Below are 108827 nucleotides of genomic sequence, written 5' to 3' on the forward strand. Positions count from 1 at the left end.
AGCATCCCCATCACTGTAATAGTTGCAGTCCAATCGCTTTTGGTTGAACAGCGCGTACAAAACGGCTCGAAAGTGTCCGTGGACGGTATTTGTCGTGAAAGAATCATGGCCCACACATGTGCACAATGCCAGCGCGAGTTTGGTCGCCGTGATAATTTACTGCGGCATGAACGCCAAGCACACGGAGAGTCTAACAGAGAGACTTCGGGGAGGGGTGGGTTCGCTTGTCGAACGTGAGCCAGAACATTTTCCATACAGGAAAACTGACCCAGGCATCAGCGACCGCACACCCCCACCACCACCCTGCGGGGAGAGACGTTCACTTGCGATACATAGACCTATGCCCGGACGTTTGCCCGATGGGCGAACTTGGTCCGGCACCAGCAGACCCACGGGAAGAAGAGCAGATTTACACATGTGAAGCGTGCATTGGCCAGTGCATCGACGTGCTTAACACGGAACGGTAGTTACACCGCCTAGCTGTTGTATTAGACTTTATTAGACACATGTTACTTAAAATAAAATAAACGGAATCACGACGTAAAACACCAAAAAAATTTGAAACAGAAATGGTGTCACATTCAGTTAAAAACAGAACAGTATTAAAACACATGTAGTTCGACGTTGAAGAGACATGATAGAGGGCACTGTTTGTAGTGACTGTTCTATGTACCATACCGGTATAAAAATAAAGTACCAATATTCCAATGGATACCGACCGACACAAACAGGCTTTTTTGCGCGTTCGGCAAATTCGTTAGCTCTTTACTGTTCACACAGGATACACAAAATGGTGACAGAGTGTTTATCACAAGGGAAAACGGAGGCGTCCAGTGGTAGCAAAGTATGAAAGAATACTAAAAGTAGAAATGAGAAATTCTGACCGCAGCAAGAGGGTATCAGAAAACAAGAAACAATACATATCTTGGTAAAGTGAAACATGAATTATTGTTTACAAGTACGAAACTTACTGAGTGCAGAATAGTTATTTTTAATCAAGGAAGAAAAAAATTACGAAAAGAATTATGGTTCTTAGCACGTAGACATTATTTCGACTCCACAGAAAATTCTGAGTTTAACGCACCACCCATATATATATATAGGGGTATATTATAGAGGAATATTGATATATATATATATATATATATATATATATATATATATATATATATGGGTGGTGCGTTAAACTCAGAATTTTCTGTGGAGTCGAAATAATGTCTATATGTATATATATATATATATATAATGACTGAGATCACCTGGTTAGTTGCAGGTCATACCATATACATATGTACTAGTGTGGATACCATTTGTCATATACGTGTACTCGGTGTATATTTGGTGCACATCCAAAATGCTATATTATACATTAGCCTCATCTGTTATGCGCACAGTATATATATAGAGGAATATTGACATTTATATTCCTTACTTCTGCAATGTCCAACAGTATTAGTATTATCCGTTTTGTATCATATATGCTCCAGATATCAGTATGCTGATATCGTCTTCGGTGACACACCACATAAGCGAAACGGGGAAAGTGGCCGCCTAACCCGTTAGACAAAAAATCAATAACTTCATCGACAAGCCCCACGGACGCTGGCTGACACTGTGCGCGGGGAGTCTGACCATCGCACACCCCACCTTGCCACCAAGTGACCGTGCTAAGCGACCATCCTATTATACTATACAGTACACTATATTACAGTTGTATATTGTACTGTACTGTACTGTACTGTGTTCTGCTCTGCTCTGCTCTGCTCTACTCTACTCTACTCTACTCTACTCTACTCTACTCTACTCTACTATACAGTGTGATATTCGACACCTGTGTATGCTTCAATGTTACAGAGACCCGCTGAAGCAGCGACGACAACCAATGCTTCAGCCCTGGTCTTACCAGCCGATCCATCCCCTGCTAACGCAGCCAGCTCGAATGACGGGGTCCCAGCAAATCTGGAGACAGACGAGTCGAGGGAAAAAAGTGGGAGATCCGAGTGTGCTATTTCCAACTCGACCCAACCCAACCCCTATATATATTCTTCCTAGTAGTGTGAGCGACATAAGGCAACTGTACCGGCAGCATTGGCATTCCATCCACCAGCATTTTCATCGCGGTAGACCGGTGCAGGGCTCCGCGATTTCGAAGACATGGACGAGCACCTGAACGCTATCTACGATGACCAGCCCACAGCGTTCACCGTCAACTACAGCTTTGGTTACATCCTACGCCACACGGAGACAGGTGCAGTACTTTTACGTCCGCACCAATAACCCCCGGGTACTCGACTGTCCGTACCGCGTGAAGAGACGGGGTGACACGCGTGGACTCCTCGCCCATCTCCCCAGCGCAGACCCGTCTTGTTTTTTATTCACAAGCCTCTACTCTACTCTATTCAAGCTCTATTCAAGCTACCCGATCATCCCATCGGTGAAGGCGGGGTAACGTTGCCACCATACCTGCAGGATAACAAGGGGCTGCACATGTTACTCGGAGGGAGTTGTGGACCTTTTAAGAACCATTCGTGTTTATTTCGGTGTTTGGTCGTGTATCTTTACAAGGTCAATCCGAAAGACTGCGATAACCACACTCGGCATCACTATCGAATTTATCTGGAGGCGGTAGAGATGGGGCCCAGGTATATCAGCAGTGTGCCTAGCAGAGTGCTGGACACGGTCTAAAGCCTATTCAACGTGAACATTAAAGTTTACCAACACGTCCCCATGGACAACTTTTACTCGGATCAGCTCATCCATCGCAGCCCATAGCGCTATGCTTCCACCATGCAGTTGAACCTTCACGATCAGCATTTCAGCTAAATCAAGGACCTGGCTCGTTACGCCCAATCCTACACGTGTGAAGGGTGTCATAAGATGTTTCGTAATGCGTGTTTTACGACGGCACGGCAGGGCGTGTGCTTACCCAGCGTAAAGCTTACCTGGCCTCTGTGGACGAAGCGACTCAACGGAATGGACGTCCCACCACATCCCCATGAGTGTCAGCCTGAAATCCAACGAATCTTAGCCTCACGGAGAACCGGATCGATGATCGTCAACTCCCCGTATACGCACAACGACGGACGTCCCACCGTCATCCTATTACTGGTTGCTATTACCACTACCACGGCTGTCACCTAAATCACCCACGCCAGGGCGAGCTATGCTACGACGAGGATTGGCACCCCAACACTTACGCCCGGAAGTGGACAACAACGAAGCGTGCGTCCAGTCCCAGGGGTACAAACTGAAATTCATATGGGAGTTGGAGCTCGTTCGCAGCCCGAAAACCGGCCAGGCCTTGCGGGCTTTCCTGCAGCACCCCGCCTTACCGCAGTCCCAGCGACGGCCCACAACACGCAAGCTCAGCTGATAGTGGTTGTCGTCCGAGGCCGGTTGTTTGGCTTTGTCGAATGTGACATCCACGTCCCAGACCTTCTCAATCCGACTTGGCAGGAATGCCGACTCATATTTAAAGACACCGACACGAGCCTACATGATATCGGCCATAACATGAGTTCGCACGGGCCAATGACATCATCCCCTGTTTGAGGCGAATGCTGATCGGAGTATGTTCAGCACGAAAATTCTGCTGGCCACCCTATTGCTGCAACTGTTCATAGCTCACGGATAGTTCGTGACTCGTTTTCTACCAAGTGATGTAGTGCACGCCCAAGCGAACCTCCCAAACTTTTGTGGACGCCGTCACCCAAGCCCGGCGACAAGGGGACGCTGACTCTTCCAAGGCACTCATGGGTGAAACGATGAAGTAGTTGGGAAAATTCACGCTATGGCAATACCCGTGACAACCATACCGACACGTGGATGTTAAAATCTGAGGCCTGGCAAAGAGGCGCAAGTTACTGGGAGGTGTACGGTGCCTTACCGTCGACCAGATCGATGACTTCGAAATGGTGAGCAGCAAGAGTACCATTCGTAACAGCCTACCCTTGCAAATAGAATGTATGGTGTATTACGATTTCATGGCTCGGTTCTTTGACAAGTCTGACTGGAAGTACTGTGGACACGTACACGGCCTGGTCTGACCCGGACTGAGAATGCTTGGTCAAATCTCAGCTGCTGGCGGCACCCGAAGCGGAGCGGAACAAATCGTTGCCCCGACGCGACCACTACGACTCTGATAAACGCACGCCGGAGCTCTTCAAAGTTGAGTGGGCCAGTGACGCTATCATAAGCTTGTACTATCAAAGACATACTCTTGCTACGACGAGGACTCGAACAGTAAAAGACAAACTGCCCTGCAGAGGCGTTAGCGCTCGGGATGTGGACGAGGACGTGTACCTATCCGTGTTTGCGCAACCACAAAGCGCGAGTGACGTGAACATAGGTTTGTGTATGCGGGGAAACAGCAGGTATTCCTACACGCAGCACAAAGACGCTTTCACTTATTTTTACAAGAAGCGAAAAATACTGCCGGATGGTGTGAGCACACTTACCTGGACATTTGACCTGACTGTCCATGACCATGGCCTTATGATGTGTTGCCGCCACGGCAAATTAATAGACAATTAAACCCACTGTATGCGAATCTCATCTCAATTCTTTTTAATTCACAGAACGTCGAACAGGAAAATATGGAAAGTTATTGCGGCCAACTGCGTGGTGGAGTGATAATAACGGGAGATGGCCCCCAAACTGACGGTGCATCCAGTGGAACACTATTAAGTCGCACCAGTTTTGGTGCGCAGGGAGATGACCAAAGCGTACTTTTAGAGGACATCGATGCAGGTAGGTAACGGCTGTCGTCGTTTTCTTTGGCAAACGCTCCCTGTCGACCGGGTCCGCCTGCCATTGACTGTCTATACCCCCAACCACGACCCGGTTACGAGGGTAGTGCCGTTGAGCGGGGCGGTGCAGCGTGTACGTGATCTGTTGGGGCCAGCCAAGCCGACACGTGGGCCCGACTCACTTTGAGGCCTTGCTGCCGGCTGCTTTGAGCAAGGACTGAACGCCGCAGTAAGATGCTGGGCTCGTAGTACAATGCATGGAGAGTGGCACTGACAGTCCGCCCGCGAAGCGCGCTCTGATCCGCTTTCGCCCCCGCTGGCCGTCGAGAACGGCACGCTTGGGTTGGTAGTCGAGGTCCATGGGACATTGTAGATATAAGCGTCAAGTCCGACATTCATATACCATTCGTAGTCCGTAAAAGGCGTTCCAAGTCGATAATCGCAAGATCCATTTTCCAAAACAACGTTTAACACTAACTCCCACAGACAAATTTATGTAAGAAATTATACAAATAAGAAATAAAACCGGTAACACACAAGAGAGAGCAGTCATCAGTTTTCAATGATGCGGGCAGACAATGAATATTCCAGGCATGAATTCCATATCAAAGTTCAAATTCCTAGTCCGTGAATGAGTTCCATGTCAAATAACAATTTAAACAAGTATCTCAGTCGCGCTTTAATTGCAACTGTTCATAAAGGCATTATGCTGATGTAATGAGCATGGCTACCTTTACGGCCCCTAGCCCCAGTTAAGCGGTATTAGATCCAGTTTGAATCCCAATCATCTTGTCATCACGCGCTCACAGCCACAGGGCGAGCTGGAGTTTGATCATGGTCTCGCCTGGGAGATGGGCACGCCTTGTTCTTTCAGATTCTCAAGGCACCTTCCCGCGCATGACTGGGAAAGGAGACCAGCATGAGCTAGACTTGACCTCACAGCGACTTCATTGGTGAGAGGCTCCTATGCGCTGACCGTGCTAACCACCTCGGCCATGGAAGCCCCCTGAGTGCCCGTCTTAAACCACATATATTTAATAGGGAACTTCCCCAGTGGCGTATTTGTGGAAGTGGTAGCGAACATAGGGCGCTGTGCAAACGTCCCCACGAGCCCTTTCCACTACTTGTTGTGAATAAGGCCTAACGAAAAGTTAGAGCTGTGAAATCTACAAATCCAATGTCCTAGGCTAGGAATGAACTCGCAACTTAGCCATATGCCGCTCAACTGAAACATAAAGCTTTTCTCTAGAACATGGGCCCATATAATCAACCATAATGATGACGACATTTTTGTAAGACCGTTACAGATTTAACATAGCTTTCATATCTATGTATCAATTGTGCTTAATGAAGGCTACAAACCGATTTATTTCTTTCTTTCTTTATTTATTTATTATTTATTATTTATTTATTTATTTGTTTATTATTTATTCGATTGGTTTTTTACGCCGTATTCATGAACTTATATTACTTATGCAACGACAGCAAGCAATTATAGTGGATGGAAGGGGCAGAGCTCATGGGAATCCGCGACCATCCTGACGTGACTATATGAAGCATAACTATGCCGTTAAGATGAAGTATTGAAAAGGTTTGCAAAATTCATACAGTATCGGACAGAATTTTCCTGTTGCTTGTAGCCATGTGTAGTAAAAAAAAATGTCCAGGAACTAAAAATATCAAACTGCAATGTGCGGCATCGACCCCACCTTTGTACTGATCAGATGTTTTAGTCGTTTTGAATGAAATCAACAAATCCATGCTTATTAATAATCCGGCATGCTGGACGATACAGCGAGCTTTTGACGGATTTATTGATTTCCACAGCTTTGACACATTAATGCTCAAACATAATTGAATCATATTTATAAATATATAGTCAGATTAAATGTAATTGTGAGACTACATCACATGTGCACATATATATACGCCTATCTTAATGCACATGCCGTCAGGGAAACCCGCGTCGGGAATAGGCTGAGGCCTGCTATACAGCTATACACCGTGATCGTGACGAGCGCACCGTGATCGTGACAAACGCACCGTGATCGTGACAAACGCAGAGTTCTAAGCGCGTTAATATTGTAAAAGTACTGTAATGTAAATACAACATTCCATGGTGGAAAAGCCCTTACACTGAAAACTGTATGCATTCCGCATTTCACACAACATCATACGGCTTCTCGCTAAAAACAAATGTGTATTTTTAAACTACTAAGAATTTACTACTATAACAGTCTGACGACGACCATCTGCCGGTGTGAATAGCATAGAGAATATAGCACGCCGCCTGCTACGTGAATATAGGTGTACTTAATTAATATGAACTTATATACATGACTGTCGCCGGATAGAACAAGGCCGTGACGAGTGTCATGCGCAGTGACAATCATGAAAAAATTAGTTTCCAGCGATGATTATATTAATTTTTACACGGTTTATGCTGACTGTATGGAAGTTGATTCAAAAGGCGAAAGATATGAATAACCCATAGAGAATTGAAAGATTAAATGCTGCAGGACGTCAGCCATGCTAAAGTTATAATTTTAAAAAATCGCTTTTGACTGATCAGAAAAGAATTATTCTAAACGTGATTGATTGATGGCTAAACAGTGCTGTTGTTGGGCTACGATATTGATTTGTATTATTATTAGAAGACATCACAAATATTTCCAATGTCAGTAAGGATGATTTATGAAATGATTGGCGGAAATCAGATCCGTGATAAACGATTGACTGACTTTGAGTGTAAGAGAGGTCTGCTAACGATTACTGGTGTAAAAAATTACTTCAGGTAATCTCTTGCCAGAATCCCGTCGCCATTATTTGTTTTACAGCAATGTCGGGTGAGGCTCCATAAGCCCAAAACCCGATGGCAAAAGACGGCTTCTCCGACAGGTAAGCCACACGTATTCCGTACAATGAACAGTGGACACCAGCATAAACGTTGACAGCAGCATCTGGGAAATAATCAGGCCAGGGTGTAATTTCAATTCCATTTTAACTATGAAGGAGAATTCGGATGTTTTTTTATACAGTAAACGTTTATAAATATTTGAAGGGTCATGTTTAAGAAATCTCCACGTACCTAAATCTCTTAAAGAGCAGGTGGGTGGTATATATCTTCAGCAGTGTGTGTCAAGTCTGACAATTCACCTCAGCATTACCTGTACTTATTACGGTATAGGATCGCCCGAAAATTGAACATATTTATGGAGGATGCTTTCATTAATTCCATCAACAGCCTATACAGAGTCATCTGTCATTTGTTTTGTTTTTACTTGGAGATTCACATTGGGTTAAAACAGTTCCATTAAATTACTTAGAGGATGCATGCAAATGCAATTTCTTTGAACTGATAATGTTGATGGATTTGGTTTTGCTACATCAAAGAAGCTTGCCTTAAGTAACAATCACAGGTAACATTATAGACACTCTTTGCATTTCCTGTCTGTCTTCAAGCATGTTTTACAGAAAGACCAAAATTGTATTTAATCATTTCGATACACGCGACATCACATGCGGATACGTGAAAGCTGTCTCGAAATCTAAAAGCACTCTAGGTCTAAATGCCATTAGCATTTAATCAGCAGTTGTGGATATCGATAAATGGACAACATTTGTCAATAGTTCATTTACGAATATCGATATCAGTGCACGTTAATTTATAGATAATTTATTTATTGATATATGAATTTATAATTATCGATAACCCGCTTATTCATGAAAATCCTTTAAGCAACATCGATACCGTGCGCTTATTAAGGCGTGACAGAGTCAATACCAGGAATACTACACCTGCCAGAGGCCGAAGTCCAAGGTCAGAGTCTGGTGGAGGTCAGTTCAGCTTGGCAGAGTCTGGTGGAGGTCTGTTCAGCTTGGCAGATTCTGGTAGAGGTCAGTTCAGCTTGGCAGAGTCTGACCGAGGGACCAGGATACATGGTTGTATTATATCGAGTTGAATTTGAAAATCTACGTCAACAGTTAAGAGTTTAATCTTAACGCCAGAGCAATAAGGAGAAAACAAACATTTTGCCAACTTTTATCCACGACAACAACGTTTCGTGCAGTTTGCACGTCTAAAACACAAACAAAACCGTCACAATAACCTATCTCTCAAACGTAGACAACAGTTACGCCAGATGTAAATTACACACGCTATACGCAGTGTCCATACGTTGTTTCTCGTCACCAAAATGGGCAAACGGACCGACGAGAGACAACATGTGATCAAAATGTTTACTTCGGACTTCACGTGCTACTTTCGATTAAAAATACTGACTCCTGCCCTAAGGACGAGCCATTTTGTGAAAAATGATGATGCACAGAATCAAGGTTGACCGATGAAATATCAAGACAGCTTTTATAATATCCACGACGTATGATAAATTATTACGATTCACTGAACATTTCTTTTTCTTTTGGTCACAAAGATAATGCCTTCTGTTTACCACTTCGTACAAGTGTTAATCAGTATTATGACAGAAGTACATGTCCACATAACTGTGTGTTCCAGCAGCACACAAATTGTATTACACACATTGTGTAGTTTTGTGACACACAAATTGCGCAGTTTTGTGACACAAATTCGTACTCAGCTGTGTTTAGAGACATGATAGAATAACAGCGTGGGGTCTGCATGGGTTCCTCAAATGCTATTCTTCCGCTAAATATGTTGAAAAGTTCTTACAGGGTGTTTACCAGATGTCTTGTAGAAACCCTAAACCAGTTACATTTAGTATAACGTATTGCAATGTCAAATTAGATCGACACCGTCCATGCGTCTATACATGTTCTAGAATTAAGAGATAGGCCTATGAGCTGGGAATTGTCAACAAAGTAATCCGGGGCACGATCTCAAGTTTTTAGTAACTGAAAGAATATCCTCCAAATTATAATCAGTACCTTATGATCAATAAATTAATCATTTTGCTATTATTTTAGTATTTCAGTTTATATGACAGCACGGTCATTTTTCTCGCTAAATCAACCGGTGTAGCAGAAGTAAAACCACAGACCTTTGGCGAGTAACTGAAGTGGACTGTCCCTGTCTTGAATTGATAAGAATAGAAATATTCTGTTTCATTTGCAATAGGGGTGTTTTTGTGAAGCGCCAAAACTGAGACGGTCGGATTTTAAAGTGTATTTATTTGATCCGTGTTCAGCACTGCACCAAAGAATTCAGGACAGGGATAATTATGGTATAAAAGTCTTTCGTCGGTAAAGGTAAAAAAAGGTGGGACTGTATCATGTGACTTGTCAGAAATGTGAGGAAACTTTCGTTGAGCATAATTTACCTATCGTCTGTCTCGCCGTGGTATTGAGTTACAAATGACACCACTTTTCTTCAGGAAGTTCACAAACGTTCAGCTCAGGTCAGCTTTTTGGAACAATATCAGACGCTCAATTATAGTAAATCTGATCAAAAGTACTTTCATACCATTTTTGACAGGTCACATGATGCAGAGGGGACGAACCCAAAACTCTTTCAATGCTTTTGATCCGGTTGTGTCGGGATTTGTTGACATGTATATGGGTTATTGCAGCTTAGTTTGTAGGCTTTTATTATTAAAAAAGAAAATTATGCTCTGTCAGACGAGTACTTTGATGTATGTCCTGTACTTTGTTTCATATTAATTTAATTATTTATTTATTCATTTATTTATTTTTGTACTTATTTATCTGTTCATTTATTTGACTGGATATTACGCTGTACTCAAGAATATTTCACTTGTAAGACGGGGGCCAGCATTATGGTGGGAGGTAACCGGGCAGAGCCCAGAAGAAACCCACGACCTTCCGCAGGTTGCTGAAAGATCTTCCGACGAACGAACGAACGAACGAACGAACGAATTAACGCAGAGGAGGTCACATGAGCTGGACTTTAACTCATTTCTCTTATATATGTCAGTGATCTTGTGGTATTGGGCACACAGATGTGTCGGTGATTAAAATCTCAATCCATCTCCACTGTGTATAACTAAACTTTCCTACATAAATGTTAATTATTTTGCATTTTCCTGTAACTTACTTTATAAGAAATGAGTTTTCCTGTAACTTACTTGATCGTGTTGTTACCAATTATTCCCGCCTTAATGATATCCTCCACAGCCATGAAAGGTGCCGCTCCGTTAGCCCAAAACCCTATAGAAAACAGGGGCTTCTCAGTCAAGTACGCCAAGGACGTATTCCTTACTGTTAACAGTGGACACCAACAGGAATGTCGAGAACAGTGTCCACAACAGTGTCCAGTGGAAGCTGATGCCTGCAGAACAATCTCATTTCCATGGCTGTATAATCTGGCCTGCAGGTCCAAATCTTTGGTAAAGCCGTTATCTCCAAGGTTCGGAAAGAACATTTAGCAACGTTAGGACACACTAGACAGTGTTATCATGATCCCGTTACATCTGACGCCGTTCAGTATGATGGTAGCTACCAGATCACCACTAATAATGAACGGCCGTTCGGTATAATGCCAGCCAAGAGCCGCACAATGTAGCAATTCCCGTTATTTTCTTACCAGACATTAACTTGTAGTATTTCATTTTCACCTTCATCCAATCGTTATATTCCTCCAAGTGAAATGCCAACCGGTCACAATAGCCATGATGGTTAAAAAATACATGAGTCGAAAATCGATGCTTGACTTCACAATAGAACGGATATTTCTTGTGTCTTGCAGAAGAAGTTCTGAACGACTTCTCTGTTTCGTAGTTACACTGGTGGTTATGTTGTTATTTGTCCAAAGGCTAATCTAAGATATTGTCAGCTTGGTTCACTCCTGAGACGGTTGTCCATTGTCGTTTCCTGTTTACAAGCTGACATTTGACCGGTTTTCTCTATACTGGATCAACAATTGATCGACCTTGTATCAAATTTTAGGTGATACTGATGGTTCCATTTGTCTCATTAGATCACAGCCGAGCAGAAATTAAGTATATATATTGCAGTGCCAGACAAAAAGATCATGTGTTTGTCCGAGAAAGTTTTCCTCTTGTCTTCCTCGTGCCACACTGAAGTTTAATCATATTGGCACAACACATTCATTCATTCATTCGACCAGAACTTGTGAAAATTAGCATATGTCTGATGAAAAAACAAAACGTCGGCCTCTCCTATCAGTCAACACTTTCCCACATACGAGTGACCCCCAACACTCTCTACTCCAACAACCCTTTTGCTGAGAGCAATACAATAAAGTATCATTTGCTTGATCTCAGCAGAAGTTGACGAGCTCGCGTTTCATTGGTTCCCCTTCCAGACAATAGAATCTCAGCGTTTTATCCCAAATCAGTTGATTGGTCCTTTGGGCTGTCCAAGAGTTAAACTGTTGGCGTGGCACATGGTATACACATCGATTTCCGTTGACAACAAGAAATATGAATGTAGTCTTTCGTCGCGTTATTGCGTCACTGTTGGCTTCTACTTTTTTCATCGTATCATAAGAAATAAACGGGATGAATGGGGAAACATGTGTCAAAGAAATTATCTTGAACACGGCCAAACACACGAACAGTTTTAGCGAAACGATGACGGAATTGTGCACATTGTTTTATACCATGCACACCAAAAATCCAGATGCCGCTTTTATAAATATTTCTCTTTCTACATACGTGTGTGTCTAGATACGAACGACTGTTCCAATGTTCATGAATTATGACACGCTTTGATATTAAGAAATTAAGCCTCTGTAAAATCACTTAATCGAGCGAAAGTTCTCCCATTGCAGTAAAGCCATTTACTCTTACATTAGTAAAGAATCGATTGCACAAAAATAGCCTATGAATTGTAGGCTAATAAAACATAGATTATCTGGGCTAGCATAGGCATGAAAACGGCAATCTTTGCAGAACTATGGCAATATATCTGATCGACTAAATCTACATGTACAGTGGCCGTCGTCGTATAAGTAAAATATTCTTGAGTACGGCGTAAAACTCCTATCAAATAAATAAATAAATCATGTACAGTAAGAAAACTATATATACTGTAACGTTCTGATTTAGACAGTTAAAGAATTTTACAGTTCATAGATATATAATTTGTGTATATTTATTTGAGTTGTGTGTATACTGATGTCGTACATGGGATTCTTTCACTTATACGGAGGGGGGTAGAGAAAAATCCTAATTTTGTCAGTTATTGGACAAACTTCTTGAATTCAGGCAGCTCTTTAGTATACATATGTTTCATGTATTTATTGATTGATGTATTTATTGATTGATGGGTTGATAGTGCTGCGCTCGACGATATACGGCGCGTACCTCCCCACATACGACCAGAGAGGACAAAAAAAAAACTAGAGCTGAAACTGATCTCGCAGCGATCGCACAAACCCAAGAAACACACACTTTCTTAAATTTTCATTCCTCGGATTAGAATCTGGGTGAAACGAACAGAAGTCCCATTAACAGACAATGTTGCACAGAGATTTGTTACTACGGTGCATTTAGCCTATGCGTGAATGAAGTTAATAAGCTGGTAATTATATGGTAGATGTTGCAGGCCTGTGCTGATTTTCGCCCAGTGAGACGGCCAGCAAATAACTCGTATATAATTAGCGGGAAACTATTTGAGAAAGGCACTTTAAGATTCCGATAAAAAAAATCCCAGCGAATTGTGATTACAGGAAATCAATACAATCAGATCAAAAGATGAAATTGTGAATTTTAACATAGATGCGTGACTCAGACTCATTTTACAGCTGCACAAGACACATTAATGCTCAAACATTCGATGGAAACCTTTATTTAGTATTTATTTCTTTAATTGCTGTTTGACGCTGTGCATTAGCATTTTCACCCACACTCTCAAAAATTTATGTGCGTGCGTGTGTGTTACAATAATAGAATGCAATGTTTGATGACGGTCAGAATTATATGGGTGAAGGAAAACGGCGTACCTGGGGTAAACCACCAAGATTCACTGTACATTCATGTACATTTGTTAATAGACTGTATGAGTAATGTAGTGTCGAGTCTGAGTATAAACCAATTCATGTTCTATTTTCAACAAACGGCATTACAATAGCCTACATGGAGATAGCGAGAGATGAACATTTTTGGACTTACTAGGGAAAGAAACGCGTAAATCGGCAAGTAATTAACCACGAACTTCAAATTTAAACTCACTTTATTCACTAGGCTACCTGGGAGTGGCGTATAGAAGCAGTTTAATTCTTGTTTCCAAAATCGCTATCAGTCAAAGATGGTATGAGTAAATGTTTATAAAAAAACAGCAACGCTCGTAAGAATATACATGTATGTGTTTACATCATGGAATGAACTCTGTGTTGTATTACTGTCTCCGAAGTGACAGGTGTGGCACTGCTGTATCTACAGGGGAAAAGTAGTCATAACACAGACGTGCGTAATATTTTTCTGACAAATGTATGGTGACGTTTTCGGTATGTCGGTTTAGATACTTCATAATTATAGGAAGGAAGTACGGGGCGTTTTCGTTTCACTTCATTTATTCACCAAAATGTTTACAATATCTTTGCACTACAGTTTATAAATAAAAGCGGGAATAAAACCTCGGACCCGGGGGTCCTGCAGCAACCTGCGGATGGTCGTGGGTTTCATCAGGGCTCTGCCCGGTTTCCTCCCACCATAATGCTGGCCGCCGTCGTATAGGTGAAATATTCTTGGGTACCGCGTAAAAGACCAATCAAATAAATTTATTTATTCCCACTTACGGCCGGAGAGGACGAACTTGAACTCACAGCGACCGCATTGGTGAGAGACTCCTGGGTCATTACGCTGCGCTAGCGCGCTAACCCAACTGAGCCACGGAGGCCCCCAACCAAATAAATAAACACACTGAATGAAAATAAATATAAATTATCGCAAACCACCAAGCCAGGTAAATATGATTTATTATTAGCGATATTTACGTAACAGTCCTTAAAGGATATATGAAAGGTCTGTTTTTCATTTCCTATGAAGCTGTTTTCGGGATGTGATCTATACACATGTACAAAGCAGATTCATGGCTTTCTTCTGGGGCCTAAAAATGGCCTTAAACTACAACTTTCCTAAGGACACAGCGGATAGCCTGGAAATTCTTCGTCAACGGAAATTCTTCGTCAATTCAGAAATTTCGCGACCATTGATGGAAAATATACAAAAATGTAGGAGTGATCAATAGATATTAAATATGCCTCAAAAATGAATTTTTTTCTGGTAAAGACTCTTTTGGCGTAACGTTTTTCAATTCCCGTAAGGCCGTAATTTTCATTTACCTGTACGATGGCTGGGCAATTTTTTGTGAGAGCTGTTGAGAATCTGGTCCCGGTATCACGAAGTACTCTTAACGTTACTTTCACTTAACTACCACGGCAACCATTACTGTAGGCATTACGTCGTCATTGTAGTTGGGAGCTCGTAACGTTAAGAGAACTTCGTGAAACTGGGCCCAGGGAGAGATGAATACAGTGCGGTGTCCGTCGTCTGTAAACTGTCCTCTATTACATGATTTTGAACATGTAAGACCGATTTAGTGATCGACTAATGTTTAAAGCCGTACTCAAGAGTATTTCACTATATATGGCATCGGTCAAGACGTTTGTGATTGCATGCAGGAAACCGGAGTTCGATCCGTAAGTAAACCGCTCACCTTTTACCAGGTTACTGAAAAACCTACAGACTCAAAGACCCCAGCTGAATCAGCAAAATCGAGAGCCCGATGTTCACAGTGAGCAAACATTTTCCTCTCCGGCCGTAAGTGAGACGATCTGCCAGCAACCTGCGGGTGGTCGTGGGTTCACCCGGGCTATAGGCATAAGGGAAATATTCTTCAATACGGCGTAATACACCAATCAAATAAATAAGTCAAATAAATATTCTACTCTAGTCTACTCTACTCTACTCTATTCTACTCTATTCTACTGGCTGTAGGCATAAGTGAAATATTCTTCAGTACTACGTAATACACCAATCAAACAAATAAGTCAAATAAATATTCTACTCTACTCTATTTTATTCTACTCTACTCTACTATATTCTAGTCTGTGCTTCACTTCTATATCTGTGTGTTATTTTACGGATATAAGGTATAGCGACAAATCGACTTATTTGTAAATACATGCCTATATAGATGTGCTGTGAATATAGGAATGTAGATTTTCAGACGTTCAGGTTAGTATACTATAAAAGATAAGACTATTGAATTGTACTACTGGACAATGTATAATAATTGCTGACGTTGCGGCGACAATCTATCGCCTTCAACAGAGTAAGGTGTTAAACAAAAAGAATTCCTATTTATATTGAAGTTACATACAAAAACAAAGTGAACACACCAGCATGTACTAGTTTCACAGTTCACGTTCACGGTTGAAGAATACAATGGGTCTATACAATTTTAAACAATGAGACAACCGGAGCAGGTATATAGTGACAGAATTTGAATATAATATAATATAGTTTTACTCTAGTGAACAAATTTTACCATGTTGAGGTACATTTACACAAGCTAATTAACATTTTTCAACACAGGTGTGTGGTAAATTAAATCTTAGTCCTTCGCTGCGGTTGAGAGTGGGATTTTTAACCTTTACGGAAATGGCTTCCTTAACCCCTCTCTCGAACCAATGGGGCTCCTTGGGTAAAATATTTACGTTATCCCCATTAAAACTGTGACCTGAATTACATATATGTTGGAATACAGCAAAATCACAACATACAGTTTACTATGGAGATAATGACAAATCATCCAATTCCCTTTTTGGACACTTCCGTTTCAGTTAATGAGGAGCGTTTACTTGAGGTAACTATATACCGAAAACCTGCACATACAGACCTTTATCTGGACTTTCAGTTACACCGCCCACTTAATCAAAAACTAGGTGTAGTTAAAACACTCTTTAAAAGGCCTAAACAGTAATAAACGATGGCGCTGCTTTACACCCACATACAAAAAAACACTGAAAGCCCGTGGCTATCAAAACTTGGCTATTCACAATGCCCTGAAAAATAATCTCCCCAAGACACCCACTGACCTACAAACAAGTACCACTAGTACTATAACTGTACCCTATGTACAAAGTTTATCGAGAAAAATCAGCAGAATTTTTAGCGCAACAATCTATAAAAACTACCTTAAGACCATATCAAAAACTGAGGACATCTCTTGTTCGACCTAAGGACAAGCCCATCAAAGACAAGATAAGTGATGTGGTGCATGAAATAAAATGTGGTGAAAACACATGCAGGGATTCATATATTGGTGAAACACAACGGCCACTAAGTAACGGCGTTAAACAACATCAAAAACCGGCATCTAGTGGCTATGATTCTGCTGTATTCAAACATATATGTAATTCAGGTCACAGTTTTAATGGGGATAACGTAAACATTTTATCCAAGGAGCCCCATTGGTTCGAGAGAGGGTTTAAGGAAGCCATTTTCGTAAAGGTTAAAAATCTCACTCTCAACCGCAATGAAGAACTCAGAATTAACTTTCACACATCTGGGACAAAGTGTTGAAAAAATGTTAATTAGCTTGTGTAAATGTACCTCAACATGGTAAAATTTGTTCACTAGTGTAAAACTGTATTATATTCAAATTCTGTCACTATATACCTGCTCCGGTTGTCTCATTGCTTAAAATTGTATAGACCCATTGTATACTTCAACCGTGAACGTGAAACTAGTACATACTGGTTTGTTCACTTTGTTTTTGTATGTAACTTCAATATAAATAGGAATTTTTTTTGTTTAACACCTTACTCTGTTGAAGGCGATAGATTGTCGCCGCAACGTCAGTAAATAATATACACCGTCCAGTAGAACAGTTTTATAGTGTTATCGTTTACCCTTTGCTGTAAATAGTTGTTTCAAAAAGCTTCCGTACGTATATGCAACGTTGATTGTAGGGCTCTGCGATACACGTAGAAATATTTGTCATCTCTTCAGGGAACACGACGTGATGTAGTGAATCTCCTTGGGACACACGGGGCGCGAGTTCAAAACCAATCTTGGACACAGATTGTGTAGCTCCGCATACGCCCCGCCGCTCATGGGGCATTGTTGACAATATAACTGGCTAATGACGCTCTTGTGGTCGTGTGCGCTGTTGAAGACCACTTACTTTCCCACCAATATCTTGTGCATACATTTATGTCACAACGTGGAAAAGTCAGGGAGTAAATGTTCCCATGGTAGTTACAATCAACTGAGTTAATTGTTACAATAGTTTATATATATACATATATATATATATATATATATATATATATATATATATATATATATATATATATATATATATATATATATATATATATATATATATATATATATAGTCCTATTAAAAAATAGAATAAAATATAAAAACTATATTTGGCTTATATTACGTGTAGCCTTTTATGTATTTTAATAGTTTAGGACAGAAAAGTTGGCTGGTCTGGTTTTTAGGTCACGATTTGTCAAACAAATCCCTGTCAGGTTTGTGCATTGTTTGTGCATATTTTCATAGAGGTTTACAGTAACAATAGAAACCTAAATTCATTGATACATGCATATACATGCAGGCCTTTACCTCACGAGACCACAATGAACGGGTCATTGGCCGTGAATTCGTCCGCATCGGCTAAAATTATAAGTAGGCCAGGTATATAAATAGTCAGTATAATGATCGTTTCATGACGGTATTTTATGGTTCATTGACGGCCCAGTGAACTTAGCCACCGCTCACTAAAATTTAGTGAATGTACCTGTGTCTCAAGTCAATGTCCGCCTAACTATAACTTGATTGACACTTGCAGTGACAAGATGCTATGTCAGCTAGTGCACATATTTGCTTAGAATCTGCAACCCGAGCAGTGTATTCAGTGTAATACTGATTATTATATGTGGCACAGGTTTATTATCTAATATATCCGGCTCGGCGATTTTATGTTTTTTTAGCGGGCTAATTGCCTAAGATCATTTAACGTGTGGCGAATACCCCACGTAGAGAGCATCCGTACTGCCGAGGACGCGATTTGGCCGGAAGTGCTGTGACGTCAGTTCGTCAATGCTACAAGTACAACAAACCAATGTACATGTAGGATTGGTCGGTGTTTTCCTTGTTTCTGTGGCGATTTCTGGTGCAGTGATATTTCCGAATAACTACGTAAGTAATGATTTGTTTCAAAACTGTTCTGTCATTTTTGTCACTACTGTCGATAGTCGCTGGTGTCTGTCCGTCTGGTTCGACACTTAGGCTCTTTCTGTCAGTATCACAACAACAACACCTGTCAAAATAACGGATGTAAGCCCGTCAGGAAGCCAGGGGTAAGTGTCGAAATAGATCACCCGATGCGAAAGTGAAAGAGATGTTCGTTGTAAAGACTATAGCCCGAAAATCCGGTCTAAGGATGGTTTATGTTTACTGATACGCGGAAACCGACGTGTGCACCCGTTTATGACATTGTATCCGTCTTCAGCCACTCCATCAGCAAAGTTCGCTGCATACACAATACTTAATACCCAAATCCACTCGATACATGGTCTGTCCGAAAGATATTTATACACCTTTTACAACCATTGACACTGGCCTTTATTCGATATTTCCTCAGAAAATCTCAGTCGAACTCAATGTCGAAAAAACGATCTGCTGTGAGCTACATGTACTCACCGCATCATGCCGTCTACTCGATTGACCTAAATGGGTACGTCAGTCAGGTTGACATCTATTGAAAATCAGACAACATGTAAAAAAAATTTTGAAATTTATTTTTGAAAGCTAATTGTTGAATGAAGTAGAAGTATGAAGGGCCAGATGCTTTCAGCATGACAAGAAATGGACACTGTGACTGTGGGGCTTTTTTTTTTCACCACCTAAACATCAACCACATATGCGCATGCACTGGGAGCGAAAACAGTAGTTACATGTGTTTAATGAAGACGGTCTGACATTTGTGAGTTGGGCACAAATGCGAGATATCATGGAATTGCCACTCATGTACGCCACGGAATTGGATAAAAATTGTCCAGAAGATCACAAAGCCATCGGCGAATGTAATTCGCTTGACTTTTGCCGATGACACTTAAGTGTTTTCTTTTATTTTCATTGCGCTGAATAAGTATGCGGGAGGCTCTGTTCCCATATACATATTTTACTATAGATAGCTTCTTGGCTGTGAACTAAACCTAAGTTAATATTAAAAGTTCACAGCCGATTTCTTGGCGATAAAGACTCTGGCTGATCCTTATGTTAGTCAAAGATCCCCTTCTCAGATGCCCATTGTTGCTCTCCCACATTCTTCCAAGTCTTGAGCACTGGAGTTCCTGGCAAGGGCAGGAGGTGATAAATAACTTGGTGCCACATTGGAGAAATGCTAATTTTTGCCAATTCCTAAAGTTCAGAGTGCTTTAGGACTCTCATACTTGAAAGCTAGACACATGCTCCATGGAGTATTTCTTACCTAAAGGCTATATTTTTCATTTTTTGTGCTAAAATCTTCTTCAGTGCCTGTCTGACCTGGGTTGAATTTGCTTTGTCTTCACTTCCAGTGCTTTAGTCATGCAACCAAAGAGTGTTCTGGTGAATGGCACAGAGCAACTGTGACATCATTGCCAGACTATAAATAAGAAACTATAAAGGCTTACAGGTACCATTCAAAACCATTATGTTAACTCTATATGAATATAGCCTCATAGAACTATAAGTATGCCTGTTTTCATTACGGCAGTGTCTTTCAGTATTGTTCAGAGTGTAAGGTATAATTATTTGCCACAGCTTCTACGCACTGCTAATACTTTTTTTTGGTTTGAGGTAACTCTAAGCTTTCTCTATGTCCATAGCTTTCGCTCTGTAACTCTCAGTTCTGATCAAAAATATGTCGCAGCCACAGCGGTCGTCAATTATCAGACCGTCCTATGTCATGTCAGTCATATAATTTGCCATATCAAAACTATTACATATTTCTCATCTAGCCAAAATTTTTAAAAAAGTAATTTTCCCTACCAATATGTTTTTTTTTTCTGATACATGTAGAGTTGGGTTACACCCCCAATGCAGAACTTTAAGGATGTCCTGATATAGAACTGACATATTTGATGCATTCATGTGTGAAGGTGATAAAGAGGCTCTCTCCATTCAGGCAAGGTGTGCCAAAAACAGCACTTTGCCCATGCTTCCAGTAGCAGAGAATACTGTATTATCCCTAAGTGAACCCCAAGGTCTTTATTGTCTGTGGCACTGAGAAAAGTATTGAGATCAGGTTTGACAATAGCACATGACTACAGACTTGGCTCATGTCAAGTGTATAGAACTGTACATGTATGTGCATGAACTGTATTTGTGGTAAAATTTCACCCCCCACGCCCCAAATAATTTAGACGCACATGAAAGTCGTAAAATATGAATTAGGTACAGTGATGAAACTTACATTTTCCCAGTAGGATATTATGCCTAAAAATTCATCCCCAAATAGTGACCTTGTAGAGGCAAATACAAGCCACAAATATTAGGTAAATTAGGTAAAATGAGTAAGTCATACGCTAAATTTTAGGTCTGAAAAACACAGTTATCTACTACAACTATAGTAGGTTGCTGTTGTGACAGTATTAGGCTGTAACTGAAGTTCTAAGAGTGATGTTCCTGGATATCCGATATGTATGTCTCTTCTCAAATTTCTTAACCATGTACCGAATTTAAGCGTTGTGACCTAAGACAGCCAACTGCATCTAGTCAGTCCCCTTTCAGAGAAGCTGAGAGAAAGCAACAATATTGTAATTAGCGTCTCATATTTTCTCAGAACTGTTACTAGGCACACTGTATACTTTACTGGGCACAATGTATGCTTTACTGGGCACAATGTATGCTTTGTTTGAAACAAATTCTACCGTATTCATTTCAGGTATGTTTTGTAAAAAATACCTTTATGTGTTTAAGAGTTTTTCAATGTATATACTTTTTGGTGAAGATTTTATTGCAGTACCACATATTTTTATCTTACATTAAATTGATATATTTCCGTGTATTTACATTCATTGTGCATTGTTCATTGGTATCTCACTATGTTTGCTGTGACTCCAGATCTATAATGTCACAGAGTGAGACTGCATGATTGTAGTTCTTGAGAAACTTCACCATATCTATGTTGGGAAGTCTGGAGACCTGGGATCAAACTCAGGTCGGGTCATACCAAAGGCTTTAAAAAGGGTTCTTATTGCTTCCTCACTTGGCGCTGGGCATTGAGAGGTTAGAGCAAGGAAACAGGACTGGTTGGCCCAGTGTCAGTATAATCCGACTGGGTGGGGTGTCATGTCTGGTGTCTTCGACATGATACTTCAGTGCAGGCAGCTGGTGGTATGGACTTACAAGAGGACACAGTATGTGTACACACACCTAATCACTAATGACTCTTATCGTCAAATGAGTGAAAAATTGTTAAGTTAAGACTTTAAGACCAAAGCATATGTACATTCGTATGTCGTGAATCTATGTTGGCATATTGAACTAAGTGAATTGGAGATATTTCTTAAATTAGTGCTTAGTGTGATGAACATATAATGGTACATGTTGTTTCAGGTCATTGAATGGATGGAAAGACGTAATTTTTTTTCCGACATTGTACGTCTTGTGAGGAACTATTTTGGGTCCCAAACCATGCCTGTGGGACACTGGAAGTGCAGGAATACAGAGTACCCAAGATCTGATGGTGTGTTTCGCTTCAAAGTCCCGGACGATAAAGTCTTATGGACTACGCCATTCATAGAGTACAGGCCGGTCGAATACACAGCGCCCTCTGTCAAAAGTCAGCCTCCATGGGCAGACCCAGAGTTACGGTAAAAGCCATGGTTTTCTTCCACAATACTTGTACATTTTTACCTGTTTAACATGTAAATCAGATACATGTAGTTTTTTGCACATGTGTGAGTAAAAACTAGTTTCTATATATGGCGGATAAGGCCTTCCTATAATATTTGGATTTTTTTTTGGTTATTTTACTGTCATCTTAACTTATGAAAGAAAAATTAAAACAGGTCAGTTAGGAATTCTTTAAGTTTTTTTTTTTTCTCTTTTTTTTTTTCTTCACTAATGAAAAGATATGGATTTGAAACAAATTAATATTGAATGTAAGACAAGTGTATGAAATAAATTCCATCAAAATCCTTCATCTTTGCTTGAAAAGTGATGATGTTGTACCCTATGACCTTGTTGGATTCCTTTTTCATAACATTTCCATACTGTACAAAATAACACTGTTGTCACAATTTGTGTTGAGCTCTGTACAGTAGATGTAACATATGAAGACAACGATGACAATGATGACGGTGATGGTGATGTACCTTTGTCTGTTCTCTTTCAGTGTGCCCAATCCCCCCACTCTGAAGTGGAATGCCATAGATGGGAAAGTCAACAGGAAAAGTCACATGGGAAGATATGAAATCCATGACAATGTGCCAAGGTAAATGAGAAGGGTTATAGACTAAAAATTTGTTTGCTAGATTGGTATTTTACCAGACACATGTGGATATTGCTTTAAATAAGACAGTTACTGTATTTCACCTAGAGTTTACCATTTTTCATGTGACTCACTTTGCTTGATTCTCAGCAATTAATCCACCTAATAGGGCCACTTAAGAATTTTTTGTGAAGTTTGATTAATCTCTAATCAGAAAAACCTAAGTGTTGGCATCAAAAGTATCATTTTAAGATCTTGATGCACTTCTGAAAGTGTATTTTTACATACCAAACTTTAGGTGAAATACAGTAGGTTTATACAGGTATGTGGATGTAATAGTGCTGTACATTTCAAAACAGTGCTGTACATCCGAAAAACAGTTGTGTACATCCCCAAAACAGTGCTGTACATCCCCAAAACAGTGCTGTACATCCCAAAACAATGTTGTACATCCCAGAACAGTGCTGTACATCCCAACCCAGTGCTGTACATCCCCAAAACAGTGCTGTACACCTTAAAACAGTGTTGTACATCTCCAAAAACAGTGCTGTACGCCCCCAAAACAGTGCTGTACACCTTAAAACAGTGCTTTACATCCCCAAAACAGTGCTGTACATCCCCAAAACAATGCATCCTAAAACAGTGCTGTACATCCCAAAACAGTGATGTACATCCTCAAAACAGTGCTGTACATCCCAAAACAGTGCATCCCAAAACAGTGCTGTACGTCTCCAAAACAGTGCTGTACATCTCCAAAACAGTGCTGTACAACCCAAAACAGTGCTGTACATCTCAAAACAGTGCTGTACAACCCAAAACAGTGTTGTACAACCCAAACAGTGCTGTACAACCCAAACAGTGCTGTACATCCCAAAGCAGTGCTGTACATCCCAAAACAGCGATGTGCATAACACAAATGTAAAATCTCCTAAAAATGTAAACTCTCAACAGTCACCTAAAATGCGAACTCTCAGTGGTCACCTGACAATGTAAACTCTCAATGATCACCTGACAATGTAAACTCTCAATGGTCACCTAAGATGTGAACTCCCAATGGCCACCTAAAATGTGAACTCCCAATGGTCACCTGACAGTGTAAACTCTCAGTGGTCACCTAAAATGTGAACTGTCAATGGTCACCGGGCAATGTAAACTCTCAATGGTCACCTAAAATGTGAACTCTCCATGGTCACCTGACAGTGTAAACTCCCAATGGTCACCTGACAGTGTAAACTGAGTGTTCACCTGACAGTGAAAACTCCCAATGATTACCTGACAGTGTAAACTCCCAGTGGTCACCTGACTGTGTAAACTCTCAGCAGTGACATGACAGTGTGAACTCTCAGTGGTCACCTGAAAATGTGAACTCTCAGTGGTCAGCTGAAAATGTAAACTCTAAGTGGTCAGCTAAAATATGAACTCTTAGCATTCACCTAACCTGTGAACTCCCATTGATCGCTGGACAATGTAAACTCTCAACAATCACCTAAAATGTGAACTCTCCACAGTCACCTAAAATGTGAACTCCAATTGGTCACCTGAAAATGTAAACTCTCAATGGTCACCTGAAAATGTAAACTCTCAATGATCACCTGAAAATGTAAACTCTCAATGGTCACCTGAAAATGTAAACTCTCAATGGTCACCTGAAAATGTAAACTCTCAGTGATCACCTGAAAATGTAAACTTTCAACAGTCACCTGAAAAGTTGATGCCCCATGATGCCAAGATTAGCTCAGATTTTTTATGAATTTTATAAAAATTCAAGATCATATAAATTGTCCACATTTTTTTCCAGAAACCCTCAAGGTAGAACAGGGATAATAGGCCGTGGCTTACTGGGGAAGTGGGGGCCAAACCATGCCGCAGATCCTATTGTTACACGGTCAGTATTATAGTCAGTAGGCTGTGGCTTACTGGGGAATTGGGGGCCAAACCATGCCGCAGATCCTATTGTTACACGGTCAGTATTATAGTCAGTAGGCTGTGGCTTACTGGGGAATTGGGGGCCAAACCATGCCGCAGATCCTATTGTTACACGGTCTGTATTATAGTCAGTAGGCTGTGGCTTACTGGGGAAGTGGGGGCCAAACCATGCCGCAGATCCTATTGTTACACGGTCAGTATTATAGTCAGTAGGCTGTGGCTTACTGGGGAAGTGGGGGCCAAACCATGCCGCAGATCCTATTGTTACACGGTCTGTATTATAGTCAGTAGGCCGTGGCTTACTGGGGAAGTGGGGGCCAAACCATGCCGCAGATCCTATTGTTACACGGTCTGTATTATAGTCAGTAGGCCGTGGCTTACTGGGGAAGTGGGGGCCAAACCATGCAGCAGATCCTATTGTTACACGGTCAGTATTATAGTCAGTAGGCCTTGGCATACTGGGGAAGTGGAGGCCAAACCATGCAGCAGATCCTATTGTTACACGATCGGTATTATAGTCAGTAGGCCGTGGCTTACTGGGGAAGTGGAGGCCAAACCATGCCGCAGATCCTATTGTTACACGGTCAGTATTATAGTCAGTAGGCCGTGGCTTACTGGGGAAGTGGGGGCCAAACCATGCAGCAGATCCTATTGTTACACGGTCAGTATTATAGTCAGTAGGCCGTGGCTTACTGGGGAAGTGGAGGCCAAACCATGCAGCAGATCCTATTGTTACACGGTCTGTATTATAGTCAGTTGATCTCTTATTTAAATTTCGAGCCATTTGATTTTTTGATAAGTCAGTATAAAAAACACAAGATCCTGTATCCTAGATGTGTCGTGTTTCTGTCCAGACTGGTTCTCTCCCCTTGGCGTCAGATGGGGCTAATCGCTTCATCCCAGATGAAATTTAGTATGTGAGTCAACCCGCACGTTTCATTTCCTTACAGTCAGAACTGTCCCGCTGTTGCAGAAGAGTTACCTTTCTGCGGTTTGAAATCCTCCCCACCCCCCCCCCATAAAATGGCAAACATAAAACAATCCAGGTGCAGCTTTTGTGAAGTAAACCTTTATGTACTAAATTCCTTATGATTAAAACTGAGGAAAACATGAACAGTTGGTGGCAGGAGCATAGACTGAAGTGAAGTGTGAGCTTGTTTATTTCATTCAGCGACTGTCCATATAATCCCGTGACCACCTCCGATGCTCTCCCGCCGTGCCCAGTCAGTAAGAACCACAATCCCAGGGTCCCAGGGTGAAACTTTAGGTCATTCACCATAAACCTGTACATGTATGTGATGTACATATCACTGTTACTTGTAGTTGACGTAGTCTCATAAACTGTCATTAGTGGGTTGTTTATTTCTTTATTAGTCCAGCTTTTATGGTTGGAAAAGTTGTGAATTTGAGTTTTGAGGTACGGGTGGCAACCGTGTGCAGTATGAAGTAAATGATTTTGAATATGACATTAGCCACAAATCATAGTGAGTTCATATCAAATATTTTTTGTTTTAGATGGAAAAGAACAGCAAATGGGGACATCGCCGCAGACCGGGAGGGTAAAAATGTTCTGCAGATTGTTGTAGTCCAGAGAAGAGACACACATGAGTGGGCTTTACCAGGGGTAGGTTCAGGGGAGTTGGCACTTTGGAAACTATGGAGGATAGTCTGTGGTCCAGCCACATGCTCATTTGGCTATATAAACCAAATCTCACCACAACCAGTTGACTCAGTGACCCAGTCGAGATCGCAGAATAGAATCCAGCTTTGGCTTGTTTGACTGCTGGTACAGCTTTATGTCAGGAGATTTGTAAGGCACAGATTACACCAAGACATTCAAATTTCTCCCCCACCTTAGGCTGACCACCATTGTATAAAAGCAAAAATGGCTATATGATATGGCTGATATACAGTGAGTGTGGTATTCTTAAAACCACAGTCATTGATTCATTCTTATTTCTGTAGAGCATCTCACCATTGCGGTCACTGTGAGTTCAAGTCCAGCTCATGCTGGCTTCGTCTCCAGCCATACGTGGGAAGGTCTAGCAGCAACCTGCGAATGGTCTTGTGTTTCCTCAGGCTCTGCCCGGTTTCCTCCCATTATAATGCTGGCCTCAGTCGTATAAGTGAAATATTCTTGAGTACGGCGTAAAACACTAATCAAACAAATAAATAAAACTGTAGAGCCTTAAACCCAATTTAACATATAAAGTAAACAGGCCTTCTTCTCTGGCTCAGGGAGCAGGTTTATTCCAATGCGTCATGCTTCATCAAACTACTTTTATTTTATTTTCCCTCTGTGTGACAGGGCATGGCTGATATTATGGAGCACATCTTAATCCACATGTATTTTCTTTTTTCTCTGTGTCACAGGGCATGGTTGATATCTTTGAGGAGCACATCTTAATCCACATGTATTTTCTTTTTGCTCTGTGTCACAGGGCATGGTTGATATTTTTGAGGAGCACATCTTAATCCACATGTATTTTCTTTTTGCTCTGTGTCACAGGGCATGGTTGATATTATTGGGGAGCACATTTTTATCCACATGTATTTTCTTTTTGCTCTGTGTCACAGGGCATGGTTGATATTTTTGAGGAGCACATTTTAATCCACATGTATTTTCTTTTTGCTCTGTGTCACAGGGCATGGTTGATATTATTGGGGAGCACATTTTTATCCACATGTATTTTCTTTTTGCTCTGTGTCACAGGGCATGGTTGATATTTTTGAGGAGCACATCTTAATCCACATGTATTTTCTTTTTGCTCTGTGTCACAGGGCATGGTTGATATTTTTGGGGAGGACATTTTAATCCACATGTATTTTCTTTTTGCTCTGTGTCACAGGGGATGGTTGATATTTTTGAGGAGGACATTTTAATCCACATGTATTTTCTTTTTGCTCTGTGTCACAGGGGATGGTTGATATTTTTGAGGAGCACATTTTAATCCACATGTATTTTCTTTTTGCTCTGTGTCACAGGGCATGGTTGATATTTTTGAGGAGCACATTTTAATCCACATGTATTTTCTTTTTGCTCTGTGTCACAGGGCATGGTTGATATTTTTGGGGAGCACATTTTAATCCACGTGTATTTTCTTTTTGCTCTGTGTCACAGGGCATGGTTGATATTGGGGAGCACATTTCAGTGACGTGCAAAAGAGAGTTCAGTGAAGAGGCCCTTAACTCCTTGCAAGCTGACCCGGTTGAGAAGAAGAAAATTGAGCAGTCTGTGGCAGCCCTGTTTCATGGGGGTAAAGAAGTAAGAGAACCTGATATTTTACCAAAAAATAATTGCAACAATATTGCTGATTACTGTTTGTAATATTTGGAAAAGGGAAAACTTTATTTTGACTTCCTGTTTTACAGCAAAACTGAGCACTGATGATTTGAAAACTAAAGGTTGAATTATAGTGCCAGTAATAAATTCGTGCCGGTTTTAGATTATCCCTGATAAGTAGTCTTGTAGTTCTTCACCCATTTTGCATGTTTGCAAAATATTTATTCAAACATATTCTGAAGGGAATTATTCTACGTTGATGAATAAAATTATACTTTTGGTATAGTTTTCAGCGCATAAATTGCACTGAAAGTTGCTCTTACCTATGCAGGAAGGTTGAGGAATTTGAATACATGGTTGCACCTATATTGTAGATTTATAGAGGGTATGTGGATGACCCTAGGAACACTGACAATGCCTGGATGGAGACTGTGGCCTATAACTTCCATGATGCAGATGGCACAAGTGTCGGCAAGTTTAAACTAAACGCAGGTAAGTACACAGCCTCTGAACAACATGGAAATATATAGTAGGAAAAGCAAGATTATTGCATTTTGACTCAGCATTTCAGAATTTTATTAAAATGTTGAAATGTCAAGCCAAAATAAAACCTTATTTTGTCTTTCTTCTTTTTGGTTTTTCTTTGAGTAAAACTACTTATGTATTAAGTTTAATTTGCACACACCAAATGACTCGTCACTGTCATATGACTAAAAATATTAAGTATGAAGATAAACACCGAGCATGCTTGTACACACAGACATATATTGAAGCAGCGGTGCTAATGTCTGTCCGGTGTCTGTTGCAGGTGATGATGCTATGGGTGTTAACTGGATGGATGTGAGTCGTAACCTGAAACTGTATGCCAGTCATAACGACTTCGTCCGTCAGGTGGCCAGGTCACACAGTGCCAGCTGGTGACATGTAAACAACTCAGAAGCTCACAGTAGATATGTATACCCCATTGTTAGCCATTACCATAAGCCACCGTGTCATACACATGTACATTTTGTAGGTATAGATTCTCATCCCTGTTTTTATGTGTCTCATGGTGCCATTGTTTAGCCTGAATCTGAACTCCACCACAATGGACTGACATTGGGCATGATTTATTGTATGTCTTATATAACCAGGTAGATATCCATTTTCTTTAACCTTTTCGTATGTTCAAGGGTCAACTCCAAACACAATTTACACATCCAGCGTAATCTGTGATTGTGGAGAATAATTTATGTTTGGTGGTTTGGACTACATGAGGGCTTGACTGAAAATCTGATGATTTCGGCTTGAGTGGAAAAACAGCACTACAGTATGCTTAAAACATCACCAAATGAACATGCAAAAGGTTGATGAAATATGGCAGTTCATTATGGGACAGATTCTGACCTGCCTGAGTAATGCGTAAGTGTGGTACTTTGCATATGGCATAGTAGCATTTCTGTAAAAGTCTCCATACACTGCTGTATGGCCATACACTTACTGTGTACAGAGATGTAATTTAGTTGTATGATATCATCGTGAAAACTAGGATTTTAGATGTATAGAATATTAAGTCTTTGTTTTACAGGTATATATTTTATGGCATTTGGATTTCAGTGTACATGCAGTTAAAGTTCCAAGTGTAAACACTTTTGTCTTAATATTATGATATAAGAGACTCCTTCCTTCAGAATGATCCCATAGTGATTCTTTGTTAAGAGACAGTGGAATTTTGTCAATCGCCTACCAAGCAGTGTGAGGTTACATTAGTCAGTTCAAATTGTATACTTTAGTCCATGTAGCTTTTTGGGGTAGTTGAATGCCGACCCAACGTTGAAGGGAAATTGCTGTTTTAATAAGCATTTATTAAGTGACACATTTTTTTTTTTAATTCTGATTGATCCATCCATATTTTAAGGCCAGTTAATTTTTTTTTTTTTTGTCAAGTCTGATTAAATTTATTCTGAGAAAAATGTAAGTGTTGGCCTCAAAAGTATCATTATAAAGCCTTCATGTTCTTTGTAAAGTGCATTTTTACACACCAAACTTCAGGTAAAATACAGTAAGCCAACAAAACATTCATAAACTGTGCTTTGCACGCCATGTTTTGCAAGCACAGCACATTGTACTCACTGCTTCACTGATAGGGCATATGTTGGAGGAGCCATCCAGCCACCTTCGTTTCTCAACTAAACATAAGCTATTCCATCCATTTGGGATGAACTGTTTAAAATATTTATTGTTTTACCAAGATGTGCATGTACATATATACATCATTACTGTAGGTACGTGTACCATATATTTATCTCATTTATGTAAAAATTTGACCTGCAGTTCTTTCTCCTACTTGTTAGAAACTCTAACATGTGTTTAAAGGTAGTTGTCAAGGCTAACTGTATAGGGCAATGGACCCCCCTGCATTTTTTGTTATAGTTTTTTGTAAGATCACTGATTCCTGTGTATCAGAGATTTCAAGGTTTATGTGAGATTGTACGATACGACAGTCCTGTTGGATATTTAACCCTGTTACATTGATCACCGTTACGCAGATATCTATCCTGAGGACTCACACGTCCAGTCACACGTCCATCATGTAGTGTGAGTACCTTATCTAGTAAGACTTTGACAGATACAGTGTAACAGAGCTATCAACTCTCGTTGATCATTTGAAACAGAGATAGATTATAATGAGGCGCAGGCTGTGAACCGCACTGGTTTACGCCTGTTTCTGTGTAATTAGCATTTGTTACAATGTACACACGATCACATGTGACATTTTACCTGGTCTTTTTAGCATAGCTGGATCAATCCATTCCTGCTCAGAGCATTTCTGCACATCCATTCATCATTTGCATTCATTAACCTGGATGGTTGTAGACACGAGCGTTAAGTAGATGGTATCAGATGTGTACATGTACAGATGGTATTATAAATTACATGATAAAATATATATAAACAATTACATCTGTAAGTGATAAGCAATCATTGAGATGATAAAACCAGTGCACGATACAAAATGTTTGGTTCACGAATCAGATATGGTTTGAGATTCTTTTTCTTTAATTTTATGTAGCAGCTTTTAGGTTCGTTTTGTAAGCATGTTAACAAACAGCTCCTTCTAACAAGGCATCATTGTGAACATCCCAAGATTGTAGGTATCCCTGTACCCTTTCAGTAATTAGGTGATAGGTCACTTGTCTCATCCAGGTGTCAGTTGACTGTGATTATACAATATAATTTACTATATGTGCCTTTATAATAATATTCATATCCTGTATCAGAGAAAATGTTTTGTCATATTTCTTCAGACAGTGTTTCCGTAAGTTACACAAAATGTAAAATCTGCCGTGCATATATTGATATGGATTACTTTAAAAATGAACAAGAAACTGTATTAGCTACACTTATTGATATAAAACAATATTCATGCATTACTGTACATGTATGTCTTTTACATTTCAGATTTACTAGTGCCGACTCTCTATGAAAGTGTTCAGTTTTCTTTTCTTAATATATGTCATTACTTATTGTGTATTACAGGATATAATTTGTTACATTCACATTATATTACCAAAAATGCTAATGAAATATCCATTGCCTTTTTTTTATATTTTCAAAAATAATTTTTATACGATCTCCGGAAATTGTAATTCTGTTGTTGGAAATTAACTTCATATTTAGACAGTTAAAATTATAACTTTAATGGACTTGACATTCACAACATATTTATCTGTATGTATGTGTGTGTGTGTGTTGTGTGAAACACCAAGAGGGCACGGTTAGGACTGCTTCAGCTTGCCATACCAGAGGAGGTTCTACTGTGACACGACGCATTATAACATGTATATAGCTTTTATACCTTTCCTCTCTCAATGTATTAAACCAACAGGTTATCTTCTTTCTTTCTAGATTAATTATTGCTCCAACCATGTCAACTTGAAATGTGACTATTTTTTGCACATCAGTACTGTGGAATATTGTGTGAATTAGAATTAGCAAATTCAGATGGTTTAGATTAAGATAAGATTATGATACGAGCTAAATGAGCTATATTAAACCAAGGTTTTCCCGGTAGAACAGACAGATCATTGAAATAACGTCTTTGGTGATTATGTTAATGACACATGTACCCTGAAGTACTGCTGAAATAAATTATCAGTGCTATAATGAGAGAACTCATTTGTTAAGGCTAGCCTCATCATGGTATTATTACATATATTTGGGAGTATGTATCATTATATGTCTGTGTCAGTGTAGTAGGCCTAATGTACATGAGTACACAGTTAGTTCTCGTAAATCCTTACCTAGCTGTCCTGCCTCTCTAGACCAATTTCCACGATACATATTAAACCAGAACTGTTCGCCGCCGCTTGTGCTATAATGGCATTTCTGGTGGAGATGGTAGTTTATAGTTTTAATAGGAAACATTAACAACAAATGTATTTATTGTGGTAAACAGTGGGTTTTGTTTCTAGTATGCAATCATACTTCTTCTATGACTGCTGCAGAAAACATTAAACTTTATTTGTAACAGAGTATGTGTAATTTTTAAGAAATGGATTTATAAAGATTTAAAATTTTATAAATTTTTTTTTCATTTTCTAATTTGGAATTGACTGATTATTTATAACGTTTTTAGGTTTCACTCTACTCAACCAATTATGTGGTTATATTAACTTACTATGGATTTGAACTCTGTGCCATCTGTAATTGTTAAGAAAGTGTTTATTTATAATAATCACTTTATATCCAGGTGTGCTTCTGGATATACATTACCTGTTTTTTTTTCTTTTTTCTAAAATATTTTTGAATGAATTTGTTTGCTTTCTGCCTTTTTCCAAGGTAATGCCAAGATGTTTTAATGTTAGTTTTTTTTACTGCTTAGATCCTGTGGAGCCTGATTCATTTTTGATTCTGTGATTTCATTTTTTTTTTTTTTTTTTTGTTTTAATTTAATTCTGTTCTTGTTTTGAATCTGTCATTTAATTTCAGCTATATATTGCTATAAGGTACATTGTTTTTAAGCAAAAGGAAACCCTGAAGACTATGCCTTTCTCCACTCGTTTGTGAATACATGTAGGCCTACATGAAGTGCCAACCTTGAGTATACCATACCATCACCCTTATCCATGTACCAATAAACACCCTTCATGTAAGAAGAAATACTGGTTCTTCAGTGGGTCTTTGTCTTAATATGGATACATGTCACAAAATGGATATCTTTTGAAACAGGGCAGTTTTAGAAAACAACCAAAGCAATGGAGGCTGCCACCTGGTTCTTATAGTTATGAACTTAGTTATAGTTATGTTATTTTAGGTGTATAGGAAAGCTGGTGGAGTGTTCCACTTTGTCTCGATCCAGAGCAAACCCAGGTGCAGTGGTATTGAGGTGCGATGGTTTCCTCCAGGTTCTTGTGAGGTGTAGTAGTTTATCCTTAATAAGATAAGGTGCAGTGGTTCCCTCCACACACAGGTGAGGTGCAGTGGTTCCCTCCACATAGAGGTGAGGTGCAGTGGTTCCCTCCGCGTACAGGTGAGGTGAAGTGGTTCCCTCTACATACAGCTGAGGCACGTTGAATGAATGATTATGGCTTAACTCCAAATCGGCAACATTTCAGCCATATCGTGGCAAAGGTACACATATTTTCCAGGTACAGGTGAGGCAGTGGTTTCCTCCTGGTACAGGTGAGGCGGTGGTTTCCTCCAGGTACTGGGGAGGCATTGCAGGTGATTGCTGTGACATCTCACACCAACTGTGTGACCTCTTACCAACTGTGACACCATGCCTACTGTGTGACCCCATGCCTACTGTGTGACCCCATGCCTACTGTGCGGCTTCATGCCAATTACTGTGTGATCTATTGCCTTCTTTGTGAACCCATGCGTACTGTGTGACCTCATAGAAACTCTGTAACCTCATAGAAACCGTGTAACCTCGTATCAACCGTGTAACCTCACACTTGAACTGCAACCTCATACCAACAATGAGCCAACTGTGTGCTTGGGTACAAACTAATTCTAGAATGAAGCGGTGTCTCAATCAAGTGATTAAACTATTAACATCCATCATATTGACCTGTTGTTTGGAGTTTTAACATTATACTCAAAAATTGTTGATGTATAGGATGCACTGAGTTTATGGATGGGGGCAACAGGTGGCAATGGAAAAGCCTCTTGACTTCGACCTGAAATATCTGCATTCAAACACGTGACCGCATTGATTGGCCATCAGTCTTATGAGTGCTGGAAATGAGTGCTAGTGCCTGAGGAAAACCACTGGATATTGGCAAGTTGCTGATAAACTTTTCCATATGTGACGTGCTGATGTATACACCACACTGGTGGAAGACATTAAATATTCTTCAATGAACCCAAGGCAACAAACTGCCCTACGCCCGACCAGGTATCAGACACAGCCAGGAATGCAAAGCCACAGGGTGAGAAACGGCCATGAAACGCGGGGAAAGCTTAAATAGCGAAATGGGTGATAAAAGAACTGAATTCTTATATGTAAAATATATGATTTGATTGGTGTTGAAAGACTAGAACTTTTCACTGAAGCAGTCAAGTTTAATGATGGCGGAATCAGGATGTAATACTAAAAGAATATGATATAGTTTTTCTTTTAGGCTGATCCAGTCACATGGCAGTTTCATACAGAGTTTAATACGGCCCACCTTCACAACACTTTGCAAATCAATTTTTTTGTAACTCTTCTTGTACGCTACCTCACCTTATTTCATGACAGCCATCAGACATCACTTACAAAAACTTTACCAGAAATCTGATTTACACAGTACTGCAAAACTCGACATTGATCACTGTTTAATAACCATACGAACAAAAAGAGGTCATTCAGAGTGCAGAGTTTCTATAACAGTGGTATTAGAGCCATTTTTTAAATGGACAGCTCTTCTTCCCGTTTACTGAGGTTATATTTGGTACAGGAAAGTATGTACAGTAGCCATGTCACCCTTCATCATACAAGCCAAAAATCACATATAATCTTTACACCATGAAGAAACCCCACTGTTGTACACATCAACACATACTGTAGTATCGTCCTCAACGTATTCACTACTGGTACAATCAAATTTTAATAAAATGACCACAAAAAAAAATAAATAAATAAAAAAAGAGAGATTTAGATTGTACACACCCAAAACCAGATTAAACAGTTAATACTGATCTTCATAACCCCTACACATTACGCAACTCCCTCACCTTGCCCCAACACCTGCAACCCCTTCTTTTTCTTTATTCGCTTTTTCTTTAACTGTAAATATCTTACTCCATGTAGTTCTGATCTTCAATGTTCAACAGCATAGACAGGGCTATATCAAGTCCCTTATACAGGCCTACTGCTCAGACCTGGAGAACTTCCAACAGAACTAATAATACTGTCATTACCAATTTATAACAATGCAGAATTCTGATTTTCTTCTTCATAAGGAAATGCCTGAGTCCGAGCACACGGCCATTTCTATGTGGTTCTACCAGAAGTCATTTACCTTATAAAGTGAAGATCAGCTATAAAGTATGGTGCGTCTAATCATAACAAAATTTGAAGTGTAACCTGCTACATGCACGTGTATACAGTCAACACAGGCATGAGTCTATTGGTACAAATTTGTGTTCAGTTTCTGTACTATTTTCTGTTAACTGAGGGACTTTCATCTTTATATGTACTGGCTGTCTAACTGCTGAAGTATTCTGCAGTATCACACAGTCAATCTTTGCATTTGATATGTATATTTTTCTAATTCGTATTACATCTGTTTGAATCATTAACACTATGCATCCGTAAACTACACCTTTATGGATTTTGAAATTAGCACTATGTTCTATAAACTACAAAGATCAAGGCAAATATATACATGTATGTCTGTATAAAACAAATTTTATAGCCTGGAAACAGGACAATGTAAACATCTCAATTTATACATTAGATCTAATCTACATGTACATTATCTTAGAAACTACCTGAAGGAGAATCATGAAACCCACACATTACATTGGGAAGGCGGGCCTTCAGGTCAAGTGCAAAAACTAGCTCCATCCACGCTCAAGATTTGCATATTTAATGAGATGCAGGATTCTCATTGGTCATTAATACATCAAACAACCAATAAAAGCTGTGATGTTCACATCAGTTGGTGTACATGTATTTATACTCCATTGTTTTCGTACTGCATGGGTTACTTCCCATTTTAAATGATTTATACCAACCTTGACGGCGGGTAGGCTATCGGTTCAATTATCCAATGCTGTTAGTATCTGAGAGTACCAGTTAGATGGAATTTAAGTACTCACATTGATTAACACATTGATTAATATGCTTGTGAAATTTCTTGTAATGTTAACTACTTTTGAATTACTGCAATCACCCACACAGTAAATGGCCAATCTTACCATCCACGTACTACAAGGTAATTCCTTGAGAAGGGAAGTAATTCATATATTTATACAAAAACGTGGAATCCAAGACAAGACCCCTAATGAAACCACTTTTCAAATAGCTGCATTATGTTAATACCCCACTGGGTCAAGGACTCAAACACGTGCCTCTGAACCAACACGGGCCAGCTTTCAGCATGTAGGCCTACCACATGCATGTCAGTTCTGTAACCTTACACATGCTTACACACACAGAAACCAATGTTTGATACATGTTAAATTAAATTCATTTACTTCAACGACAACCTTGCTGGAATCTACATCAAGTAAAAAAAAAATGGTTGTCTTATACCAACTGGGTCAAAGTTCAAAAATATAGAAATATTTGCCTTCTTGACTGTGTTAATAATAAAGCATTAATCTTGTCTTCTCAATACGAAATAAGATTTGTTCACAGAAGAAAGTCTTGGATTTTACGGGAGAACATATACATGTTTACACAGACTCATATATATTGGCCTTTGAAAGATCTGTCAGAAAGAATTTGAGTTTTCAGAAGTTCACCCAACATTGAGCGTGTCTGTATTACACCAGTGTGAATAAACATTTTTTTCACAGAAAGCTACCCTAGGTCTGTTCACACTTTACACACTGTATGGTAACCCACAGTGGGCTACACTAGAAAGAAAGGCATACTATTACTCACTCAGTTACTCCATGACGAGATACAAAAATATATGGCGTCATTAATCCACTTATTGGAGAGGCCTAAACAAAAACAAAGGTTACTGACACTATTTATTTACATGTCCTGTCACTGAAGTACTGTGTAGCAAATACTGACACCATACATACACATACTGCCACTGAATTACAAATTCATCCTGCAAAAAAACCAACAATTTAGCAACGTGGATGTATTGGAAATCACTTCAGTATAACTTCGTTTCAGTTTAAACTCATTATTTTTCATAGCCCAACAAAGGGAGGCAACCTCGTCAACACACAAAGCTGTATGATACAGGAATATACATGCCCCTCAAGTGACCTTTGTTGTCCAATGAAAACCAGAGTAAATTGTCTCTTTCTGGATAAATCAGATTACATACGCAAATTCATAGAAGGTTACTTTCTCTAAAATCTAATTTTGCACAGCCCCTGGGTGAACCAGATCAGCCGTTCCCCATCCGTCCCCCATCCGTTCCCCATCCGTTCTCATGCCTGTATTTGGCTGTAGCATGAATTGCTGAATCATGAATTTGCAATTTTAAGAATTATTTTTCTGCCATCTCACAATTTAGGCTAACCTGGCAGAGCCTCAAGATTGGCCTTGCAAAGTACACATGAACAAACATGGTTAACAACGAATATACTATGGTTGTTACAAGTATCTCACTAAGCCTTAACTGATTAGTAACCTATTTTTCCGACATTTTTTCAGCCCATTCATAAACTCTTGTAATTTCTTTCATAAGTGACACTGTTTCTGTCATAATTTGATGTCAATGATGAGAGAAAACCATAGCTGAAGTGCTTAAAAATCTATGTGAAAATGGGTCCTGCCTTACAATGCCTGTAGATGAAGTCGCATCTGGGAATAATTTCTCTCATAAACCAAAATTGCGTAGAGTCAGTTTTCTGATAAGATTAACACACAACCATGGCATATACTAATTTGTATCATGAAAAGGTATCTAAACTGAATACAGAATTTCACACTGTACAAATGCAATCATAAATCTACCTAACAACACTCTTACCACAAAAACTGAGAAAAAAATGTTAAAATTCATTTTCTTCCACAAATACAAGTACATGTAACCCAAGAACTGAGCAAGCATTTAACTCCTTCCATCACAGGTTACATATATGCTGACTATTATCGTGAAGTCTATGATTGAAGACCTGACACCCCTGATAAACAATTGTCACTCCAACAAGTAACTCTTTTTATCAATACAACCACAACAGCAGAGACAGTTCACTGGAAGATCCCATTCACTGAAGAGGGGAGAATGGGGTGGGAATCAAGATCCTGGACTGCATGTGACGAATCAGCGGCACTACAAATAAATAGCAAAATGCAAATTAGGCCATGCAACATCAAAATGCAAATAAACAAAAGATGTTCTTCAAACACTGTGTATGTGTGAAACAATTACATCAAGAGCAAAGCCTATACAGCAGCTGTACTGAAACAAGCAGTCTCACTGGAGCAAAAACTTTTAAGGGCTGAGCCAGAGTTCAATAGGTTGTGTAATACAAATTTGACCAACAGCTTTCCTTACAAGAGGACTTGGAAACATACACAATCTTACAATGCTGATCTGTCCCAAAGATCAGTGAAATACACTGTAAGCCTCCACAGATCAAGGAGTAAAACCTCGGGACAAGCTGAAGTTTAATTTCAGCTGACACTGGAATAACTATACAAATTGGCATGTGGTGGATTTGAACCACTGACTCCTTACCATTATGGAGATCATGGAGAAAAACCTTGGAACAAGCTGAAGTTAAATTTCAGCTGACACTGGAATAAATATACAAATTGGCATGTGGTGGATTTGAACCAATGACTCCTTACCTGTGTAAGCCACACACTCATCCCAGCCCGGTTTCTGCCAAGCTGCCTCTCTTGTCTCCTTCCTTGTTTGGAGGTCTTTGTACCCTGTTCAAATACAATCCATACTCCATCAGCATACTACACATCACTGACTGTACATGTACAATTGGTATTGTTATCAACTTCATTTTTTTCAGAAACTGAATCTGACAAAGAAAAACAGTATCTGAAGTCTATACAGTTCAAAGTTATATTTCAACATGCTAAGTTAGCACAACTTTCAAAAATTTCAATATGCATCTAAGGAGATATGCTGGAGGGCTCACAGCAAAGATATGGTTTCCTGGGTTAAATATTTGAATACATTTGAAATACCTAAAATTCTGCTTGGTCTAAGCACAACCTTGACCTGCATATCCCCCACACCAGCCAATCGGAAAAGATTCTGTACCCCTTTTGAGTCAGTGAGTGTTTGGAGTTTAATGTCATGTTCGACAATTTTTCAGTCATATGACGACGAAGGAATCCTTAGGGTGTCTGTAATGTACCTCCTTGTTGCAGGACGGATTTCCACTGCTCTTTTATCTAGTGCTTCTTCACTGAGACGCCTTACCGAAAGCAAGTAAGCCACCCCGCCCAAGCCATTATACTGATACGGGTCAACCAGTCGTTGCACTATCCCCTTCATGCTGAACGCCAAGTGAGGAAGTTACGACCTCCTCTTTTAAAGTGTTAGGTGTGACTTGACCCAGGATTGATACTGGATCTACCGCTCCAGAAGCGGACGCTCTATTCACTGTGCTACCGGGGCTGGTGTACCCCTTTTGAGAAGCAAAAATGAACCTCTTTAGAGAAGCAAATGAACCCCTTTTGAGAAGGTAATGCATTTTAATATTTCAAGATCAAGACTACCAACACTTTCAATTCAAGACATTTCTATTGCAATGAATGGGTGCCATTTTTGGCATTGTCAGCAACCAATAAAACAATGCAAACATGCAACACTGCTGTGCAACTTGCTCAGGGAAGGATGAAACGTTAAAACATAAACAAAAACATGGATTCTGTATGGCAAGCCGATTCTTGCTGAACACAAAATGCTATCTAATATTCCAATACACATACAATAAGCAGACAACAAGGTAACACAACACTATATCTGGTCACAAAATATTGGCCTATGTGCAGTGGACAGTGACTAGGGGAAGGTGAGACGGTACATTAGAGCATACAGTACATGTATGTGGCACTACACTTGAAGTGCTTTAAAGGTGTGAAGTGCTTCCATTCTGTCTGAAACAAGATCTAGTACACTAGCCGCTGAATACAGTGATACAATGGGAGACTCGAGGACGAGTTACGCAGAAGGTCCAGCAGAATGACAGTAGAATGCATCATTTTCTTCTGTGACGTTGCAGTGCGTGTGCACTTCATATATGTTTCATGAGCACACGTATGCTGAATTCACTGTTTTGAAAAACCTTGATAGAGGCGAGAAGGAGTTTTATGAGTTCCCCATTACCTAAAACACATTATCCCTGCACCCATATCATTAAACTGCAAACCGTTGATTATTTTGAGCAAGCCAGCCCATCCATGTAATGAATTGTTCTCTTTGTCTGCTCAAAGTTGTTCTCTTTGTCTGCTCAGCAATGAAAGTCACAATGACAACCATCATGTACATCCAAAGCTTTTGCACGCACCCCCCCCCCCTCTCAGCCTCCCAACAAAATACTACACTAGTTTAACCAACAATACTGACAACCTGAATCTATTAGTTTATCTTCATCTCCTTCATTCTGTGCCTCCATAATACATGTAAATGTTACGCTGAAATTTGTATATTTTTAATATCTCAAAATTATACTTTACAATCTGTAAGTTTTCACTGCTTTATAGTTTCTAATTTTAAATTTTGTTGTCAAATTTCTTGAAAATATGAGAGCATTGATTTAGTTAATTTCTCCTGATTAAACTGAAAAAAAAAATTGACGTCATTTTCTTTTCCCTCCACTTCTTACTTTCACCATACCTCAGATTCACACTGAAATACAATTATCCCATTATCAAACTTCATTTAACCACTATTTTTTGTACACCTTTGCAATATATATCAGCTTGCGTTTAACATTCAGTTTTAATCAAGTTGATTCCTAATTACACAAAATCTAGAAAAATTTACATGTTACTGCATACATACCAAATAGATGCTGAACAGAGGTGAGTTGTCCAATTTGTGAGAAAAAGCCGGCTACTGCTTCATTGTTACTGCGTCTGTGCTGAATACCCCTGGCCCTTCAGTAAACAAAGCCACAAATGGCAAACTCAAAGCTACGGTCCATGGTTATGAAAAAAACACAACAAACTATCAGCATGAGTAAACCAACAGCAAACATTAATTCACCGCATATCCAACCACGGGGACCATCTCAAAATCTCAAAGCATCAGTCACGTTTGCACACAATATGGCTTTATGGCACAGAAATGTAAACTAATCAATACAGTTTCTTTGGTCTAAGGTAAATGTTAATGTTTACATGCCAAAAATGATGTGTTAAATGGATTTTTGAAGGGGTAAAGGTGCATATTTGACATTGCTAGAATAATCATGCTTTCTGTACATAATTTTCCAGAAAAAGCATAAAAAATGCCTCAAAAAGCAATAGTGCACATATGGTATCATGCCTTAGAGTAAATATGAGAAATCTTAATTTTTTACAACTGTTCACAGATACCTACTTTTTTTTTTAGAAAAGTCTATAACTCTAGGAAACCTGAACTGTTTTGAATAAATCAGATGGTTGGAGATATTGAGGTGCCACACAGTAAAGACATAAATATATACTGCATACAGAACATAAATAGCCTGGCACTGATGCAAATGTGGCAGCTATTCATGCGGAAGTATCTGTCAGAGTACAAAAAGTGTTAAGTTTGAGCATACACCCAGCCTCCCTCCACAGCTGTAGCTCCACCCTAGAGAAATGAAAGCCTGGTGAGTCTTAATTAATGCTGGAACTATTCACGAAATGCACCAAAAACACAATATCATCCACGATGTCTGCGAAAGTTCAGGCTTTATGATAATAAACCATTCTACAAATAAACCGGTATCTGTTAATGTTTTCCATCGGGTTTACTACTGCCAAAATTTTGAGCAATCAGTCTACATCTCTTGAAACCTGTGTGCTTGTAATACTCTGCTTCCTTAAGTCTTATGAATACTGTCAGAGGTTTACTTTTCCACTGAACTCTCCCAGACCTGCATTCCTTAAAAACACCATCAAATCTGCCATCTGTCAACATCGAGTGAGCTCGGTGTAGTTCTCACGGGGCTAGTATGGGGTTGCAAAAAAAAGCATTCATGCTACAGGCTTTTATTACTGGGTGTCTTCACAATATTCTTAGAAAGATGAAAGTGAAGCTTAGCCTGAAGAACAAGCTAATAGTTGCTGACTATCTCACTAAATTTAAGTGACTCAGATCTTTTAATCTTTTAATACATTAATACCTCAACCTTTTTGCATATGAAAAGAAACTTTCACGGTACATTTTTAATTTAATTTTGGATATAAAACTCAGTTGACTGAATCAGCCAATTACAGGGATTTATTCAGTCTTTATAGAATTATGCCTTCAGGATATGCTTGAATAAACACCTTGCAAAAAGGTTGAGGAATCACGGTGTACACAGTGAGAGAACCCAGCAAATGGCCTATTATAAAATAACTGTTACACCCAAACTGGCAGTGCAAATGTCAAACTGCCCCACATAAAATACTGAATAACACTACAACCATGCTGCAAAAAAAAAAAAAAAAAAAAAAAAACAAAGCGGTTACAGGCAGAGTTACTTCCCTTCACAGCAACAGTCACTGGTGTGCCTGCAGAAAAACTTACCCCACAAATGCTGCACGGTGTTTAGTTCACCGATCTGACTAAAATAGCCAGCAACAGTTTCGGAATTATTGTCTCGATACTTAATGCCTTTGGCCCTTGGAAACAAAAACATAGTAAGTGAAATAGAGGAAGATTATGAAGATCAACACATACTTAATCAATGGTACAGTCTAAGCCATGCTAAACATTCTTTGTCAGGGCCATATCTAGAAAAAAATTGAACGTTATGACCCAAAACTTTAAAGGCGACATTGTGACAGCGTGCATAAAGACATTTTATGAAACACAACTAAATGACGCTTTCTGGGATCTTCTGAGTCTGTGAATGAAAGAAGTTTGTACGAAAAATTCAACTTTTTAATGGTAAACCATCACCTTTACATGTACTTCTTAGTTTTCCTACAGCTTGATTACATGTAGTTTGATTGTCCAACAGTTTTCCAGAACTAAAATGGCTCTAGATATGGCCCCGTTTGTGGCATACTTAGTATCTCGCAGGCTCACCACTAGCAAACCTGTAGCTGGCTTCTAGCATTCCACTCCCTGATACCTGCCTGGCCCATGCTGAAAATGTATTATTGGTGAGTTAATTGTCTGTGCATAAGGTGGTGAGCCAGCTAGAATTATTTTTGGGTGTGCCACAATCATTCCAGAGACAAACCACTGGCAGTCTAGCGGCTGGCCAATGGCTTGCCTGTAGAGAACCGTAGCCTGGCTTTTACTGTACTGATGCTGCACCATGGGAACAGCACAACCCTGAAATTGTATATCCTCTGAAAATTGTGTCCTGAACATAAGCCTCAACTGATTGTAAATCACTAAGCTCACAATAACATCCTTAGTGGCCGGTGACTGGTAGCTGTCATTTTTGTGTGAAGTTCATGGATCACCACAATCACAGTGTATGTCTGGAGGAAGACCTGCCTTTTGTACCTGCTCCCGACAAGAAGTGACATACCCAAGCCCCAGCTTTTTTCCTCTCATATTCATTTCCAAGGAGGAGAAATGATTTATTTCTTTACTATACAGGTATTTGTTTTTTTGTTTTATCTTTTCATGGATACTTCCATAGTCCAGGTACATGTATCTCTCAGCAGACATGTTGCACCTTTGTCATGTTGCTGTTTTTCCCTTCAATAACCTAAACAGAGAAGTTTCATCAGAGTGTATGAAGTCATACAGTTGTGGCCCCAATTTTGAGTTAGAATTTTATAAACAGAAATCACCACAAGTACCTGGAACCTGTCTACATGTACAGACACATTGTACAGTATTAACTGTGTCCATCCAGAAACACATGTACAATATAAACCAAAGCTTACCAGAACTAGCTATTACTTCTACCCCTCACTTCTACACATGCACTGAAATGACAATTCCATCCGGCATTTGGTGCATATTCACTGCCACAACTGGCAAATTTTGAACAGAAATCTTGAAATCTTCAACAATGCCCAAGTTACCCATGTAACTGTACCCCTGTTAAGTGATGAGACAGGACGTGAGGAAAACACAAAAACTCTTGATACAAAGCCTTCTCTTCATCTTAAATGTGTACATCATGATTCTGACCAGCACTTTAAACAATTTTATTTATAAAAAATTGATCAAACAGTCCCACAGGAGGACAACAGCTGTGAGGCTAAGCCTAAACAAGCCTACATGTATCATGTGCGTCTCACAGGTTTAAATGGTCTTGCATGTCTAATGGTGGCAATGATGTACAGTGAACCTATAGAGAGCAGCACAGGCGCTGTGAGGAGAATGGATGAGGTAAACGCATAGAGAGCATGGGCGCATAATACATATTACTGCACCAGGGGATTCCCCTGTTCAGCCACAGCTGATTTCTCTATAAAGAAGGTTGATCAGAAGATTCTGATATAAAATACTCACCAATTATTTCCCCACTCTATCATGGTTCCTGGCTGGTGAATTAGATAAAAAGAAAAAGCAAGATACAGTATTAAAATGAAATCAATCTATACTTTTAACTTGTGAATTACTAGTAATGAATATACTAGTAATGAATATACTAGTAATGAATATACTAGTAATGAATACACTAGTAATGAATACACTAGTAATGAATATACTAGTAATGAATACACTAGTAATGAATACACTAGTAATGAATACTGACTGAATAACATAATAAAATAACAAGTGAACATAACACAACAGTCTTGCAAAACAAACTCGAAACATCTGGATTTGACTCATCCACACAAATGCCCTGGAACATTAGAAGACACATTAACCTCACAATACTGCATCAAGCAAAAGTGGAAAGATGTCATAATGAATTCAATGCTGCAAATCAACCGAGAGCTTGGGTCAAAACCCTGCCAAGTAAAAGCTACCAAACAAACCTCCTGACTTCTACGGTAGTTCCAAGAGAAACAAGGAGTACATATAACAAAGCATTCAGAGAATCCCATGAGCTCCTCTGCAATAAGAGTCAACATGAAAATGGAATTAGAATAAAGATAAAAGTTGTAAAGTGTTGTCGAGGTAAAGACATCACTGTGGGGAGTTTGTGCTCAAAGTTGAGGCAGTGGTCTTTGATGTGCAAATTGTGAACTGCATGCGGCAACCCTTGAACAATTCCAAACCCTGTAACTGGCTGAGAAAATGTTCTGCTATGGTAGTGGAAAAAACTTCACTACGGTGTGTCACAGTACCAACTCGCTGGAGTCGTCTTTGATATGCAAATTGCTTCACATGATTGGCTATCCGTGTACTATGAGCCCTCTCATTGGCTGGACAAATACTAAGTGACAACACTCACTGTCTGAGTGGATGGTTTAAACATTCTGTCACAGTATAGGGAGGCACATGCATCGGCCATTGTCACAGACTTCTAGTACTGTTACATATTTGGAAAGCTTTCTACAGACACTGTGTATACCAGGTAAATTCTTACACTCTGAAAATCTGGTAAAGTAGCTAGAGAGATAAAAAGCTTATCTAGATAATTGATTGCATAAGAAACTGTAGCACTACAAAAAAGGTTTGTAGAAATTTGTGTTGACAGGAGAACAGAATGAAGTCAATCTGAATGTGTGCATGATGTCCACAAAACAGGAAAATGGTAAAATCACCAAAGGAACCCAATACAGTTCTTGTTCTCCTTCATGTAGGTACAAAAAACATTAAAACTGTAGCCCTACATGAAATTTTTCTTGATTACGAAAATGGTAAATCTGGCAAATTCCATAAATCTCATAAGCAATAAAGTCACAGAAACCCTGTATACAAGACACTGTTGCCCTGCATGGAGACTTAATTTCTAGAGAATGAGTATACTACAGAAAACAAATTGAAGTTTATATAACTGGTCAATTTTTGAATTTAAAGTCTATCAATTAAAATCATTAAAAAACAATCACAAAGCTTATAAACTAAAATCAATAAAACAGTTTAACTTTCTATCAGTGAGAGTTCTTTATAGATGTACACAGGCAAAAAGAAATATAAAAAAAAACAGTGCATTTACACACCATAACTTAAACTAGCTAGCAAAAAGAAACAAATGCCTAACCTTCAATCCATGTGTGATAGCTCAATACACAAGAGCTAATAAAAAAGCAAACTCAACCTGCCATCCGAGAATGTGCATTCACACACCATACCTTACACTAGGGAGCAATAAAAAAAGCCTAACCTTCAATCCATGTATGATAGTATAATATACAGGAGCTAAAAAAAAGCAAGCTTAACCTACAATCCAAGAATGTGCATTTACACACCATACCTTAGACTAGAGAGCTAAACAAAAATAACTTAACCTTCAATCAATGAATAGGAACCCATTAAAGATGTACAGGTGCTAAAGAAAAAAGCTTAACCTGACACCGACACCAACGTACAGGTGCGCTAAAAATGATATGAAGGAAACCATATGGTACAGAGCTAACTCCATGGTTCATTTGATTTATTCTTAATAACACTATCCAACTCCTATTACTATCCAACTCCTATTAATATAAAGTTCTCAAAAGCAAAATCTTCCGTACATTCCGTAAACTTTTCGAAACTCACAATATTCTTTATGTCTTTTAGAACAAGGCTTATAACGTCGAGTAAGGCAATTATGCTGGGATAATGTTAAAAAGAGCGTTCAGAAGAACAGCATCATTTGTGGCCATGCATGAGATGGATGACGTCATCTGTTCTTGCATACCACTCTTAACATTTACTTTAATACTGCCATGCTTGTTATAGGATGCCAATGCAGATGCTTGTGGCTTGACATTAGATAAAAAGCAAAATGAGGGCTTCTGTAGCCAGGGTGGTTAGTGTGCCAATGAACCATGAGTCTCTCACCAATGTGGTCACTGTGAGTTCAAGTCCAGCTCATGCTGGCTTCCTTTCTTGCCATACGTGGGAAGATTCACCAGCAACTGTCAGATGGTCATCAATTTCTCCTGGGCTCTGCCTGTTTTCCTCCCATCATAATGTATAAGTGAAATATTCTTAAATACAGCATAAAACACCAATCAAAAAAACTAAAAGCAGAACTCCCTTTTTGTCATTCCAATTTCTCACCTTTAAAACATAACTTCTAAGCTCATATATATTTTTGGGAGGTCTTGGTTCAGGCTCGGGCCAGAAGCTGAAAGCCAGCATGATCTGATTACTGCGTGAACGTAACATCTTGTTCCTCCGTCTTCGAAATTCAATAAAATCCTACAACAGGCAGAAAAAAAATATATGATTCAAAACACACAGAACTGACTGACAATGAACTTTATTGAAAGAAGAAGATAGACGATCCCACATAACAGCATGATATCACAGTCACGCTTGAGTGCACACTGTATTCTGTCCACAGTACCAATAATAATTAAATAATTATTTATTCAAAATACACGACACATGGCTTTTAACAATCTATGTTATGATACTATTATTTTTCGTCACCACTGAAAACTGACAAATCTCATGCAAGAAACAATATACAAACAAAATCTTAGTTGTGATTCAATCAGCTAAATGTATGGAAAACCGACAAGTTTAAATGCAATTGCTAAGATGCACTGCAAACAGATTCTTGCACATGTCAAAGTAGCTGTAAGGAACTGGTGATGTGAAGCCAGTACTGTAAAATCACACCTTCATCATGCATTTTTTCTTCTTGAAATTTGCCTTTTCTGTACTGACAGGAAGTTGTTCAAAGCTGGTTACAGATTTGAGGACAATGCGGATACATGATGTTGTTTTCGCCCATGCACAATGTAAATGTAAGACAAAGATGGCATACAAGAAATTTGCAAAAAATGAAGTAGGTTGAACATTACTGGTTTAACAGCCACCAAATAACTCAGTGATTATTAACACATGTTAATAACAAATTCAACTATTAAAGCAAGACAAACTGACCTCATCAGTTCTGTAGATTAAATTGGCATTGTTGAGGACAGGGTAGCCTCCCTTATATGACCAGATGTGAACTGTAAGCAAACATAAATTGTGCATCAAAAGTCAAGACTTGGACAAGGTAGAAATAAAACTGAATTCAGAAAATGATGTTCAAACAATTACGCTTAACCATGGTAACATATCACATTCACTCAAACACAGCCAAGGCAAAATTTCTAACAAAATCTAGTCTAATAAAACTTACATTAACCTGACAGAAGTTCCATTCATATTTGAAATGACAGCTATTTATTGGTTTGATGTGATTGACATCAAAAATGCACTGCACTAATAACACAATAAATATACCAGATAAAATAGCTGAAGTTCAGACATTGTCGGACATGTGAACATACACGCGCCAAATAACAGACAGGTACAGAAATGTGAACATACACGCGCCAAATAACAGACAGGTACAGAAATGTGAACATACACGCGACAAATAACAGACAGGTACAGAAATGTGAACATACACGCGACAAATAACAAACAGGTACAGAAATGTGAACATACACGCGCCAAATAACAGACAGGTACAGAAATGTGAACATACACGCGCCAAATAACAGACAGGTACAGAAATGTGAACATACACGCGCCAAATAACAGACAGGTACAGAAAGGTGAACATACACGCGACAAATAACAGACAGGTACAGAAAGGTGAACATACACGCGCCAAATAACAGACAGGTACAGAAATGTGAACATACACGCGACAAATAACAGACAGGTACAGAAATGTGAACATACACGCGACAAATAACAGACAGGTTCAGAAATGTGAACATACACGCAACAAATAACAGACAGGTACAGAAAGGTGAACATACACGAGACAAATAACAGACAGGTACAGAAAGGTGAACATACACGCGACAAATAACAGACAGGTACAGAAATGTGAACATACACGCAACAAATAACAGACAGGTACATAAATGTGAACCGTAATAACTGAACATAAGCAATAAACAGCCATGAACAAAAAGACGACAAAAACAGTCATAAACAGTAACAGACATGAACATAAACAAGACAAAAACAGACATGAACATAAAGAAGACAGAAACAGACATAAACAAGAGACAAAACAGACAAGAACATAACAAGACAAAAAAAAAGACACGAACAGAAACACAACAAAAACAGACCTGAACATATCTAGACAACAGCTGACTGACTTACTAGCTTGATCTTGGTCCCCAATCTCCACAGTAAAACTGCCAATCAAACAGGAACCCGTCTTTTTGTCATGCATCAACTGTTGAAACACTCCACTGCAAACAAAAGTGGAGAGACTGGCTGATTGACTGATTGATTTAATTACTGAGAGTTTCATAAACAAGGCCGAACTCGGAAAGAAACACAGGCAATAACGCACGTAAGTTTACCCAGTGGATTGTCTAAAGAGTCTTTTTCATTTTTATTTGCTTGTTCAAGTTTGAAGCTTGTTCAAGCTACTGCTATAAAATAAACTACATCTACTAATCATTTTTCTTTTAAATTACAGCCCGAGAAGATTTATGGGTGGAGGAAAGTGCCCGGAGTAAACCACCCACCTCTGTCAGCTACGTGACAAATGTCATGACTTAAGACTGCTGTTGATACAAAAACGGATTTGAAAACACCACCTCATTGGTCAAGGCACTAACATTTGCAATGAGCCAGCACTTTTACATTCTCATTGTGATAGCAAGGGCTCTCATTACAGGTTTAGCAGCAAGTAGCATGTCTGAGTTTATTTATTTATTTGATTGTTGTTTAATGCAATACTCAAAAAATGTTTGATTTCAAGAACAGTGACCAGTTTAATGGGTGGATGAAACCTAAGTACTCTAGAGAAAACCACAAACCTTTGGCAAGTTAGAGACAAACTTTCGCACTGTCCAAACAGCCACACAAGTGTCACTGACCACTTTATGTCACCAAGACCTTTCTACAAATTGCAAAGCCCATGGCAAACCATCTTTACTAACGGATCCGTTGCACATTTTGCAAACTTAAGAAAACAGCTTTTACTTACAAGTCTTTTAGATAGTCTTCCATGTATTCAGGTTTCACACAGTGAACTAAAATCAGAAAAGTTTAGACAAAGAGTTCATAACTTTCCATCCAAACGACTACTTTGGATCATATATCATCAATTTTTAACTGGACACTCTATGTGCACAGCCATGAGCATTTATATTTATTTATTGGTGTTTTACGCCTTACTCAAGAATATTTCACTTATACGATGATGGTCAACATCATGGTGGGAGGAAACCGGGCAGAGCCCGGGGGAACCCACGACCAACGAAGGCTGCTGGCAGACATTCCAACGTATGGCCGGAGAGGAGACTTGAACTCACAGCGACCGCATTGGTGAGAGGTTCCTGGGTCGTTACGCTGCGCTAATGTGCTAAACAACTGAGCCATGGAGGCCCCTCATGAGCATTTATAAGAGAATATTAATGACAATGTTAAAGAATAACTAAAATCAACACTTGCTCTGTAATTCATATACTGTTTCTTTGCTGGCCAGCTTGCTTGAATGAGACTCTTTGCTGGGCGTAAGGGTACGGACATTGAGTAAATTTTTTAACCACCCTCCACTTTCTGGGGCAGGCTCTGGTTCAGGTGTAGCTGATCTGCATACCATAGGACTTGTCCCCAAACATCTGCACAGAAAAAAGAACAATGAATCTGTTAGTTGACTGACTTACAGATTTATTCAAATGACTTTCCTGCCAGATCTATTTCACCCACGTTACAGTGATTAGATTTATGTGAAAAAAGAAACTGGGTTCTGAATATCCTCCTTTCCAGGTTTTATTAGTGGAAGAAACCATAGTGCCTGGGTTCTGAATATCCTCCTTTCCAGGTTTTATTAGTGGAGGAAACCATAGTGCCTGGGATAAACCACCAAGTGTTTGTATGTTAGTGGCCACCTTTTCCACAAGTACTGACTTACAAGCCATTGTGGTGAAAAGCAAGGATTTTCAATGAAAGAGAGACTGTACACATGGTCAAATGAATGTTTTTTCCACAAGCAGTGAGAGCAAGGTAATCTGCGAGTTCCCTGTCAAGCTGGATATGAACGCGCACTTTGAGTTCTCTGGCTGGACAGTTGTGGTGAATCTATTACAAACAAGTTAGTTGTGGAGTGGGATAGCTCTCAATTCAAGTGAGGCAGTTGCGAGTTACAGTGTGAGACAGGCTCAAATGTGTCGGATGTACAGTACAGAACATTTATCACTATTCAAATAGTGCATTAAAAGATTCCCCTAGCATAAATCGATGTCAACCAAATCTTCAAACAAATTAACTAACCTGTTCTTAGGGTGGCATTACCAAAAATAGTCCATGGCAACAACACAAAATGACAAAAAAGAGCATTTGATTTCCAGGGTCCAACTTTCTGTGGCCGCCATCTTGATGTGTTTGTCTTATTCACATGATCAATGTGATCACTCGAAATTTCATTCGAGGGAAAACTCCTGAACTTGGCGATACATCTGCCTGGTCATAACCTCAAGATTAGTCTTGTTAAAGCAGCATGATGGAGGCAGGCTCACTAACTGCTGGTATACACCAGGATAACATGATTATTTTTCATGAACAGATGTGATAGTCATGGGCCTTTTTGGTTTAGGGGTCTCAAAACAGGTTAGGTTAATTAATTACAGGGACCACATGGTCAACCTTGATATTTATTTATTTATTTGATTGGTGTTTTACATCGTACTCAAGAATATTTCACTTATATGATGGGGGCCAGCATTATGGTATGTATTCGTTACCCTGAGCTGGTGTGCTAACCCCCTTGGCCACGGAGGCCCCGTTGATTACACTTATGCTAGCAAAGTTTTAATGTGCGTGTAAACTGTGGCAAATGTTCCTTGCTATCAATCCGACATGCTTGGGAATGTTAGGCGCAATGTTACTCTTGAGATTCTTGAAACAAGAGTTACCCCATTCCACTACTACGGACATGTCGGTTTAGGTCAGGAAATGGTGAAGATGGTGGATATATTACTTGTGATGTGATGATCATTTTCAAAGTTTATCACAGTGTATATATTTCACATGTATCTACTCTTTTCTTTTAAATAAAGCTGATATTGTTTCCAGGCTTTACCGCGCAAAACTTGGGAGAGTTGGTGGGGGTACCATCATCGTGAATAATTTGTGATACATGAAATTTTGGTGAACTGTACTGTAGAAAATTCAGCTGACGATGTTGCTGGGGCACAGGGGGGTGTGTGTGGGGGGGGGGGGGGTGTACTTGTTCTTGTAGGGTATCGGATAGGACAAGATAATGATGTAGTCTGAGACTCAGTCATAATCATCCGACAACAGGCGCATTGCCTCTTAACCATTGCATTTGTCACTGATTTGCCTTTGACGTTTGTCTACCTGATGAGGTTTGCATCTCGGGGACAAATTCTATTTGATAAGGCAGCCGCAGAAACTTTCTGCCCAGCAGTTCTCCAGAGTGCAGCCATCTTCGTGTATACCAGCCTCGTTTTCATTCCGGCGATCTTTTTTTTTTTTCTAAAATTTGATAAGATGTAATATTTTCGAACGCCTTTCTTTGTAATTCGTAATTTTAAAGAAACAAACATAAAATCATCCTTTTTCTAAAGCGGTGTATAAAAGTGATTTCATTACGCATGATCTTGTAACCCGGCAACGGCCGCCATGTTGTTTACAAGTACAACAACAACAACCAGGATAACCGTTCGCCAGGAAAGGTTTCACAGAACCGTTCATACATCCTAATTACGCAGGACTTCTCGACACCAAGATGACTGTTAGCTTGGAAGAGTATTTTCGCACAACCTTCGAGGACAAACTCCTCGTGTGAGTATTTCAGACGACTAAAATTTTCAAATACATGGAGTTCGCTCAAATGTACATATGATACAGTAGGCTATAGCCCCAAAAGACTCCAACTCGTTTTCTTATATTGGCCGAGCGTCGCTGGAGTCTCGACGCTAACAGTGTGAATTTCATACTCAAGAAAGGTCCAGGCCGATTTTCTTTGTTATCGAACAAGTCTCGTGCAAATAAAAACCGTCAACCTAAAGACCTGGGACCACTTTCACAAAGATGTCGTACTTAAACGACATCGCACATATAGGACGATGGTACGTTAGTAGTGACGTGCAAAATATCGTACGACAAATGTACGATAAATGTCATATGCCGCTTTGTGAAGGTGGCCCTTGCTTTCCGCACCCACCGCACCAGTGCAATATGCCCCTATTAACTTTAGAATAGATTTATTATATCCATAAAGGCTTCCATGGCACACGCTCCTCAGCCATGGCTGCAATCTTCCTACTGCTCCACTATGAAGCAGGACATGTGCGTAGGCCTAAATGTTGCTGCTCAACAGGCCAATATTAAAAAAAAAAAATATTTCGCAGCTAAGTAGTCTAGTGCCTTGATACAACAAATTAATTTGAACTCAGCACATAAAATCAAGTTGCCCCTAACAAAAACATACACATAAACAAAGGAGCCCTTGAGTACCCCAGTGCATGTTAATCGCATCAGTATTCCACACCAAATCATATACTATCTTCTTAAAAAACTATTTACACTTTAGGTATCGGCCTACATATCCATTCATCGTATTTGAAAGATCTGAAACTATTTAAAGGGAAAGAAAATATACAAAGGAAGTAAACATCAGTAGAAAGGCCATTGAAACTATATCTGAAAATATCTTCCCTTTTTGCCATATTTTTTTCTCTCTGTAAATTAAATGGCCCTGAGTTTTTAAGTGGGCTATTTGCAGTTAGTGTAAGATTTGAAGTGGGAAGTGTTAAGGGGAGTTAAACCAATTATCTGCACTCATTTTGGTCACATGGGGAGAGTGTTGGAGGTGTATAGGATGCAGATTCAATCTATGCACAATTGACCTTGAATAAAATGATGTTTATTTTCATGAAAAATGAAAAAATGAAAATTAAAGCTCTTAGTTCAGAAACTGTTGTGGAAGAGTAATGAGAATACCATATGTCTGGCCTTCAAACATGATAGTTCCTGATTCAGTGCCCTATCGTACATAAAGCTGCAGAAATCTAGTGCCATGTTATTTTCTTACTGACTTTTCATTCTCTTTTAGGCCTGAACATGGAAAGATTGTGAAAAGTTTTGTAACATCATCTCTGGTGACATACACTATCAGTATGGTCAATAATTAAAACGATTAAAAAAAAATGATCTTTCTACTGGTGCTTACTTCATTTTTATGTTTTCTTTCCAGTTTATATAAAAAACTAGTTCCTATCATGGGAGATATAGCAAAGAGACATGATTAATTAAACTCAAATTACTTAAATGAAACAGCTAGGGATGTTCATAATTTTGCCCTGCAGATAATCAAAATGATCAGCAAATTCATTGAAAGACTTCATTGTTGTAGGCTTAAAGTAATATATTACACCATGGAATGCAAAGGATTATTGAAACCTTTCAAAACATGCACATTGTATATAGTGTATATCTATATTCCTTTTTAAATAGACACTGGCAGCTAATTTGCTACACTTCAAGTAAACCAAATATGCTAGTCATTGCTACTACATCATTTACAAATGTTGTTTGGGTTATTTTCCATAGATGAATATCACATAAATTTGTTTTGTGTGATAATGGACTTCACTTGTTCAGTTGATCTCTTCCAACAAGTATGACATTTTTTTTCATGATAGAAAGATGCCAGAGCGGGAGGATGACCACCTGACTCCCGCCACTCGCCTCCTGGAGAAGAGGCGGGAAATGGCAGAGGTGGAACAGGCACTAGCTGCCCAGAAAGAGGTTTGTAAAAGGGTTTAATTACCACCTAGGTCAAAGTAGATACAGTAAATGACCTCAAATTTTGTCTAGGGCTATGCTGCTCAGATTTCCTGATTCTAGCAGTTTGATAAGTCTTATGAAACTGTTCAGAGTTTTCAGTTAAAAAACTGGGAAAAAATGTAAATTTCAAGATTATTTTATGACATTTATTTGCCTCTAAATAGGAACTTTTTTTTGGAAAAAAATTTTAGGTCATATATATGCCAAAGACAAAAAACAATGAACTGAGTATTTTCTTGTACCACAGCTAGAATATATTAACAACAACTCTCTTAATGAAATACACACATATACACTCTACATGTCTACACAAATAAATAAATACATGTTGGTGAATTATGTGTTGAATGTGTTTTCAGACATGATCATTTTTTATTTCATGCATGATTGAATGAAGACATAAGACATATGATACTGAGTAAAGAGTAAAATTTGTTTATACCCATGAAGAAAGTGATGGATATTTCATTTTTGTATTTAAACTTTCAGGAATTCCAAATGAAAATGGAAAGCCTTCAACAAAGAAGAGAAGAATTAGAGAGAAAAGAATATCAGTTGAAGGAATCTTTGTTAAAATTTGATAAATTTTTAAAGGTAAGTACGAAACAAGAATTTTGATGCAAAAGTCAATTTTATAATGAATTCACTGGATACCCTTGGTGGTTAAATGCCTGTATGTGACCAAGTTCTCATATCTCAGTGTAAGCTCAGCCCATGTACATCAGGCTGTATTAAATGTCACTGTAGCTAAAGAGTATTTGTGGCATACATCTACATGAAGTTTAAGTGGTTAACTAAACAGATATTTCATGTCAAAATTTCCAAACTCATTCATGATGTTTTCTGACATGAAATGATGAAACAGAGCATCGGCGTTAATCAATGTATTGCAACACAACGTTGGTAAAATAATGCATCTGATTTAAAATATAAGCTTTTTGTTCAAAGGAAAATGATTCCAAGAGAGCAAGAGCTGTTAAGAAGGCTAATGATGAGAGGGAAATGAAGAAGCAGAAAGACAAAGATATTCTCAGGTGGATTTCTGTTGTGTTATTTTCCTCTGCATAATCTCTGCGGACTCCCACAGAGTTAACTAAAGCATGATTCTTGTTCTGTGCCTCCTCAGCATTAAGGTGGCTGAGGATTAAAACCAGCAGCAATTCCTCAAAGTCCTGTCTGACCTAAGTCAAAATTTAAAAAATCTCTATACAATGTTTAGTTTGTGGTACTGGAAGTTGAAATTTGGTGAGGAAGGGGGGGGGGGGGAATTTTAATATCCCAAAACCCCCAAAAACCAGCTTTCAGATCATATTTCAAATTTTGACTAAAGTCAGAAATGGCTTTGTGGAATCAGCCCCTGCTACAGCCTTAATATGGACTTTTGAGATTAAAGTCTTGCTCCCTGATGAGAGGTAATAAGTCCTAACTACATATACCATGTGACTTGTTTTGTTCACATGAATTTACTGATCACGTGTCTCACCATGTTCTGGTCTTGAGATACATGTATATATTACATGTCTTTCCTTGAGGAATGTCTTAGGCTGACGACGATTCACGTCAATATTCCCCGTCATACTAGTATTTGTCTGCTCTAACTATAACTTACTGTGGAACCTTTCTCAGATGCCCATGCTGTAGTAAATGTAATAAAAAAATACTTTCATAACAATTCTGACAGATCACTTAATTGGTACAGTAGAACTCTTTTTATCTTTATCGATAAAAGAGTTTGAAGTCATCAACTCAAAACTCCACTGTTCAAGTCTGGTGAGGTTGCTCAGGTGAATGGCATTGGTTTGCTCTTGGTCACTGAATCCAGTTTCCTACACTCATATTTGAACCCTGGCTTGTAAAAAGTGTAAAATTCTCAAGTAAAGTTTTATTGGATAAATGAGTACGTCTATTATGTAACCAGAGACTGTATATATGACAGAATTGTTTTTAACTCTGCTTACAATGTATATACCCTACAGAGAACACACGTTTTAAATTTGACATGCTTGTTGGTTTTATATTTTGTACCAGCCATACTACAAGTATGTTAAAATGGTATTGTCAGTGGAATATTTAAAAATGTGTACAGTGCTCTTAACTAAGTGTCTTATCAAATAAACTTGATTTCACAGGCTGAAAGTTGAAACAGAAGCATTAATGCGAGAAAAAGACAAGATCCAAACACGTTTGATGAACCATACAATCTTCCACAAGTACATGGAGAAAGTGCTGGAATCTGGTGAAGAATTTCACGAGATTCGAGACATCATTGCCAGATATGACACATTAACAGCAACTCATGAGGTCTGATGGACAAATCTTCATTTATTTATTTATTTTAATACTTTGGCATTAGGTACGTTTACTTGCTGAGGAAATTGAAACTTACATATTAACATTATTCATTATGGAGGCTGTGATGTTCTCCACATGTAAATTTAATGTATCTAATACGTACATGTAGATTTAATTTTATTTTTACAAAAACATTTTTTTACAGCTTAGTTTTACGGGGAAAAAATTGATCGAAGGGTGGATTGATTGATTATTTGATTATTGCGTAAGGCCACCCTAATGCATAACTTTCTAGCCATAGTTCATCCGGAAAATTTAACATGTTTAAAACTAAATTTAGTCTACAAAACATGGCTGCCTGTAGTGCTGGCTTACTTCATACTTTTAGTGTTATGACTTTGTAATAACTGCATGCTTTTCATTTATATAATAGTATAAATGGTGGTAATGGATTGAGTTACTATGATGGTTGATAGCGTCCATTTTTTACCGACATCTTAACAACCCCGCAGAGGGTGCAGGTTGCGGAGGACACAGTTTTAATTAAATTAATTTCATTTTATCTGCAACCTGGTTGACGTTTCTAAGTTTTCATAAAACCGCACCTTCCACAGGGTTGCTAAGGTTGCGGTCTAGATGGACGCTATCAGCCACCATAAGTAAGTGTTAACATGTGGTACATTATATAAATGTCAAGATGATTGGTACTAAAATGGTTGTAGTTTTGTCATTCATGAGGCTTCGGCTGTTGTATACTGCTATAGTGTCATGTTGCTCTCATTAAATAATAGTGTAATACATGTATATGATTGCAGTATGCTGTTGTCCTGTTTCTTGCATTATCGTTGGCTCTCATGCGGGTGTACAGTACGTGTTGTCACATGTCTCATGGAGTTACAGTGCTAATCATGTAATGCTCAGTGTTAATACAATCATAATGTTTGTAATGAAACACTTGTAGTCAGTGGTAATTAATATTATGTGGCGGATAGGCATTACATTTTATAGCATTAATGTTACTTGTGTTAATGCTTGTGCAAATACTAGTATAGTTGTAATGCCCAGATTTTCATGCCGTTGTACCTATTTGTTTGATCAGGACTTAATGGAGAAGGACCAGCTCAATCAAGATGCTGTTGAAGCACAGAGACAACAGTTACTCAAATACACAGAGGTTTGACCTTTATGATGCCATAACTTTCTGAAAAGTTCCCTGTGTATGCTGAAAAACTAAACATTCACAAATTATATGCAGTAACAACTAAATCCCATCATACAGTGTATATGTAGTCTCTTTTTTATATTCTCTTTTGGGTGGTAGGGTGACTCAGGGGCGCAAATTCCGTTTTCTAATTTCTTTACAGAGTGTGATTTACATTGTCCTGAAATTCAAGATCAGCTAAAGAAATTTAAAAACAAGAAAAATTAGCCTATGATAATGAATCATAAAATTTTCCAGGCATGGATCTTCTGGTTGGTTTTCTCATTACTTCAAGGCCTGTGCTTGATGTTTACAGGAAAAAAACAATGAAATTTTGTCCTACAACAACCAACTGGCCAGTCTTCAGACTAGGTTAGACAAAGCCCAAAGTGAGGCTGTCAAATGGGAGTCAGTCTGGACACATATCAAAAATACAGCTGCTAAAAAAACACTTCTGCTGGGCAGAATTAAAATGTAAGTACCCAGGGCTCTGTTGTTCAAAACTGTTTCAAGATTTAGTACCATATTTAACTTTAAGCCAAGTCTTCAGTTTAGTACTTAGCCCAAAAATAATTGCGTAACAGTATATTAAATATGAAGTATAAGTCCACTGCTGTTAGACTTTGACTTTGGACAATTGTCTTTGGACAAGTGTCGTGGCTGCTGAGTTTGACTAAAATCTAAATATAAAAAGTTAATACCAGTATTAGCTAATACGCTTTTGAACAACTGGGCCCTGATGTTCGAGACACATGTACATGTATATGAGTGGTAGATCAAACATTGTATTAAACCCATTTTCTCAAGCAGTTCAGCTAACAACAAAGTAAGTTTTCATCTTTTAATATTATATAGCCATGTACTATAATGGTAAATTCTTGAATTCCAGGGCCACACACAACTTGTATCAGCTTGTAAAGAAACACCAGAAACAGACAGCCCAGACTGAGGAGACCCATGAGCAGCTGAACCAGGTAACTGTCAGGCCTCTGGGGCTTGTCTTTCTTATAGTGTTGTGTCTTGACATGGGGTGAGAGATGATTTGTTGCCAGTAGTCCGGTACTCATCTGGACATGAATCTTAGCTTAACACTGCATTGGAGGTTAGTTCGTCAACAGGTAAAATTATAATTGTCTCCCAGGACGCTGGAAAACAAAATTTGCCAAAAATTACCATGGTTTTGGTGTTAGGTACATGTGTATACCTGTATAGAAACATTCAAAGTATTATACATTACTTGTGTGAGTAAAGGCAGAAATGTTTCCAATGAGTTCCCAGATAATAAAGCCTGCTTGGTTTCCTGGAATATGGAGTAACATATTATGGTGTCTCCTTTAGCCAGACAAGTCAGATTTTCCTTTAGTCAGACAATGGAAAGGTTCCTTTAGCCAGACAATGGAAAGGTTCCTTTAGCCAGACAATGGAAAGGTTTATTTAGCCAGACAATGGAAAGGTTCCTTTAGCCAGACAATGGAAAGGTTCATTTAGCCAGACAATGGAAAGGTTCATTTAGCCAGACAATGGAAAGGTTCATTTAGCCAGACAATGGAAAAGTTCATTTAGCCAGACAATGGAAAGGTTCATTTAGCCAGACAATGGAAAGGTTCCTTTAGCCATACAATGGAAACTTTCCTCAGCATTTGACAATGGAAATTTTCTTTTAGCCATACAGTGGAAATTTTTCTTTAGCCAGACAATGAAAAGTTTCTTTAGCCAAACATTGGAAAGTTTTCTTTAGCCAGACAATGGAAAGTTTCCTTAGCCAAACATTGGAAAGTTTCCTTTAGCCAGGCAATGGAAAGTTTCTGTTAGCCATACAATGGAAAGTTTCCTCAGCATTTGGCATGGGTTTGCATAGCTAGTAGAACTAATGAAATGCCTACCTTCAGCCCATGCATTGTTGTTTCATTCAAATTCTTGCTTCCGTATTTTGAGGAGTGAAATGCAGCTCTTCACCACTCATTTGCATATCGAAATGACAATTCTGATTGGTAATTATGTAGCTTTGCGTGTTGATAAGTCATATGTGATAGAATGGGAGTAAGGGTTTCCTTAGGTCTAATGGCTGTCTCAGTTAGTATAGTGTGACTTGTACTCGCTGCCATGTTGGATCTCTACAAAAAGACTTCCATGGTCTCTCCCACGGGGTGCCTTTCACTGTGCATTGCTCTTTCATTAGACTGAGATCCAACATATGGCCTCCAGCGCAAGTCAACCATACGGACTGGGTTATAGACCTGGCTGACATTGCAAATATCTGGTGCATGTCTGTGGCTTCCAACCAACTTTTATTTATAAATAACTTGTTTGTCATGAACTTGGTTTGGACTCATGCATTTGAAATAGGTTTAGATGCAGTTTGTTGCCATGGTGATAGACAAGTCAATTCCTGTTTGATCATCAGCCTTGCCCAATCCTACCTGTACAAAATCTGAGACCACAAACTGTGGAAAATGACATGAAGCTTCACCCATGACTAAGTTGCGCATTTTGCCTGATTGTAAAAGTTCTAAGGATCTTAGAAAGGCAATTTGAGGTTCGTTTGGAATCTTACCCTACTGGGAAAATGTAAGCTTAAGCACCAAAAGTCATATTTTAAACTCAAAGCATATATATATATATATATATATATATATATATATATATATATATATATATATATCCCCTAAGTCAATCTGCACGTCTAATGTTCACTTTAAAACATGTATATATCCCACCCTTCATCACTTTGCCAATACCCCCTCTTGTTCACTTGCACCTTGATTGCTTAAGCCTGGTCAACTTCTTAAGCCTTACCAACCTAATTAATCGCAAGCAGGAGTTTGTATATGTATTTTATACCAAATAAATAGACTGTTTCAATATTGGCCATTGGAAAGCTGTGGGGGGGGGGGGTCAATAATTAAGGGCTCATTATCACACTGGATTGAAAGAAAGAATATCAGGAGGAATTTTTATGTATGGAGAAAATGTTTAATAACAGTGTACAGGGAGAATTGTTAGTTGGTAGTGTACATCTATGTAGAAGGGAAAGTGGTTAACATTGTATTCAGGGCAGACATCCCAAATGTCATGAATATGTGTTGTTGGCCTGGATAAAATATGTAATAACTCCCCGATTTCCAGACAAGCACAGACCCGGGAAGATTTCCCATATGCATGCTTTATAGTGCAGCGAAGTACGCCAGTATAATATTAGTTGCTTTATCGTTTTGTAGCTGAAATAAATTCAACTCAAAGCACATTTATGTATACATGTTTGTATGCCTTGAAATATTTTTGTACTTTGTTGTTGTTAAAGTTGCGTAATATGTAAGCTGGCGAACTGTGAATCGTGCCGCGCGTGCAAAAACTTGGAATACAGGTATCATTGTGGTGGCAATAAGGTGGTGTGCAGTTAGGTGGTGTGCATTTGGGTAGTGTGCAATTACATGCAGTTGTAGGTTGTCTGCAACTAGGTGGTGTGCAGTTAGGTGGTGTGCATTTGGGTAGTGTGCAATTACATACAGTTGTAGGTTGTCTGCGACTAGGTGGTCGGCAGTTAGGTCGTCTGCATCAATTGGCTTAGCTGCGTATATATGGCTGAATAGTGATTGGTGTTAGCTAGCTGTTATTAAATGCTTCGTTTGCTTTTGAACAGCCTGTTGTTATGTTTTTGGAGTTTATTTAGTATGCACGTTAACATTTAATATGGTGTATAGCATGTAATGTAGAGATTTAGATATATTTATATACGGCTTTAACCCCCGCTTCATTAACCCGTGTTTTTCTGTGGCTTTGCTAATGGCTATCCCCTCTCTAACCCGTGCACCGCTTTTCCCTCCCTTCTCATTAACAGGTTGAGTCCTTCATCTTTGATCTGGTGGACATCGTCAGAGAACTGAAGCGCTCGATGGAAGAACAGACCTCACTTTTGCCCACCACACAAAGCTAACTCCTCCCATGTAACCCTGGTAACCCTCTCATCTAACAAGGCTGACATTATACCACTCGCTCATTTGCTCAACTTTGTCCTCGTTCATTTGGCAATTTTTACAGATCCGAATTTTCATCCAAGACCTGACCCAAGTCACCAATGAGATCAAGCGTATGGAGTTGACAGGGACTTCAATTGTACCACCTTCATCGAGTTAATATTTTATTCTAGTCATTTTTTTTTATTATTTCTATTATTTCTGTTATTCTGTTTCTATATATATATATATATATATATATATATATATATATATATATATATATATATATATATATTTGTTTAGGACAAACTCCGCTTGTAATTGCAATGTTTGGTTCCTTATCCCCAGAATATACACCCATTTTCATTTGTTTCGTCTATGTCTAGGTTCACAAAATTTTACATCCTTTTTAATCTCTGCTCAGACTTTTCGTGTAATTTTACCTATTTTTTTTTTTTTTTTTTTTTTTCTTATTTTTTTTTTTGGGAACCAAGTACTTGTTTGAAAAGAAATTTTGGAATTCAGCCATAAAATATCACAATACAACTTTTTTGCCATATTATTACATACAATATGTTCTGGGGGCATCCTTGTGATATGCTGATTGTCCAAGTCATCCTAATGTATATTTCCCCTAATTTGCATATTGGTCATCATGCATATTTAACTGTTTGAAATACATACTGTGATCTCAAAATGCAACAATTGTGTCTGGGTTGTGATGTTGTAAATCTTCAGTAAGTAGTAAGCTATTCAGTGGTGTTTGATGATTTGATGATCGAACATTTGATTGGTATCGAATGAATGATTGATATCTTTCTCTGGCTTAAGTTGCTGAGAGCCACACGCACACCCAAGCGCCGACAAAAATATAATTTCCTATTTAGGTGGAAATAACGAAAAGGTATTATATTTGGACGTCATCCCCGGGCAGCCTATAGCTGATAGCTGAGTGTTTTGTTGAGTTAAGTATCCCTATCAAAAACGAAGCAGATAGAGTGGTCATATTGGCCCTCTGGTAAATTTTATTTGATTTATTTATAATTTGATTGGAGTCTTACACTGTATTGAAGAATATTTCACTTATACGACGGCGGCAAGCAGTGTGGTGGGAAGATTTTTTTTCTTTTCTTGGTAGAGCTAATTTAGTAGAGCGAATCTGAATTAGCTGAAGCGAATTTAGTAAAGCGGTCTATTCCCAAATAAACCTAAAAATATTACAGTCAATCCTCACTCCAACGCTATGCCGAAGCCAGCAGATACAGTCAACTTGCCCACCTGTCACGTCCTACTGACGCTGCGTCACTAACCACTAGGGAGAGGGAGGCCCCACAGCCTACATAGCTCTCACAGATACGAACCATCTATAGATCCAAGCAAATTAACTGTGTAGACTACGTTTCCTAAAAACGACTTTGCAACAAATTGACACATCCACAACGACATGTGTGTCCATGACAGGCCTAAACCAATTGTGTGCCCCCCTTCACGCGTCATTGTATACCGCTTACACTTGTCATTGTGAACTGTGTTGCACAAACTGCATATAGACCAGTACTGCTGTCGACATATATGTAACTGTGGCGAAGTTAAGTCACGGGTAAGTTGTGTTCTGCACACTACACATATATTGTTTAGAAGATTTGAAATGGCTGCCATTCATGACTGTATTCGCTAAATCTGAGGCAGAGGTGAACCTGTACCTATGCGCAGTGTGTTGCCTATGTCAGAGGGGTTTCCGTTATTTTGTAGTTACAAGTCGGAGCAGACATGTAAGTGGTAAACATGACCTCTGTTTGCAACCTGTACGCGGCGTCTCAACTCACACAAGGTACGTGTGTAGCTAAATGTAGTGGTCTGCAAGCCCTTACGGAAGGATGTTTGGCCCATCCATACCACTATCTTATTAATCTTCTCTGCATCAGAGACAGATTTTCTAGGCATCCGAAGTACGACGTTGAACCCCAAGCACTCAATCAATGCATCCCCATACACTTTGTTCAGCCGCATCTATTGCGGGTGTTGAGCTGTGAAACTCCCGGCAGAGATGGAACCTTACACGGAAGAGAATCGCAATCTCTGCTGTAAAATAGGGCCCTGTGAACGTATAGTTATGTATGCTTGGGGTTTCTACCACCCATAAAATAGCCCGCCATCCTGTAAGTGAAAAACTCTTGAGTATGGTCAGGTGATAGCAAACACATAAAACTGTAAATTCCTGGCAATGATTTGTTTAGAGCTCTCCGGAAGGAGAAATGGAAATTTTGCTCAGTTCTCAGTAACACCGATTAAGTGGATAATAAAACTGCAACACACTGGAGATATATTTATTTGTTTATTTGATTGGTGTTTTACGCCGCACTCAGTGATATTTCACTTATACGATGGCGGCCAGCAGTATTGTGGGAGAAAACCGAGCTGACGGAAAAGCACGACCATCCGCAGGTGGATGGAAGATCTTCCCATGTGCGACCAGAGAGGAAGCTAAGAGTTTGACCGCATGGGTGAGAGGTTCATTGCGCCGCACTGGCGTGTTAACCCCCTCGACCACGGAGGCTGCACCAGGGGTATGTATAGGATCCCAATTTCTGATGCTCCTTTAAATAGCCAGTGGTTTCAAAACCAAAAGTGATTATTGATGTGACAGGCAGGCTCAGTTTTAGCCTTGGTGAGCGCTCATGTGACCATTTACGCTGTCTTACGTTCGTTGAAGACCTCTTGGCTTCCATCAACATGACCAGCAAGCGTGTACGTTACGCGTGGGAAAGTCCTTCATTGACTTACTCCAGGCATTCCGGCTTAAAATGAAAAACGCTTGAGATTTGTGTTAAATAACAATCCGATAAATCAGATGTAGATCTCTGAGTGATGTTCAGCACTTAGTAGAAAGGAAGACTGTGGAAACCTGGTGCTAAGCCTGGTGAACGAGCCTAAGGACACAGAAAACGATGCCTTTATGAAAGCCAACCATTTAAATCTCATGCATCGTAGCAGGGAACTCTCCTACATTATCACTAAATGCATTTATTGTTGAAGGCGAAGATTGTACACGTATATCCTAATAAATCAATCAAAATATAAATCCCTCTTGTATTCTGGGACCTCTTACACAAAGCGATCGTAGTCTAAGTTGTGTGTAGCTACTCTGGCGACATGTTAAAAGCATGTTTTGCCATGGTAGTCCACACAGGCTATGAGTGCTTTGTGCAAGAGGCCCCATATCTGCTTCTGTTTTCAGTTGTTACATTTGTTTTGTTCTTTTTTTCAAGTAGGCCTATCTTTTGGACCCATTGAATTTTCTTGACCATGGGTCACAGACTTAACTAAGAAACATTTACCACTTCATGTGAAGCAGACGTCTACTGTGGCCTTTATCATTTAAGAATCACCCGAAACATAAAATACTGCTTCCAACATCAGATTTCCTGGTAGGCAGCTGGTCACGCAAGCAGAAACGTGTTCATCGGTGTATAAATACTGGTATCGAATTTGTGTACTACACGGGTCTTGCACAGACAAACTTTGGTCACTCAGGATGGCGGGGATGGCCCAGAAACTCGTCTGCACTATCTTTATTTTTTGTTTCCCTCCGAGGTTCCATTTTTCGAAGGCTAGTACATACGTTTGACTGACTTCAGTATTAACCAGACGTTCGGAGTTTTATTTGGAAGCGTTTGGTCTCGGGACAATCTTTCACAGGAACACAAAGCTTCTCCAGGACTCGTGTCAATCTTACATCGAGAGGGGATGGATAGCTCGGCCCTTGTCAGAAAGTCAACACCTGGACCACGGCACATGTCCATATCTGTCAATCACCCTGGCCTGGTTAGCGCATAGTAAAGAAGACAAGGTCTGCGCAAAACAAAGCTAACTTTTACAGCCCACGTCATTTGCTGTTGTAGTTAGAACTCTAATAGAGTACTGGAGTTAGATGGGAACTGGACTGAATGTCATAGCTGAATTTCATCGTACAACCGTTTTCGGGAGTTTTCACGGACAGTGTAGCCGAAAGCATCAAGTCGAATACTGTAAACCCAGACCAGTTTCATGTTAAAGCAATAGGATTCTCATCTTTTTCTAAACAAAAAAAGGTGTTGGCGTTTAAACGCTTCTAGCGAGAAAACTGTTGATCGTAGCTCAAATCCATTGGTAAATGCTGGAAAGAGCATGTCTTGGGCTACACGTTGGTACAAGTAGCACATTTCTAGCTCCCATAGTTCTTGAGTTAAACGTCATTGAAATTAAATTAAATTAATTTTTTTTAGTGTTTTGCTTATATCTCAAAAAGTTACATAAATATGCAAAAAATAAAAGCAGATTTGGAATCAGCAGCTCAAAATACACCAGAATATACTGAAAAAAATTGACATTTCAGAACTTTTTGTGACGTCACAACTTCGACCAATGGCGAGCTTCCAGAGTTTTGACCGGAAGTCAACCATTTTTGCAAACTTTTTGGAACTCGTGACCATTTTAAAAGTTTTCAACAAAATCCAATATGGCGGACGAGCCACGTGACCTAGAAAAAATGGACAATGTACACCTAGAAAATCTCTGCCAGATAATATGAGCAAAATTTGGGACCTCTACATGAACGGTGTTGGAGTTCTGCTGCTAACAAATTCGGTGAAAAAAATAATAGTAAGAAAAAACAGAACGATTTCAATAGGGATCCCGTTCGGGAATCCCTAAAAAACAAATGCAACTTCTCATCTTTCTACATCTACGTCCCTAAAGTAAAATGCGTTTTGCATCGAGGCAAAATTTGCAGTAGAAACAAGCCTCGAAAGTGTCTTTAACTTCATTATAGATATAAGCCTCGGAAGTGTCTTTAAGTTCATTACATAGGCAAGCCTCGGAACTGTCTCTGACTTCATTACCGAGAGAGGCCTTGGAATTGTCTTTAAAAGACAAGCCTCGGACTGTCATTAGCTTAATTACAGAGACAAGCCTCGGAACTGTCTTTCACTTTATTACAAAGACAAACCTCGGAACTGTGATTAGCTTAATTACAGAGATAGGCCTCGGAACTGTCTTTCACTTTATTACAAAGACAAACCTCGGAACTGTGATTAGCTTAATTACAGAGATAGGCCTCGGAACTGCCTTTAACTTTATTACAGAGAAAGGCCTCGGAACTGTCTTTCACTTTATTACAGAGACAAGCCCCGGAACTGGCTTTAACTTCATTACAGAGGCAAGCCTCGGAACTGTCTTTAACTTCATTACAGAGGCAAGCCTCGGAACTGTCTTTAACTTCATTACAGAGATAGGCCTCGGAACTGCCTTTAACTTTATTACAGAGACAAGCCTCGGAACCGTCTTTAACTTCATTACAGAGATAGGCCTCGGAACTGTCTAACTTCATTACAAATGCAAGCCTGGGAATGTCATTAGCTTAATTACAGAGACAGGCCTCGGAACTGTCTTTAACTTCATAACAGAGAAAGGCCTCGGAACTGTCTTTAACTTCATTACAGAGATAGGCCTCAGAACTGTCTTTAACTTCATTACAGAGATAGGCCTCGGAACTGTCTTTAACTTCATTACAGAGGCAGGCCTCGAAATTGTATTCAACTTCATTACAGAGATAGGCCTCGGAACTGTCTTTAACTTCATTACAGAGAGAGGCCTCGGAATTGTCTTTAACTTCATTACAGAGATAGGCCTCGGAACTGCCTTTAACTTTATTACAAAGACAAGTCTCGGAACTGTCTTTAACTTCATAACAGAGAAAGGCGTCGGAACTGTCTTTAACTTCATTACAGAGATAGGCCTCGGAACTGTTTTTAACTTCATTACAGAGACAGGCCTCGGAACTGTCTTTAACTTCATTACAGAGAAAGGCCTCGGAATTGTCTTTAACTTTATTACAAAAACAAGCCTCGGAACTGTCTTTAACTTCAAAATACAGAGACAAGCTTTGTAACTTGCAGACGTACATCTTATCTCGACCTAGATTTGTAGAAAGACCAAAATTGGTTTCCTCTCTCGCAGACTTTATAAGAGGGATAGTTTAAATTCTAACTTTGTAAATTATCGTTACTTGGGCAGCAATATGCTGAAGGGTCCTGCATATGGCTAACATTTGTTATGTGACGATTTCACTCAGCGTCACAACGTTACTGCGAAACCCGGGGCGAGGGGAGTTTATTCATCATGTTGAATTTGATCCCCACGTTGGATATACTTGAACAGTTGCAATCCAAGAGCATCTGAGCAACATTATTATCGACAAATTGTAATCTACCATGGTACACGGTTTGAATACTGATATTACTCATTCGCCTAGAACATACCTTGCGCTTTTCCAACATCACTAAAAACTTTTGACTGCTTCCTTTTGCGTTATTCCGTCCTAATTTGTATACTTTCTTAGTTCTGTTGCGGTTGGTGTGGGCTTTGTAACGTCCATCTTTCGTAGAATAGTTTCCATGTGGTATATTTCTCCACGGGGATGCAGGGCATGCTTGAGTATATAGCTAAAAGAAACCATGTCAAATAATATAACATTCTGACGTACTTGGTAGCTGTGAACCTTTAAGCTGGAGTTCTTATGACCATGGGAAAAGTACTTTTAGAGCAACCGGAAACACGATGTCGCGTCATTCGCACCCCAGACCTGAAAGGTAAAACAGCGTTCGTGTGACGTTAGCGGAAACAGGTGCATTCTCGGATTACAGAAATGACTTGCGTCTGACAGGTTAAAATTGAGAGCAAGTTTTCCTTTGAGATTCCCAGGCTTATGAGTCTACTCGCTCAAGCCTGTAGTCCGCCATTATGGCCAAAGTGATGACGTCATGGGAACACTACATGAATTTTCTTATATATGTCCAAATGACCAACTCCGCACGACCTGTTTCTATTTATTTATTTAATTGATTGGTATTTTACACCGTTCTCAAGAATATTTCTCTTATACTGTCGGCCAGGATTATGGGAGGAGGAAACCAGGCAGAGCAAGGGGGAAACCTATGCTGGCAGACAATCCCAGGTATGGCCAGAGAGGAAGCCAGCATGAGCTAAACTCACAGCGACCAAATTTGTGGGCGGCCTCTAGGTCATTGCGCACCGCTCGCACGCTTTTCCCCTCGACCACGGTGGCCCCCACGACAACTGAGTTGAATGGGGTCCTGTGTTATTTTGTCGCTTATGCCGAGATTTAGCATCCAGATAATTTAACAAGCACTCATGGCTGCCATAATGTCAGCTTACAGCCAATAATTTTGATCAGCTTGTTTTTATGAAAAGCCCAAATTGTTTTGTTGTTGTCTTCTTTTTTGTGTGCTTCTTATACCCGAGTATAAAGCTTTCCAATGTGTAAAGTTTGTTCGCACTTCAGAGCTGAAGTTCACAATTCGAAAAGAACCAGGCATTATTTACTAGAATAAAAACAAACCGGCGTTTACCTCTAAGCCACAGGCGTAGCGATCTCATACTTGGTACACAAACACAACTCTACAAAGGGACCATTTAAAATCTTTGGCGTCCTACGTCACGTTGCGTCACACTTATTTGTTAACTGAACTGATATAACGGAAGGGTTGCTTGGCGCATGCGCCTTAAGCGATGGGCGCACACATCTGCTTGGTATACAAGCACAACTCGTCGATCTCTGAAAATGATGATGAGTGAAAACCGCTTCTCTCGAAAACTGGTTTTTAACATAGTGACAAGCCAACGACTACTTATAATGAAAGAGTGCATTATATAATTGTAGCTTAATTAAAATGAAGAATAATTATAAATTAAATAAAATGTATTCTAACTGTAATGTGAAACAAAGAGCCAAATAATTGCAGTGTGACAGAAAATGCCAGCTTATAATCTTGCAAGTAAACATGCATAAGCTAAATATAATGCAAGAAAATTGCAACATTTTATAACCAAAAATACATGACACTCATGCTCCCACTATGATAGAGAAAAATTACGGTGAAAATATTGTGTCAATTAAATACAATAGAAAGAAAATATCATCTTGTTTTGAGTTTTATTAAAAGAATGTGACTTATGGTTAAAGTGAAAAAAAACAACTAATTATATAAAAAAACACAGACAATAATCAGTGAGTATGCATGGGCCTGTACTATTTTTTCATGGTCTATCAGTTACTTTTATTTATTGATTTACTTATTTATTTATTTGATTGGTGTTTTACACCGTATTAAGAATAGTTCTTATGCGACGGCGACCAACATTATGATGGGGGAAACCGTGCACACCCACGATCACCAGCAGCTTTCTGCCAGACCTTCCCACTCAAGACCTGGGAGGAAGCCAGCATGAGGTGGGCTTGAACTCCCAACGATTGCCTTGGGGACAGGTTTCTGAATCTTCCTATATATATATATATATATGCTCTTTGTATATACATGTATATATGCATCGTCTTTGCACAGCAATGTTCCTAGTAAGAATCTGCTGCATGTCTAATAAATTTATTTCAATGTAATCGTATTGTTTACATCAAAACACATGCATTTAATCTTTAATATTAAAAATATAAATATGATCAAAATCCAGGCTAAACACATTTATTGGCTAAAAAGTGCAAATATATTTGCTAAACATGTGCTATATCCTCATGTATAACACTATGACACAAAGATAATATATGCCAAGAGGTGGTCCAAAATACCCACCGAACAAAAATTATTTTCAACTGCCTTTCTTTTAAAGAAAAAAGATTTACAAAAATGTTGATGACCACATGTGCAGCTCATTTTTCGCACTCTTTCATCTTAACTTTAGGTCAATTTTATGTTCACCCCACCTCTGAGCCCATGATACAGCTTTCTAGCCAGTTTAAACTGTGCCGGATTTGATTACTCTTTTACCTCTTCTATATTATCAGGCCTATTATCACATTCGGTTCTGCTTATCGGGGTGTTATCAGCTGTTATATGTCGTCAGTGTGAATTGATTGCGTCTGAATTGACTGAAGTTAAATAAACAAACAAAAAAAATAATAAAATTATCTTGTCCCTTAGGAACTATGGACGCGCCATCACCTCAAGTAACCTGTCCCAGAATACCGGCTCGTCAACTTGTTCGTTATCCCACAACAGAAATGTGATGTGTTTCCACAGATTTAGTAGCGATCTTGGCATTTCTGCCACAGGGATCTCTTCCATCATGATCACAATAATGGCGTTCTCACGACCATCTCTCACCATGCGCATGCCCGCCATTTGAATTTCAAACTCACACCAGTCACTGGTCAGGAAGGCTCTGCTGATCACCAGGATGACCTTCCGACTGTTGTTGACGGCGTCCACAATGTTCTGTTGTATGCTGACACCCACGGGGAAATCACGATCATGGAGGCACAGAGTGTAATTGTTCTCATTCTCTAGGACGTTTCTCAGAACAATGCAGGCCCACTGGTAGTTGTGGTAATTATACGCTACAAACGCCTCATACTGAAATTGTTCAATTTCTATTTCCTCATACACAGGCCCTCTTCGGCATTTGGTTAAAATCCAATATTTAATATTCCATCTATATCTGTACCCGAATATCCCCAGGACTACGGCCAGAGTGAATAAGCACGATCCAACAACGGAAAATGTCAACCAAAATTTGCTGACACAACTGACGTCCATGTTCTTTATGTGAGATTTGTAGCTCCATATGTTTGTAACAGTTCCATTTTTCAGGGTGCAAGACAGAGAACCATTGTCTGTAATATTAACCGAGGCCTCCAAAATCCAGTGAATGAATGTTAGCGTATTGCAGGTGCACAGGAAAGGGTTGTGTCCCAAAGACAGACTTAACGTCTTACCGTGTGTTGACGTTGGCCAGCTACTGAGCCGGTTGATTTCCTCAGAAGATAACGACGAAATTACATTAAATGTCAAATCTAGCTCCTTAAGTGAATGTAAATGTAACACTGATTCTGGGATTTGAATGAACTTATTGTTCCCGAGAAGCAAAGTTTCCAGGGTAATCAGAGGTTTAAATAAGTTTTTATGTAAGGTGGTAAGATCGTTGTTGGAAAGATCAAGTTGTCGTAATTTTTTCATTGGACGGAATACGATACCGTTAGGGTCGTTTTGAAATCCAATGTTTAGTTTACAATTTCTGGCACTGAGAATTTCCAATAAAGGAAAAGCCTCAAAAAAACTTGGTGACAGACCGCTGCAGTCAAAGCCTGACATGTTAAATAGCGCCAGATTCTGTAAACCAGAAATTCGAAACGCACAGTACTGGATCCCGAAGTATGCCATATCAATCACACGGAGATTTTCAGCGTTAACTAAGTCAATGTCAGGCAAATATAAATTACGGCCGCCCATGTACTTCGCTATTAATACTTCTAACTGTGGAGGAAGGATTGCGTGTACCTTAATTGTTCCACTCCGTTTTGCGATACTATGTCGTTCTGTAGCGACTGGTAATGAAGTCGAAAAAACGTTCCTCTCTCTTCGTAATGCCGTATACTGGGCACTGAACTCCAAGTGTTTTAGATTGATAAAACGATATACGCCTAAAAAGTTGTATATGTTATTAGAAATTGACAGAAGATTATCGTTCATAACAAACGTTTCAATACAATCGGGATAAAGGAAGTGTAACAGAAAGTCACCGTTGACCAACATAATTTTATTGCCCGACAAATCCAGGTGTTTTACACACATTGTATCCAGGTGAGCAGTCATGTTGGCAGTAAGGATGAGGTTTTCTGGATTAAGTCTGCCCCCTCTATTCTTGTTTGTCCCCACGATAGAGAGTGATGTCAGATTCCGCCATCGGAGATCCACTAGAGCAGATAAGGTTCTTCCTAATCCATCGGTACGCATGTTCAATGTTGTTAAAAACGGGAAATGTTTTAACGTCCCTGGTTCCATGCCTAAGCACACTATCCTCAAAGTTTCAATGGACATGTTTGCAAACACAGCGAAAGTGTGTGTGTTGAGTGTGACCTGCATAGTATTGTCAATTACATGCAGAGACTTCAGTGAAGACAGATGCAAAAAACCGGATCCAAAAGAGACATTTCTCAGGCCGTCGATTCTCAATTCTTTCAGAGAACTGAGACCATTAAAGATTTGCTCGGGATATCTACCGATTTCTGAATATGGGTTCCGAAGATTCTTTTCTAATGCCAAAGCCTCTAACTTTTGCAGGGGTCTGAAAACACCAACAGGGTAAGCTTCATAAGTAAGAAGCAGATTATTTTCACTCAGTCTGAGAGTGGAGAGCCTTGACAATCCCCTGAAAGCTGACGGTTCTAACTTCTCCAGCCGGTTACCTGACAGATCCAGACTGGTCAAGGCGCTCAGGTTGATGAAGGAGTCATTGGGTATGGTTTTCAGCAGGTTGTCGCTCAAGTCCAAGCTTGCTATTGTTGACGTGATGTTGGTTGGTACCTTCCTCAGCCGGTGATTATGAAGATCAACATGGCGTCCTTCCGCGTTGGTGTGTACGAAGATGATTGTGACAGTAATGAGTTGAGCAATCATGTCTAACACTCCAAAATACGCTGTAAAAAGCCTTTGTATAGTGACTACCCAGAAACGGTTCCGATCTTCTTTAATCAAACTACGAACGTATTAAATAAGATACCGGGCAAACCTTGCTGTCAACAGTAGATGAATACTTATGTCGATTAGAAATATTTAGAAATATTTATATATTTCGCTCTGAAAAAAAAATAGAGCCTTATACTTCGCTGTTTATTGGCTATTTAAACCTGCAATACGGATGCTAAGTGTGACGCTGCACAACGAAATAATTATCCCTCCCACGACGACTTCCTTATGATACTTGCCAGCGGGTGGTATCTGTCCGTGTTTTTGCAGTGTGCAGTGTATAGGATAACTTACCGACGCCGAAAGTGGGATTAACACAGAGGACATAACCACGTTCAGCCATTTCTGTCAAGTTCTGTATAGTCCAATACTTCAGCGCAGTTATTAGGAGATCTTATTCAGAAATAAATGTGAGATACATTTTCCCAACTTGAATAGTAGCCTATATCAAAAATTTGATTTTGTAAGTTTGTGGATTTACCCCAATAAGAACAATCGCGAACCTAATAGACAGCATCATAAGTCCCATCTCTTTACAGCCTACTGCTATATTTTACTGCAATTCGTAAATAAATTATATTAAAAAATACAGTCATAAATAAATTACATTAAAAGAAAACAGCCATGCTGCTCGGAGCTGAACCAAATAAAGATTGAAAGTTTCATTTTATAACCATCGGAAGAATTAAATTTTCAACGCTATACGATGAGGGGTCATTTTATTTTTCTCAAAAACCGTCAGCCTGTTTTGACTAGTTAGAGGCCTGCGTGATCTCTGCAGTAAGTCCCATACGATGCTTCAATTGGCATATGGACCCAGTTTTTGTCAGTGCACAGTTTCTCATCAAACGGGGTGAAATAACTTAACGGTGAAAATTATTTATTAAATTACATTTTCCTAAAGGACGTTCCCTTGATTAAATGGAATATGCAGGTTTTATAGTATTTTATGTCGTTTAAGTTAAGTCATACCGGGCCAAAATTTGTTGGTGTCATTAGCATGTGACTCATTTTGCATATAGAAAAGAGCTCAGTTATTTACATGTGAGTGTGACGTTGGGTGATTCATAACGCACTAGGGCCTATGTCTAGAGACGAGTTCACTGAAGTTTCGCGTGGGGGCATTCAAGCATATACCGGAACCCGTGTTTCACATAGGCCCTAAAGGCAGGGGTAGGCTCGGGTAGGCTCGGTTCAAGTACAAAAAAGGTTTATAGCATGTTAAAATGCCTTCATGCATATACGCCACCATGTTCCTACCAGCGAGGTTGATACACGCGCTATAGGCTTCGTAATCACCCTTGCATGACTGCACGCATTAAAATCTTCAGAAACCTGCTCTTTCGACAACCAAAGGCATTGCGTCCCGCGTACTTCCGCCGGGGCATTTTCAGTCAATCAGTCTTGTATTTCCCTGTTTCGAATCAAATACATGTAAGTTCGGATCCTGTTTATTCCTTGACACAACATTATGCAATATCAAGAAGCAGTGCCGTGAACGGTAATCAGTGTACTTTTATTGAAACGAACAGGCACCGGAAAGTCACTGTGCTATCAGGCAATACCGGTGATAGCGAAAGAGGCCCAACGGCCGATCGCTGTAGCCTGTGTTGTTGTTGTTTCGCACTAATTGCGATCAATCCTATTTTGTCTCGAAATGACTGTCCCCTCGATAACACTTAATGCGTCGATGTGCAGGGAGGTATTTTTTTGCGCTAGCACTTCTACGTCTAGTGTGAAATGAATTTAATCCATACAGTCACATCCCATGTTGTCAACAGCTGCGGTGGAATCTGATTAAGCCATGAATCATGCATATTTATAAACGAAAGTTCAGGGCTTTGAAGAGTCTATATGGTTCAGCAAATCAAGGTAGATTATGTCGGATATCGCTAGTTTGATTACATGAAAACGATATATCACCAAAACAGCTTATATTCGTTTTCGCATTGGCCGCTTGGGTGTCTGATGGTTAAAGCGTTCGTCTCGAAGGGACCAGGGATTAAACTCGGGTCGCGTCATACCAAAGACTTAATCGTCTAATGACTCCTCGACGTCATATGACTTAACAATTGTTGAGTACGACGTAAAAACCCAGGCATACATAGATACATACATTCCATTAATTCTCACCGACATAACATTTTAAATACTGTTCTGAATGTGGAGAATATTTTCTAAAGTCAAAGCTTCTGGCTTCTTTAGGGGTCTGAAAACACCAACAGGGTAAGCTCCTTAAGTAAGAAGCAGACTATTTTGACCCAGTCTGAGAGCCGTGACAATCCAATAAAAGCTGAAGGTTCTAACCTCTCCAGCTGGTTACCTAACAGATCCAGGCTGGTCAAGGCGCTTAGGTTGATGAAGAAGTCATTGGGTACCGGTATAGTTTTCAGGAGGTTGTCGCTCAAGTCCAAGCTCTCTGTGGCTGACGGAATGTTGATACGTAAGTGTTCTGTGCCCATGGTTATGAAGATCCACATGATGTCCTTCTCCTATAGTCTTTTTGAGGATCATTGTAACCATGATGGGTTGAGGGGCCATGTCTAACACGGTTAAATACTGCTAATAGAAAATATTGGCATATTCAGGTGCCGTAATAGCCCTATTCATGCCAAAGCAACCAAATATTTTCTGTTCTTGTCACCCTGAAAAGATAATTAGTAGTTATCAAATTTACAGACAAATCAAAGAATAACGATGATAACAGAACCTATTGAATTTGGTGACGCCCTTAAGGTGGCTAATATAGTGGCTAACAGAATCTCTTACTTCTTGTGACAAGAAATACTACCAAATAAAATATTTGAGTTCTGTTGGTTTGTGGATTTAAAAGAGTCGCCACTGATTGTTGTTGCACAGCTAAAATCGAAAGCCGTCTTAATATGTCATTACGAATCTGTCCACAATATGGACACCGAAGTAAAAGATGATCGATAGTTTCTAAAACATTGCGGTGGTTACAAAACCCCGTGGGAGGCTTTTCAATTCTACAGAAATAAAACTTCAAGGGAACGTGACCCGACTGCAATCTCATTAAAAACACTTGTTGTAACCTTCCCTTCACTGACACCCAAGCATTTCTTACTGTAGGAAACAAACTGTAGTAAAATCTACCTTTGGCACCATTTTCCCATTCCTGCTGCCGCATTTCCTAAAACTGTTTTCGATAAACACTAAACATTTCCGATACAGACATATTTACAGGGATATCTATACCACTTTTCGTATACGCTGCTTTCGCCAACCGATCCGCCCTCTCGTTCCCTTCAATATTACTGTGGCCTGGAATCCACTCAAGGCAGACGTGAATGTTCTGATAGAATAGATAAGTAAAACAGTGTAGTATCTCAAGTACAACATTGTTAGCATTTCTCCCAGAATGGTTGATCAGAGCAAATAACGTACTTAGAGAGTCAGTAAATATTACACATTTGAAGGGACGAAATTCTTCTACAAATTTTAACGCCACCAAGATAGCAACTAATTCGGAGGTGAAGACAATAACATGATAAGATAGACGGTGAGACTTTTCATATTTTATTTCAGGGACACAGAATGCTGCGGATGTTTTTCCAGATTCTGGAAATTTCGACCCATCTGTGTAATTGTGGAGATAATCATACCAGGTCGAATATGATCCTTAGCACACAATTCTGTATTTTTGATAGGGTCAGATTTCCTTACTTTCGAATGGAGTTTTGTAGATATAAAAGGAGGCCTCAGCTTCCATGGAGGGAATGGAAATCTTGCTTCCTTTTGGACAATTTACTCATCAAGCTGCAATTCATCTCGAGTGGATTGAGAGCGAACACTCAATGTTTCTTGGTCTTTGACTTTCAATTTTTCTAATAGTCCAGAATGCCAAGTCACAGTTAAAACATCAGAGGCAGGATTATTATGACTTGTTAACAAAGACAAATAATACTTAAAACTTGTCATTTTCTGTCTAATCCATAATGGGAGTTGACCTGTTGTTACCTTCAGTACCTGTAATGGGGTAGTCCTCATTAACCCAGTACATATACGTAAAGCCTGGTCCGTGTATAGAGCCAAGCCTCATCTTCAGTGTACGAGAGGCAGACAACTCCGCTCCATAATCCAACATAGATTTAATCAAAGATTTATACAGTTTACCCATTGCATTTCTACCCTCCCCCAAGAAGTGCCAGACACACTTTTCATCAGATGAATTGCTGACTGGCATTTGGCCACCACTCCATCAATATGATTCTTCCACGTAAGCTTAGCATCAAAAGCCATACCAAAAAATTTGAAATACTGGGTGTATGTAATATTGTAATCTGCCCCTTTTAATGATATATCACATGTGATTTTCGTTTTAGTAAATAACAGGGCTCCTGACTTAGAAGAGGAAAATTAAAAACCCCATAGCTTTCCCCGCTGAAAAATATTTGATACAGTAATATTAATGACTTTCACTACATGTTTCAGATTTCTTTTCGCAAACCAGACGGTCTTATCATCTGCAAATAAGGACCTTGTTGACACTGGATGGTACAGACTCAGGAAGGTCATTTATCATAACATTAAACAGTGTAGGTGATATAACGCTGCCTTGGGGTGTTTCGTTTGTGATAGCTACTTTTTTGGATAGACAAGAACCAAATCTCACTGGATAACTCTGTCCGATAAGAAACTTTTGATCCACCCAAACATACGTTCATCTATACCATTTTACTTAGTTTAAACAACAATGCTTTTTCTACATGTAAGGAAAACAGCTACAAGGTATTCTTTGTTAGCTAACGCACACTGAATTGAATGTTCTAGATGAATTAAATGGTCTAAGGTTCTCCTACCTTCTCTGAAGCCACTCTGAACCGATGATATTATACTTTTACTTTCTAACTACCACAGCAGCCTGTAGTTAACCATCTTCTCCATTACCTTACAAATACAGGACGTCAGTGCAATGGGGCGGTAAGAAAGAAGATGGCTGTAACGCGGGCTTACCGGGTTTACACACCGGTACTACTACCGCATGTTTCCATGATAATGGTAAGGTCATCTTCATCCACACAGAATTAATAAGCATTAAAATGAGATTTAAAAAATTATCTGGCATATTTTTCAACATGGTGTACCCAATTCCATCCAGGCCAGGGGGGTGACTCTTTTGTCTGCCGAAGTGCCCCCTTAAGTTCTTGAAGAGAAAATTCATCATTATTAGGCAATTCATCGAAGCAAACGTTTTGATATATATGGTCATTCTCTAGCTCAAATTTACTCTTATGTTCAAGAAATTCAGGGTCATAATTAGCGTCATTGCAGCAAAAGACTCAGCCAGGAGGTCACTTTTTTCTCGTTCGTAATAGCATTGACGTTATCCTTAACAAGCGCTGGAATAGAGAAACCTTTACTCTGGCCTTTGCATCAGTACACTCAGTATTCCAATACGGTACGGGCTGTTTCTGTTGGTATTTACCTGCCGTCCGAGGAATGGTTTCATTAGCTATTGACGTTATTGCAGAAATAACATTATCATTAAATATATCAACATTGTCATTAGCAACTTCCTGCACTGAGACAGACAAACATTTGCTGCGGAATAACCCCCAGTTTACTTTTTTCATATTCCATCTAAGTGGATGCCTATATCACTGAATTTTGGTGTTACCCGAACATCAATGATAACTGGGTAGTGGTCACTCCCACAACAGTTGTTCTGATCAGCCGATCATGACAGATCAGACGATATGTCAAGTGAGGATAACGTGAGATCTAACGGGGTTAATTCCCCTGACATTGGATTAAACCGTGTTCCAGTTCCATCATTATGAATAACCAAATCATATTTCTCTATAATATTTTCAACCAGTTTTCCATATGAATCATTAATTTTCCCACCCCAAACCAAACTGTGTGCAATGAAGTCACCACATATAATAATACTTGCGGAAACAGCTGAAAATATTTTGTCAAAATCTGCCATACTCAGTTTGTTACATGGGTTATACAAATTCAATAAAGTAACTTTTCTGGACATAGAGAAAATCTCTATTCCACAGCACTCTATCGAACTCAGCTGCGGCAATTCTATTTCCCTATACACCAGGCCGTTTTTAATAAAGCCAAGCCCCCATGGTTGTTAAAATTGGTCTTGTTACATGCCGCAACGAAATATACCTTGGGATATTATATTTTAGCTTAGGTTTGACAAATGTTTCCTGCACATATAAAATGTCAGGTGGTTTGGTCTAACTTACAAATAAACTGTTTGAACTCTTGTCCGTGTGCAACAAGACTCATTATTTTATATAATAGATACTGGACAATAGAGAGTCCCACCAAAAGGTAGATTATTAGCTGTAGGTTGTACTTAAACATTGTGGCTATCTTTACTCAACATCAAATTTAAATTATCAATATTTATACTGTGGCCGAGGTGTCTTTTTGGCGTACCGGACTAATGACTATTGACTTGTCAATTCTGCTAACAGATTTCGAACAATCATAAATCATCTCAAGCACAAAGTCCAGAAACTTGTCTAAAGAAAGGTTGAGATATTCAGTCTGTATAGCGACTGCACAAGTTTTCACTGGCAGAGAGCAGCTTATAGGGGTGAGAACAGGTGTTGGACCAAGTTTGCCGAGCACGGCATTTCTTGCATTTTCTCCACTGGCTCGATCCACGGGCTGAACATTTCCATTTTGTAACCTAGAATGTACTGTAGGCGCACATTCTGCTAGATTTGCATTTTCTAAAGAATTCTCTTGAGATGTGCCAAGATTGCTTTTACCTCATGCCGCACAACTTCCACGCTTCTGAATAGGAGATTTTTCTCACTGTTTTCACGTACTGCACTTTCGTCGCCTCTCGCCTTGCTGGGCAAGCCCCACAACTTGTACTTTGTGCCCCCAGACCATTACTACATTTTGGAGTCTCTTTATTTGTACAGTTTTCATACGTATGGTTTCACCACAGCAGCGACATTTTGTTTTGGACCGCAGTGTTTGGAAACATGGACCATATAGTTGACAATTATAACACCGTATAACTGGTGGAATAAACTGTTTAACATTGAAGGACTGACAACAGATGTGGACCCGCCAAGCCCAAAAACAATACCAGCAATATAGAAGTAGACGGTTCTCTTTCTTTACCTTTGTTAGCCTTTTTGCTTCTACAACATTTTGTGACTTCAATGCTTTAACTATGTCTTTTTCAGTTGTTTCCACATCAACACCATATAAACCCCTTCACACTGCGAGGCAGGCTTAGGTGGGGAGCACACAACATTTACGCCAGCAAGAAGTGTGACACAACAGAGCTGAACAGCTTGTAGGGGGGATTTACATCGAATAAGCAGATCTCATCCTGATAGTTTTTAACGCATTCAACGTCGCCGATTTTTATGTGAACATCTTTACCTAACTTTATCAAGTTGACTTTCTAAATCGGAGTCTGCCCTGGTAATGACTTTTGGATTTTCACAGGCTACTTTTGGTTGTTTTGTTTTTTTCTTTTTTTTTGCAGAGTGACCGCTATTTGCGTCGCTATCACGTTCAGAGTTACTGGACGAGGTTGGGTTACTTGAGGAGCGATCTTTTCTTTTTCTAGATACTTCTTGGTAGTCCCATACACTCTCGACACTTTGGAAACACTCCATTTCCCCTCCGAAGCCATGCCGGAGACTGAAAATGGGGAAAAGATATACGGGAGGAAAACTACTCTAACCGACCTATCAGTGCATGCACAACACAAGACAAATGACATTAAATGTACAAGACATTTAGCGTGCTGGTCCTTGGGACACTCAGGGCTGGTCAGACAAAGATATCCGTGTTAGTTCAGAGTCACACAAGAGAAACTATGTCTAACTCAGCAGTGCTAACTGTGCCTATATATCTATAAACTAAATAGTCTAAAAGAAAAAAAAAATAATAATTTGGATGAGTATATAACTAAATTCAATATAACTCACATGAACGATAACATACTCACAACAGCTTGGCCAAACAAACAAAAGACTCTCAACAGCTAAATAAGCTCTGAAAAGCCTTTAAACCTCTCGCTGACACGCATACAAAGTAGGCTTATGACTTCAAACTTAAACCTCCCCAAGACATTTAGCGTGCTGGTCCTTGGGACACTCAGGCCTGGTCAGACAAAGATATCCGTGTTAATTCAGAGTCACACAAGAGAAACTATGTCTAACTCAGCAGTGCTAACTGTGCCTATATATTTATAAACTAACTAGTCTAAAAGAAAAAAAATAATAATTTGGATGAGTATATAACTAAATTCAATATAACTCACATGAATGATAACATACTCACAACAGCATGGCCAAACAAACAAAAGACTCTCAACAGCTAAATAAGCTCTGAAAAGACTTTAAAACCGCTCGCTGACACGCATACAAAGTAGGCTTATGACTTCAAACTTAAACCTCCCCAAGACATTTAGCGTGCTGGTCCTTGGGACACTCAGGGCTGGCCAGACAAAGATATCCGTGTTAGTTCAGAGTCACACAAGAGAAACTATGTCTAACTCAGCAGTGCTAACTGTGCCTATATATTTATAAACTAACTAGTCTAAAAGAAAAAAAATAATAATAATTTGTATGAGTATATAACTAAATTCAATATAACTCACATGAACGATAACATACTCACAACAGCTTGGCCAAACAAACAAAAGACTCTCAACAGCTAAATAAGCTCTGAAAAGCCTTTAAACCGCTCGCTGACACGCATACAAAGTAGGCTTATGACGTCAAACTTAAACCTCCCCATTTCTTTATCCAAAACTGGTTTAATAATAAAGTACGATATACAAGAGACTTAAGACAAGGAAGGCAAATTTCTACCTTTTTCCAAAATTGAAGAAAATGTGTATGGTTAAAGCTACATACCTTGACTTTAATAACCTGATTACAAACATTTTTAAATCATGGGCCCACGCTATAGAAAGGCATAATAATGTTGATGAATACTCGCCTATTCTTCCGATATTTTTTTCAACCACTAATGAAACAAACATTAAATACACCGTTTTTTTATGACATGTTGAATCTTGCATATAAAAAACAGTATATTTATGATAAATGGCAATATAACCTTAGACTAAAAAGAAAGAAATTTGGCAAATATATTTTCTTTTCTTTTTCATTGTACACAATATACAAAACTGAGTGATTTTCAATTACCTACAAGATCACATTTCTGTACAATAGGCTGTAAAGAAGACGATGTCTGGGAAATATGTGAAACCATCAAAGAGACACATGAACATCTTCATCTGCAATTTCCGACTGTAAAGAATTTTTGGAAAAAATCTGAAGAATTGATAAACCATAGTTCCAAACTAAACGTCATCTTCTCGGCGGAAAAAATGCATTTCAGGGTGGGGAAAAGGTCCATCTGTCATTAACATCTTAATAATACTTAACAAGGAAATTTATTTTTAATTGTAGAAAACTAAACGTAGCCCTACATATCACTGGCTGTCTTAATAAATTGCGAAAATACTATAAAAGGTCTATTATAAAAATCTCAGGGAAAGAGACAGTTGAAGGAGAAGCGCAAATTTTATTACTAATTGGCAACACACTTTAAAACAGTTATGAATGCATAAGAGCTGGAGTGGTAGAAAAAAAATAGAAACATATATGTATAAGATACATTATTCAGATTTCACAGATATTGTCTTCTGATTGGTGGAGATAAAAAATAAAATAGCTGGGTACATGGCCAGTTGATCTCAAGGTTAGTCGATAACTTGCCAAATGTCGGTAGTTTACGCCGGGTGCTAAGATTTTCTCCTCCCATAAAAACTGATGATAATGTAAAGAAAGTGACAAGCATTTAGGAGTATTAATCAGTCTTATGGTACGATTAAATGTCACTTGTGCATAAATCATTGTCATTCATGACACACATTTAACACTGCATGACCGTTTTAAGTTCTTGACCGGCTCAGATGGTAGAGCGTCCGCTTCGGAGACGGTTGATCTATGGTAAATCCTGGGTCGGACCAAACAAAAGACCTTGAAAGACGAAGTTGTATTTTCCTCGATTGGCTAAGAGTGAGTGAGTGCTTGGGGTTTAACGTCGTACTTAACAATTTTTCAGTCATATGATGACGAAGTAGTCCTCATAGTGCCTGTAATGTGCCTCCTTGCTGCAGGACGGAATTCCACGGCTCTTTAATCTTTACTGAGACGCTTTACTTAAGGCAAGTAAGGCGTCCTGCCCAAGCCATTATACTGACAAGGGTCAACCAGTCGGTTCACTATCCCCTTCATGTTGAACGCCAAGCGAGGAAGCTGTTAAGGCCTTATGTGGGACTCGACCCAGGATCGACCCTGGATCTACCGGTCCCGAAGCCGACGCTCTACCAACTGTGCTATCGGGACCCGTTGGCTAAAAAGAAGTGCAACGATTGGTTCACCCGTATCAGTATAATGGCTTGGGCGGTGCGGATTTCTTCTCTTAGTAAGCCGTCTAAGTTAAGCAGCACTAGATAAAAAAAACCGTGGAAAACCCGTCCTTCAACAAAGAGGCACATTACATGCACCACTCCTTTGTCGTCATATGACTGAAAACGTCATATGACGTTAAACCCCAAGCACTCACTCATTCACTCCAAGTTCTTACTTCATATACTTTCTCAGTTGTCAGTGGTGTTTTCAAAACAGGTCTTTCAAGTATTGATCTAAAACTTCCACTGTAATTCACCTCTAGTATACGAATGTCTTTTTCGATTCATTCATTTCCATTGTGCTATGAATACACGTGTCTAAGGACGCGCCATCACCTCAAGTAACCTGTCCCAGAATTCCGGCTCGTCAGCTTGTTCGTTATCCCACAGAAGAAATGTGATGTGTTTCCACAGATTTAGTAGCGATCTTGGCATTTCTGCCACAGGGATCTCTTCCATCATGATCACAATAATGGCGTTCTCACGACCATCTCTCACCATGCGCATGCCCGCCATTTGAATTTCAAACTCACACCAGTCACTGGTCAGGAAGGCTTTGCTGATCACCAGGATGACCTTCCGACTGTTGTTGACGGCGTCCACAATGTTCTGTTGTATGCTGACACCCACGGGGAAATCACGATCATGGAGGCACAGAGTGTAATTGTTCTCATTCTCTAGGACGTTTCTCAGAACAATGCAGGCCCACTGGTAGTTGTGGTAATTATACGCTACAAACCCGTCAAACTGAAATTGTTCAATTTCTATTCCCTCATACACAGGCCCTCTTCGGCATTTGGTTAAAATCCAATATTTAATATTCCATCTATATCTGTACCCGAATATCCCCAGGACTACGGCCAGAGTGAATAAGCACGATCCAATAACGGAAAATGTCAACCAAAATTTGCTGACACAACTGACGTCCATGTTCTTTATGTGAGAATTGTAGCTCCATATGTTTGTAACAGTTCCATTTTTCAGGGTGCAAGACAGAGAACCATTGTCTGTAATATTAACCGAGGCCTCCAAAATCCAGTGAATGAATGTTAGCGTATTGCAGGTGCACAGGAAAGGGTTGTGTCCCAAAGACAGACTTAACGTCTTACCGTGTGTTGACTTTGGCCAGCTACTGAGCCGGTTGATTTCCTCAGAAGATAACGACGAAATTACATTAAATGTCAAATCTAGCTCCTTAAGTGAATGTACATGTAACACTGATTCTGGGATTTGAATGAATTTGTTATTCCCGAGAAGCACAGTTTCCAGGGTAATCAGAGGTTTAAATAAGTTTTTATGTAAGGTGGTAAGATCGTTGTTGGAAAGATCAAGTTGTCGTAATTTTTTCATTGGACGGAATACGATACCGTTAGGGTCGTTTTGAAATCCAATGTTTAGTTTACAATTTCTGGCACTGAGAATTTCCAATAAAGGAAAAGCCTCAAAAAAACTTGGTGACAGACCGCTGCAGTCAAAGCCTGACATGTTAAACTGCTCCAAATTCTGTAAACCAGAAATTCGAAACGCACAGTACTGGATCCCGAAGTATGCCATATCAATCACACGGAGATTTTCAGCGTTAACTAAATCAATGTCAGGTAAATATATATTACGGCCGCCAATGTATTTCGCTATTAATACTTCTAACTGTGGAGGGAGAACTACGTGTACCTTAATTGTTCCACTCCGTTTCGTGCGACTATATCGTTCTGTAACGACTGGTAATGAAGTCGAAAAAACGTTCCTCTTTCTTCGTAATGCCGTATACTGGGCACTGAACTCCAAATGTTTTAGATTGATAAAACGATATACGCCTAAAACGCTGTATATGTTATTAGAAACTGACAGAAGATTATCGATCATGACAAATGTTTCTATACAATCGGGATAATGAAAGTCTAACAGCACGTCACCGTTCACCAGTATAATTTTATTGCCCGACAAATCCAGGTGTTTTACACACATTGTAGCCAGGTGAGCAGTCATGTTGGTAGTAAGGATGAGGTTTTCTGGATTAAGTCTGCCCCCTCTATTCTCGTTTGCCCTGACGATAGAGAGTGATGTCAGGTTCCGCCATCGGAGATCCACCAGAGCAGATAAAGCTCTTCCTAATCCATCGGTGCGCATGTTCAATGTTGTTAAAAACGGGAAATGTTTTAACGTCCCTGGTTTCATGCCTAAGCACACTATCCTCAAAGTTTCAATGGACATGTTTGCAAACACAGCGAAAGTGTGTGCGTTGAGTGTGACCTGCTTATTATCGTCAATTACATACAGGGACTTCAGTGAAGACAGATGCAAAAAACCGGATCCAAAAGAGACATTTCTCAGGCCGTCGATTCTCAATTCTTTCAGAGAACTGAGACCACTAAAGATCTGCTCGGGATATTCACCGAGTTCTGAATATGGGTTCCGGAGATTCTTTTCTAATGCCAAAGCCTCTAACTTTTGCAGGGGTCTGAAAACACCAACAGGGTAAGCTTCATAAGTAAGAAGCAGATTATTTTCACTCAATCTGAGAGTGGAGAGCCTTGACAATCCCCTGAAAGCTGACGGTTCTAACCTCTCCAGCCGATTACCTGACAAATCCAGACTGGTCAAGGCGTTCAGTTTGATGAAGGAGTCATTGGGTATGGTTTTCAGCAGGTTGTCGCTCAAGTCCAAGCTCTCTGTTGTTGACGGGATGTTGGTTGGTACCTTCCTCAGCCGGTGATTATGAAGATCAACATGGCGTCCTTCCGCGTTGGTGTGTACGAAGATGACTGTGACAGTAATGAGTTGAGCAATCATGTCTAACACTCCAAAATACGCTGTAAAAAGCCTTTAAATAGTGACCACCCAGAAACGGTTCCGATCTTCTTTAATCAAACCACGAACGCATCAAATAAGATACTGGACAAACCTTGCTGTCAACAGTAGATGAATTCTTAAGTCGATTAGAAACATTTATATATTTCGCTCTGAAAAAAAAACTTCAGTAGATCCTTATAGCTCGCTAACTGTTTATTGGCTATTTAAACTTGTAATACGGATACTAAGTTTGACCCTGTACAAAGAAACAATTATCCCTACCATCACGACTTCCTTATGATATTTGATAGCTGGCGGTATATGTCCGTGATTTATAGTGAAAAGTGTATAGGGTAATGACTATGGGAACTTATCGACGGTAGAATCTCACGGTTTCTACTTCGCATGGTCTAATCTCTCTGTACCGACTTAGCAAAGTCTAGACTCGGTTCTAACTTTACGCAGTCTAGTCTCGCAGTTTCGACTTTACAGAGTCTAGTTTTGTAGTTCCCACTGAACATAATTTCACCGTAACGGATTTGCAGAGTTTAGTCTCGCGGTCCCGACTTTACACAGCCAAGTCACGGTAACGACTTTACAGAGTCTAGTCTCACAGTTCCGGCTTCACACAGTCTCATCTTGCGCTCGAATTTACCCAGTCTAGTCTAGTGGTTCAGATTTTACACAGCCTAGGCTCATCGCTCCCATTTTACAGTCTAGTCTGTCCTGTTCCTGACTGAACCCAGTTCAGTCTCGCGTTCTCGAGAGTACCGACTTTACAAAGTCTAGACTCGGTTTTAACTTTACACAGTGTAGTCTCGTGGTTCCAACTTAAAGGGCCCTTACTAGGTTCTAACTTTACACAGCCTACTCTCGCCGTTCCGAATTTACACTAGTTTCGTGGTGCCGATTTTACACAGTTTAGTCTCTCGGTTCCAGCTGTACACAGTCTAGTCTAGTCGAAACCTCGAGACTAGATTCTGTAAAGTCTCCCGACTTTACATAATCTAGTCTCGAGGTTTCGACTTTACAAAGTCCAGTCTCGTGGTTCCCTTTTTACAAAGTCTAGTCTTTCGCGTTTGTGACTGAATCCAATCTAGTCTCACGGTCCCGAGTGTTAAATAAAAATGCTGTACAAAAAGTCCGTATAAATATGCTGACTTCTTGTTTCTTGTTTGGAAAAGTGTTGAACCCTACTTAAATACCTTATGAGTCATACCCCCTATGGGTCTTGTTCGATTCACTGTGGGGGAAAATGTCGATGAAAAACTGGTTGTAAATTCTAAAGCTCGGCATACCACCCTGATTTGTGCGTCGTAAGCTTTCGTGCATGTGCTACAACAAAAGCGAAGTAGCGTCGTTATTTTGTATGTACGAGTACCGTTGAGTTGAACCGCTGGGTGCCTGAAAGCCGAGATCCCAAGTTTGAGTCACAGGTTTGATTCCCAGGATTGATCCCCAATTTTGATCCCCAAGTTTGATCCCCAAGATTGATTCCCAGCTATTAAATGTCAAATACGTGAATTGTATGTTATAATTTAACAGTTCATTCTTTTGTGGATCCATTGTAACTTTTTGGCTGCTCCTCTTTACACGAATACACCCTAATGTTTTATGTATTCTCTCAGTTTTTGTTGATTTGTTTTCTGTAATGTTTTAGAAGTTGGTCTTGCTGCTAAACTTTTATTATATACACACTAAAAATAAGTGTTTCGTTTTTAAACATGTGCCGTTTTGTTTTTTCAATTCGTGTTTCGTTTGTAAACATATTTCTGTTAAAGTTTGGAAGGGCGTCGTGGTGTTTATCCATGAAAAACCCATGTTAAGTAACTAAAGAGATGTGTTTATGATAAAAAAATAGCAGCGTGTTGGATATTTTCAATAGACACAAACAGCCCAGTAAGCATGATTTTCTGTTTGATGTTAAGAGCAGAGAGCCAATAAACAAGTAAAACATATGAGTCATTTGCATAGTAATTGTCATGTGTGAAACACATTTATATGTTTATCGGCCCTTTACATTTAATATAAACAGAGACATGTTTAATGGGCTATTTGTGTTTATTGAAACTATCCACCCCATTACTACGTACATTTCTGACATGTTTACCAAGACAAACACATCCCATAAGTTACTAAACATAATTTATATGAATAAGTACGCGTTTCCAAACTACAAAAGAAGTGTTTTCAAAAGCGAAACATTTGGTGAGTATAGTTGACGAGTGATATGCGGTAAACGGTTACTACGCCTATAGACTTGTAACGTTATGTGTAGTATGTGTAGAGAACGGGACTTCACAAGAATATTCGTAAATTTATTGGCGTACAAAAACCAACAAAATGAATGAATAAATAAATAAATAAACGTGATTTCTATGCCGACAAATAGTATGTAGATAAAGGGGGATTCCCCTCTGTTTTCGCGAACACCTTTACAGTTTGTCTTGAGGATGTTTGAAGAATCCTCCATGCTGATCTACAATAGCCCAAGAGTTCAAACATCAAACATTTGTCTTCAGGTCATAATTTCATATTTGTTTACAAATCATCCAAGATGTTAACGTTATAATGGATTAATGGCTTAAGGACTGCCCTTTTGAATGCAAAGGAAAGAGAGAGAGAAAAAATGTTTGAAGAGAACACAATGGAGAGAGTTGGTGCATATTAAAGACCTCCGGGAATTGGAAGGGTGAAAAGAAAATTTGCATGAAGCAGTGTTTAATTAAAATTTGCTGGAATGCGGTTTGGACAACAGTACAGATCTTGATAAAGTTCCAGATGATAAACAGCTTTCTTAATTCTAACTGCCAATTCTCAGCCGATTGCGTTTAGTTAAAACACCATCACCGCACGTTTTTCACAGCCAAAGAACTGTATAGGTAAGACATCAATCAAATGTACATTCGTATGAGGAAAAGTTACGGCTAAAGTGAATGTACCTAATTCGAGGTTAAGCCAATACAGTAAACTTGGAGCTATTTGAACAGTAAATTGTGTAATTCTATATTACTGTACTTGTCTCTGTAGAAAAATGCAGCAAAATATTGTGGATATATATATATTCATATTGTATTCAGTGTAACAGAAAGAAAGGTGCAGAATGAACTTTTTTGTTACAAAAAGTGTGTATTGGCCTACACCTGATTTCTAACCACATTTTTCGTTATGACGTTATCAAAAAACTATATATAAAGAGAAATGGCTGTAAAAGTATAGAGACAGATAGAAATAGATCAAAACCATAAGAAAGATATAAAAGATAAAAGGGGCCTCCGTAGCTCAGTTGGTTAGTGCGCTAGCGTATCGTAATGACGCAGGAGCCTCTCATCAATGTGGTCGCTGTGAGTTCAAGTTCAGCTAATGCTGGCTTCCTCTCCGGCCGTAAGTTGGAAGGTCTGTGAGGAACCTGCGGATGGTCGTGGGTTTCCACCGGGCTCGGTTTCCTCGCACCACAATGCTGGCCGCCGTGGTATAAGTGAAATATTCTTGAGTACGGCTTAAAACAGCAATCAAATAAACAAATAAAAGATAAATAGAGATATAAAGGGTATATAAAGATACAGAAAGAGATATAAAGGGATGCAAAGAGATGTAAAATGGTACAATACAGATAGTGACGTACTAAAACACGAACAACTACACAGTTAAAACGCAAATCTTTTAAATCGAAGTATAAATTGGTCGGTTTGATACAAAATGTTAAACAATTGCTGTGATTACGCTGTTCCCTAGTGGAATCTAACCTGTGCAAACCACAGAGGAATCTTGAAGAGTTGAAATCTCCATTGAGTATTAGCTTGAAATGGGCGTATCTCCAGATTTAATGATAGGTGTAACGTTACCTGTTTTTCCAGTTCTGAAGAAATTTATAAGTTGTATGAGAAAGGGAAGAAAGGGGTAGGCCTATAAAAAGTTATATAGAAAATATTATCTTATGTGTTAAGACAAGTTATTTATTTATTTCATTCGTGTTTACGCAGTTCGCAAGAATATAGGAGGGAGGCTTTAAAACAAGTTTAATTTAGATGAATATATCATGCTAAAACTTTATGAAGATTTTTACCCCAATTTTTGTGTCTAATTCTCAACGCCACATGGTTTGAGAAATATGGTTCACATATACCGGACCATGAATACTATTCCCAATCTATACGTTTCTAACATCTTTATTTTTAACAGCAGTATTCAAAAACTCAAATTCTAAACATGACATAAAAACGGCCTAATTTTGTACATTTCACAAATACTGTATCTCCACGAAGACCTATAAGTTAATTCATATTTAAATTATATTTAAATTAATATAAATTAATATTTGTTCTCCAACTAATATTCAGCACTATATTCCAATTCTTTTACATCGTTGTTGGCAATGCCGTCGTTGAATGTTTGAAAGATATTTTAAACATAATGGGAAATTGAAAACTATAATAGTCATGTAAAGTTGTTTTGAATTTTTAATTAAATTTTGGTTTTCACTTGGTTTTAAGGGCACCTGTTTCCTATTTGTCTTGGTTTTTAATGTTATTATTCTGAAATACGTCGAAACCCAAAGCTGGTTCTGCGATCTAACAGGTTCTCGCCGCGATAGGGCTTAAATAAAGCTAATGCGGCTTTAAATCTTATCATTCAGCACGAGTTTTGACGGATGTACGGACTTCTTAACTAACATCACTCCATTTCTTTTAACATCAAGTTCTGCATAAGCCATGGTGCTATAGAGTTGTGTATACGTTGCCACTTTTTAAGCATATACATGAACGGTCGTAATAAAACCCTGACCGAGGTAACCTGACAACAGACCGATTTTCACACTGTCGCCGCAACCCTTGTTTTCCTCTCTATGCTGCAGTCTTTTATCTCTTCATGCATCCATAAACTTTACTGACGTCGTTTGTTGTTTTATGTGAATGAAATATTCTTCAGTTCTGTGGAAGGCACCCGGATGTCTCATCCTGGTCTAATTAATCGTTAATTAACATCACTGCATTGTTTTACTCAATTCTTGTGAAGCCGTGGGGATAGCATTCGATCGTATCAATTGCTAAGATGTACATGTTTTGAATAACCCTAAGGTAGATTAAGGTCGTGATTTTACCGATGACCATTTGCCAACTCTTACACTGTCATCGCTGTACTGGTTTTCCTTTCTAAGCTGCATGTATAGTGTTTTGTAACCATTCAAATTAGTACTTAGGACACCATCATGCAGCTGTCCATTTACAATGACCATTTCGTGGAGCTTTTTTATATGCTGTCATTCAAACAAATATCAAACAGGAATTTTCCCAGTGTAACTGATATAACCACGTGATTCATCTGAGGGGTATATACTAGAGTTGGGTAATATTTAAAAATTGTGGCTTTTCCAAACATTTAACGCAGTGATGGCTTCTATCATAGCCTATCTAAAATTGTTCTATACCCATTTGGTCATTTGAAAGTTCTCTATTGTCATTTTATGATTTGATGGAATGGGGCCTATAAAGTTTATGCTTATTTTTTGCCGCCGGATAGATTGCTTGAGGCGGGTAATTTAACAACAATACAACATCTACAAATTACGTTTTTCTTTTCTTAAATAAGCTGTAATGTTCTTATACTAATTTAATATATAGTAATGTTGCTTCATAGACATGGTGACAGAATTTTGGAGGTCACGGATGTTTATTTATATAAGAGAAAAATACTACTGTGTTTAAGCTGAACTCTGTACACCAGTCTGTCCGGGTGACAGTAAATTACAATTTCTGAACGATGTAAGAATAGATTTTGTTTTTGATACGTGTATAAACTATGATATCGTTCTGTTATTCCGACAGACTATTATTGATACGTGTAACGCGGGGTTGTGTTTTAACATAATGTATGTAACAGTGACATAATCTATTCTATTATAACTCAGAAACATAATATCATGTTAACTTGAACGGATTACTTGGATAAAAACAGACATCACCGCTAACATACAACGAAATTTACTCCAGTTTGAAATTCGATTCGGATTTTGCATGTGTCTGCTGTCAGTGCGAATTAAATGAAATGAGAAAGTGCAAAATGAAACTTGCAAGAACAGGTGCCTTTTGAGTAGAAGAATGAATGCATGAATATGGTTCTCACAATAACGCGTGCTGAAAGAATGAATAATAGGGTGATGAGAATATGAATAATTTATAGTTTAATGTTTGAAATGTTGTATCATTTAGTAAATTTACTAAACTGCATGGTTTACCTCCGCTTTCTCCACCCATAAAATTGATCGGTCTCGTGCGTGAGTGAAAAAATTGTTGTTTGATTGGCATTAAACAACAATCAAATAAATAGAATATATTAAGTAAACATCATGCTGAAAATCTTGATTGAAGGTCAAGACGACGAATAGATAAACGAAAATACCATATGGACTTCAAACAGGCAGACGTGGTAACACGGACAGATGTACGGACGAATGTGGTTACATGGACAGATGTACGGACGGACCTGGTAACACGGGCAGATGCACGGACGGATGTGGTAACATGGGCAGATGTACGAATGGATGTACATATCTTGTAACACGGACAGATGGACGTACACATGTGGTGACAAGGATGGAAGAACCGATGTATGTATATGGTGATACTGGTGGATGGATGGACAGATGGATGTATATATGTGGTGACATGTATAGACGGACGGACAAATGGATGTATATATGTGGTGACGCTGGTAGACGGACGGACAGATGGATGTATATATGTGTTGACGCTGGTAGATGGATGGACATATGTGGTGACACGGACAACAGTACACAAAAACTACATAAGATGTGCCCTGTACCACAGGTACACATGAATAGCAACAATTTTCACAGAAACATTTTTGTGTGGCTTGTATGCATTATCTTTATATACCTTCACTTCTGATGTGTACCTTATCAAGTTGTGTGCCAGTGATACACATCTTGTTTACAACGCCAGCTAAACAAACACATGGGCACAAAATGGCACACATTTGCTTTTGGATAGGACGGTAGGACGGACGTGTCTATATATGTGAAAAGAATAGTTAACGACTTCCTTAACACAAAGTTATAAGTTTTGATAATATGTTGGGAAATATTTTCTTCCTGTTTGCCTTCTAGTCAGATTTTGTCGATTATTCTGGTCACAAACACTTTACAAGGGAGTTCCCCACTAAAACCCACCTGACGTCAACACCTGACGCATACACGCTTGTTATGTTCCGCATTCATTTATTAACCTACATAGAATTAACTGGGCATATATGTACATGTACGCTAAATCAATTTGCTGCAATATCACACTACATTCTCACATCACCCAGAAAACAGACTTTCTGTTAAATTTGACACATTATTTTTTGTGAGAGTTGCGATTCTATGTGGGAAAGTCGTGGGAGCGGCCATGATGATTATTCGTTATCACCGCTAGGCCTGAGCTCTCTAATGCTCCAGGTCAATCAAATAAGTTACTCAAAATACTCAAAAACATAATAATTATGGCCAGAAATAAGATATGTATATATCTTATGAATATATATATGAATATGTATAGTGAACTTTCCCGTCTAAACAGGCTTGTTTTAAAATTTTGACTTCATTGACGTCCCGTTTTTAACGAACAGCAAGCAAGGACATTTATGGTAATAATACAAAGACGAAATCCTGAAGGTTTGCACTGTATACGCTTTTTTCAGTATGGTTTTCTCAGCTTGAAAGACGTGAGTAGCGACGACAGTATGGTAGTTGACAAGTGGTCGTGGGAATATCGTCACGTTAAGAGCTCAGTAACTTGACACCACCTTTACAAATGTACACGATCTTTACAAATAGGTAGTTGTTATAAGGAAGTAGTACTTGTAGTCTGATATCCACAGTTTTCCGGACCCAGTCTTTTTGCTGTTGTCAGGCATTATGGGGGTCGCCATGGTTAACTCGAATGAAATCAAAAGATGACGTTGCTTTATTGTTATTTACATTTTTGTTTATTGCGTTACGAATTGTTTATTCACCTGATCGTTGCTATAAAGACCTTATCAAGAATTTCCCACTGGTAACCCAGAGGCGATGAGATTTATGCCTGGAATAAACCGAAGTGCCTCTGTAAACCTCTGACCACGGATCTCGATGCGATCTTAGACTTAAGTTAAAATGACAATCATTACATTTGTTATGTTCCTTTCCGTTATTTTAATTGAAATTTATTTTACAATAACTTACCCAGAATTTAAGTTGGCAAGAAATATTTCCGTAAGATATAAAAATTTTGAAGTGATATGAAATTTTGACTTAAGTCTAAAATCGCTTCGTGAGGGGTGTGTTGTGAGGTCGAGCGTAAATGGTCAAAGAAAGTCTCTTTCAGTGTATGTCCACACAATATCGTCGACTAGCTATTGTCAAAAGGGCTCCGAGAACCGTTAATAAAAGCTGATGAAAATCCCCCGTCTTAGACTGGGATTGAACTCTACAACCACTGAAAGATAAAAATTTCAACAAAACCGGCTCCAAAATTAATTACCAAACTAACATTCGCTCCAAACCAGAAACAGAGAACTGAAAGAAAGCATTACGACGGGTAAACATTAAGACATTACGACGGGTAAAGAATAGCAGCCCACAATTTCTAGTGACGCCAGAAGACGAAAGGAATGTTGTAGGCGTATATATTCAGTTAACTATCCAAATCGTGAACTATGGGATACCTTAAGTTGCTGTAAATCAAATTTATGTACGTATCTCAGCTGCGACAGTATTTTTGTGAGAGTATATTATAGGTTATCCGCAGGTTGAGTAGGGGATATGGGGATTTAAACCCTGAGTGTGAAATTTTAACGTTTTACACCCATAGTTTAAACCCCATATACTCTTCTGAATACGCGGATAACGATTTGGTCAGTAATATTTATTGAATATAGGCCAGTCTATATAAAGCTGAGCTAAGAAAAAAGCGTGCTGGTTATGTCGATTGCAGACAGCGCAGATATAGTGGGGCGACACCATAATGGCGCGCCATGGACAGTGGAGTCACAAAGAAAAATGATGTCAGTCTGCGCGGGTAATTTAGCTGCACAGGATATAAATTTCGCGTCACAAACAAGTATTTATATATTTTCATCTGAAGGAACTAATCATGAAAATGAATCATTTCTGTTCTAACACGAAGCCAAGGCAAAGGCTGACTGAGGATAAAGTCAAAAGGTGATGCCTTTATCGCCTCTTGGCAACTTCCTGATCATTTAGAAGTAATTACGTGTAGGTCTAGGTCAAAGAGTTTGCTACCGCAGTTTTTTTACATGAAGTGATTTACTTCCCCACTGGCTGAAAGGTCGACAGGAACAATCTCCAAACAAAAAATTATATGATAAAATTATCATTTTATGAAAAGGTGACTTAAAACTCAAGGTGCGCCAGTTGAGAAGTACACACATTTGTACATCAAGTTCACACTCAATATCGCGATTTATTTCTCTTCGCGCAGCGTAATGACCCAGGAGCCTCTCACCAATGCGGTGAGTTCAAGTCCAGCTCATGTTGGCTTCCTCTCCGGCCTTAATTGGGAAGGCCTGCAGCAACCTGCGGATGGTCGTGGGTTTCCCCCGGGCTCTGCCCGGTTTCCACCCACCATAATGCTGGCCGCCGTCGTATAAGTGAAATATTCTTGAGTACGGCGTAAAAACATCAATAAAATAAATAAATAAATAAATATTTCTTTTCGTGTTAACTTTCACCTCGTCATCTGCTAGACCGCTGCCGAATGCGAATGGAGAGCCCGGATCTGCGCAGTCTCAAATTGCAACCATTGCCCCAAAACAATGATGGAGGGGAAATCTCTTGCAATTCCTTTCCTAGACTGGGGTCGAACCTGTCGCCTGTTCAATAGATGGTCATTTTCTTTCGCCATATTTTATGGAATTTTTGTGTGATTCTCGTTCGTCAGCAGTTCCATTAGACCATAATTACTCTCAGTTTTCATTTACATGGTCAAGCAATGATATACGAATGTATATGCTTAGATTCTATCTACTTTGCTTATTAAAACCGAAACTGTGTATTTTGCATTCCAAATTGACAAAGTCCGACTAGAAGATTCAATATCTCGTCCAGAAAATCCAATAGTTCATGTGAAAGAATCAATATGTCGAATGAAAGAATCGATATCTCGCCTGGAAGAATCAATCTGTCGCCTGGGAAAACAAATGTCTTGTCTAAAAAATTAATATCTCGTCTGAAAGCTATGTCTCTCTCTGTGCATTGTTTTAATGTGATTGTATTTAAATTTAATGACGATACAGCATTAGAGTAATTCTAGACCATTGACGCCCAGTAAATTGCAATTAACATCACTGCAATTTTACCTAATTCTGCAAACCATGTGATAGGGGCGTGTCAATAGCTACTATTTATGCATTTACAGAAACAGTTGGAATAAAACAATGACTGAGGTAAATTGGCAAGAGGCCGTATTTCACCGGTTACGTGCGAGCGTTTGCCAGCTATCACACTGACGTCGCTGCCCTGGTTTTATTATATATGCTGTACGTCTTCAGTTATATCGTCTCTAAGAATCAACATTTCGTCTAGAAGAGGTAATATCTCGTCTAAAAGGATCAATATCTTGTCCCTAAGAATCCATATCTCGTCAAAGAGAGTCAGTATAACAATTATGCCAAGGTGTTCAACTTTGTACGAAGCTGTGACAGTAACTACAAGCATTGTGTTTTTATATGTATCACGTATATGGGCTACACTACATATGTAGCACGTATACGGGCTACACTTTAAATGTACCACGTATATGGGTTACACTTTATATATATATAAGGATTACACTTTATATGTACCACGTATATGGGCTACACTTTATATGTACCACGTATGTGTGCTACACCGTATATGTACCACGTATATGTACCACGTATATGGGCTACACTTTATATGTACCACGTATGTGTGCTACACCTTATATGTACCACGTATATGGGCTACACGTTATGTACCACGTATATGGGCTAACCTTTATATGTACCGTCCGCTTCGGGAGCGGTAGATCCAGGGTCAATCCTGGGTCGAGTCATACCTAAGACCTTAGAAACGAAAGTTGTAACTTCCTCGCTTGGCGTTCAGTACTAAGGGGATAGTGCAACGACTGGTTGACCTATATCAGTATAATGGCTCGGGCGGCGCGGCTTACTTGCCTTCGGTAAGGCGTCTCAGTGAAACAGCACTAGATAAAAGAGCTAAAAGAGATAAAAGAAATCCGTCCTGCAACAAGGAGGCGCATCACATGAACTCTAAGCATTCCTTCGTCGTCATATGACTGAAAAATTGTCAAGTAAGCAAGCTAAACCCCAAGCACTCACTCACTATATATGTACCACCTTATGGGTTACGTTTTATTAATAAGAAACACAAATCAATCATGTTTTCCAAATTGTTAGGTTGCAGTGATGAAATGATGCACACTGTTAAAGGTATCTGAATATATTTCCAGTTTTAGGTTCTGTGGAATCAAGCCATATTTTTTAAGATATCCCGGAATTCTAGGAGTGTTTCGAGTTTGATCTCTTGTTTTTCGCGATGGATAAAAAATGTCTCACTTTACCATGTGACCTGTCAGAAATGTTAGGCTTCTGTTTTCATCTGATTACATATATTGGGACATAATTTTCTATAATGTCAGTAACATTGTTTAACATTGTTGACAACTCAGATGATATATCAGGACTTTTTCTACCTTCGGCGACAAAAGAGTTTGATCTCAAAACTGCTCTATTCATTCCGTAGTCTGTAGTTCTCACCAGAACACAGAAATCCTGCAATTTTGTCTAAGAAATGTTGGACCTTTAGACGCTGACCCAAGACAGAAAATTACACATTTTATCATTTTTGCTCAGCGATGTAGATAGATAGCAAATACACAAACTATTTCGAAACAACCCCGGGAGACGTGGAAAGAAATAAGTTTTGCATTACTTCACAAAGAACACGGTGTTATTTATTTGGGTGTCGCAAGACTTGACATGAACTTTTCAACTGACAAACACAATTGATCATCTGCTTTTACCTCCGGGCAAATCTGTCAGTCTATAGCAACTTCCCCGGAGGCATCTCCTTTTAATTGCGTCGCAATTATTTTTGCAGGTCCCTGGATATGGTAGATGTTGGGTATATAAGGGCAAGAGTAGCACAGTGATTTAATACCGCTTCCATCAACCGTTCAGACAAGACCAGAGCTGACCAGAACAGACATTTTCTAACAAGGTAAGTCAGACACGCCTTTCTTTTTTTTTGGATCCTGCCAAAACTTCCAAATTAAAACAATGGTGCAAATGTGCAATAGGCATCAATATTTTGTTTTGAGATTTCACAACTTGGCCACGCTACGATATATTTTTCTCCTAATTTTTATTTTTAGGGGAAGTATTAAAGGAGTCGTGAAAAGGATGTGAAGTTTATCAAAAATACTTTCATTGAAGAAAAATGTTATATTGTCTCCCATATTTTTCCATGCCTTTAACGTTATATTTAGAATTTTTCTCATGCATCCCTAAGATAATGTTCCAAGAAACAATGACTAGAAGATCGAGATGGAATCTCTGTTCCCCGTAACCATAGAGGCACCGAGGTTATCGTTACTTCCATTAAAAAAAAAATACAATATCTCGGTCGGCAAAAAAAATATTATAAGTATCCTAAATATTACTAATTTAACCAAGGTAAAAGCCAAATTATGGATCTGAAACAATTGCTTTCCACCTGTGCAAGTTTCTCTTCAAAAAATGACGAGAAATACTTCAAGTATTTTCTTGAACGGCCCTGTAGCTATCCACCTTAGGATAGGTATTGTGCCCAGGTATACGTGGCAAGGTGAGTGGGTTTCGTCACGATCCGGCAAGTTTTATTCCACTCCAAAGACTGGCCACCGAAAGATCCATCAATTCATGGAACTAATATTGTGTCAATCAGAATAGTTGATAAATGCATGCATTTATGAAAAAAATGTCGATTACTTTTAGTTTAAGTCAGAAGCATCTCCGAGGAATTTGATCGTTTCATTGTTACCTGAAGCAGAAGTTCTATTTTCTTACACGCCACAGTAAACAAGCTAATAATTTCGTTAGGCTGTACTCTAATTGGAAACTACAGATTTGCGAGATATTGGGACGCCGCAGATAATGTGTTGAAGCAAAATATCGTTGAGTTTTACGTTGTAACTTTAAAATGACTCACGAAATATGAGTTTTGTATACACAAGGCAGAGCTTTGAAAAATATCGGACTAACAAACCAGTTTGTTAAAGGGAAAGAAAAGAAAAATAATGGAACCATCAATATGCGTCAAGTCCGACATTCGTATACAAATCGCAAACTATGTTGGGGCATCGACAATCTCAAAACATATGTCACAAAGAAAAGAATTTCCCCAAGAAATATGTAAGAATTAATATATAAGCAGTAAGTAAAGTTAAAATCTTGTAAGAGAGAAGGTCCTCTTATTAATATTTATTTATTTGTTTGTTAGTTATATTTTTCTCCGTTGAAGAAACTTGTTTATGTTTTACAAGATTTAATAACAGGTTTATGACAAGAATCATGTACAGATCCGCTATAATGGACTTTCCTGATCTTTCCGCTAACGCTTGCTTTATTTTACCCCACCCCTCTTTTTTTAAAATTGTGTTTCTTGATGCATGCATGGGCATTGACTTTAAGTGGAGAATTTGGCATACGATGTTTGAAGGCGCGTTTTTTCTTGTTCTGTCTTCTGTGAGCTCATCTATAGTGTGGCACTGTTTGGAAAGCTAAACTTCATGAGAATTTGACATCAACTGGTCACCAGTTGGGCAGATATCGATCGTTCTGAGACTTTAGAAATCGTAGTTGGGATATATAATCTACCCCTTCTTTATCCCCTCTTGCATTGGCGGGAAAGCTAGCATTATATTAGGTTTTGCGTAGCCATGTAAGTAACAGAAAGCCCATGGAACGTTAGAAATCCTCAGCGTTCCACCCAAGGTGGATATCATCGTGAATAATGTCTCTCCAGATCTTTAGAAATTTAAGTGAATATGAGTTCTTCTTGGACGTCTTCTTTACTCATTAACGTATTTTTTTTATTTTGTTTATGTATAAGTTGAACTGAATATGCGGTCTCCTCTCTCCATAAACTTGACCGTCCTCATACAAGTAAAAATCCTGAACAAAGCGTTAAACAATAATCAGCCCATTAATCACTAAAATGCGTGAAAATACATAATTGAGTTCAGTTTTAAATGTTTTGTGGATGGAAATTGAGACCACAACCTTGCTGATGACAATTTCTGCCCCATACAGCCTCACCTCCCTAACCACGATGAAGGTACAGATATTTATCGATAATTTTCACCCCAATACAGCCTCACGCCACTCCCCGCTCCAGCCCCAAGCGACGATGAAGGTACAGATATTTAACTTTATTCCTTGCCTAACCTTGCTGGTGATAATTTCTGCACTGTACAGCCTCACCCCCTAAGCCACGATGAAGGTATAGATATTTACCTGTCTTTTTTGTCTAACATTGCTGATGATAATTTCTGCCCCGTATAGCCTCACCGCCTAGGCCACGATGAAGGTACAGATATTTACCTGTCTTCTCCTGCTCCTTGTTGCTGGTATCTTCTCACTGCCCACACAGCTAGATGACGACTCTAAGGCTGTAGATATCAGCTCCTCAGGAACTAATGCTAATCGCACGGTAGGACTTTCTAACTAATTTTTTGTTTTCAGCCCTTTGTGTTGAGCTCCTAATTTGTGGCTTCTGTAGCCGAGTCGGTTAGCACCCAGTGCGGTGCAATAACCCAGCAGCCTCCCACAAATGCGGTACCTGTGAGTTCTAGTCCAGCTCATGCTGGCTTCCTCTCCAGCCGAGCGTTGGAAGGTCTTCCAGCTATCCGCAGATGCTGGTGGGTTTCTCCCGGCCTCCGACCGGTTCCTCCCACCAAAATGATGAAAATATTTCATCACAAATGATAGTTAAAGGCAAAAAGGACCAAATAAGACTAACACAGAAGGATTACACGTAACATAACAAAATAGGAGTTCAATCCAAGGGATGTGAAAGCTGGAATTACATGTTGCTTAGAGAGGACTGTAAAGTAGGCTTAATCTTAACCTGGCAAATTGGCCTTTGTTCAGATGGACCTGTAAAACTGGGTTTATCTTCAATATCATGAACAGATTGGCTTCTTACATGTACTTAAGGGATTGTACAGAGAGAGTAGGCGTTAGCAGGTATTAATGGATGGGCCGAATGTAGAGTCATGTTGAAGCAGATGGCACAGAGATGGCTTCAGAATCCTCGCAGTTTTTTGGTTTGTATACATTAATTAATTTCATTTCGTATTAAAGAGACTATAGCGGAGAGTTTTCCAGGTTCAAATTACTTTTTTTGTATTTACCAAGAATAACTACTCTGAGGAAAATATCAGACTCGTGCCTATAATATTTAAAGTGAAATAAAGTTTGAAAAAAGTTATAAGGCTACCCGCTTTATAAATTGTACGGCCTTTAATACTGATTTCGAACGGTAACATCTGTTTAAAAGCAAATTATCCTGATTGTTCTGAAATAATAGCAAAAATCCGACTGGATTTGCGCTGATGGATGACCGTTAGAAACATTTCCTGTATAGCCTCTTGAACTGTTGTCTGACTGGTTTTGCAGAGTGACGACCTTGCCTCGTTTTGCGTATATAGCTATTCCTACAGGATCATAGGTATACGCTTCAGCAGAGCCAACAAACGAAGAATCGACAACGCTTTGGATGGTAAACCACATTGTTCCAAATAACAGAACATCGTTGTTTTTATGTATTTAATTAATTGGTGCTTTATCCGTGTCCAAGAATAGTTCATTTATGTGAAGGCGGCCGGTATTATGGTGGAGAGGAAGTCGCCACGAGCTAGATTTCAACATTGGTAAGAGGTATCTGGCTCAGTGTGCTGCGCCAGCACCTAAACCACTCTCCAACGGAGGTATCCGGCGTTAACTGTATCACAAAGGTCAAAAATAAGTTGTTGTCCGAGAGTGTTGTTCTTGACAATAAAGATTACATTAGCACTAAGAATATAACCCTAACTGAGGTAAACTGACAAAAGGCCGTATTCCACAGGTGACGTGTGACCATTTGCCAACTATCACGCTGTGGTCGCTGTTCAGGTTTTACACTGTATGCTGTAGCCGTATTTCACAGGTGACGTGTGACCATTTGCCAACTATCACGCTGGGGTCGTTGCTATGGTTTAACTCTTCATGTTGTAATATTTATACTGTAATTTTGTGTTTGTTACAGCGTTCTTCACAAGACTGTGTGCACTGTAAAACAGTCATCGATCAAGCCAGCGAAACTTATTTTGTGCTAGTAACATCAATTATTTACCACTATTAATTGTTTGTGTCAGCATTGATGCAAGACATTCAGCTGTAGATGTTCGCTAATTAGATTTTCTGTCATGAAATAAACTTTCAAGTTTGCTGTTTTTGTGTGTATGTGTAAATAAACAACTCAAATCACAAAATTCAAATAACCTCGTGTTATATTTAGTAGGCACCTTTGCAATCATTGTATTTATTATTTACCGTATATTATTTTTATCTATTTCACTGATGTTTTACGCCGTACTCAAGAATATCTGACTTAAACGACGGCAGTGTGCGACTATATGTAGCTATGAATCTTAAACATTAGAGTATGATGGATAGGTAAACGTTATCCCGGGAGGCCAAAAAAAAGAAACGTGTAGGTCACGTGGTTTGCGGCCATATTTGATTAAAAACGCAGACCAGAATTGGCTTATATTCAAGATACATTTAAATAGCCTACTGTAGTTCGCTTCTGAAGCTGTATATAGTTCACATAAGATCTCTAATAAATTTCAGGGCCTACAGCAGCCCTCCGAGAGTTACGAAACAGATTTACAAAACGTCTATGTATAAGTTCGTCAGCTGTTGCTAGAACCTCGGCATCACGCCATGCAGCTGTATTTTATTTAGTTATTCATTTATTTACTTGATTGCTGTTCAATGTCGTAGTCAAGAACTTTCCACTGATATGAATGCGGTCAGGATTATGCGTGGGGGACACCGGTGTGTCGGTATAAACCACTGACATTTGGCAAGTTGCATGAGGTCTTACTACAGGCAAGCACAAGTTTAAATCTTAAATGGCAAAAGTACAACTGCGCAAATGGCCACAGGAGCGATGCTTGAGGGTACTATATACAGCCACAGTTCCTTCTGGCTTAAAGGCGTAGCAGAACAACTCTAGAGCTGGATTTGAGCTTACAGAAAAAGCACTTCCGGTAGAATCCAGCTGTGAACGTCTCTTCTCACGTGCATATGTTGTAGAATAATGTTGACCGATACTCGATGAGATTAATATCTATGTATTTGTTGTTTACTAATTTACACTTATACGTAAGCGTTATAGTGGTCAGTTTTGCGTGAGGAAACCGGCGTACTTCGGTCAAAGCAATGACCTTTGTCAGGTTACTGAAGAACTTTCTTACGTCCTACGCCACCAAGGCCCCACAAAGAACGAGAGCGGGGAATCCCGAAACTGAGTGTCTGAGATTGTATGAGATTGGCAGGTTGATAATACACGTGTAATACACGTGCTTTAAAAATGATAGTAAATTATACTGTTTTCCCTCAGCTCAGTTCAATTCAATTTTAGAACATAAAAAAATTAAATATCTGGCTAAATTAGATCTGACAATGACAGCATTCAAATGAAAGAAATTAGACGGACATGTTTAAAAGACAAGACAGCACCTGACTAAAACACATTTCAGTCGATAGCAGGATAGTCAAGCTTTCTAAAAAATTATCACACTTTATTGTTTTAATAAGATTTCACAGAATAACATGTAGAACAAAATGACAATACTGCACAAATGGCTGGTGTGAGTCAATGCAGCCATCTTGAGAATTTCATCCAATCAAACGCGTTGCTATCAGATTGCGCGGCCTAAGATATGACGTAGCCTTTACCCATTCACTCCATGAAGTGACATATGATATCACAGACCTATTGCAGAAGACATCATTTTGAGATCGCTTACAACGATTTAGTTTCACAAACTGATGTAGGGCAGGTCTTTATCATTTACGGACCACCACAGACGTAAAATTAGCTGTCACATAATATTCAACGACGGTATCAAGACTAAGTTTCACTGGGTTGAAAAAAATGTAAAAAAATATTTCATGCCGGCTTAAGATACTCTGAACGACAGTCTTTCAATGGACATAAACATTACTCAGACTCTTTCACTTCAAGGGCAGATAAAATAACCAAACCTTAAAATTCGAAAACCCTAATAATTTTATAACATGAATTAAATACGAATTAGGAAAAAAAATTGTATATATATATATATATATATATATATATATATATATATATATATATATATATATATATATTAAAGACGAAAATATAATTTATGATATAGACCAATGGCCTTCAAATACTTGATGACAGTATCACCAGCAATGCTGTGAAATATATTGAATCTAAAGTCGACCCTGTAGAATCTTTGCCGAGTATGAGCAAAGTTTACACCGTCGACCAGAATGCCGTAAACGGATTCACATCCAACACACTAGGGAGCACTGCTCCCATGGAGAATATGATTGAGTGTTAACCGAGAATGCCTAAGAAAATTGAAGGGGGTTATGTAAAGACATACAATTCACAGATTTCAACTGTACCGGAAAGAGGCAAGGATTGTTTTAGAAAAGATTGATCTTTGCCTATCTATTTTTTGTAGTAATAAGCATGACCTCGGCCAGGCAATTTGCAGACTATGTCGATTTCACTACTTGTGGGACCTTGGTGACAATGAGGGATCGACGACTCGAGAGATTACGTTCGCGTCCACCGTTCGTTGAAGACCGCTTGTTTTATTGGCGGCAATACGGAATAGATGGGTCATTTACCCGGACTCTCCGGCTTTTTTCTCTTTGTAAAAAGAAGACAACCATCTTATGACTGATGAATTCTTCAATATGGCGTTAAGCAAGAACTAATGAAATAAATAAATAGATTTATGCGAGCTGATTGAAAACGTCAAACAACAGAGATTATCTAACAAATGCAGGACCTTCTCTTACGTTGCTATCAGTCGGATGACAGTAACATTATTTATGTGGATTGCTATATGGTTCCAGGGGCAGTGTAATTTACTCCTAAAGTTAAGTATTTATACGAACAGTTATAATAAACCATAAAATGACGTAAATTGTGAAGGAGTCGCATTTATCAACCATTTGCCAACTATCACCATGTCGCTGCTACTTTTTTTCTTTATATTTCTTTGTTCCGAGTAAGTAATGAATTCTATTCGAAAAAATGAGAAAAATATATTCGATATTAGAACTGATAGGAAAACTGGGAATCAGCCTGGAATGTTTTGCTATTTTATCCCGATTTTCCTGCAAATGTGAAAAAATCCCAGTGGTCATCCATTTCAGTGCTCATAGAAAAACAACCAATAAGTATGGTGGTAACCATCGCCCAATATGGACGAAGGGAGGCAACTGCAATGGATTTAACGGTTGCGTGAAACCTTTGGTAGTTTTAGTAAACGCGCCGAAAGTCTCCAACCTTTTTCCTGGGGCATAAAATGGCTTAAGCTACAGCTGTCCTCATGCGGTCAGTCCGGAATCTAATAACCCTGCATTCGTGATAGCTGTCATAACAATTCTGTGAGGTAAAGACTACGAAAGGGGAACACCAGGCTGGCCTGTGTTCCGAGTCATTTCCTGAAACGTCATGTGCTAAAATTTCCAGCAAAGACGGACATTGTGCATAAATTACCAGGCTCTTTAAGAGATAAAATATGGCTAAAAAGAAATTTCACTTTCATTTTTTATGGTACTATTTTTCTTAATTTTTCTTAAAACCGTAATCTAAAAACCGTGAAAAAATCCTAAAATGGACAACAGATCTAATATTTGGACATAAAGTCCTTCATTTAAAGGAAACGATAATACAGGAAAGTAAAAAGGTATTTTATACGTTTATTTACTTTATTTATACGCTTGAAATTTTACTCAGAATCAAAGAGTGGTATAACAAGATTATTAGATTTTAGTTTATTGACTACGGCTTTTAACTACGATATTTCTCATCCGTTTGCAAATATACCTAAACCTTGTATTCATTCCACTCTAGTTATAAAGTTTTAGGACTGCGCCTAATCTTACAGTGTAATTACCACTCATCGAAACTGACATACATTACCCAATTTTGCTTATAATTTCTTCTACGCATACAAAAAAAAACACAACACAGAAACTTGTGTTGTTTTCATTCAACAAAGAAATGTGTTAAAGAAATGTGATATAAGAAAATACAAAGTGGCGTTGAAGTAATCATTGATCCTCCATGGCCGAGGTGGTTATCACACCAGTGTGGCGCAACGACTCAAAATCCTCTCACCAATGCGGTCGTCGTGAGTTCAAGTCCAGCTCAAGTTGACTTCCTCGCATTGACTGGTTTCCTCCCACCATAATTTTGTCCGCCGTCGAACTGGTCTTTAAAACATTCTTGAGTACGGGCGTAAACCACATTCACATATACAAACCGTCAAACATAATGGACACCACAGCTCAATGATCGCGAGGCCAATTCCCATAGCAACGTTCATTCTTTGCATCGGAACAGACATTCGTATATGAGCCGTTAATAAAAAAAGACCAATGCTCTCAAAAAATTTAATTTAACATAAGTTAAATTTAACAGAAAGCCTATTGTTTGAGTGATGCAAGAATGTATTCTGGCATTGCAGCAGATCATACCGTTTAATATAGCACACATATTCTGTTAATTCAGCCTAAGGCTTCTACTAGACTAACAGGGTATTATGTTGAATATGACACAGTAATATGTTATACTCTCCGGCCGTACGTGGGAAGGTCTGACAGCAACCTGCGGAAGGTCGTGGGTTTCCCCCGGGGTCTGCCCGGTTTCCTCCCACCATAATGCTGGCCGCCGTCGTATAAGTGAAATATTCTTGAGTACGGCGTAAAACACCAATCAAATAAATAAATAATATGTTATAATACTCAGCTGGTGA

General features: G+C 39.0%; 5 protein-coding genes and 1 long non-coding RNA gene across 9 annotated transcripts; 3 read left to right on the plus strand and 3 right to left on the minus strand.

Annotated features, from left to right (window-relative positions):
• Positions 1-18778: 18778 nt before the first annotated feature.
• Positions 18779-32712, plus strand: LOC135476151 (ADP-ribose pyrophosphatase, mitochondrial-like). Its single transcript, XM_064756074.1, has 8 exons — positions 18779-18866; positions 22272-22528; positions 23053-23151; positions 24947-25033; positions 26590-26698; positions 28196-28339; positions 28732-28849; positions 29166-32712. Exons 2-8 carry the CDS (start codon positions 22284-22286, stop codon positions 29276-29278), a joined length of 915 nt encoding a protein of 304 aa, XP_064612144.1. The 5' UTR covers positions 18779-18866; positions 22272-22283; the 3' UTR covers positions 29279-32712.
• A 2751-nt stretch (positions 32713-35463) lies between these two features.
• On the minus strand, positions 35464-53118 carry LOC135476192 (protein NipSnap homolog 1-like). Of its 3 annotated transcripts, none has more exons than XM_064756131.1 (10): positions 53026-53118; positions 51118-51287; positions 50651-50696; positions 49813-49904; positions 48583-48653; positions 47749-47889; positions 45094-45125; positions 41497-41591; positions 39318-39401; positions 35464-38796 (listed from the first exon to the last, which is right to left on the minus strand). In XM_064756131.1, the coding sequence occupies exons 1-10, from the start codon at positions 53112-53114 to the stop codon at positions 38732-38734; spliced, it is 885 nt and encodes a 294-aa protein (XP_064612201.1). In that variant the 5' UTR covers positions 53115-53118; the 3' UTR covers positions 35464-38731. The 3 variants fall into 3 exon arrangements, with proteins under 3 accessions (XP_064612201.1, XP_064612200.1, XP_064612202.1); XM_064756130.1 differs by lacking the exon at positions 41497-41591 and adding an exon at positions 43198-43292; XM_064756132.1 differs by lacking the exons at positions 41497-41591; positions 53026-53118 and adding exons at positions 43198-43292; positions 51940-52384.
• Positions 53119-53334: 216 nt separating this feature from the next.
• On the plus strand, positions 53335-63116 carry LOC135476552 (coiled-coil domain-containing protein 42 homolog). 2 transcript variants are annotated; one of them, XM_064756606.1, is made up of 9 exons: positions 53335-53472; positions 55335-55440; positions 55969-56073; positions 56428-56513; positions 57609-57780; positions 58871-58945; positions 59289-59446; positions 59862-59946; positions 62811-63116. In XM_064756606.1, the coding sequence occupies exons 1-9, from the start codon at positions 53417-53419 to the stop codon at positions 62904-62906; spliced, it is 939 nt and encodes a 312-aa protein (XP_064612676.1). In that variant the 5' UTR covers positions 53335-53416; the 3' UTR covers positions 62907-63116. The 2 variants fall into 2 exon arrangements, with proteins under 2 accessions (XP_064612676.1, XP_064612677.1); XM_064756607.1 differs by having other exon boundaries at positions 63011-63106.
• An 8808-nt stretch (positions 63117-71924) lies between these two features.
• On the minus strand, positions 71925-74396 carry LOC135476477 (toll-like receptor 13). Its single transcript, XM_064756508.1, has 2 exons — positions 73566-74396; positions 71925-72353 (listed from the first exon to the last, which is right to left on the minus strand). The coding sequence occupies exons 1-2, from the start codon at positions 74394-74396 to the stop codon at positions 71925-71927; spliced, it is 1260 nt and encodes a 419-aa protein (XP_064612578.1).
• A 10834-nt stretch (positions 74397-85230) lies between these two features.
• Positions 85231-87702, minus strand: LOC135476479 (toll-like receptor 13). Its single transcript, XM_064756510.1, has 2 exons — positions 86793-87702; positions 85231-85643 (listed from the first exon to the last, which is right to left on the minus strand). Exons 1-2 carry the CDS (start codon positions 87700-87702, stop codon positions 85231-85233), a joined length of 1323 nt encoding a protein of 440 aa, XP_064612580.1.
• Positions 87703-102319: 14617 nt separating this feature from the next.
• LOC135476305 (uncharacterized) lies at positions 102320-104109 on the plus strand. Its single transcript, XR_010445114.1, has 3 exons — positions 102320-102439; positions 103408-103510; positions 104036-104109. It is a non-coding gene; the product is annotated as an uncharacterized LOC135476305 (long non-coding RNA).
• Positions 104110-108827: the final 4718 nt, after the last annotated feature.

Source organism: Liolophura sinensis, chromosome 10 (assembly GCF_032854445.1).
Source record: "Liolophura sinensis isolate JHLJ2023 chromosome 10, CUHK_Ljap_v2, whole genome shotgun sequence".
In the NCBI taxonomy this organism is placed as follows: Eukaryota; Metazoa; Mollusca; class Polyplacophora; order Chitonida; family Chitonidae; genus Liolophura; species Liolophura sinensis.

What these genes read in the sequence shown, in the direction of transcription:
- LOC135476151 (XM_064756074.1), top strand. Translation starts at nt 22,284, where the DNA reads ATGGAAAGACGTAATTTTTTTTCCGACATTGTACGTCTTGTGAGGAAC. An exon ending in ATCCATGACAATGTGCCAAG is followed by an intron (nt 23,152 to 24,946) that starts GTAAATGAGAAG and finishes ATTTTTTTCCAG; the next exon opens with AAACCCTCAAGGTAGAACAG. An exon ending in ATGAGTGGGCTTTACCAGGG is followed by an intron (nt 26,699 to 28,195) that starts GTAGGTTCAGGG and finishes TCTGTGTCACAG; the next exon opens with GGCATGGTTGATATTGGGGA.
- LOC135476552 (XM_064756606.1), top strand. Translation starts at nt 53,417, where the DNA reads ATGACTGTTAGCTTGGAAGAGTATTTTCGCACAACCTTCGAGGACAAA. An exon ending in AATTTGATAAATTTTTAAAG is followed by an intron (nt 56,074 to 56,427) that starts GTAAGTACGAAA and finishes TTTTGTTCAAAG; the next exon opens with GAAAATGATTCCAAGAGAGC. An exon ending in CATTAACAGCAACTCATGAG is followed by an intron (nt 57,781 to 58,870) that starts GTCTGATGGACA and finishes TTGTTTGATCAG; the next exon opens with GACTTAATGGAGAAGGACCA.
- LOC135476192 (XM_064756131.1), bottom strand. Translation starts at nt 53,114, where the DNA reads ATGGCTGCACTCTGGAGAACTGCTGGGCAGAAAGTTTCTGCGGCTGCC. An exon ending in GAAGACTATCTAAAAGACTT is followed by an intron (nt 49,905 to 50,650) that starts GTAAGTAAAAGC and finishes TTTTGTTTGCAG; the next exon opens with TGGAGTGTTTCAACAGTTGA. An exon ending in CTCTGTTCAGCATCTATTTG is followed by an intron (nt 39,402 to 41,496) that starts GTATGTATGCAG and finishes GTATTTGAACAG; the next exon opens with GGTACAAAGACCTCCAAACA.
- LOC135476479 (XM_064756510.1), bottom strand. Translation starts at nt 87,702, where the DNA reads ATGATTGCTCAACTCATTACTGTCACAGTCATCTTCGTACACACCAAC. An exon ending in AGACTTTCATTATCCCGATT is followed by an intron (nt 85,644 to 86,792) that starts GTATAGAAACAT and finishes ACGGGTTTGTAG; the next exon opens with CGTATAATTACCACAACTAC.
- LOC135476477 (XM_064756508.1), bottom strand. Translation starts at nt 74,396, where the DNA reads ATGATTGCTCAACTCATTACTGTCACAATCATCTTCGTACACACCAAC. An exon ending in CTCACCTGGATACAATGTGT is followed by an intron (nt 72,354 to 73,565) that starts GTAAAACACCTG and finishes GAACAATTTCAG; the next exon opens with TATGAGGCGTTTGTAGCGTA.